Raw genomic sequence first — 144,179 nt, 5'->3', positions numbered from 1 at the left:
ACAAGCCCTTGTTTTTTTATTAGGATAAATTCTATTTATTTTTTATCCTGAGTAATTGGACTCCAGAAATAAACTTAGAACTATAGTTCAAATGTTAAATTCCAGTGAGCAGACATTTTTATTTTTCATAAAGTAGCCTTTTACTAAGGAGCTCATATGAAAAACAAAATTATAGCCACTTGTTCTTTCTCAATTGTTCTGTAATTTTATATCTTCTTGAGGTGTTTTTTTCCATGAAAAGCCATTTTTTTTAACTCAGCAAATTATCACTATCCTAATTCAGTCAAGTCTCAGTTATTTAAAAAAGTTATGAATTGGAATCCATAATTCTTTGCATCAACAAGCATTTGATTTAGTTCAACAAATTTTTATTGAGTACTTATTAAATACCAGATGCTATGCTGAGAATTTTATGGCTGAGACTATAAAGATGAATAAGCATGGTCCCTACATTTAGAAGTTCACAGTCTAATTAGGGAAAACAACATGTAAGCAAGAAAATACCATGTGTATAATGGGTGCCAAAATAGAGAGAGTACAAATTGAACGTGATCACAGAGAAGGGAGACTGAAGAGAGAGAGAAAGCAGTGTCTGATATGATCTTAGATTCAGCATTTGTGTCAGTCACACAAGGTGTGCATGAGTGCCTATGCACATGTGTGTGTGTTAGAGGAGGGAGAGAGGGAGCAGAAACCATTCCAAATTGGTGCAAAGGCATAATACAGCTCATTGGATTCTTGCAACTTCAAGTGGTTTGTTATAGCTGGAATGTACTAGTGTAATGGTGGAGGGGAAGAAATGAAGCTAGAAAGACAGGGGAAGTCCCTACCAAAGGTCAAATCCTAGCTCCTAAACCAGAACTACGGAATCAAAACCTGAATGTGGGTCCTGGGGATTTACATTTGTAACGAGTTCCCCTGGTGCTTCTTATGCTCACTGAAGTTGAATTCCCCACAGCAAGTGATGGAGAACCTCTGCAGGCATCTCCTCCTCCCTTCTTCCTTGATCTTTATTTCTGCCATTGATTAGCAACACCCAGTGGGCTGAAGGGGCTAAGACTCATGGTTCGATTCCACTTAGGTATACTAAAGCAGCATGGGCAAAGGGAAGGACATGGAAGCTACCATTTAGAAAAGAGAGAGACCTGGACCCCCATTGTCACACCTGCCTCTTTGGTGAGTATATGGTTATTACTTTTTTTTAACTTGTATAATTGGTGGTTTTCTTGCAATGAGGAAATATTGTAGGGTGTTTGACTTTAGTATTCCCAAACTCTTGATAAAGTTTGTTTTAAAATGGTTTGCAAGTGATTGGTTTTACATTTTCCTATACTTCTACTTGATTGTGTTTCTTATTATGTAAGGATTAAATAGAACAACTCCTCTCTAAATGCAGAGATTATACTTTTACAGCATTACATGTATTGATACATATGCCAGAAGTGTGTGAAAATAAGGTTTTAATTCAACAAGAGGCGTAGCTTGATAAAGTCTCATCAAGAAAAAAGCAGGGAGATAGGATACTCAATGTCCGGTCTTTGGCTGGTGCACTCAGTGAATGACATGCTCCTGACCAAGACGCTGTGTGCCTCTGCCCACATGATTTTCTTCTTGCAGGTCTAATGTGGATGGCTGTGAATTGGCTTAATCTCAGCTGGCAACTGTGAGATGTTCCTACAGTCCCCCACAGTGGTCTCTGGGATTATGCTAAACAGAGCAATTTCCTTGCCCTAATGGATCAAAAGACTTCATGACCACCAACATTAGAGCACCAAATTCTGCTTTATGATCAAGGGGGGGAAAGCTGCTATAGTTATTGTTTTGTGCTTAACCTCTTTTAGTCTTATTAACTTCTTTTTCTAAAGCCCTGTTGTACTAGAAAGGCAATGGGTCTTGCCTTTATTGGACTCACGAGCTATTTAAAGTGCTTCTTCAATGCTACTTGTTTTTTTGTGTGGTTTTTTTTTTTTTTTTTAATTGCAACCAATGGATTTTGGGTGTTATAAGCTGAATCTACAATATTTTCCTTCTGAAAGCTTCTCCCACTCTTTTTGTGGGTGCTACTAGGTTAAATCCCAAGCAGTCCAAAAGAGGATGATCTCCTGCCAGGCCCTCCTCACACTTCAACTGCCCAGATTATCACAATGAATGGCCTTTCCTTATTGCCTCTGTGAGTGTTTCCGATTCAAGGCTCCTCATTGATATTGAAATTTAGAATCAACTGTGGCTCAAGCTAAAGTAGCTACAAGACTTGAGCTGTACCTAGTTCTAATTCTTCCTGACTCCTAAAAACAAGAGAGGGAAAAAAATGTATTCTGTAAAACGAATGAGAACAAATGGAAATTCTCAGGGTCAAAAAATCAAGGCCTGTTCTCTTCCTTATTCGCCCAGCAACACAAAACAAATTAGATGGTGCAAATGTATAATTAAATGTAAGATTAAGTTTAACAACAAAAATTATTAAAGATGCTATTTCAAAGATCTTGAATGGCACATAGCTTCTTGGATATCTTCAGGAAGACAAGAAGCCCATATTTCTATCTGAATAAATTACATTTCTGTCATTGAGGCAGATTAGTATAGTATGATATATTCGTTTTTCTTGACAGTAATTGATGTTGGATAGCAGGAAGTGGGTTTGAGGACTAATTTTCCCAGACTAACAAAATAAACTTTAAGTCAAAAAATAAGTTACCTCTGATAAGAAGAAAGGTTCATATTAATTCTCATGGTTCATTAAGGTTGCTGAAACTTTCCAATGTCATCTATATCTTTCTGCTAGTTGAAATAACATTTTTCAGCAAACATTAAAAATTTCCCAATTCCAACTCTTGGTGACAATTTTTCAAACAGGATAGAAAATTCTTTTTATTAATAGGTAAGAAAAGGAATGTAATTCAAGAGGATCAGAAATATTTTATTTTTTAATATATATATTTATTGTTGATAATATTACAGATGTCTCCCTTTCTCCCCCCTTTACCGCCCCCCCCCCCAAATATTTTTAAATAGTTGTACATACTATATGTCAAGAACTGTGCCTATTGCCATGCTAGTACATGCAATAAGTGTATTGTTGCTGTCTAAATGTTTGCAGTACTCTCTACACATCCAGGCACCAGGGGAGCTGGTAGAAATGCCAATGTCAAGGATTGCATCCACCACAGATGAAGGAAATCAGAATGCCTAGGGGTGGGCCTAGCATCACTATTGAGAGCTACCCAGGGGATTCTAATGTGCAGCCAGAAGTGAGAACCACTGTATCTGAGCCCAACAGGGAGACTGTGGATGGAATGGAGTGAGAGAAAAATTGGTAGGAAATGAAGTTGGAGATTGAGGTTTAATGTGAATTGACGTGAGAAACAAGTGGAGAGTTTTAATTGGAGAAATGGCAAGACTTGTCCTATATAATAAAACCCTAATATGCAAATTGACCGGACAGTGGAATGACAGGCGGAAGGAACGACTGGTCACTATGACACGCACTGACCACCAGGGGGCAGACGCTCAATGCAGGAGCGCCGCTCAGCCAAAAGCCAGGCTCACAGCTGGCAAGGCAGTGCTGTGGTGGGAGCCTCTCCTGCCTCCTCTGCAGGCAGGTGGTAAGGAGCAAGGTGTCCCGGACTACAAGAGGGATATCTAACTGCTGGCTTAGACCCGATCCCTCCTTAGTGCTAGAAATCAACATTTCAGTCCTAGCCTAAAAAGTGAAGAAAGATTTCCATCCCTATTAGACAGCTGGTGCCGAGGGCTCAGGAGGCTGACTTAGCCCTTCAGTTGCTGCAATGAGCCTTGTGCTGTGAGGAAGCCCCAACTTGGGAGCAGTTAAATGGTCATCCTTGTGCCATCAAAGGACTTTATTGTCCTCTACATTTGAATGGATGTGATAAGGAATGTGGGCAGGTTCAAATCAGGCCAAAGTTCCATTTGCCACCAAGAAAGCCTGTGAAGTCACTGGGAGTAAAAGCAGCTGGAGACATTCCAGCAGCAAACCAATAAGAGCCGCAAAATAGCCCCAGGCTCACAGTATCTGTCTTCTGTTGGACATCCAGATTAGAATTTTCTGTGGTCCTCCCAGGAGGACAAACAGTTGTTGAATGCTCAGAAAGTACCATTGTTGAATTCCTTTGGCAAACCCCCATTCCCCTGCCCCCCCCCAAAAAAACAAATCAAAACAGTAACAAAGCAAAATAAAAATGAGTTATGCTTTCAGTGATCATTACAAAGTCTCCATGAAATCCAAAGCTGCCCATCCTATCCAAGCCACAACTGTCTTCTGTTAAGGTAAAGCAAGGTTAAAGAAAAATTTCCTGGCTACAGACCCAATTATATATTAGCTAGAACCCCCAAGTATGGAACCCTATCAGGTACCCACTTTCCTGGGTAATCCTCAAAGGCTGAACTTCTAAATATATAGCATTATTTAATTCATATCCTCAAAACGCTCTACTAGCAAAGATCATGGTGGTCTGAAGTGGTAAGGATGGGGAAGGTGCTAAACTCAGCCAACTTGCTTGACCAAGAAGAAACTCTAGCTTCAAGTTCTGCTACTCCCAAAATATAGCTGCTTTTTATTTTCCACTAAAAAACAAACAAACAAAAAACGTAATGACAATGAGATACCAGATTCTGTATAGGGAATGTAGCTGTGAGCAAACCATTCCTGCCCTACGTCTAGTGGAAGAGTTGGTTGTTAGCCAATTATGTAAATATCTCCATTGTGATTATAGATGTTTAACTGCCATAAGCAAAGAATGGAGAGATCTCATCTAGACTGAAGGTGAGGTAGAGATTTGAAGAATGAGTAGGAGTTATGGGAACAGTATGGTGAAAATTGTGGGAGAAGAGAGGAGTTCAATCTCTTCTAGGAACACACGAGGCTGCCCCCTATCTGTCTGACAATCTTGTCACCTAGAATGGACTTACCAGTAGGATCTATCTGGAAAAACCTCAGGGAGACACTCTGGAAAGCGTGATCCTCCACTTTTTAGTTCTATTATGGACACCTCAATTACTGGAAGATGCCCTTACCCTATACAATGCTCCAAAGAGTGCTTAAAATTGTGACCTGGATTTTAGGATTTCCCTGTTTTATGACGGTCCATCTCCACAAATTCTTCTTTCCTGCAGTAGTTTGTAATGATAGATGATATCCCCCTATCTAACCATCCCAGCCACCATATCCTAGTCCTCGGGACTTTTAAAACTTGTTACAGTCTTATACTAAGTGCTCCAAATAGTCAATAGATGCCTAGAATCTTGATATGTGGGCAACTGAACTCCTGTCCCATTGCTTTTGATAAATGATGCTACTTAGAGAAGATCACACAGAGCACACTATTTGCAACAATCAAACTTTGAAGGACCCCCTTCTTGGCCTACTTTTATTTTCTTATCATGTTCCTCCTACTCACAAAATGACACAATACCAAGTAATTTCCCAGCCACTGTTAGAGTTAACTCAGTTCCCTAATCTGTCAAATCTAACTAGCTACAGAAAGACCATGATATAGGGGAATATCATGATAGGCTGAATTTTTGGTTCCTTCTGGTATTCCTTCTCCAATAGAAGTTTTTAGGGTCTCCAATACCATTCTGTTTATAAGTCCTTTGGCTTACCTGCATATTCTGTATGAAAAGCATATAAACCTTAAGTAAGCATCTGTTTTAAAAACTGAGATAACACACTTGATCATAGGTAAGAACTCTATTTAAAAAGAGAGAGAATAAGCTGGAAATTATGTCCCTGAAGTACTTTAACATATTCCAAAATTTCACCATCTGTAAAATAAAAATACGAAAGCAACCTTAACTTTTAGTCCTATTTGGGATCCAGATAAATGAAGACAAATAGATAGCAATCAGGGAGTGAACTCTCCAGTCTCCATTTTGATCTCCACCATTCAGTAACCTCTATTCTACTTCCAAATCCCTTACCCAATTACTTTCTACCATTTATGTCTAAAATACCCCATGTAAACCAGAAGTTCCATTGGACAGAGGATATATTTACTAAATAATATTGGAGGCCTTCATTCATTCTATATTTGGGGGAATTCTAGAGGATTAATTAGAATTATCTGATGAGATCATTAAAACCAGACCTGAAAATGACCGATAAGGTAGGAAACCAGTAATGTTCTTGGGATTGTATGTTTGGCCATTACATTCTTCTTGGTGTCATGTACCTGCTATATCTGTTAATTCTAATTCGAATTTTCAGTGAACTAGAATTTCAGTATAGTTAAAAAGACATGACAAACTTACTTGAAAATGTACGTGCAGTTTATGCTAATTAATGAATCTAAAATTAAATTATCATCAGATTGTTTCATTCATATACACCTTAGGATTTAAATAGTTTTTAAATTATCATTATAAATCAGAAATGAGTGACTTAAGAAAACCTATTTTTCAAATATCCTCTCTAAAAAATACTTATCCACACTAGTTTGCCCTGAAATAACTAATTATACTAAATGAGTGTTATAAACATTAGATTTATAATGTTTCTTGGTAAACTGGGGAAATAATTCATTAGTGTGACTTCAAACTGATTTATTATGCGACATGTTAAAAAGTTACTTAATTGAAATTTTCATATGTAGGAACAAAACGGGAAAAAGTTGCCACATTTGGAAATAAATGAGACTTAATATAATGATTACAGTTTTTGATGTCGCAGATACTGCATCAGGAACTGATTGGATAAGAATCGGTTACCATCAGTTCCTAATGCATTGCCTTCAGCATCTAAACAAGCATCAGTAAGGATTAAGCAAAAACAAATAAATCTCATAGACACAGGCAACAGTATGGTGATTACTAGTGGGGAAGTGGGGTGAGGGAAGGTAGAAGAGGGGGCTTAGGGTGGAAAAATGGTGATGGAAGGAGACTTGACTTGAGGTGGTCAACACACAACACAATATACAGATGATGTATTATAGAATTGTACACCTTAAGCCTATATAATTTTATTAACCAATGTCACCCCATTAAATTGATTAAAAAAAGAAACAAAATATTGCCAGTATTTTAGAACCACAAAAAAAAAAAGCATCAGTAAGCACCTCAAGTTAGATCTGCTGTGATGTGTTTATGGTTATACAATAAAATAAAATAAAATAAACACTCTTAATTTAACCCTGAAGAGAAATTTTCTAAGAAAGGTGGTCCCAATCTGCTAAAATAGTGATCATTAGCCTACCACTCATAGATTTATCACCGAAACCAGAGAAGTTAGTATATTTCCATGTTTGTGCTTGTAATACACTTGTATCTTCCCTGCTAAATTTATTATGAAATAAAACAACCTAAAAGTTGCTGGTCATTTTTATTTTCATTTATTTATTTATTTATTTTTGCTGGTCATTTTTATAACTTGGGAGGAAAATGAGTAGATATTTTTGTTTGCCATCTTTGCTTACCTTTTTTTTAACTTAAGAGTTTATGAAGTTTGAGTAGGTATTCCTATTTGAATAGGGATTATCTCCCACAATTACCACTAAAATTAATGTTATAAGAGAAAAATTATACAAAGCAATTGCTATAAAAGATAACATGTTAGTTAAATTCAATTTTAACTAGCCTAAATTCATTTGTATTTTCAGCATTTTCTAGTTGAAGGGTCAAGGTGCATTGATGAGCAAGTTCATATTACTTCACTTACTAATTCATTTCTCAAACATCTATTGAACATCTATTATGTGCCAGTAATTATTCTAGGCACTTGCGATACAGCAGTGAGCAAAATCACTACCCTAATGGAGCTTACATACTAGTGAAGAGAGCAGACCAAAAACCAATTTATAAATACTCTGTGAATTCAAGAGTTTTCAGAGGAGTAACAGTCCTGAAATAGATATTTTTAACATGGATTGAATTATTATATACCATATACTATACACTATACATATTTTTTTCCATAGGCTCAGCTGAGTATATTTCTCAAAGGGAGAAAAGACTAAGCCCCGCTCTCCTTCCCTCTTAAGACCTTACAGAATCAGACCCCGAGCTTCACTTTCAGTCAGTTACTGACATTCTTTCTTGCTTTTCATAATCAACCTGCTCCATTCTCCAGACGTTCACATAGTTAGCTCTCTCACTTCAAGTCCCTACTCCTTTGCAGAAACACCTTTCCCAGGTACCCTATTTAAAATAACCCCTTCAATTCATCCTCTTACCCAGCTTTATTTTTCTTCATAGTACCTATCACTACTTAACGTTTGGTTATATACTTGTTTGGGTGTGGTTTTTTTTAATTGTCTGTCTTCCTCATCAGTATGTACAGACCTTGAAGGCTGAGACTGTGTAGTGTTCACTGTAGTAGCCCTAGCACCTAGAAGATTTCCTGGCACATAGTAGGCTCTTAGTAATTGTTTGAATAAATGAGTTGCTTGTACTGGAAATCATCATTTTAAATCTTCTTTCTGGAGCAATGGCGCCTACTTGAATATGAGAGTTTACAAACTTTCCTAACTAGGTCCTCAGGCCTTTTCTCTAGCTATAGTCTCTCCTGAGGGGTTGCAGGTTTCAGTATTGAGTCCCATATCTTTAAATACTATCTACACGCTCGTGAATCACAAATTCATATTTCTAGCCCTGACTATTCCCTGAGCTCTAGACCAATATATCCAACTCGTGGATTCGATTGATTGGAATAGGGTCCAGAAAGTTAGAAAAGTGTTGTGTGGAAAGACCCTGATGAAGCTGAGGATATTGAGCCCCTAATTTCTGAGGAGCCTTCTTTGCCAGCAGGAATGGCTTCTCCATCCCCCTCCCCTACCCCATCTGAGGTGATTAACCCTGCACTGTCTGAAGAAAACATAATGGCTTCCACTGTGGCAGTTTCCATGCAAGACAATGCCGAGTTTCCGCAGGACCTACCCCTACCTTGCCTAATTTCCTTGGATGCCATGAGTTCTTGTGTTGCTCAAAAATACTTAAAAAAATAACAAAAGTATTTTTGGAGAATCTATATCCCAGGCACTGTTCTTGGTACTGAAGAAATTATACAAAGTCACAGGCTTCATCGAGTGGGAGAAGAAATATAATAAACAAGGACATAAAAAATAATTTTAGAGCATGTGAAATGCTAGGAAGGAAATAGAGCATGAATAAAATAGAGAGTAATTGCAGCTGTGGAACTAATGCATTACTTTATGCAGGTGATCATGAAAGACCTCCTGAAGAGGTCACATTTGAGCTATCTCCATAAATAAGAAGCCAGCCTTAAAAAAAAAAAAAAAGTGAAGAAAGTATATTATAGAACAGGTTGTTTATCCATCAGGCACTAACTCTTCATATTTAAGGGGTTCAACTTTTTCTTCACAGCCAGGATCAGTCACTCTAGCCAGCTCAGTAAATCTCTTCTTTGCCTATTGATTAAGAGGCATGAGGAGTGCAAAGTGGTTAGGCAACAGTTTTAACGTCCACTTCAATTGAATCATTGTTGTATCTCTTGAAGGAAGCATCCCTCCTTTTGGAACTAATATCTCTAAGACAGCAGAGCAGAAGTCATGGGAATAGGAAGCAGAAGTTTTGCTAGTGGGTTTCTAAGGGTAATAGTGAGTGGTGCTACTCTCATTTCCATTCTTGATTCCTAGACCCATGAATCCTAGCTATTGGAGAAATAGCACCACATATTGAATGCTGATTCAGAGCATATATAGCCTCTGGAGAACCTTGCCCCAGCCCTACCAGGTATTTCCATCTAGCTGGTGCTATAACTGAGTCTTCAAAAGGTCATTTCAACATTCTGTCAGGCCAGCTGCTTGGGGAGCATGGTAAACATTCCGTAAGCATGGGCCTGATGCAGCACTTATATTGCTGTGAGGTGAGTTCCTTGATCAGCAGGAATACTGTGTGAATACCATGAGAGTGGATAAGGCATTCTGTAAGGCCACAGGTGGTAGTTTTGGCAGAAGTTCTGCATGTAGGGAAGGCAAGTCCAGATCCAGAGTGTCTATTCCAGTAAGAACAAAACACTGCCCCTTCCATGATAGAAGCAGTCCAATGAAATCAATCTGTCACCAGGTAGCCAGCTGAATGCCCTAGGAAATGGTGCCTACTGGGGACTCAAGAGTTGGTCTCTGCTGCAGTGACTGTATCCAGGTCAGTCATGGTGAGTGGAAATCCATATCGCTGAGCCCATGCAAAACCTTAATCCTTGCCACCATGGTTACTTTGCTTATGAGCCTTTGGGCACTAAAAGGGGGAAGAGGCTGACTAGTACCCAGAAAACAACTCATCTTATTCACTTGGCTATTAAAATCGTCTTCCATTGAGGTCATCTTTCAGTGAACATTCACATAGGATACAAATACCTTCATGGTTTTTTTGCTTTCCCCATTCAGAGAGGTTAATTCACATACTTCTTCCCCACATTTCTTTGTCACTAGTTTTCTAATCATGTTCCTTCTAGATCCTTGACCAACTGCGTTGGCCATAGTCCATGAATCAGAATATAATTTCATTTCTGGTCATTTCTCTTTTCAACCAAAGTGAACAACCAGGTACACTGCTTGAAGTTATGCCGACTGGGAGGATTTTCCTTTACTACTTTCCTTCAAAATGTCCCAGAAAGAGGCTGTAGCTGTCTACTTTCATTTCATGTGGTGCCTGCAAGTCTTGCAGAGCCATCCATAAACCAGGTCTGAGTCTTCTTTTCCTCTGTCAACTGATTGGAGGGAACTCTCTATGAAGCCATAGGTGCAGGCTGGGAGGAGAAGGCAGTATAGCAGAAGGAAGGACCATGGGCATTTGGGCTGCCTCTTCATGTAACTTACTTATACCTTCAGGCCATATCATATATGTATATGTATACTAGAGGCCTGGTGCACAAAATTTGTGCATGGGAGGAGGGAGTCCCTCAGCCCGGCCTACACTCTCTTGCAATCCAGGACCCCTTGGGGGATGTCTGACTGCCAGTTTAGGCCCGATCCTGCAATCGGACATCCCTCTTGCAATCCAGGACAGCTGGTTCCTAACTGCTCTCCTGCCTGCCTGCCTGATTGGCCCTAACCACTCTGCCTGCCTGCCTCATTGCCCCTAACTACTCGCCTGTCTGCCTGATCACCCCTAACCACTCTGCCTGCCTCCCTTATCACCCCTAACTACTTGCCTGCCTGCCTGATCACCCCTAACCACTCTGCCTGCTTGCCTGATGGTCCCTAACTGCTCGCCTGCTTGCCTGATTGCCCCTAACCACTCACCTGCCTGCCTGATCGCCCCTAACCCCTCTGCCTGCTTGCCTGATCGCCCCTAACCACTCTGCCTGCCTGCCTAATCGCCCCTAACTACTCACCTGCCTGCCTAATCACCCCTAACCACTCATCTGCCTGTCTGATCACCCCTAACCACTCTGCCTGCCTGCTTCCCAGATCACCCCTAACCCCTCTGCCTGCCTGCCTGATCATCCCTAACTGCTCGCCTGCCTGCCTGATTGCCCCTAACCACTCGCCTGCCTGCCTGATCACTCCTAACCGCCTCTGCCTGCCTGCCTGATCACCCCCAACTGCCTATGCCTGCCTGCCTGATCGCCCCTAACCATTCTGCCTGCCTGCCTGATTGCCCCTAACAGCTTGCCTGCCTGCCTGAGCACCCCTAACTGCTCTCCTGCCTCCCTGATCGCCCCTAACTGCCTCTGCCTGCCTGCCTGATCACCCCTCATCCCTCCGCCTGCCTGCCTGATCACCCCTAATACTTCCCTGCCTGTCTGATCACTCCTAACCATTCTGCCTGCCTGCCTTATCACCCCTAACTGCTCGCCTGCCTGCCTGATCACCCCTAACCACTCTGCCTGCCTGCCTGATCGCCCCTAATTGCTCGCCTGCCTGCCTGATTGCCCCTAACAGCCTCTACCTCAGCCCCCACTGCTGGGGCTTCATCAGAAGGACATCCAGAATGACATCCGGAAGGTCTCTCACCTGTCTGGTCTAATTAGCATATTACGCTTTTATTCATGCAAAAGTGTGTGTGTGTGTGGGGGGGGGGGTTTCCCTCAGCCCAGCCTGCACCCTCTCCAATCGGGGACCATTGCCTTCTAACTGCTCACCTGCCTGCCTGCCTGATTGCCCCTAACCCCTCTGCCTGCCTGCCTGATTGCCCCTAACCTCTCTGCCTGCCTGCCTGATCACCCCTAACTGCCTCTGCCTGCCTGATCGCCCCTAACTGCCCTCCCCTGCAGGCCTGATCTCGCCCCCAACTGCCCTCCCCTGCTGGCCTGATCTTGCCCCTAACTGCCTCTGCCTGCCTGATTGTCCCTAACTTCCCTCCCCTGCCAGCCTGATCTTGCCCTGAACTGTCCTCCCCTGCCAGCCTGATCTTGCCCCCAACCTCCCTCCCCTGCTGGCCTTGTTGCCCCCAACTGCCCTCCCTTGCCAGCCTGATCTTGCCCCCAACTACCCTCCCCTGCCGCCTGATTGCCCCTAACCCCCTGCCAGCCTGATCTCACCCCCAATTGCCCTCCCCTGCCAGCCTGATCGCCCCTAACTGCCTCTGCCTTAGCCCCCATCACCATGGCTTTGTCCAGAAGGAAGTCAGATGTCTGGAAGATGGCCAGTCAACCCGGTGTAATTAGCATATTACCCTTTTATTAGTATAGATAGATTATATAAAATAGGATTGCTTAAATGGAGGGGGTGGCGGGGGCGGGGGGGGGGGGGGGGGAGAAAACATTTTCCAGCAAGAGGAGATGCTCTTGGCAGACAAAAATACATAATCCCTATATCTAGACTGATAGACAGCCATATGCACTATACTGCCACACTGGTCATTAAAAAATTGAACTGCTTTCTTACACCTTACACCAAACAGCTGTTGCCCTTAAAACCCCTCCTCAGCCCCCACCTTAGGTTCTGCTTTTGTAGTTCACTCAGATTAGGTTCTGATTGGTTGGTTTCTATGCCAGTCAGCGTCAGAAGCTCTCCCTCCTAGGCAGCCATTGGCTCCTCGCACTTCACCCAGATTTGGTTCTGATTGGTTGCTTTCTATGCCAGTCAGCATTTCCAGGCCTACCTCCCAGCCTGATCAGAGAGGCGGGGCTGATCAACAGCCGCCCCAGGCTGCTGGAGAGTGGGCTGAACTGCTGATCTCTCAGAGAGAGAGAGGCACACCTGCTGTCAAGGCCCAGAGAGAGAGAGAAGCAGGGTCTCAAGGCTGCGGATCAGATCTTGCTCCTCTCTCTCTCCGGGCCTCGCCAGCAGCTACAGTAGCCGCTGATCATCCCTGCCTCTCCCTCTCCCTAAGAGGTCAGCAGTTCAGCCACTCACTAGTCCCTGCCCACCGGAGCCTTGCTTTCAGTTGAGCCTTAGGTCATTTTGGACGTTACAGACCCTGGGTTTTTATATATTAGGATTATAGATATGCTACTTCCATTTGAGGATAAAGTGCTTCTGTGCATGCCCAACTTTATGGCTTGGTGGATCAGGTAACACTCAGTTCTTGATGGGAAGCTCATGTCCAATGTTAATTTGGTGGCATATGGTTAAGCAAGAAGGCTCAGTAGCAGGTCATGGGCTATTTCTCAAAGGAAAGTAGTTATTTGTGGAGTATGACAGTGCTTTGCTCCAAAATCCTAAGGTCCTGTACTGTGTTTTCCTTATAGGGGCCTGCCAAAGGCCCCACACAGCATCCCTATCTGCCATTGACACTTCAGGCACCATTGGATCTGCTGGATCATATGACCCAAGTGACAGAGCAGCTTGCACAGCCTTCTCTTCTTCTGTTTCCCACTCAAAACTAGCAGTTTAGGTCACTTGGTAAATGGGCTGGAGTAACACACCAAATGAGGAATAGGTTGCCTCCAAAATCAAAAAAGGCCCATAGGTATTGTACCTTTTTAAAATTGTTATAGGATGGGTCAGAATCAACAACTTATCTTTCACTTTACAAGAGCTTTCTTAACATGTCCCAGACCACTAGGGTCACCAGTTCAATTCCCAGTCAGGGTGCTTATGGGAGGCAAGTAATTGATGTTTTTCTCTCTCTCCCTCTCCCTTCCTCTCTCTCTAAAAAAAAAAAAAATCAATGAAAACCTATTTAAAAAACAAAAAGAACAGTATTATATGAAATGTTAAAGGGTCTTCTTTAAAAAGGATAAAAACATGAACAATAAAATGGTAAAAAATAAGTATCTTTCAACAATTTAATCTAACAAACAAAATAAACAAACAAGCAGAACAGAAATAGACTTATAGATAAAGAGTTCATTTTTACAGTTGCCAGATGGGAGGTGAAGGGATTAAGAAGTACAAATTGGTTGTTACAAAGAATAGTCATGGGGATGTAAAGTACAGCATAGGGAATATAGTCATTAATATTCTAATAACTATGAATGGTGTCAGATGGGTGCACAATTTATTGGGATGATCATTTAGTAAGTTATGTAATATCTAATCATGGGGGGTACACCTGAAATCAATATAATAATATATGCCAACTTTAATTGAAAAATGAAACATGATTTAAAATTTTTTTTAAATATTATGTAATGATTGTACTATCTTTCTTAAAGTAATAATGGCAGTATACAAATTTAGAAGGGAAGTCTTTAAGCCTAGCATTTTGATTTAATTATGGGGACAAAATGAAAATATGGATTTTTGAAAGAGCACTAGAAGTGACCCATATTGGCCCTCGGGTAGTCCCTCTTTAACAGAGGAAAATTGCAGTGTAGCTTGAAAAGGACTTGCTTGCATTGTAAGGACTGTGAAGAAATGTGCAAGGTCATGGGTTTTATTCCTCTGCATATCATGCCATCACCTAGAAAAGCTCCTGGCAGTAAGGATGGAAGGTAGAAGCATTTGAGGACCTTTGTGAAGTGCTTAGCATCCACATCACAGAACTGAAGTCAGGCCACACCCAGAAACTAACTGCCACCATCTGAGGTGACTTTCAAGCGGCAAATGACAAACCACAATGCTGTAACTTCTCACCCATTTGATTAAACAATCCCAATCTTGTGTTTATTTGGACCAGAGGCATAGAGTGGGCCTGTCTGTTCCCATTATTTAATTCACTTAACTGTACTTAGAAACAATTTGGGAATGGGGAACATGGCCCATATCACATGTCACAGATAAACACACACACACACACACACACACACACACACACACACACACACACACTAGTTTATAAGTAATAGGCCCTCCAAGAACCCACATGACATCCCAAGTGCTGGATGGTACTTCTGAAAGCTCTGAGAGAGCTGAAAATCACACACAGGCAAGTAAGTCCCTGATGAATACACATCTAAGGAGCTGTGCATGCATTGTTTATTCCAACAAGTTTATGGAAGAAATTACACACAACAAATTAGTTTCAGATGGTAGGATATGAATAGCTGATGTGCAGTATAAAGGAAAATGAAATCCCACTTTTGACCCAACTACTTCCAACCTCAAGCATTTCAGACTCAAAATCCAGATGCAATTCATTTCTGAAAATGCAAAGAGGATCAGAAAGTTAATAAGTGGCAAGGATTAGAGATTTTGAAAAGCAATTTATGAGTATTGTTAACTCATTATGTTGTCCTATGATGTCTGGTGGTTGTTATATGTGAAACCATGGGTAAAATTGAACTCACCCTTCTTCCTTCCCTTCATTTTGCATAACAATCCTATCTAATAAAAGAGTAATATGCAAATTGACCGTCACTACAATACATAAGATGGCCACCCCCATGTGGTCAAAGATGGCTGCCCCCATGTGGACACAAGATGGCCACCACAAGATGGCCTGCCAGGAAGGGCAGTTGTGGGCGATCAGGCCAGCAGGGGAGGGCAGTTGGGGGTTACCGGGCCAGCAGGGGAGGGCAGTTGTGGGTGATCAGGCCAGCAGGGGAGGGTAGTTGCGGGGGACCCAGACCTGCAGGGTAGGGCAGTTGGGGGCGACCAGACTTGCAAGGGAGCACAGTTAGGGGCAACCAGGCCTGCAGGGGAGGGCAGTTGGGGGCAACCAGGCCTACAGGGGAGGGCAGTTGGGGGTGACCAGTCCGGCAGGAGAGGGGAGTTAGGGGCAATCGGGCCGGCAGGGGAGCTGTTAGGCGTTGATCAGGCTGGCAGGGGAGTGGTTAGGGGTGATCAGGCTGGCAGGCAGAAGCGGTTAGGGGCAATCAGGCAGGCAGGCAGGCGAGCGGTTGGGAGCCAGCAGCCCTGGATTGTGAGAGGGATGTCTGATTGCCCTTTTAGGCCCGATCCCCAGTGGGGTCGGGCCTAAAAGGGCAGTCGGACATCCCTCGAGGGGTCCCAGATTGGTGAGGGTGCAGGCTGGGCTAAGGGACACACCCCTCCCCACCCCCCACCCCCATGCACGAATTTCGTGCGTCGGACCTCTAGTCATAAATAAATCTCTCCCTGATATTTCCTACCTGTATAGAAATTCTGTAATAGATTCAAATCAACACACATTTTAAAACCTCAAGGCATACCATTCTGGGACAATCATTTATGTTCCTAAAAGAGACATAATGTCTATTTCATCTAACCAATCTTTTATTTTTAATTAATGCAGTAAAAGTGACTTCTTTTGGGGTACAGTTCTATGATTTTTACTACATGTATAGAGTCATGTACCACTGCAATCAGGGTACAGAACAACTCTATCACCCCAAAAATACCCTGATGCTATTACTTTCACTACTGCCAAACCACTCGTCTATTCTCTGACACTATGGTTCACTAGTAATCTTTTCAAGAATGTCATGTCATCTTTGTCATTTAACTTTTCACTCAGCAAAATACCTGTAAGATTCATCCAAATCATTGCTCGTCTTAACAGTGTGTTCCTTTTCATTGCCAAGTACTACTAGTAGTATTCCAATGTATGAGTATATCACAGTTTGTTTATCCACTTACCCATTGAAGGATACTTTAGTGATTTCCAGTTTGAGGCAATCTATAATAATAAAAGCATAATATACTAATTAGACTGGACAACCAAACAGCCTTCCAGACGTCATTCCGGATGAAGCCGTGGTGGTGGGGGCCGAGGCAGAGATGGTTAGGGGTGATCAAGCAGGCAGGTGAGCAGTTAAGGGCAATCAGGCAGGCAGGCAGAGTGGTTTGGGGTAATCAGGCAGGCAGGCAGAGGCAGTTAGGGGCGATCAGGCAGGCAGGTGAGCAGTTAGGGGCAACCAGGCAGGCAGGCGAGCGATTAGGGGTGATCAGGCAGGCAGGCAAGTGGTTAGGGGTGATCAGGCAGGCAGGCAGAGGGGTTAGGTGCAATCAGGCAGGCAGGCAAGTGGTTAGGAGCCAGTGGTCCCAGATCGCATGAGGGATCCCGAATTGCGAGAGGGTGCAGGCCGGCCTTAGGGACTCCCTCACCCCTGCACAATTTTGTGCACCGGACTCTAATTATGAATAAACTACTGTAAATATTTGTGTACACATTTGTTGTAAGCATAAGTTTTCATTCCTCTAGAAGTGGGATTACTAGGTCATATGATAAATGTATGGTATGTGTATCTTTTACATAAGTAAAATAATAAACTATTAGAGGTGACCCCCCATAGATAGCATGTTCACTTGTGTTTAGGTGATTCCAAAATGTTATTCACCATAAAATATTGTTCCTAAAATAATCAGAAACATTTGATTTCCTTTTTTCTCTTTTCACTTTTAGAGCTTTAATCAAGTAATTAATATTTTAACATAATTTTAAAAACAAAATTGGATGCTTGACAATGATACAAATGTAAAGCCTGATTAATCTACTTATGAGGACATTTTAATGAGAGAGGGAGAACCAGGGGAAAATTTCATCATAACTAAGTCTGAGCAATTTAACCCAGTGTCATAGGCATCAAGTCCAATTTTCAATTCATAAATAAGCCACCCTCTCCCTTCCTCCAAAATCTTCCACCCCAGGCTAACTACAGAAGAAGAAATTGGAACATGAGCACCTGCCAAAAAAAGATTCACAGTTGCCACTCTTTAGTTGCTACTCTAATGGAAAACACATGTGCAAGATACCACCCAGGAGACAACTGACCAATGTGCTCTGCAAAAAGGAACGTCACCAGAAAATGAGCCACACAAGATGGCTTACTCTCTTGGACAGGCTGAACCCAGGAAGAAGGTTGATAGAATTTTTGTTCTTATGCAAATATGTACTGATCCAAAAATGAGATGCTTGGACACAAATTAATCTGTAGCAACGAAGTTGAAAGGCAGTGACATGAATTAGCCCCCACTGCTTATCATCTCAGCCACATGCCCTGCAATCAGTTTACCATCAGATTTGGGGAGTTCTTAGAAAAGTTTACATGAGTAAAAATCCTGCAAAGGAATTGAAAGAAAGGGCATAGTGATGAAGTAATTATTAAATAATAATGCTATTACTCATTAGCTGCCTCCTACTAGAGGTAACCAGCACTGATCCATGAGCTCTATACATACTATCTCATTATATCTCTAATTTACCAGGGTAGGGGTTGTCTCCACTGCATTAGCTTAGGCTGACATAACAAAATACATATGCTGGAATTTAATTCTCACAGTTCTTTAAGACCAAAGTAACAGACAATTATATTATTTGAGAGAGTTCTCTTCCTGACTTGCAGAAGGCCACCTTCTTGCTGTGTTGTCACACGGCAGAAGAGAGGGAGAAGGGGAGAGAGGAAGGGAAGGAGAGGAGAACACTCTCTGGTCTCTTCTTATAAGACTAATCCCATCATGAGGCCTTCAATCTCATGACCTTATCAAACCTAATTAGCTGCCAAAGGCCTCATCTTTCATCTCCAAATACCACCACACTAGAGGTTTCAGCATATGAATTTGGGATTATAGCATCCACTTTACAAATAAATATTTTGAGTGGTTACAGAATTTACAATGGATCATTTAGTCAGCAATCAGCAGAGCTTGAACTTGAGAATCTGACTCTAGAGAATATCTACTATTTCTTGACTGCCCACTAAGGTCTGGGTACATCTATACAATATCGCTAATCTTCACAGAAAATCTTCCAAGTCAATATTCCTTTAAGAAATTCTGGCCCAGCTTTGAAACCATCTGAACCTAATTTATTGCACATAATGTATCATAGTAGTTCTAAAAGTATAGTCCTCAGACCAGCATCATCACCATCATTACTAGGAAACTTGTTAGAAATGCAAATTCTTGGGCCAAACTGCAGATCTACTGAGTCAAAAACTCTGTCTGAAATCTGTTTTTAAACATGTCTTCTAGGTGATCTTGATCCATGGTAAATGTTTGAGAACTATTCATTCCATAAATTTATTGGAATAATTAATGCATTCAAAACTCAATAATAAGTGGTATATCCAAGAATCAAATACTGGTCTGTTTGGTGCCAAAGCCTGTGGCCTTTTGCTATACTACACTGCCCTATCCCAACTTTACCAAGGGAAGGTCTTGGGAATGGAGCATATTTCAAATGAAGCATGATTATAGAACACAATTCTGAATTCTGCTTTGCCATTACAATGCTTGTCAGTTCTCCTACCTATCATAATGTGACATAGGGAAATTTCTGAAAGACAGTCCCTGAGAATTAACAATGATGCTTTCGACCGACCAAAAAAATATTTTGTAGTATGAACTGGAAACCAAGCTTTGGGAAATTTTTATTCAGGCCTGACAATTATGTACGTCATTTAATGAAAATGAGAAATAACGTAGAATATGAAAACAGTAAGTGTGGAATAGTTACTTCTTTAAAAAACCAAATCTTATCAACCACTGCTTTATCTACATATAGTTGCTGTATAATTATACCATTTTTCCCCCTCAAAGAAAAAAGACAATAATACATGACATTTTGGAAGTCTGGATAATTTACAGAAAGGGATAGAAGTCGTCCTATAATAGAAATAGGTGATTTCTGGAGAGTGGTAAATGAAGGTTCTTGATCTCACACTAAGAACCTTTAAAAATAATGCACAAAGTCAAAGCACTTTGAAAGGGGTTATTTCCAATGCAAATATGATCACCTGCTCTTTTGAAAATATTACCTCTAAAACATTTTATTAGCTATTATGAACATGCGATAGTCACTGCGCTAAGCCTTTTACATATGATAAATCTCTTAATCATCACAAATATGTGAGGTAGGTTTGACGATTATTTCCATTTCACAGATTAAAAAAATTGAAACTCAGGTTAAGAAATCTGTCACCATTCCTCAGCCAGGAAATATAGGACTCTGGGAGTAAGCCTATTAAAGAGCACTAGCTAAACTTTCATTCAGACAGGGACGCTTGGCTCTGAACGGATGGGCTCAATGTTGCTCTGTATCTGGATTAGTTCCAAAGGTCCATCTGTAAGCCTGCCTGACCTAGGCATCAGGGGGACGACTCCATCTGGATAAAATGAAGAAGAGCAGCAAAGTGATGAAGATGCAGCAGACCTGATTGGACCCTCAACCTAGTGAGAGACACAATGGGCACTGTAGTTCTATTTGCCTGTTTGTTTTCCATTTGACTCTTGAAAATAGACCTTTTAATCACTTATTTGGTGGTTTCTCTAATTTCACTGACTCCTAATACATTTAAGTCAAGGAGGCAAGGATTAGCAAGACGCCTGGATGTTCAAACTTCTCATATGGAAGAGAAATTTGAAACCCGTTGAAAACATCACAAGCCAGCAGAAAGATTTTAGTATTTTTCTGCCTCAGAGTTGTAGATGAATGTGACTTAAGCCCTAATTGGGAAAGACTTCATATGATTTATAATAGCAGATACTCTGTTGAGTAAACTTCTCATACTCCTTGATTCCATCTAACCAAAAACAAAAGCTGTTGAAAGCAAATCTGAAAAGCAGAACATGTTGAGGTGAAAAGGGCATTTTCCAAAGAAACTGTTGTGTGTGATTTTTTATTCTGTCCTGATCTGGGAAGTTCATCTGAGCCTAAAATCATTTTGTGCAGCTGACAGGAAGTTTGCTCAATGGCTTTTGCCTTTCTCACCCCCACTCTCTTTATCTCTACAGGCAGATTTTCCACTTTCATTCTTTTCTCCTTTCCACTTCCTTCCCTTCACACATGCCTCTACTCCTCCCATCCCTTCTGATTTATATTCATTGACACTATAAAGAACACTGTTAGGAAAGGAGGCAGGGTGTTTTATATCATTTGGGGGTTTTTAGTGCAGTAATTAAGGGCCTATACCTGGCCTGGCTAGGCTTATCATTATTGTAAAAACGGTGTAGATTGAGAGCCTCTTATTTTGAGTCTCTCATTCATTCCTTTGTAAGCATTTTAGCTCATTGAATATGCGGGGACCTTCAAATAGAGTGGACTTAGTCCCTGTACTCAAGGAGTCATGCTTGGCAGGGTACAGTAGGTTTATAGGTAACAAAGTTCTCCCAAATTCATCTTGACCCAAGTTGATACATTTAAGGCAATTTTACTTAAATCCTTTTGTGAAAGATGTCCCATCGGGCATCAAATTCACAACACATCTCCCTGGGTTGAGGATGTGAGCTTTCTGATAAAACGATGGGTTTTGGAATCAGATCCACTTACATCCAAATTCCACCTCTGCCTTGGACAAGTTACTAAATCTCCTAGAGTATCAGCTCTCTCCACTGTAAAATAGAAATGACACCTACCTCAAGAGTCTGCATGAGGATTAAATGAGAAAATGTCTATAAAGTACCTGGCATGAGAGGACACAAGGAGACTCTAATAATATTAAACACTTTGATTTCACCTACTATGACCCAGGCACTACTCTAAGCACTTTATATATTTAACTCATTTGATTCTTCCTAAAAACGCTATGCAGTAAGTACTATTATTATCATCATCATCATTTCATAGATGAAAAAACTAAAGCACAGAGATGCCAAGTAACTTGCCAGGGTCACACAGCTAGTATGTGGTGGGACTGTGATTTGTATCCAAGTTGTCTAGCTCTTAACCATCATGCTATTAGGAGACAGGTCAAGAGAGAGTAGTTAACACAGCTGGAATTACAGTATACAAACTGGCAGTCCTCAAATAGTGAACTTTGTTTGGTTTGTATGATGTTGTAAAAGTCAAGGGAGTTCGCATTAAAGCCTATATTTCTGGCTTCTTTATTTTAAAAAATTGGAAAATCCTGGCATAGCAAACAAGCCTCTGATTGGTGACTCTTCTCTCACATTTGTGTTTGTGATCCAGAATTAGGCAACACTCTATACGTAGTCTTGTCCATAAAGATATCAGAACTATGTTCAATAATGTACACCCAGTACTTGAAGTGTTTGAGTGAAATGAAAGAACAAATGAATGGAGGAAAGAGCATACAGCCACTTATTTATGCTTGGATAGGCCTTTGAGACATATGTGCAGGAATTGTAAAGCCCTGCTCTCCACAACCTCACAGCAAAACAAACGCCAAAAATGAAGGTTTCCTTATAGGTCATGGGGGTAAGGCCCCTTTGCTTTCAATATATATTTAAAAAAAAATCCTCCTTTGTTTGGTACAGCTAGAAAAGGTAGTTTGATTTTCATGCACTGCTTAACCCAAAGAACAACATCTAAACAATTTTTTCTTCATTTAGCTCTTTAGGACTCACTGATTGGTATATCTTGGAAAACAGATATACAGATGGTCCTGACTTACTATGGTTTGATTTACAATTTTGTTTTTTACTTTGTGATGGTGCAAAAGCAGTATGCAGTCAGTAAAAACCATATTTCAAGTATCAAATTTTGATCTTTTCCCGGGCGAGTGATGTACGGTATGATACTCTCTCACAATGCTTGGCAGTGGCAATGAAGTGCAACTCCCCATCCGCCAAGGGATCACGAAGGTAAACAACCAATACTCTCTAGCAGTGACTCTCAATCAGTATGCCACAAAAATTTTTAAAACATGCAATACCTGATTATTTATTCAGGGGCACTGACCTCTTTTCCCTTAGATTGTCAAATACACAGATAATAGGGTGGTGAAGGCCTGGGGTGGGGGGCAGGGGCAGGCTAGAAGAGGTCAGTTGGGGGAATAGGGGAACATATGTAATACTTTCAACAATAAAGATTTATAAAAATAAATAGAGAGAGAATAAAATCTAAGCTCAAAAAAAAATTTTTAACGACAACGGCCAACACAATAGACATCCGATGTGAATGCCCTATCTTGAACCATAACTATATAGGTCATATAATAGAGTTGCATCTTATTGGTCATGTAGCATAATAAGGTTGTGTCTGATTGGTTCATTCTTGGTACCAGAAATCCTTATATACAAGTATAGGCACCTGATTTTTTAAAAAGTCACTGTGGAGCAAAAAGAGTAGGTAATTATTATTATTTTTATAAATCAATCAAAATTATACCTGTTTTTGTCATATCAGCCAACAATATATTTTTTGTGTGCCACCAAATTTTAGTAATTAGTTTATGTGCACCATGAGATGAAAAAGGTTGAAAAATTGCTGCTCTACAGTGTTCTTTGAGTGTTGCCAGTGTTTTTTTGAATATTGTGTTCTGAACACATGTAAGGTAGGTTAGGTTAAGCTATGATGTTTGGTAGGCAGAATGCATTTTCACATATGATATTTTCAACTTATTGATGGGTTTATCAGGACATAACCCCATTGTAAGTTGAGTAGCATTTGTATAGCAAGACTCTCCTAGAAACCTAGAAAATGTGGAGAGAGGAAGGCATGGAGTCTTCTGTGGACAAGAGAAGAGGAATCATCTTTACAAGTAAAAAAACAGGCTAAAAGGTTATCCAAAATCATATAGCCAGCTGACCCAGCATAATCTAAATCTGGTGCATTCTTTTCAAGACTTCAGACTACTTTTCTCAGAGCCTATCTACCTCATAATCATATTTTAAAAATTAATCTATGATATTAGCATTTGTACCAAAATGATATCACACACTTTGCATTTAAAAGTCTTCCTAGCTGGCCAGTGTGGCTCAGTAGTTGAGCATTGACCCATGAATCAGGAGGTCACAGTTCGATTCCCAGTCAGGGCACATGCCTGGATTGTGGGCTTGATCGCCCACAATCCAGGCATGTGGGGGGCGTACAGGAGGCAGCCTGTGGATGATTCTCTCTCATAATTGATGTTTCTACCTCTCTCTCCCTTTCCCTTCCTCTCTCTGAAGTCGATAAAAATATATAAAAAATATTTAAAAGCCTTCCTAACAGACAAATCTTTGGTCAAGAGGTAGCTCTAACATTACTCATCAATGAACTTGCCTTTGTAAATGTGAATTATTTTTTTTTTGTTTTACCTTCTCAGTTTTATTACACTGAAATTAGAAAAAGCCTCATCTTTTTACCAGTTTATGATAATTTTATTATGAACCTGCAGTAATGTTTATATGTTTATTATATTTACAAATCTCTAAGTGAAATTTTTAAAACCATTTTACTCCTCTAATCTCTCCCACCCTTCCTTCTTAGAAGTACACAAAGCATTTCAACCACTCCCAAATTTCCTCTTGTAATACCCTAAATGATTCTGAAATATTTTGTTATTCCCTAAACACCACCCTAAAGACAAATCATTGGACTCCAGGCTCTTTACACTGCCAAGTTGAACAGAGTTCAAATGTTCTATCTAACCAAACACTAACTTATAACAAAGACACATATAGTAGACTAGAGGTCTGGTGCATGAAACTCGTGCACGGGGGCGGGGGGTGTCCCTCAGCCCAGCCTGCATCCTCTCCTATCTGGGACCCCTCGGGGATGTCCAACTGCTGGTTTAGGCCTGATCCCTGGACTGCTGGCTCCTAACCACTTGCCTGGCTGGCTGCCTGATTGCTCCTAACTGCTTCTGCCTGCCAGCCTGATAGCCCCCTAACCACTCCCCTGCCAGCTTGATTGACACCTAACTGCTCCCCTGCTGGCCCAATCACCCCCAATTGCCCTCCCCTGCAGGCCTGGTCCCCCCCAACTGCCCTTCCCTGCAGGCCTGGTCTCCCCCAACTGCCCTCCCCTGCAGGCCTGATTGCCCCGAACTGCCCTCCCCTGCCAACCATCTTGTGGCAATGTGGGGGTGGCCATCTTGTGATGATGTGGGGGCAGCCATCTTGTGACAACATGGGGGTGGCCATCTTGTGATGACATGGGGCAGCCATCTTGTGATGAAGTGGGGACAGCCATCTTGTGACAATGTAGGGGTGGCCATCTTGTGACACAAGGGCACAAGGGTCAATTTGCATATTACCTCTTTATTATATAGGATGATGTACAAGATATTCCTAAAATACCAAGGCAACAGGAAAAAAATCTGTGTCATCAAGAGGTCCTCCCAGAACTTCTTGTAATCTGGAGTAATTATTTTTATCAAAATTCTGTAAACTAATTATAGCACACATGTGTATAGCCATATAACTAGTAATGTAAGTCAACTTTCATTTTAGAAATGTATAGCTGATGATTTCTCACATCCAAAATAATAAATGTTTCAAAATTTATGATTGTTTCTCTGTTTTACATATTGGAGTATGTACAAGGACTTGAGAGGAAAACAAGACAAGAAAAATTATCTTAGCATGATAAAATAAAAAAATTTAAAGTATAAATCATTTAAAAATAAATCTTGCTTTTTAAATTAACCATTTCACATTATGATATCAATATGAAAACAGAACACAGAAAATGCATTTTTTCAGAAGGACATGGAACCTACTAGGATTTCTTTTTATGTTAAAAAAAAATAGCCTGAAAAGAACAGTTTTCAGAATGACCAAAACATAGCCAGGCACCTCTTCCTCTAGAAGCTTCACCAAAGGGCATACTTATCCTGACCTCAGAGATTTTATTCCAGACCAACTTTTTGCCCAAGTTTACTGAGAGTTTTGCTAAGCTTTAAGCCAATCTCACCTAGGAAAAATGTAAAGTTTAAGGTAAGTTCTTTTTCTTATTTTCAGAATCATATGAATGTAAAAGCAAACTGTGTAAAGTCACATAAAAATGATTGAATTTAATTTTTAAAAAACTATAATATCTTAAAGACAAAGATTCTTTCCCCCATCACTATTGTACTACTTGCATCTCGAATAATGCATAGCACATAGCAGATACTTAACAAATTCAGTATTTGTATTAATAAACTGAAAAATCTCACATGACCAATGCGGCAATCCTAAAAATCTTCCTATGGCCCTGCAGTTTTCAAAGGTTTCATCACACAATTCCCCTACTGGCTCTTTTAGTTCATTAGTCATAAAGCCACATAACTAGAAAGGAAAGAAATTCCAGAGACAGGAAAACAGTCTGCCCTGTTCATCAACTAAAAGGAGCCTGGGAAGTTACCTTTGAACTCTCTCATCTTACATACATATCAGAAAAATGAAGCCTAAGCTAGCTCACAGGTTAGGTGACTTAGCTTTGATTACTCAGCTAAGATTTGCCAAGTGCTTCCTATTGTTATTTCCTACTAAAGGCCCGATGCATGGATTCATGCACCGGTGGGGTCCCTTGACTTGGCCTGCACCCTCTCGCAATCTGGGACCCCTCATGGGATGTTGGAGAGCCAGTTTCGGACAGATCCCCACAGGCCAGGCCAAGGGACCCCACCGGTGCACAGATCCTTATACTGGGCCAGTTTCAGCCTGATCCCCACATGCCAGGCCTCTAGTATGCATATAAGATCTTTGGTTAATCTCTTCTCACCTCCCCCCTTCCCTCTGAGATTCATCAATCTGTTCCATGTTTCCATTCCTGTGCATTGAGTGTCTGCTCCTGGTGGTCAGTGTGCATCATAGCTACTGGTCGAAAGGTCAAACGGCTGAATGGTTGAATGGTCGAGCAGTCGCTTAGGCTTTTATATATATAAATATCTGTCCCTGAAGTGAATTCCCACTGCTTCCCCCCAAAAAGTATTTGTGGACTTGAGGATTTAATTCTTAAAGTCTTCCCAGAAATCTCAAGTGACTTCTCTTAGGGTATGGTGGAAAGGGCCTCTAGTTTTAATATAATCCAATAACCAGGAGTTTTGCTCAACTGAAAAGTATATATTTACTACCTGCAAGGTCCTTGCTTCGAGGGAAAGGTCCTTTGGCTCATCTGAAAACTTAAAATGTTTTATTACTCTTACACTATTGCATTAATAGCTCCAGGTGGAGAAAAATAACATTTTTCCTCCAAGTATTGAGACAGAGAGGGGGGAAAAAAACCCTAATTTGGCCACAAGAGGGCAGCTACATTTCTTCCTTGATCTCTGCAGTTCTAAACCATGACAAACTGGGCATTTTAGATTCAGCCTGCCATAAAAATCCCTGATAGCACCTTTTAACTAAATCTTCAATATGTCACAAAACATTCTCTCATAGTGTTTCTTGGGATTTTTAAAACTTAGTTTTTAAACAAATTATTTTCCAACTTCTTTCCAAATCTAGAGAGCCCTCTTTTAGAACTCTAGCCAAGATTACCATCTACAAAGATCTTTAGAGACCAATAAATCGTTAGGTTAATTTGGAAACTCACAGAAAATGTTTTATTTTAATTATGTTTGACCCCAGATAAAAATAAATACAGTAATGATCATCTGATTCTGCCACACTTAATAAAGCTTACTCTAAGTGCTTTACAGGATTTGCCAAATATTTGTCTCATCTCATAGCCTTCATTTGTCTTTCCCATTTTCGTGATATGCTGAAATTTTTCAAGTCAAAATTTATTGTAGAGATTTATCACTGAGATAAACAGTGGGAGGTCTGCAAACAAAAAAAATCAGAGATTAGTGATAGCTAAATTCCATATCCTTACAGTTCTACAAAAACATAAGGTCAAATTTCTTTCTTTCTTTCTTTCTTTCTTTCTTTTTTTTTTTTTTTTTTTTTTGGTAAATAGAGTTGGGAGTTAATATTAAAAGTAAATGCTAGTTGTGTGTGTGTACTCACTAGTAATTGATAGGTATTTTGAATGTTTTCTCTCTCTCTCTCTTTTTTTTTTTTTTGTAGTTTTTGAAGATTTACATATTTCCTTCAAGTTTTTTGTGGGCCTTTCCCTAAAATATTCTATTTAAAATTTCAACCTTCTCCTCACCCCCACATGGCCTGTCCCTATTCCCTGCTACATTTTTCTCTATAGCATTTATCAACATCTGACATACTTTATATATTACTTGGTTTCTGTTAGTCTCCTCCACAAATACCCCTGCCCCAAGCAGAACAAAAGCCCAATGACAAAGAGAATTTTGTCTGTTTTGTTTATTGCCATGTTCTCAGAGCTTAGAAGAGTACTTACCACATCGTAGGAACTCAATTCAATGGTGAAATCACAAAAATTGGGTCATTTTTACTAGAAACTAATATTTTTAAATCTATAGTATTGCTAATTTACTTTAGTACATTTAAGGAAACCTCCTTAAAATAGATAATAACCTACTCAATCAGAATTGATGTATATTTAAGCAAGTATCAGCAGTTCCTGATTGTTGATGGGAGTAACATCTCTTGGATATTCAAACCCAGCTGGGTTCTGTTTCTCAGAAGTCAATCAAACCTGAACTAATCTCAGTGAACATGGTTCTCCAAAAGTTGTCACAGCATCACATGAGCAAAGCAGTGGCATAAGGAAAACAGCAGTGACTTAGCAAAAAGGAGTTCAAAGTTCTAGTTCTGCTTCTGCCAGAAGTTACATAATCCACTTAAACCATTAGTGCCTAATGTGCTCATAAAAAAAAAAAAATGGGTATAACACCACCTCTGCCTATATCAAAGAATTTTGGGGTTACATGATATAGTGAAATGTGCAAGTATTTTGGTAAGTATGGAGTATTTTTCAAGTGCAAAATGTTATTGAAATCAGGGTTTCTTGTTTTCTGCTATGTAGTGCCACCATTTGGTATGGCTAGTCAACTATATTTAATGGCTAATGGACAGTTATAGGCTGGATGCAGTTCTATCAGTCAAGAGGTGTTTGTCAGGCCCTTCTTAGAACCCAGTCCCTAGACCTTCTTCTCATCATAGCTGGGTTTACTTGACCCTGGAATCTCTGTCCCATCCTGTCTTATCTCTGTCTCCAGGATAAATCCTGATCGGAAACAGAAGGCATTTAAGGGAGCTCTAGGCCCATAACAAGGAATTCACCCTGATCATTTGCACCAATGCTGGCATCTAGGCATGTTCCTTCTTCTCCTACTAAAAACCAGATCAAGAATTCACCTCTTCTTGGAAGCATTTTCACAACAGGTATTTTTCTTAATCTGTCCAGGCTGCTATAACAAAATACTTTAGACTGGGTGACTTAGAAATAATGAAAGTTTATTTTTCATAGTTCTGGAGACTGGAAAGTCCAAGGTAAAGTGCTGGCAGATTTAGTATCCAAGAAGAGCCCGATTACAGTTTCATAGATGGCTGTCTTTTATCTGTGTCCTCAACATGGGGCCTATTTTAGAAGGACACTAATCCCATTCATAAAGGTTCTACCCTCATGAAGGTTCTAAACACCTCCCAAAGGCTCCATCTTCAAATACTGCCACATTGGGGGTTAGGTTTCAACTAATTTAGGGAGATGCAGTATTCCAATAAATATCTGCTGAACAAATGAGTGATAAAAGGCCTGTGCCAGTGTCCCTCTAGGTTTAGAGCTCTGCCAGGCCCTTGCCAGTACCCTCTTCACACGAAACCTTTCACCTGCTGACAGATACCCTGATGCAGGTGGACCAGTTAGCAGTCTACACTTCTGAGGACCACCTCTTTCTCAATTCCTATCATTATATTCAACCACCTTTAGGATGTCTCACTTATTCCATTAGACTCTGTAAAAGCCAACTGTTTGCCTGATCTGTTCCTGGCTGCCATATCCTGTGGACACCATGTCCCACTTGCTACTTTGTACTTCCCTGGAATGTCTAGAGCAGGTCTGTATCCTCAGGGCCTGCCTCACTTTGTTCCTATTGCAGCTCATGGCTTATCCCAGACCATACAACCCTAACTGTAGTTCACTGAAAGGATGCTGTTTAGTCATGCCTATCATGGGCAGAGCCCTGAGAGCATACAAACAGTGTCAGCAGTCCCCAACTTAAAAAAAATGTTATGTTCCAAAGTTTGTAAACAGGTTCTCTAGCACTTGGGAATGCACTTCGCAAGCCATCACAAATAACTAATCTATTTTAATAGGCATTCCTTCAAAAATATTCATTGAGTTATCTCCCTACTTTGTACAAGTCACTGAGCTTGGAACAGGGGAAATAAAGAAATTAGACTCAGTCTCTCTCCTCTAGAAGTTCACAGAATAACAAAGGAGACAGTGTTAGAAGCAAATAATACATGTGTGATGCAGCATGTATAAATGTAGGGGACTGTCCACTGTACAGCAAGGACAGGAAAGAAGAGGTACCCTCTGCCTGGGAGGATCAGGAAGGTTCCACAAAGAGACATTCCTGCTGAGGCCTGAAGAATGAGGAAGTGTACACCAGGCAGATGAGTGGAGAAGGGTGTTCCTGGTATGTGATTGTCAGGCTGCCAAACCAACACCCAAGCACCAATTTAACCCCTGAGGTAGCTGTGCCAATGCTGTAGTACTGTCAGAGACAGAAAAGGAGTAGGTTTTTGTAGGCTTGCCTGGGAAAACTTGTCTCTGTTAAGAGATTAGTTTTAAAACCTTCAATAAAACAGAATTGGCCCTAGGCTCATGTCAGCATTCATGCACCATTACCTACTACCGCTCATCATTTGGGGCAAAAAAGAAAAATAAGTCAGTGACAAAAGGAGCAATTCTTGCACTTTTGCTTTCTTGCAAAACATTAGCTGATCCTGTGAATGCAAGGTCATGAGTAAAGCTTGTTAGGGACTGCAAACACTAGACAGGCCCACACCCGAGGAGCTTAACAACTAGCTGTATAGACAAGACTCACACTTATAAAGAAACTAACAGCCCAAGGCAGTAGCTTCCAAAAGAATGACACATACAATAAGCGCTATATTCCTAGCCATCGCTGCTTTCTTCAGAGAATAATGCAGTTTAGTCTAACAAGTGTTTTGTATGAAATGCCCACTGAAGGTCTGTTGATGATATAAGGTTGTATTCTGAATTTCACAGGGCAACATCCACCAAGTTCTGTAAATACAAATAAATTTTTCTCTCAGAGATATTAGGTTAAGTCAACTCTGGAAAGACTCTGGGGAGCCTAATTAATGGGAAATTTGTTTTACTCAATACGGGAAGCACATCAACACTGAATAGGTATGAGAAAGAATTTCCCACCAGTCAGAGCTGTCCAAATTAGAAAGAACCTCCTTGGGAGGTAATAAGTTTCCCGTCAGGCTAGATAATTATTTGGCAGTGATTTTGTAGGGGTGACTCAAGCCTTCAATGACCAGTAGGCTCCCTTCCAAGCCTGTGATTGTGTGAACTTCTACAGCTCCCCCTTGATCGCACAACAGAAGAATCTGGAAATCCACACTATAAAACTGTCACATGTTGAAGATTACCCATGAGTTAGGCTCATTCAGGGTACCAGGGCTCAATGTGAATGGTGGTGGGCAAATAGAGAGAATGGGAATACATAACTTCTACAAAGAGCCTGGCCAAACTCCTAGGGTCAGAGTGTCTCAGAGAGCCCCATGATGCCAAAATCCATTAGTACTCAAAGAGGATAGTGGCTATTAGACAAAGGGATCCCAAAGATAAAGACTAACTAAAGAACTAAAATGTAGCCTCTTGAAGAAGAGATCTTAGGATTCTAGAATATTTTGAAAGGCCCGCCTGATGCTGGCTCTCCTGGTCCCCACTCTGAGGAGCCCTCGTGCACATTAAAACATTAAAATTCTTGGGAACCTCCAAGCAAAGGTGTTGTCAAAAACATACCCAAGAAGACAGCATTTCCAAAGTGAAACAAGCAAAGGGTAGACAAAGCAGAGTTATACAGGAATCCTAAGTAAAATATGTATTCGCAGGATGGTGACTGTAAAAGAGAGGCAACAGTATGAAAGTCCTGGACAACTAAGGAACAAGCTGTTTAAAATCCTGGCATCATGCAATTCATCAGAACAGATTGCAAAGGATGTAATTCACTGAGCTCCAGGTTTCCTGAATCAGAAACAAGGTTGCTGTGTTGATGCAGACAGGTTGGCTAACACACTGTCAAGTAAGAGAAAGAGCTCACATTTGGATCACTATTTAACCAGTTCCTGGCTCTGTGACTGAAACAATTTACTGCTATGAGTTTCAAAAAGTAGGAGACTGAATTAGAAAATGTTCATCAAGTGCCTTCCAACTTTAATATCCATAATTCCAACACACAAAGGAGAATGTCTTAAAGTAGAAGAAAACAGTCATCAAACAGGTCATCCCAAAAACATGCTGGAAGAAACTAAATAAAGCAGAAGCCTTGATTCCTGAATTTTCATCTGTGACTTCTCTTTTTTAAATCCTTTTTGGACTAAATTGTGATTTAAATAGTTAAGCCAAATGAATGAAAGTAAAACCAATATCCCACACACCAGCAGCATTCTCAGTTTTGTGGGAAAAGAAAGCAAATATGTGCTATTTGATCATGTAGGAAAACTCAATCTACAAAGCTCCCATAGACAAAGTCCCATGAAATCAACAGGGGTTCTACCCAGTGCCCAGGGAAACCCATCAAGGGCAGCCAAATTATTTCTTTTTTTAAAAAAAAGCTATCAACTTAACATTACAAATCATTTGCTAGTCTCAAGAGAATCACCTAGTATTGCAAAACTTGATAATTACTGATTCATGACTGATTTAGAAAAACATCGGCTTAAGTAATCAGGCCAGAGTACTGCTGCTGACCGCAATGCTGGCAGGAAACCTGCCCTTTCTTTCATCGTTCCTTTCATGAGTGTTTAACATTCTACAAAATCTAGCTTTCAGCATATTAATAGTGGTCTGATTTTTCCAAACATTGGGAATACAGAACATACCAGTTCCATGTTATCAAGCACCTATATTTTCTCTGACTTTCATTCAAAGATCACTAACTGGAAACCCAGAAAGCTGTAAAAAAGTGATTCCAGAAATCAAACTTGGTAAGACATTGATTGCTTTCTGTAAAATATCAGATCTCAGACTTTTTGAAAGGACTTGACAAACAAAAATATCTCTTCTATAAATTGACACTACGTTTTGTGTAAACTAGCAGGAAGAATGGAATTAATGTTTTGAGCAGACCTTACACACCACCAGCTGCACATGCCTACATTAGGGTAATGCAGGCTTCTTTCATAATAAGCTTTGCTAAACAACCACTTCATTCAGCGAGCAGCTAACAAGCACATGAGAATATGTTCATCTGTACATGCCTCTGGGAAGAGGTTGTCTGTAAGGATATGTGAATCTATCTGCAGAGAGAAATTGTTTTTCTGCTTAAAATTAAGAAATTAACAATATTTTCCTTTCTTCAGAGGAATGACAGAGAAATTCAAGCCAAAATACTGTCCTACAGATCCAAAGAGATTGCCTTTCAAGCCATATCAAATTTTCTTTCCAGATCTTTCCTTTTCTGAGATTCTGCTTTCCAAGTAAAATGCTTTTGTTAGTGAAAGGCGAACCCTTGTCATCAACTTAATTTCTACTACCAGCCCTTTAATGCATGTATCACGGAAATATCTGAATCATAGGTCTATTCACTAAGACATACCACCAGTGTTTTGGGAGGGAAAAAGTCAAGTTTTTAAAGAGTGAAAAATTTAAGTAAACATTTTTAGTAGGGGTGTGGTAAATAGGTACTCTTATAGATTGCTGATAAGCAAGTTGGTAGAATTCTGTTACAAGCAACTTGACAATATAAAGTTTTAAATGTTTATACCCTGAATCCAAAAATTCCATTTTAGGGAAGTTATTATTAAAAAATCTAGACTAACATAGAGCTTTATGCACAAAGATATTTATTGCAGTATTATTTGTAATAGAAAAACATAGGACATACTGAATATAGGGAAATGGCTAAGAAAATATTAATGTAACCTCAATAGAATGTTATGCAGCCATGAGAAATGTTTGTGAACTTTGGTAATAACATGAAAATGTTTATATTATAATGTTAAATTAAAAAACATAAGGCAAACACACACACATACCTAACATTTGCTTTTAACTGTGCTTGTAAAAATAAACAATAAATTTCTACATATAAAAAAAATAAATAAAAGGAATGCCCAGCCAGTGTGGCTCAGTGGTTGAGCATCGACCTATGAACCAGAAGGTCGCTATCAGGGCACGTGCCCAGGTTGCAGACTCAAGTTCCATTAGAGGGTATGCAGGAGGCAGCAAATCAATGATTCTCTCTCATCATTGATGTTTCTATCTCTCCCTCTCCCTTCTTCTATGAAATCAATAAAAATATATTTTTAAAAATAAATAAATAAAAGGAAATATTGGGTATTTCTTTTCTTTTCACATTTTCTATATTTTCCAAATTTATTCCAAAGAGCTCCTTAAGGAAACATTTTAAATAAAACAAGAGAAATTCTAACATGACAGATTAGAATTTCTAATTTAAAATATTGATACTCAATATTTCTGACCAAAATTAGATTAGACTGAGGGAGGCCAGATGTGAGGAAGGGATTTTGGTGTCATTAGTATGTATGGAATGAATTCATAATTAATTCATTTAATGAATAAGTATAAAAATTGACTGTGGGAGGGAGAAAGGGAATCTTAGAAGTCATAGTTAAACCAAGAGAATCATCTAGTCCACATTATGCAGCAGCAGCAGGGAGAATGAACCCTGGGGAGACTGAGGTGTAATTTAAGAACTGGAATAATATAGCAGCAGAGAATTTATGGGAAGAGGAACTTTCAACAAGGGAGAGAAGATCAGATGTTAATGCTGCAGAGATGCAGGGAGGTCAAGCCAAATGAGGAGAGGGAAAAGGCACTGAATTAAGCCAGTTAAAGGCTAACTAGGAAGCTAAGGAGAGAAATCAAATCTTAGAGGGTGAATAGTGAGGAAATGGAGGCCATGGGTACAAAGGGAGATGAGAAAGGGCAGCAGGTTAGACCTAGGGTTACTTGTCTTTATTTTTTTATTTTTAGTATGTGTTTATTGATTTTAGAAAGAGAGAAAGGGAGGGGGAGAGAAACATCGCTGTGAGAGAGAAACATCAATCAGTTGCCTCCTGAACGCACTCTGCCCTGGGATTAAACTCACAACCTGGGTACATGCCCTGACCAGGAACAGAACCCGCAACCCTTTGGTGCACAGGAAGACGCTCAACCAACTGAGCCACACATGCCAGGGCTAGGGTCACTTGTACTTTACAAAATAGGGAAGACCAGTGTGAGTTTGGAGGCAAAAGGAAGAAAACCCAACCTTGACCGAGAGAAGAGTCAAGATGTAGCAATAGCCCAGAACCATCCTGACCCCTGTCTGCTTCCAACAATCAGAGGCTAACCACATACCTGCACCTCAAACTGTTTTTACCTTTCGGACCCTTTCTCTAAACCACCCCTAGACACAAATCACCTCTTCTAGTCAAACCATGCTTACACGACTTCACACATGTGCTCGCATGGCTCTTTCCTCCCTCTGGGGCTGTTCCTTCTCTGCCTCTTTCATGGGTCCTCCTCTGCTACCCTGAAGCCAGGGTCCATCCACTGTCCTTGTATCAGTCTCCTAGGACTTTAGTAACAAAATGATACAAATTGGCTAGCCTAAAAGAACATATATATATATGTGTTTTGGAGACTAGAGGTCTGAAATCAAGTTGTTGTCAGGGTCATGTTCACTGTGAAGACTCTAGAGGAGGTCCATCCTTATCTCATCCTAGCTTCTGGTCATTCCTGGCAATCCTTGACATTCTAATCTCTGTCTCTCTCTTCACATGGCCTTTTCCACTGTCTGTGTTTCTATATTCCCTTGTTAGAAGGACACCTGGGCCCACCCTAATCCAGAATGACTTCATCTTAGCTAATTATTTCTGCAAAGACCCTATTTACAAATAAGGTTACATTCTGAGGTTCCAGGTTGACATGAATTGTGTGTGGAGGGGAGGGAGAGAGACACTATTCAACCCAGTATAATCCTCATCCTTTCCTCAGAGAGTGGCCATTCCACTGTGGTGTCATCTACCTCTCAATTCATCTACTCTCTGCTCATGACTCTGGAATCTGTATTCCCAGCCTCAAGTTAAACTACACTCTCCAAACCCATATTTCCTATGGCTCACTGGACATAGTTGTGTGAGAAATCCAGAGGCCCTTTAAGCAAAACATGTCCATTTCAAGAAGAGAGCTCATGGTGCTTCCTGTGGTTTCTGTTTTAATTCATGATAGATCCATCTTGTATCCCAAGTGAAATGCCTTGGCATTATCTTCAACTTTCTTTTCTTCCTAATCATTTTCTATCACCTCTAAACAGACAATAGATATATAGATTCCATCTCACAAACCCCACTCAAATTTGACCTCTTCTTCCCACCTCTACTGCTAAGGCCTGTGGGTTCTCAACTTTTTTTTAGACTATTCAGGCAACAAAAAGTCTCAATTCAGTAAAATATTATCGAGCATCTACCATGCGATGGTGCTGGGCATACCAAGAAGGATTAAACACAACCTTGTCCTTATGTAGCTTTCAGTTTCAGCTGGTCTCTCTGCCACCAGTGTTAATGAATTTTCTAATTAGAAAGCAAATCTGATAATGTTATGCTATGGCTTATAACTCTCTTTTGACTCCTTTTTTTCCTAATCATAAAAGACATCTCATAACCTGCCTCCCCATGTACCACCCCCTCAGCCCTACTCGCCTGTCACTGCTTTGGTGAGCTTATTGCTCTTTGCTTATTCATGGCAAGGAGGAGTGTTTTCTTTGCCCTATTGTGCCTTTCTCCCTTCTATGCCATGGCAAGCCCTTACCTACCTTTAAAGTGATGTAAGAAGGTGGTCTAGTTTCTTTTTTCTTTTTTTTTATTTTTTTTTTTTTTTGCATGTAAAGTCCAATTTTCCCCAACACCATTTATTGAATAGACTGTCTTTACCCCATTGTATGTTCTTGCCTCCTTTGTCAAATTTTAATTGACCATATAGGTGTGGGTTTATTTCTGGGCTTTCTATTCTGTTCCATTGATCTATATGTCTGTTTTTATGTTAATATCATGCTGTTTTGATTACTATGGCCTTGTAATATAGTTTGATATCGGATAGCATGATTCCTCCAACTTTGCTCTTCTTTCTCAAGATTGCTGTGGCTATTCAAGGTCTTTTGTGGTTCCATATAAATTTCTGGATTATTTGTTCTAGTTCTGTGAAATAAACCATTGGTATTTTGATAGGAATTGTGTTGAATCTATAGATTGCTTTGGGTGGAATGAGCATTTTAACAATGTTAATTCTTCCTATTCATGAGCACAGCTTATGAAGTAAGAGGTGACTCCACTGGTTAAATTAAATATCTATCCTCTATTGATACTCAACCCTTATCAGGAGCACTTGCTGTTTATATTGCTTATTTTTACATTTAGTCTTATGCTGTCTTATGTTGCTACTTAATTGCTGAATGTTCACACATGAGTATGATGACTTCATCCAGACTGTAAGTAAGTTGGTGACAGTCATCACATCTTAAGGTTTTATACCCCACAATGTGTATGGCACAGTAGCAAGGACAAAGCAAAAGTATTTAATTATTGAAAGGCCTTTTATCAATGTCACTTTCTCTATAACCAAACTCAGAGTCTAAAATCACTAAATGTGTGCATTTCATATTCTCTATTGTCCTTTTTAGGGTATACTTACAGCTTCAAAATGACTGGCAGAAGGGGAAAAGCCCTTGTTTTACCTAAAATTAGTTGTTAAATGTTAAATAATTGGTTGTTACCATATTCAATTGAGAAGGCATGGAGAGGTTTAGGGTAAATGGTAATAAAAAAAAGATATTGTCATCAGCATTTTTCTAGAAAGATAATAATAAAAAAAGTCACTTGAGAAAGAGGCCTGCCTTTATTAGTGGCCTAGGAGGGAACATCAAATTAAGCTAAAGCCCAATCGCTCCATTAGATAAAATTGAAAACAACAGAAGAAAATCTCCCAGAATTTATCAACAAAATATAGATATATGAGGAGATTAATCAGGATTTCTTTAGGTTTAACTAAATCATCATGTAGCATCTCTAATTTAAAAACAACATTTTAAAAGTAAGATGAACCTTTCCCTGCTGGTTCCTGCTATTTCTTTAAATCCTTTCATTTAATGACTATAACTCTACCCATGGGCAGCTGGGATTCAATGAAGGTTGAGCAATTACTGAGTTGTCATCCTATCTAATAAAAGAGTAATATGCAAATTGACTGTTACTCCAACACACAAGATGGCTGCCCCCATGTGGACACAAGATAGCCACCACAAGATGGCCAGCAGGGGAGGGCAGTTGGGAGGGACCAGGTCTGCAAGGGAGGGCAGTTGTGGGTGATCAAGCCATCAGGGGAGGGCAGTTGGGAGGTACCAGGCTGGCAGAGGAGGGCAGTTGTGGGTGACCAGGCCTGCAGGAAAGGGTAGTTGGGGGGGACCCAGGCCTGCAGGGGAGAGCAGTTGGGGGGACCAGGCCTGCAGGGGAGGGCAGTTAGGGGCAATCAGGCTGGCAGAGGAGCAGGTAGGCATCAATCAGGCTGGCAGGGGAGTGGTTAGGAGGTGATCAGGCTGGCAGGCAGAAGCGGTTAGGGGCAATCAGGAAGGCAGGCAGGTGAGCAAGTCCTGGATTGTGAGAGGGATGTCCGACTGCCCTCGAGGGGTCCCAGATTGGAAAGGGTGCAGGCTGGGCTGAGGGACACACACCTCCGTGCACGAATTTCGTGCACCAGGCCTCCAGTGGGATTATAAAGATACACTATTTGGATAATTTAAATTAAAAAGTTACTCTCCTTTATCTCCAGAGTAGTTTTGAGGACCTGGTTATTTGATAATTTGGCAGACCTACAACTCATATTATCAGAATAGACATTTTAAATGTGCTGCTAACACTAGAAAATTATTTCAAACTGTTTTCAACATGTTCAGTGATGAAATGATAGAAGGCTAAATATCATCCCAGTTAAAAAGTAAGTTTGCTGCTATTTTTACTATATTGGTTAGCTAGCTCCTTTTAACTCTTGGGTCAAAGTTTTTGGATATTAAAACAAATAAATTCACTTTGTTTTTTCAAGCATGAATGATATGCGTAATAAGCCTCAGAGAACAGAGGTTACTCATTCTGGTTATGTTTTACTTTCTTGCAAACACATACTCAATGTTCAATTGAACTTCCTCCAAGTGATTTTTAAGTATTAAAGGTTAACACTGCCCTCCTTTTTCAAGGATATTTTGAGCAACTGTTGTGAAACAAAATGCAAATTATTTTTAAAAAGCTGATGTTAAATTTAAAAAGCACTAGTCAAGAAATCACCCAAAGTTTAAGCTCACATAAAAACCAACTAAAATTACTGATGGGTAAGCACCTCATAATGTTGAACAGGAAAAACATTCAGAACTCTTGACAACGGGTTCAAATTTCCTGACCTGCTGGACAACTTTCCCTTTCCATGTCTTTCCTAGATTCCATCAGGCCCTGTTTTACTCTCTGCAATAAACTGTCATTTATCTAGAATGCAACCAACCAGAAACTTAAAATAAACAGGACAATGTTTTCCTATGCTCCCTTTTCAGTTAATTTACAGGTGTATAGTGAATGCCTACCACATTCCTAACACTGTGTATCATTTGCCATGGGCATATGAGATATGTCACAAATGTTGATTTGAATTGTGTAACTTCTTTTTTATGAGGAAAAAATTACAAATACCAAGCTTTCAGAAATTTAGTCTATCAGGCATCTTCCAACACATCAAAAGGATAATTCTGATTCAATCTCTGCCTTGTTCATCTATAACCACAGCAAATACTCTGATGGTAAGAGAAAAAACACTATAAAATCTGAAAGCTCCAAAGAGAGTCGAATCTCTCCCAGATACTTTTAGTTTCTAATGTATTATATTATTTGACTTTTTTAATGTAACTAATAATTTATATATCCTATTAATAAAAATAACCTATTATCCCACATACAAATAAATGAGAATTTGAATCTCTTCTTATTCTATGCAAGACCCAGCATAGATTTTGAAGGGACAACAAATAATTGCTGAATGATTGAGATTGTGTGCATAATGCAAATCCCCTGTTATTCCCACAAAGGTCTGTGGACATGTGAGCTATGAGTTGCAATTAGAAGTTTAATTTTCTCAGACAGTGAATTTCTGTTTGCATGGAAATAATTCTACATACAGATACAGGGAAGCTTGACTAGAAACCAGAATTTAATCTATAAAGAAGAGTCTAATACTCTTCCATGGAGATTTTACATGCACCCTTCTCTTCACCCTCATAGCCCACAACCGTGGGGAAATAAAGGTTCACTTTTCCCTTCCAAATTAATGCATGTCTGTTTCTAATTCTCTGCTAGACCACCAATAATTGTGTCACAACAGGAAATTCAATATATACAAGATTCTGATTATAGAAAAACAGAAAGATTATATACATGGGATCAGCAAAATTTTTTGTCTCCACAGGGTTTCCTGTTTTATTGCCCTATATTAGAGTATCCTGAGAATTTTTAAGAAAAAAGATATCTTCCAAAGCAGGTAGTGGCAAATAAAACCAAGGAATTGAAAGTCCTCTTTTCCAAGAGTACAAAGACAAGTAAGGAGATCTATCCAGTGATGTCAGTCAGGTGTTAAAGTCCCCTACTATGATTATAATGCTGTTGAGCTCTTCCTTTAAGTCCTCCATAAGTTTTTTTTTATATATTTGGGTGCTCCTATACTGGGGGCATATATGTTTACCAGGGTTATATTCTCTTCTTGTGTCAATCCTCAATCCTTTTAGTGTTATGAAGTGGCCTTCAATGTCTCTTGTTATATGGCCTTCATTTTGAAGTCTCTTTTGTCAGATATCAGGATTGCTACAACTTTTTTTTTTTTCTTTTTCATTTGCATGGAAAATTTTTTTTCATCTCTTCACTTTCATCCTGTGTTGAGTCTTTTGTCCTGAGATGGGTCTCTTATAGACAGCATGTATATGGGTCGTGTTTTCTTATCCATTCAGCTACCCTATATCTTTTGATTGAAGTATTTAAGTTATTTACATTTAAGAGATACTTTTAAAAACAGAAAATCATTTATTTTCATAATTGATTTTCCATATGAAGTACAATTATAACTTCTATTCAAACACAATCATTTTTATTGGTGATATTGACTTCAACTTTTATTTCATATTTTTATTTTTTGGCAAATTACTTTGATGTTGGGAGAAGTTAACTATCTGAGAAAATATTAGATTTCTACTTCTCATGTTTTTCAAGATAAATTCTAAATAACTTATATATTTAAATATTACAAAATGAAAATATATAAGGATATTTGAAAACTCTTTTTTTTTTAAATATATTTTATTGATTTTTTACAGAGAGGAAGGGAGAAGGGTAGAGAGTTAGAAACATCGATCAGCTGCCTCCTGCACACCCCCTACCGGGGATGTGCCCGCAACCAAGGTACATCCCCTTGACCGGAATCGAACCTGGGACCCTTGAGTCCGCAGGCCGATGCTCTATCCACTGAGCCAAACCGGTTTCGGCCATATTTGAAAACTCTTGAAGTAAAGCAAGACTTCCTAAGTTTAACACCAAAACAAAACCCATACAAGGGAATGTTGATAGATTTGACTGCATCAAAATTGTAAATTTTTAGATGTATAATTCCATATGTATGGTGTACACCAAGTAGCAAAAAATTATGAATGTTTTTAGAAAACATTTTAGAAAAATATTTTAGATGGTAAGAAAATAAAGGAATTCTTCAGAAGAAAAAATGGCTTAAAAGGTGGAATCCAGAAAGGTACTCAAGCACTAACAAGTGTAGTTGCCTGAGGGCATTTGCTAATATTTGCTGATTTCTGGCAGTTTGTAGGTTTCAATGAGGAAGGAAGGAAAGACAACCCAATAGAAAAATGGTCAAAAGACATGAAAAGGCATTCCTTACCCCCATTACCTATAATAGTACCTCACACCCTTGGAGATCAATAAGAAAAAAAATCATCTTTATGGTGCTTGGAGACAAACGTAACACATCTCTTGATATTTTAGAATTACAACAGCATAATACATAATTATCCCAAGCAAACTTACAAACTAATTCTTTGAATGTCTGGCAGCAATTTAAAAAGCACATGTAAGGATTTAATCCCTTTCATTGTGTAGAGGGCCTCCTGGGAAGGCACCTGAGCATTCTATATTGGTCCCTCTTGCCATTTTGGCCAAGAGGGACCCTCTTCTCACAATCCAATTGCCCACAGCTGTTGCCTGAGTTTTCTGTTCAAGTTGAGGTTGAAGCCTCGTGATGACTGGTACCATGGATCTGCCTCTCGCCCAGTGGGGCAAGCTGGGCCCTCCCTGGAGAAGAAACTCGGGTTCCCCAAGATATGTGATCAGTGCTGGGGCCCCGCCAGCAGGCGAGGGGATCCCAAGGCAGGTGCTGGGCGTGGAGGCCACGGGGACATAGGGTACCAAGGAGACAGAACTGAACCTCACATCACCCTGTTTGGCCCCGGAGGATGGCTGGTTAGCCAGAGACGGGTAAGATTCCTCAGGGAAGGAACAACCTAAGACAGGCACAGTCGCAGACGGGCCATCAGGAGAGAACTTGGGGGGTCAACAGAGGTGGGGCACAGACCCTCACCCCCCTAACTTAGCAGGGGCCTGAACCCTCACCCCTTCTGAAGGAAGTCTCCTGCCCCAATGGCTGCTTAACGTCCCATGCCCAGTTCAAATCAGGACCCGGGTAACAGACAGAGACTTGGCCGACAGCAGGTGCCCTCTCACTGCAACAAGAATTGTTTGAGTTGTCTTGAACCCATGGTTGAGGGGAAGTGGGTTTTTTATATCTAAATCCAGCCTACCACCAGGAATGCTCAGGGCCTACTCAAGAAGGCAAATAATCCTTTCCACTAATATTTACAGGGTAAAATAAGATTGTTGTTAGAGTAATAAATTTGACAGTGAAATAGTAGTCAAGTTTTCAGGCTAATTTAAATTGGCTAAATTGAAGCAAGCGAATATTCTGGAAAAATTAATAGTACTGGACAAAAAACAGTTCCTAAAGTGTTAACTAAAATTTTTATTGGTAGTTCATCTCATGATAAAATTGCATAACAGGTAATGAACCTAAAGCAGTCATATTATAGTGCAAAAAAATAAAATTTAGAAGCTATCAAGACTACATTAAATTTTTTTCAAAAACCTCCTAATATTTAAATCAAAAAAAGGGGGGAGATAGTAGAAGAATATCATGTAAGGAAAAATATCCTGTAAGTAAATTACATCTAGAAAATTTGTACTTTAGAAAAATAATTGTAATGCTAAAAGCAAGACACCCATGAAAAACACACATGGTGACAAAACAAGCCAGAGGAAAATCATTTGGGCAAAAAATGAAAAAGGATCCCAAGTCAAATTTATAGGAAATATTCCTTTATTAACTTTTGGTCGAGAACATGTTTGTATATTTTCAGAAAACAACTCCGAGACCATGTGGATTCCGGCAACAGAGAGGAATCAACGGGACTACTCCAGCCATGAAGACAGAAAAGAAGCAGTCCAGAGATGGAAGATGCTGACGTCGCCTTGCCATACTAGCAGTCAGCAGCTGTGCGTCACTGCAGGTTGCCCAGGACCAAATCAGAGAGGGTCGGACCTGCATTACCACCATTTGTCCACCATCCAGAACTGAAATGTCATTGCTGACATGTGCACATAAGGAACTGTTTGACATTGAAATTGGGACTCAAAAGAACTGTTGGCCCAGAAAGAAACTCACTACAGACTGATTCATTTGCCTTTCAGCATAACCATTATTGCTTGTCTCATTTTTGGTTCTTATAAGTATATTTCTAGTAGCACATGATCTCACTCATCTAGGGAAAATGAACAACATAGACTGATGAACAAGAACAGACCCAGAAACAAGGAGGAATGGATCAGACTGTTGGGCCTCAGAGGGAGGGTAGGGGAGGGTGGGGATATAGGGGAGAGATCAACCAAAGGACTTGTGTGCATGCATATGAGCCTAACCAGTGGTTAAGGACAACAGGGGGGTGGGGGCATGCGTGGGGAGGGGTGTGGGATGGGAATAGGGGGATGAGGACAAATATGTGATACCTTAATCAATAAAGAATTTTTTAAAAAAGAATAAAGAACCTAAAACAGGAAAATAATGTAATAAATGAAAATATAAAAATAAAAAAAAATTATTGTGCAAAAAAAAAGAAAAGGCATTCCTTAGACAAGCACCAATAAATTTATGAAAAGGATGCACACCTCAGCAATAATCAGCAAAATGTAAAAGAAAACCACAAGATATCATTTTACAGCCACCAGTGATTTTAAAGTTTAATAATATAAAATGTTACAATATTACAGCAATAATGTGGAACAATAGACGCTCTTAAACACTAATGGTGGGAGTATAAAATGGTATAAGCACCTTTATTTTTTGTTGTTAATCCTCACCCGAGGACATTTTTTAAATTGATTTTCAGAGTGGAAGGGAGGGAAATAAAGAGAAACATCAATGTGAGAGAGACACATCGAGTGATTGGTTGCCAACCACACCCACCCCAAACAGGGCCAGGAATTGAGCCTGCAACCTCAGTACGTGCCCTTGACCAGAATACAACCCTGGACGCTTCATTTCACAGGCCAACGCTCTATCCACTGAGCCAAATGGATTAACCTTTTGCACTCGGATGTCGAGTGTGACTCGACACGGTTAGCATCGGTAGCCCATCCCTTCCCTCCCTCCATCCCTCCTCCTTTATTTGGGCTTTTCTTACATTAAATAAATAAGTTTGTATGAAAAGAAACTCCAGTTTTTTATTCTACTGCCGCGCTTTGTAAAATCTGGGTATTTGAAAAATTAAATCCCAAGTAGAATAAAGGAATCGAGAAAAAAGCAAGTGAGTGCAAAGGGCTAGGACAGTACAAGCACTTTATTTATTTATTTATTTAATAACAGCTTTATTGAGATATAATTCACATACTATAAACTCCACCCTTTAAAATGTACAATTCAGTGGTTTTTATTACATGTAGAGTTGTACAATCTAACAATTACCACTATCTAATTTTAGGATCTTTTCTTTTTCTTTCTTTCTCTTTAAACAGACATGCTCAGCCCTAGCTGGTTTTGCTCAGCGGATAGAGCTTGGGCTCAGAGACTGAAAGGTCTAGGGTTAGATTCTACCTCAGTTGCAGGTTCCGACCCAGCCCAGGCCCTGGTCAGGACGGCAACCAATCAATGTGTTTCTCTCTGTCTTGCCTTCTCTCTTCCACTCTCTCTATATATTTCATTGACTTTTCACAGAGAGGAAAGGACAGGGACAGAGAGCTAGAAACATCGATGAGAGAGAAACATCGAAGAGCTGCCTCTTGCACACCCCCTACCAGGGATGTGCCCACAACCAATGTACATGCCCTTGACCGGAATCGAACCCGGGACCCTTCAGTCCGCAGGCTGACGCTCTCTCCACTGAGCCAAACCGGTTTCGGCTCTTCCACTCTCTCTAAAAATCAATGGAAAAATATCCTCGGATGAGGATTAAAAAAAAAACAACAAACAAACAAGAAAGTGGGTAATCTGGTCAGAAGGTCAAATCTCCAAAATTCATGCAAGCTGCTCTTCTGAATCGGCTTCCCCCTGCTGTTTGCCCCTGGGGCAAGGGAGGGGCCGTCCGGGGATCATTACTGAATGTTCTTGAGCATCTCCTGGAAGGCCTGTGGGGATGGAGCCTCGGCATTCTGGAAGTTGACCTGGGCTCTGCTGTACAGGCTGAAGCATTTCAGCTCCAGCCAGATGAACCCGAAGTGGTCCTCATCGAACAGGATGAAGACTCCAGGGATGCGCCGGTAGTTGGCAAAGCCATAGATGGCAACAGTGCCCACGCCATAGAAACACATCCTGCAGGTTCGGGGGTAGTTCCGGTTACTTGATCTCACGCCCACAGGCAGAACAAACTGGACAGGCTGCTCCTCCAAAGCTGCAGTCCCGGACTCCCCGACACTGGGCTGGACGGGGCTCTGCCAGCCAAGGCTCTCGCCGTCCTCAGTCCTGTCTCCTTGCTGCTGCTGCTGCTCCTGAATAACCTGCTCGTGAACCTCCTGGACGATGCAAGAGAGCTTGTTGAAGTCGCGGAAGATCTCAACATTGAGCAGCTGGATGCGGTGCATGAGGTGGATCTCTATCAGCTGCTGCCCGGCAGGGACCTTGAGGTCACCGGTGATCTTCGTGACCCTGGCCTGCTTCCCATGGAAGCTGAGCATGACAATCTCTAGGCCGTGGATATCGTGGGTGCCTTTGAAGAGGCCTGGCCGGATGAGGTCGCCCGGGTGGCTCGGCGGGAGGTACATGCGGCGGTAGGTCAGGCAGTTGTCATACTGTTGGTAGATGAACTTCATCAGGAAGAACTGCAGCCTGTCCTCCTGGAATATGTCCTCCAGCGTCTGCTCCCATTCTTCCCTCAGCCACCTTCCTAAATCCTCTCGGTTCCAACTAGATATCCCGTGGGAGTCCATGTGGTTGCACTTGGTGGAGAACCTGTCCTTCTGAATCTGCATGTGGCATCTGTGGGGTCCTCTGTGGCCGTACATGCACTCCACCTTGATCGATTTCCTCTGTGTCAGGCGAATTCTAAACACGGGCCTGAACTGCATTGGGTCATCCATACGTGGGTTATGGGGAGGCAGGTACATCCAACCAATAATGTGTAAGCCGTTCACCACTACATTCAGCAGTCCTCCATAGGGCCCATTATCTGGCTGCCACAATCCCAAAACGTGTCTGTTTGGGTGGAGCAGTTTCGCATAGACTTCCCGACAAGACATACCCATCATCTCCAGGCTCTGCAAGTTTTCACAAACGCCATACTCCTCCCGGCAGCGCCGTCTCCAGATGCTGTCGGTGTGCAGGATATGGTGGAATCTGGTGCAGGCCCCGGCCAGGCTGGGCAGGTCGGTGCCGGGGAGCGAGGCAAAGATCTCCATCAGTAGCTCGGAAGGCAGGTCCTGCAGCGAGCAGCGTGGGGGTGGCGGGGGCGACATGGGGCTCGCGACCCCTCCTTTCCCCGCACAGTGCCACGCTGCAGCGTCCGCCTCGAGGTGCTCCTCTTCTGGGGCCAGGGCCGGGGCTGGCTTGCTGTCGGCTGCCGCAGTCTCAGCTGGGCCCCGGCCCTGCTGGCGACACCGGCATCCCCGAGAAAGGCCCACGCCGCAAAGGCAAGCGCACTCCTTCTCCATGTCTGTCCGAGTAACAGCCAACATAGACAGCAGGGGCCTCCACAGCCCGGCTTTAAGCTGGCACCGTCCCGCCCAGCCACGCCCACTCAGAGAGGAGCCAATTGTAGGACTTTAGTAACACTCTCAAAACCCAAACCCATTTACAGTCACCTCCCTATCCCACCCTACCCCTAGCCCCAGGCAGTCACTAATCTGGTTCTGTTTGGATATGCCTCCAGGGGTATGCCTATCGGGGACATTTTACATAAATGCAGTTATAATACCTGGTCTTTTGTGACTGGCTTCTTTCACTTAGCATAACATTTTAAAGTTTTATGTATGTCATATCATGTCCTGGTACTTTGTTTTTCATATTGGCGAATAATATTCTAGTGTATGGGTATACCACATTTTGTTTACCCATTCATCGGTTGATGAATATTTGGGTTGTTTCCAGTTTGGGGCTCTTATGAATAACGCTGCTATGAACATTGTGTACCAGTTTTTGTGTGAACACGTTTCCATTTCTCTTGGGTATGTAGCCAGAAGTGGAACTTCTGGGTTGTATGGTAACTCTATGCTTAACATGTTGAGAAACTGCCTAAAATGTTTTCCAACATGGCCCTACTATTTTACATTTCCACCAGCAATGTATGAGGAATCCAATTTCTCTACATCTTCATTAATACTTTTTTTTTTTTCATATTATAGCCATCCTAGTGAGTGTTGAGCGGTATTTTATTATAGTTTAGAGCAGAGTTCTTGACTGTAGGTTGACTTGACCTTGAACTCCATATGGGAAATCTCTTCTATCCTTGGTCTTCACCCAACCTCAGCCAAATCTCTCAGGCCCCTGGTAGGAATGGGCTCCCGAGTTGTGAGCAAAGATGGACTTGAGTTCTTCACTTTCAGTTGACCTCAGTTCTTCACTTTCAAGTGACTAATCTTGCTAGTTCCTTGGGTGAATGGATGTCCTCAAAAAAAAAAAAAAAAATGTGCCCACTATGAACATGGTTACTTTTCCCATGTACTGAGCCTGGCCCTGCCCATTCAGACAGGCTTCCATTCTCATGTTGAGAGCAGCTAGATTCCTTCTCTCCACTTTTCTGGATTCCTACCAGAGAAACACTCTCACCTTTGGAGGGTTCTCTTAGTGCCCTGGGAGGAACTTGACTTGCTTTTGTCAGGAACAGGCATTTAGGGTGGTTTATTTTATAGAGGGGTGTAAATTCCACCTGCCATAGACACTGACTTCGATCATTTAAACACTAAAATATTCTCAGCCACTCCTCTGAAGAATAGCCCTATATTATTATTGGTATGTAACGTGGTAATGGTGTAAAGACTCTTCTTTTAGGAGCCTGTATTGATGGGATTTTGAGGGGTGGTCTTCAAAGGTACATGTGTGTTTGGTGGGTCTAGGACAGTGGTCGGCAAACTGCGGCTCGCGAGCCACATGCGGCTCTTTGGCCCCTTGAGTGTGGCTCTTCCACAAAACACCACGGCCTGAGCGAGTTTATTTTGAAGAAGTGGAGTCAGAAGAAGTTTAAGTTTAAAAAATTTGGCTCTCAAAAGAAATTTCAATCATTGTACTGTTGATATTTGGCTCTGTTGACTAATGAGTTTGCCGACCACTGGTCTAGGAGAACCTAGGAATGTGAGTGCAGCTGGTGTATGTAGCTAGGAGGGCTTGATCGGCTATTGAAGGGGTTCAATAATCTTTTCTCTCCCAGGATTGAGAGAGCCAGAGACACCACCACCCTAGGAAGAAATCTGTGAAGGAAGATTAAAGGTAAGTCAATAGATCAAAGGAGAGATAGAGGCCTGCTGCTATTGTTAGAGGCAAAAAAAAAAAAAAAAAGAATATTGGGAACAAGCTGTGGTTATGGGAAATATTAATAGTGCTCTGTTAGCCATGATTGCCTTGTGTTGGCTAAAGAAAGGACATTCTGACCTGGCTGGGAGTTGTATGCCCCCAAGATTGGGAGTCTATATTGGACCAGGGAGTCAACCTTGGAATGTGGCCCATTCTCATTCAAGAACGGCCTATTATCATGGAAAGATTAACAACCTTGTTGCCCAAACAATGGAGTCCCACCCCAGCCTCCTACATGCCTGTAATCCCTACTTTCCCATACCTGTAATTCCTACCTCCCCATGTAATCTTTTCTTATCCAATACTAGGGGCCCAGTACGACAATTCCTGCACCTTGAAAGGAACTGTGAGTAATGGGGGAATAAGGACACATATGTAATAACTTAATGAAATCGGTTACTTCTGGAGAAAATGCGATATGATAGGAGCTCATTCAAGCTTCAAAAGTTTGGGAAATGTACTATTCTTCAACTGGGATGTGAATACAGAATTATTTGCTTAATGATTATTATTATTCAAAGGGTATATATATGGAATTTACATGTTCATTTGTACAAATGATATATTTAATTTTTAAAATAAAAACTAAAGGTGTAAACTGTATATCAAAAATATCAAAGCATTAAAAGACAAGGGACAAAGTAAAAAATATTTTATCAAATCTAAGAGACAGAGTTATTACATTTTTTAAAATCCTATAAACATTTAATCAAAGATAAGCTAAACACTAAAACAGACAATCTATTTTAAAAATTATAAATGTGCAAGTAAATACATAAAAAGGCATTAAACATTACTACTGATTAATGAAATAGAAATTAAAGGAACCATGTAATGGCATTTTCAACTGTGAGACTGTCAAAGATAAAAATAAAAGGATAGTATAGGATAAAAAAAATCACTCATTCCCTAGAAGGGACTATTCATTGATACATTATTTCTAGGGAACAATTTGGCAACAGATTCACAAGCTTTACTGTGTGCTTACTATTTCACTTAAGAATTATGCTTCTAGAAATTCATCCTAAAAAAAACAAAGTGTCTTTATGTATGGAAAACTTTTTATAATAGTGTAAACTTGGAAATAATTTGAATATCTAATAATTAAGTGTTGACTAAATAAATTATAGCAATCTATACAACATCACATTAGTAACATTAGGTCATAGCATAGATACCTTATTGTGAGCATAAAAATGTGTTGATAATAATATTAAATGGGAAAAGATAATTGCAATATAAGTGGACATAATATAGCACAGTGTCCCCCCAAAATGTATACACACTTTATTATAAAGTCAGTTTTTATTAATATACAGTTCATTTTCAAAATTAAGTGAGCTATCAGCTGTTAAAGTGTATATACATTTTGGGGAACATCCTATATATTTCATTATATATGTATATATACTAATATCTTTGTGTATAAACAGAGGGATATTAAGTGATAGACATCAAAATGAAAATGTTAACACGTTACCTCTGAATGGCAGTATTTGAGTTATTTAAATTTGTCACTTTGCTTGTCATTATATTCTTATTTTCTACAATAATCATATATAATGAATAATTTTAAAAGAAAAACATTTTAAATGTAGCACTTAGACAAATAATATTGTGTATAAACAGCACCAGAGATAATACCATTACAAGTTTTTTAAACTTCACATTTCTCTTTATGGTGAATCTGGCACTTTTCAAAGAGAAGGTGCTGAAGTTCAAGAAGTAGGAATGTGGAATCTAACACAAGACTATCTAATGACAGAACATAATTAAAGTCACTAGTGAAATGACTTTTAAATGCCCTATTGTGGCCGCAATTTAATACAACAGAGTAAGGAAGTCATAAAAATGAAAATCCAATATCAGGGAACAAATTAGAAAATCTACAGAAATCTAACATATTTTTTAAAAAGTTATCTAGAGTTCAATGATGGTATATGTTAAAATGAGAACCCTACATATAGGATAAGGAATGTTTAAGTTATAAATTGTTTATATATTGTACTTCCATTATGGGAGTTTGATATATTCCCTGACATTATACAGTTAATAACGTAATGAGAAGAAAAACAAAAGGAAGCTAAGAGACCACGGGGATTAGTAATAGGACGTAGGGACTTTCACCTCTAGTTCAGTGTTTGGAACTTAGCCTATATCAACAAATGACTAAGAATTATAGCTTCACTTAATTCCCAGTGGTTACATGCCCCCTTGCCTGGAGAAAAAGTATTTAATCCAAAGAGCAACCTACCAAGGTGGCATTTCTACTAGGACCCTGTAAATGCTGTAGAAATTTTACCTTTTCTCTAAATAATTATGTGTATGTATAAAAAGAGGAAATGAGAAAGTAAAAAATGCAACTATACAGGTGGCTTAAATTTCAAGTGAAAACATCCAGCTCTGACTTTCACACAAGTGCTTGTACATTTCCCTTAAACACACTAAACCATGCTGTAATTAGAAGAAAAACTCAATCGGTCCAAAATATTTTAAATTTCATTTTCAAATTTGATGTCCCTACTATCAAAGAAGTCCAAGATTTCTGTTAGATTTAAAGCATGGTTTACACCTACCAATAAATAACCCCAACTCATATATTTTCTATTTTCTAATAGAGTTAAGAATTTTCTATCAGATAATGAACAATTATGCCACAACTTGCTAACAAATGTTCTTTATAGTGAAGACCCAATTAGTTATGTCTGTTGACTCATTCTGGCTTTCATTCAGAGACTGAATTTATGTGGCGAGACCTGTTCTTTCCTAGAGATATGACTCTGGTGATTGAATAATGCTAAGTATACATGGCTAAGATCCCAAAATCTGACAAATTGGATTACTGCTTGTAGAAATTTAAATTCCAGTTGAGAGCATCTCACAGTTCCCAAGGGCCATCACAAACTGTAATCATAAATGTTATTTATTCATGACTAACTAAGGCAAAATTAGTAGGTAGGGGGTTGAAGGGGCAGGGGTGGGAGGTTATTGGAAGAATAAATCTGTCAGCTATTTAGGTTAAACATAACCTTCAGAAGCAACTCATTCAGCTATAAAATGATTTGGTAAATTTCTAACAGCAGATTTTTTTTTGAAATTTACCAAATGTAGAGACCTTATACAGCCTTATACAGTAACATTATAAAATGATAAGATCCTTCAAAAATTCATTTGTTTCAAAACCCTTTCCTACCAAACTTCTGAAGAAAATTTTATAATCAGAAAAGAATAAGAATAAAAAAGATAAAATCAGCTAAAGTCACTTGAAAGAAAAATTTACTAAGCTAAGCAGATTTTGCCTGATCCAATATGTTGTTTTTTATTTTTTTAAAAGATCAGATTTCAGATTTAAAACATGAAAATAAACTATGCTTTGCATACCAGGTGCTCTTTAAAATATATATAGTATGGCCAGCCGATGTGACTCAGTGGTTGAGCATCGACCTCTGAATCAGGAGGTCACGGTTTGATTCCTAGTCAGGGCACATACCCAGGTTGTGGGCTAGATCCTCAGTGTGGGGAGTGCAGGAGGCAGCCAATCAATGATTCTCTCTCATCATTAATGTTTCTATATCTCTCCTCCCTTCCTCTCTGAAATCAATAAAAAATATATTTAAATATATGTAGTTGGAGTGGGGGTAAAGTAGGGGAGGCCTTAATGGTCTGGGGAAAGCCTGAAATAAACAACTAAACCCTTTCCAGCCTTCTAGAAGGAATTCTAAAGATAAGAGACCATTTACCACAGGAAGATTCAATTAAACATATTCTGTTTCTATGGAATAACATGACACCATTTGGGTAACATAAATGCTTTGACAACTGTATTAAAAAAATGGGAAGCTCTGATCTTTAGCTACTCATGGATGGCTTTAGAATAGATGTAATTCCAGACTCTGGTTATATTTACCACAAGCCACACACACACACTCAATATTTTAGTGACAAAATAAATCTTAGCCTGTTTGTATAACAACAGGTATCTAGGTCCTATAAGAAACTATTCAAGGAGAGTTTTTATTAAATGTTTTTATTGAATGTTTTCCCCCCCCAACGGCCATAGTTAATTTAATCCCATACCTTTTGTTTTATTTTGTCAGATGACTATATATAGCTTTACCCCTCTTTTCTTATAAAGTCAATTTCCTGATAGCTCTTTAAATGTTAGACGAGTGGACTTTTTAGTGATTTAATGCTCTCCTAAGGTAAAAAATCAATAAAATACTTCAGCTAGACAGCTATCTAAAATATGCCAAAATAATAAGCCATCATTCATATATGTGCTAATGATGCCACAGACAGACTTATCCTAGGAGTGCTTGGGGTCCCTTTTCTTGTGGGGTCCTGGGTGTGCACTGGTCCTTAATAGTTCCCTTATGACCAAGGGCATTTGCCTTTAGATATATTTCTCTATGACGAGTCCATTTTGTTCAGGTATCAAACCTGACCAAATGAACAGTGTGTAGTGACTATTGGAGCAATACAGGGCAAAGTTAAACACATCCTTAACAGGCAGCCCCAGATTAGACTCAGCATTTGAGACCTCAGCTTCCTTATGTGTACAAAGCAGACAGTAATACCTCATAGCATTGTTGTGAAGATTAATTTAAGTGTAGTTCACAGTAAGCCTCAAAAACTGTGGCCTCTTACTAGATCACAAAGCCACACACAGAAAAAATAAAATTATTTACATGTAAGAATTTTTTGGTTTTTAAGAATATTCTCTACTCATTATCGCCTGCTTATAATTTAGGTGGATGTGCTTCTCCCTCCAGTAGTTTAGCTCTCCAATTTTCTTGATAAAGTTCCAGGTAGAAGCTTCAAATCCTTACCATGAAATTCTTTATCCAAGGATTATCTATTACAGAGAAATCAGGACAGACCCAGATTTTTGTTGGTTTGAAACTTACATAATTTGAGGGGCCTCTTTAAGAAAAAGAATATGAAACTATGAATAAAAAATTAGGTACAGGCCTTAGAAATACAAAATTAAGTAGAATGTTGTGCAAGTTAGGGGTCTCTGAGGTTTCATTAAATGCATGGTAAGTCCACCCCTGATAGCAGTTTTAGCATCAGAAGCATCATGTATTACTTTCATTTTTAATGCTTATAGACGGGGGGGGGGGGGGGGGGGAACTAATTTGTGCTGAAAGGTAGGCAACATGTACTTACAGTATAGGTGGGCTGTTTGCATAATATTATGAAAGCAGAATTTTTGTTAATCAAATAATTTCACATGTATAAAAGAGTCAAAGAACTCCTGCAGCCAATGTCTTTTATAATGTCATGAATTCATGTATAAAAATGAATGATCTATTTTCAAAAGTTAGATTCTTGCAATCTGCTTTCTTTATTGCAGTAACTATAACTACTTTTAACTTCTCTCAATTATTAACTATGAGACAGAACTTTGTAGGAACTTATCAGATCTAACTCAGATACACCATAATTCGTAAGTTAGCCTTGATCATAAAAAGACACTTCTGTTTGGAGGAAACATTTTTATCACCTAACATTATTTTCTTCATAGTACTCTTGGAAAACAAAATTAGCCTACATCAAGAGAGGTATATGATGGCAAACCTATCATGTTATTGTATCCAACCTAAAATTCTAAATCTATATGTTTAATGACATACAAACTTTAAATGTTTCATAAATTGAATCAACTTCTTGACTTGACAGTAACCACTGTCTCTACTCCATCATTTTTCATTCACTCTTCAACCTGCTGTGGTCTGTTAGACACTCCCACTCCTCCCATTAAACTGCTCTCTTCAAGATCAAATAGGACTTCTGTTTCTAAATTCAGTCAACACGTTTCAATTTGAGACACATATACTTGAAACTCACCTATATAGCACCATGCAGCCCAGATTGCCTACTATGGCAAACAATACCTCATGACCCAATGCCAGCTTATTTCTCCAGCCTCAACTCTCTTTGTTCCACCATCCTGGCTCTCTCTACTCCATTCATACTGAACTGCTTACAGTTCCACTGGAAGCTCCCTGAGCCTTTTATGAAAGGCCTATTCCTCTCTTTCCCTAGCTAACTTGACTCTAAGAATTGTCTTAGATTTCATTCCTTCCAGGAAGCAAGCCTTCCTTAACTTCTCAAGGTGGGGTTAATTGCCTCTTCCGTACGCTTTCTGTGCTGCTCCATCCCATGGCATTATAATTTCCTGCTTACGTGTTTGACAACCCACTGGACTATAATATCCTTCAGAACAATGGTGGTAAACTCAACGCTTAATACATAGCATGTGTTCTACAAATATTTGTAGAAAGGCTGAGAGACCAATAAAAATTTTAAAAACAAACTATTTTAAAAGATAAATAAATAACACACATCCATATACACAAACCAACCAGATGATTTTACATAGACATTTGGATAAATTTTACTTCCTATTCATAAAGTTCAATTACAGCAACAAAATGCATTTAATCATTTCAAATAAAATGCATTACCAGTTAATCAGCACATAATCACTTAATTAAAATGAATCACCAAATTAAACACTTGTATATCTGTATGGCAATAAAACCAACAATTTAGTCTACATTACTATCCATAATGGTTTGGCTATTAGGTTTATTTTCTATATAATTTACTGACTTAGCAGGCTACTTGAAAAGCATACAGTCACTGGCTTTATAGTGACTTTATAATTTAGGAACACTCTATCAATCAGTTTCAAATACATGACTAAGAGCTTCCTCATATAAATGTTATTTCCAAATATTGGAAGCTAGTATGTTATCAAGAAAACAGGATTCCAGACTGAGCTCTGCTATTAAGTGTATGTTTGTGTATGTGTCTGTTTTCAAGTAATTTTCTTCATTTATATAATAAAGGAATGGGTCACACCTCCAGCTCTGAAGTGTAATCATAAGAAGAACATGAATAGCAGAGAAAGTCAAAGAATTAAAGATTTAGGGCCTATTTAATGTGCAGGACCTTTGATAAATATGAGAATTTATATTTATAAAAGCCTACGCGACCGTTACGACCAGTTGACTGAACGACAGAATGACCGAATGACTGGTTGCTATGCTGTGCACTGATCACCAGGGGGCAGACGCTCAATGCAGGGCTGCCCCCTGGTGGTCAGTGCACTCCCACAGCCAACCTCCAGTGGCCAGCCAACCTCCGGTGGCCAGCTAACCTCTGGTGGCCAGCTTGTCCCTCCCCCTAGATGCACCCTCCCCCAATTGGGACTGGGTGACACTGCCCCAATCACCATCCAGGTCGAGGGACCCACCCATGCATGAATTCGTGCACCAGGCCTCTAGGAATAAGATGGGTCTGAAAATGATCATCAGTCTAAAAGATAGAAGACAGTAATCCAGTTCCTTTTATGTGACTCCTAAATATTTTATTCCATTTAAACTAATTCCTAACTTGTTCTACTCCAGTTTAAGGATCTTATAGAAAAATGGTAAGAATGAAAGGGACAAGAGTACTCTTATTTTTTATGACCCTGTTTTTACCTATCCCATGTAAATGCAGTGATGTGGGTTTAAGACGTCTGGCTTTCCTCAGCAGCTAGAAGAAAAATAAATGAGGACCTAAAAGATGGTAGGGAGAAAAGACAAACAGTAGATACTGTGCAGAAGAGAAGAAAAGTGATTGTGATTAGACATACCAATAAGAACCAGCATGTATTAAGAATAGCAATTTTTAAAAAATTCTTGACTCTGTGGTGGAAGTTCAAAATCTTTTCTAGCTTCATGTCCAACCAGCAGATCATCCTTGCAGACTAACATAAAAAATTTTTAATATATTTTTATTGATTTCAGAGAGGAAGGGAGAGGGAGAGAGAGATAGAAACATAAATATGAGAATCATTAATTAGCTGTCACCTGCACATGCACACTGGGGATCCAGCCTGCAACCTGGGCATGTGCCCTGTCCGGGAATTAAACCGTGACCTCCTGGTTCATAGATCAATGCTCAACCACTGAGCCATACCAGCTAGGCAACTAATGTACAATTTGACTTAGAGATACATATGTCATTTTTTCCATTGAAATTCAGACATTGAGTTTGGTGAACAGGGAGGGTGGGCCTGGTGGAAGGTGATTCGCATTGGGAAACTGAGAAGCCTCCTAGGGAGAATCCATGCTTGATTCAATAACAAAGACACAGTATTTGGAAAGGAAGAAAGGAGGGTAGCAGAATGTCCTAAGCTAGCATGATGACTCAAATTTGTCCCCTTTGCTAAAGCCTCAGACATTGATTCCTAAGGAAAGGCACTGATGAGAGAAACTATTTCTGTTATTGAATGTGTAAGTGTTGATGCCCAATGCAATGCCACTTTGGTGGTGCCCATGTGGCAAAATGTAGTTCAAGAGGGAGCAAGAGACATTTCCCTCACTTTTGCATTGGTCCAGGGCAGTTTCAGAGCATTAAAGGCTCCAGAAAACAGCTCATTTTGGAACCCCAAGGGCTCTAGGCCAACTGTGGGAGATGCAGTGCCCAATGGAATACCTCAGACTTCATCCCCAAGAGAATTATGCCATTTTGCAGGTTCAGCAGCTCTCAGCTGTCAGCAGAAATGAGAAGGATGCATTCATAAGCCCATGTTACACCCCAACACCCTACCCCAGGCTGTCCTGCCCAGAAGGAGAAAATTTGGAACTGGAGGTCCTTCAGTAAAAAACAGACACAAAGACCAAAAAACAGATTATTATTATCAATGTAGGCATGCTGTGTCCTGGAGTAACTTCAGTAACAAAGAAACAGACCAGCCCTGCCCTCCAGCAAAGAAGTCTAGACAAATCCTATACTCTGGGACAACTTAATGTCCCTGGGGCTCCATTTCTCCATTTTTCTTTAATAAACACATATGAAGCATAAACTAGAGCCACTCAGCTGAGAGCTGAGCATATCAAGATTAATATGATCTGGCCCCTTAAGGAGCTTTTGGTCCTATAGGGGAGACAGACATACAGATACACATACACCTGAGAATAGATGGTAGGCCAATGTCATGAAAACAGAAATACATGTGGTGCTGTTATAGTGTAGACAAGTATTTAATCCAATCTATAAGTATCATAAAATGGAAGCAATAATTTTCCTCTTAAAGCTGGATTTTCAACCAACTAAAGTGGCGTGTGATTATTATCCAAGAAATAATGGTTGTCCATCCAATTCAGTAATGACCAGAACCTAGGACTAAAGATTATGAGTAAAGAAAATCAAAGATAAGTTTTACAAAACACTACATGATATGAGGAAATGTTTAAAATACAATGTTGAGAAACAAAAAACAATATATAAAATCTTATATATAATGTATATGCTCCAAAATAACATTATTGATATTTGCATGTGCACTGAGAATAAGTATGGGTAGAGAGAGTGAATGAACATATAGACAAATATAGAAAGAAATACAACCAAATGTTAACAGTGGTTGTCTCTTGGGGTGATAATATTGAAGTCATTTTCATTATGGATTATTTCAATTTACATCTTTATTTCCCCTATATTTTATTAAATGTCTACATTGAGCATATATTATTTTTCATCAGAATAAAACAAATACTATTTTGTAAAAGAGTCATTAGGAAGAAGGAAACTATAGAATGTTTAGAAAAATAGTAAATTCATTTGTAAATGTTAGTAAATCACTGGGGAAAAAAGCTGTTAATCAAGACAATTACTTTTAAACCTATTGTTACACTTCTTTTATATACTTCTGCAGAAGAAAACTAAGTACCAATTTGTCTAAAATATAGCTGACTCACACATTATTTTTAATTGATATTTATTAGTTAGCTTCAGCCCAAAATTTCTGAGTGTTTGAAAGGAGACTACGTGATAGAAATTCAGCATGTGTATATAGTACAACTCTGTTTACTTCACTGACTAGATAGTTAAGAGAGAAAATTACCCATTAATAGAGCAAAAACATATCCAAACTAAGCCTTCACAATACACAGAGAAGGATAAAAATAATGTTATTCATAGAATTTTCCAGGTATTTAAAGCAGCTATGTGATGAGTAAGTTTTATTTATGAATCTAAGTATGATCAATTGAATCATGAGTCACTTTACATCACACATGGTGTTTAACATCATTTCTCCAAGCTAATTAGTCAACGAAAAGATGAAAAGGATAAGGACAAAGCAGACACTATGAGGTGTTTTTGATGTTCATTCCACAAACATATGTTGAGTATCTAACAAGTGCCAGGTTATCCTCATTTCTTCAGCAATACATATATAAACATATCAATTACAGCTCCCAGACAGGTGGGACCTGGGCATTAGTATAGTCTGGGCAGTGATCTGGAAGCTTAAAACATGGGCAGATATGGGGGTCACATGCCCAAGGTCTGCAAAGAATAGAGGTTAGTAGCAATAATATAAAAGGTAATTTCTAGGAAAGATACAAAAATAAAAATCAGGCTGACCAGGTGAATTGTTAGTCCAAAGGAGGTATAGGCTCAGAGGAGGACTCCTAGGAGGAGGCAACGGGATAGAAGTTAAAAAAAGGGCAGGTGCAAAAATTCCTGAGGCAGATTGGATTCTGCATAAAGCTTCATAGAGCATGTTCTGCAATGTGGGCTGGAAGGGAGGTGGACAAACACAGTCCCTGCCTTCAAGAAGATCACAGCTTAGCAGAAGATACCAGGTAACACCCATTTAATTCTGCACAAGTACATGTCAGCTCCACCCAATAGCTCCCTAAGCCTGGAAAAATGCCTCAGCCAAATTCGTGTTATATGGTTGGATGAAGATAATGAAGATGATGTCAAATACACAAAGGAGGTTGTAGATAAAGAGATAGGGCAGGGAAGTGGAATGCCCCAAAGATGAGAAGTCAGACACATGGTTCTCGTCCTTGGCTCTGCCGCTAACTAGAGTTAACTTGGACAAGTTGTCTGAGCTCCAAGATCCATGATGGAGTTGGAGTAGATGATTGCTAATATTCCCTTTTTCTTATTTTTCCTTTTCACCATAAAATGAATTCATTTACATTAAATCAGATTGGAAAGTCCTTTCTGATCCTGCCATTCTTCCAACTAAATTGAACAAATTCAAGTGTTTTATAACTCTTGGCCCTTTTAAACATTAATTACAATTGAAGCATCTGCTTGAACAGAGTTATTTTAAAAAAACAAAACACTTAAATCTAAGCAATATCCTTGCAATATCTCCCTTGTGGATATGTAAACTTTTAACCTCTTACCTTGAGTAGAGTTTCCACATTTGCCCTATTCAAACAACAATAAAAGTCAGATATGTCATTTCTTATATTTTTCCGTTAGCAGCAGGCTGTAATTCCAAGTAGAAAGGGTTTGGGGTGTGGGTTTTTTCTTTTTTGCCTTTTTACATTCTACAGTGAGAAAGAAGTTAATGCTAGTTTATCAAAATAATTTATGCCTTAAAATTCCTCTAAGAGCAGAGAGAAAATAGCTTCCATTCCATTTTAGGCTTTGGTCTAAGCAGTTCCATTGCTATAGGATATGACATACTAAGAAAAAAAATTATAAATCAGTATTCCTAATGCTATTACACACTTTTTTAAATTCTAAATTTCAACATACACAATATCTTTGATTTTGTTTGAATCCCTGTTCCCTACAAAATTAATTTTTTAAGACATTTAAAAACCAATTGGAGTATCTGTAATCAGTTTCAAGGTACAAGATTAAGTATTCACAAAAAGACAGATGAGGATAACTTTCTATTCTAATAATAATCCACAAAGTGAAGGAAAAAATAAGTCAAGTATGGTAAAATAAAGTTGGAGAGTAGAACATCAAAAATTCTAAAAGTCAGCAAAACATGGAAAGATTCCAAAATGGCAAAAGTAGGAGAGTGATAATCCGGTTCTTTAAATCACACGTTGAAATAAAATTAACAATTTTCAGAGGGTATTATTTCTAATTTTATGCTTTATATAACAATCATCTTGAAACCCCATCAGCCTTGATTAGCCAGATAAAGTTTCCGGAAAAGCTAAGTTTGAAAGGCGAGAGGGAAAAATTTGTAACCAAAAACAAAATAAAGCTTCACATCTGTGTCTGCATCTGAAGCTGCCCTGTAAGATCTGATAACTTATTAGAAAGCAATCTTTTTTGCAAGGCAGTGGATTTACATCATACATTTTATCTCTCCAAGGAAATTCTAATTACTGATTCCAAACATTTTTGATTGATTTGCTTTTTATTCATCCAAGGTATTCTCTGCTCTATGATGAAATCAAGCCTTCAATAAAATTCCAAAAATTTCAGAACAATTTACAAGCTCCAGATGACTGAAAGTTTTCTCATGTCCATTTGGCATTCAGGAATAGAGTTTCACCAAATATATTCAGAAGGAAGAATACATCTGGCACTCACTAAAACAAAGAACTCACCAATGACATACTTGAGGCAAATGAATGTCACATAAATGCAAATTTGCCAATATTCTTAGAGGCCAAAGCTGCAATTCAACCTCCATGAGCCTGCTTGTAAGGCACAGGCCACCAATTACATAGGTTAATGTTTGGGGGTATTTTAGAAATTAATTTTAAAAATACGTATTATCTTCTGTGTACAGGTTTGTAATGATGTATGTGTGCATTAGAAAAGACTTAGCATCTGCTAAAAACCCACTTAAATTCATCGTATCTCTTAGCCTTATGCTGACTCCTATTTAGTGACAAAGACAAGATAGAATCAAAATTTTAGCACTAAAAAGAATACTAGAAGCTATTTCTTCCAAGGACTGGTTTCAATAATGACAAGTAAAACAGAAATCCATGTCGAGTCACCAGAAGAGTATTTTCATGGATAATAATGGTAAACTTAGCTTTTTTAAAGTATTGAATTTTTAAGCATCAACAGGAAAACAGCCCAGTAAAATAATTTAATCAACATCTTTCTTACAAGAGTATGTTACAGAACTACAATAGTCAGTGGTCATTTTCATCATGTTACTAAGAATGCTACTATTTAACAAATGAACTCTTTCTATGAAAAGCAAAGGCTTACACAGCCAATTCTGGCTCCAGCACTGGCTTCTCCTCCAACAGCTTCATGAGGGAATATACTTTTACAAACCAACTAGGCCCAAATATTGCCTGGTTTGGTTATGTGGCCAGAAATTGTAGGCTAATTCTGAGATTCGTGTCTTGGTCTCTAGAATGCCAGGGATACCCACTGGGCTCAGTTAGCCTGCAACTGAATCAGCCATTCTGGTCATCAACATCTCTGAATCTCTTCTGAAATTGTGATTTCCCCCCCTACCAAATAGAACTTCAAATCTTTACAATCTAAGGTTCCCCTGAACTTACAACTATTCAGCAAGGTGAATTTATTACAATCTTTCATTGCAATCTGCTGCATCCAGTTTGAATCTCTAGAGTTGTACTACACTGAAGAAATCATCCATGCCTTTTTTCTGTCCCTGAAGTCATAAATTCGGTTGGTAGTGGAGAGAGAGTAACATTTAGAGCATCAGACAGCCTGCAATTGAACCACACGTTGCTGCTCACCAGCTATGTGACCAGGGCAAGTTACTAAACTCCTCTGTGCCTCAATTTCTTTTTTAGTAAAATAGGCATGAACAATAGTACTGGTGAGTTGTCCCATATGAAGTACTTAGTTCCTGACATGGTGTAAGTACTACCTAAGTATTAGTTAATACTACTTATTATCAGTAAGGAAGTATAATTTTTATAAGTCACTTGAAATTAAAAAACTTAGTATCTCAGAGCCGTTTATTCCAAAAATACCATCAGCTCGGGATGCTGGTCAGTATGGTGCCACACATTTCTATGACCCAAATCATCAAACTGCAGCAAATTGAATATCCAAACTCTGCTTCTTCTAAATATTCCATAAACTAAAGATAGTTACAAACAAAATATGAAGAAAAATTTCAACCTTAATAACTTTTTCTTTTCTATCGTACAATGAATCTGATTTACTAAGCTCACAGTATAAACTGAGTAATAGGTCACTGTGATTAATAATAACAACAAGTGCTGAAACCGGTTTGGCTCAGTGGATAGAGCATCGGTCTGTGGACTGAAAGGTCCCGGGTTCGATTTCGGTCAAGGGCATGTACATTGGTTGCGGGCACATCCCCGGTAGGGGGTGTGCAGGAGGCAGCTGGTGGATGTTTCTCTCTCATCAGATGTTTCTAGCTCTCTATCCCTCTCCCTTCCTCTCTGTGAAAAATCAATAAAATATATTAAAAAATAAAAATAAAAATAATAACAACAAGTGGCAATAGCTACATGCAAGGAACTGTAATGTACTAAGAGCTTTATGAGCATTCTCATATTGAAAACCTCTACAAGACAGGAATTATTATTATTATCTCAATTTTATGCCTGAGGAAACTGAGGCCCAAAGAGGTTAAGTAACTTTCCCAAGTTCACAAAGCCAGTGAGTGGCACAGTCAAGACCTGAACCTAGGCTCTCTGGATGCTGGCCCTATACCACATTGCCTCCTCACTGGGGGTTATCTTGGGATGTAGCTATTATTTCTGAACTAAACACTGTGGCTATTGGAGATTTGATATTATTGGCAGGGCCACATACTCACCTAAAAAGTGTCAGAGGAAAACTAAGCTCCATACAAATCATATGGACTGATATGCTCTAAATCAGGGGTCCTCAAACCTTTTAAACAGGGGGCCAGTTCACCGTCCCTCAGACCGCTGGAGGGCCGGACTATAGTTTAAAAAAAAAACAACTATGAACAAATTCCTATACACACTGCACATATCTTATTTTGAAGTAAAAAAACAAAACGGCAAAAACACCCTGAGGGCCGGATAAATGTCCTCGGCAGGCCGCATGTGGCCCGCGGGCCGTAGTTTGAGGACGCCTGCAGTGTCTGAATTCAAGGAAAGTAAGAACCAGGGAGCAAAGGATATACATGAAATAAGGGCTCAGGGTGGAAGCCCAGCTCCTGGCCAACCTTGTAGTTCACAGAGGCAGGCCTAAGTCCTGGAAGACTTGACAGCGTGTATAGAATAGGCTGTCTTCCAGTCAGAGGGGCCTGGAATTGTAGACCAAGTACTCTTTATATGCCCAGTATCAGCAGCACACAGAAACCACTTAAACCACTATAGAAGACAATAATTCTGCCACATTACCAGGCCTAATTGCCAATTTCTGGGCCTTGACAGTCTAGTTGTATAGGCACTGGGTCATTTTTTACAAATTTCCTACAAATTTCCTTATTTGTAAGACCTAGGAGCTGGGAAACTTAGGGGCATTCTGTAGGCAAACCTGGTCATGGCCTACCGCTATAAGGGTTGGTTTCCAAAGGAAAACCAGGATACTTATTAGAAGAGAGAATAAATGAGGAACAGGCAAAGATGATGTGATAAGCTAAGGGTAAGTTACAATGTGATAACAGATAAGTACAATATAATAACTACAGCTAAATGTTGTTATCCTAGTCAACGTTTATGAAGAACTGAAAGAAGTTTAGTGACTGCTGTGGTTACCTAGCTAGAGCACAGCAAAGTCCAGGTAAGAACTCCTGGCTACCTGTCCTATTTTCTTTCTAAATTACTTTCCTTTAAGTTCGCCTAGGACTGAAGGGTTTCCTAGGACACAGAACTTTCATTGAAAAACTGGAAACGTCCTCAAAAATCAGGGCCACATTATGACATTCACAGTCCCTAGTCACTTTTGCCTTCATGGTCCCCTTCCTCCATAAAATAAATACATAAATAAATAAATAAATAAATAAATAAATAAATAAATACATACATACATACATACATTTTCCAACTACAATGGTATGAAGACAAATATAATTCAAGCTGAATGATACCTACTTTTTCCTCCTGACTTTAAAAGAAATTGAAACATTGTGGAGAAGTTCTAAAAGTATCATGGGTCCTAGGTTAGTCGAGCCTGGGAACAACCCATCATGGATCCACATTCTCTCCATATGCTGGCCATGGACAGCATGTATCCCTTTCCTGCTCAGGCTGGCTTACCTCTGGGTTTTAACATGACTGCAGGTAGCAACTGAAGCAAAGGGCTCCATTGTTTCCCTCCACAGTGAGCTTCGAAAGCCTTTCCCTAACTATGGAAAAGAAATCTTCCACTCAGTTCTGATCGGTATGTAGTGGGACAATGGCTTATCCCAAAACAATCGCTGGAAAATGCATTATTGATTTTATTACCTTTAGACTAATCAGGAGATACCTTATTGTTAGGAATAGGAATGATACCTAAATAATACTGGGTTATGTTACGATGGAGGAGTGGTCTACTATAGGCCTTCATACCATGCATTCTAATATCTAAGAACAATCATTCACATGTATTGAATATTTGCCATGAATTTCTCACTCAGTCCTCACAACTTTTTAAAAACAGAGTGTTATCCTCCCCATTTACAGAAACAGGAACTGAAGTTTAGGAAGCATAAAAGATTTGCCCAAGGTAAGATTTAAAAAAAAAAAAAAAACGGTACATAAAAGGACAAAACATAAAAAAATTAATAAAATTAAAAATGCTTGCTCTAAAAGACAACATTAAGAAAAGAAAAAGACAAGATAAAGCCTGAGAGAAAATATTCAAAAAATATATATCTGACAAAGGTCTTGCAGGAAGACTATATTTTTTTAAAAAACATTACAACTAATAATAAGACCAAAAAAATAAAGAATTGATTTAAAGATTTGAATGGGCTCTTCACAAAAGAGGGTAAATTGATAGTCAATAAGCATATTAAAAATGCTCAACATCACTACCCCTGAGAGAAATCTATATATATAAAAGCCTAAGTGACCGAACGATGTAATGACTGGTTGACCAGTCGCTATGACATGCACTGACCACCAGGGGGCAGATGCTCAATGCAGGAGCTGCCCCCTATTGGTCAGGGTGCTCCCACAGTGGGAGCTCTGCTCAGCTAACCAACGGGGGCCAGACTCCAGGTTCACGGCTGGCGAGTGCAGCTGCAGTGGCATGAACGTCTCCCGCCTCCGCGGCAGCACTACCAAGCAGTAGCAATGGCAGGTGCAGCAGGGCTGAGATGAGCGAGAGTGGTGCCCGGCCTGGGCTCGGGCTCCTCCCCAGCAGTTTGCATCCCCCGAGGGGTCCTAGATTGTGAGAGGGTGCAGACCAGGCTGAGGAACCCCACTGGTGCATGGATTCGTGCACCGGGCCTCTAGTATAAAATCACAATTAGATGCCACTTACACACCCCTAATAATAGCTAACATTATAAATGACTGACAATACTAGGTGTTGGCAAGAATGTGAAGCAAATGGAATCTCATACATTGCTGACAGGAAAATAAAATAGTAATCTCTTTGGGAAACATTTTGATACTTCCTCATAAGGTTAAACATAACCCCTACCATATGACACACCAGTTCTACTTCTAAGTATTTACCTAAAAAAATAGAAAACATGTCCACACAAAGATTTCTATGTGAATATCCATGACAGCTTTATTTATAAACAATCCAAATATCCATCAACTGGTGAACAAATAAACAAATCAGTGTTCTAGTATGTCCACAGAATGGAATACTACTCGGCAACAACAACAACAAAAATGAGCTTCTGATACACCTAATAGCAAGGATGCAATTCAAAACATGCTAAGTGAAGGAAGCCAACACAGAAGAGTACACACTCTAGTATTCCATTTAAATAACTTACACTGAGAAAAGATTGCAGAGGAGCAGGGAGCAAGCAAGGAGGCCTATTAGGAGGCCATTGTAATAATCCAAGTGGAAGATGGTGGTGGCTTAGACCATGGTGCTCACTAAAGAATTGATAAGCCCAACCGGCGTGGCTCAGTGGTTGAGCGTCAATCTATGAACCAGGAGGTCATGGTTTGATTTCTGGTCAGGGTATATGCCTGGGTTGCGGGCTCAATCCCCAGTGTGGGGCATGCAGGAGGCAGCTGATCAATGATTCTCTCTCATCATTGATGTTTCTATCTCTCTCTCCCTCCCCTTTCCTCTCTGAAAGCAATAAAGATATTTTTTTGAGAGAAGCCACCGTTTTCCCAATACTGTCATAAGAGTGCACCAAGGAACGCGGAAGGCCGATGGACTTTGGGCGTTAGCAGGACTAACGCCAAGCACTATTGTTCTGTTGAGATAGTGGTGGCTCGAAGCAATTTCCTGATCTAATAGCCTCAAAGTAAATGTTTACTGGACCTTACTGATTTTTCCTGATCTTTATTGACCTTAGAGATGGTCTGTCTGCTACCTGTTTGCCATGCTTTACTGAGGGCAAGATGTGTAGCTAAAACTGAATAAAAAGCGGGTAAGGCCACGTTTCGGTGTGCCTCTCCAAGAGAGAGGTCTCCACCTGGCCCCCATGCCTTCTAAATTCATATTTCTTGTATAGCATTTTCAATTGTGCATCAGCCCCTCCTTCAGATCCTCAACCCTAGTCGTGCAGGTCGCAGCAATTTTTTAAAAAAGAATTGATAAGAAGAGGTCCAATTCTGGATATATTTTGAAGATGAAGCCAATGGAGTTTTCTGAAGAATTGAATGCAGGGTGTGTGATAAAAAGAAATCAAGGGATGACTCTATGATATTGGACCTGAGCAAATGGAAAGATGTAATTGCTTTTAATTGAGGTTGTGAAGCAGCTGGGAAGAGTAAGCTGGGAAAGAGGGTGAGAATCAGCAGACCTGTACAATTTGAAATGTGTAGTAGGTGTACAGATGAAGATAACAAGTCAGCAGTTGGGTATGTGGGAAGAGTTGCAGGCTAGAGATAGAAATTTGGGAATTTTAATGCACTATTTCTGAAGAAAGGGTTTAGGATAGGTAGAAATAATTCAACAGAAATAAAAGAGTCATTATTTGCAGATGACATGATATTATACATGGAAAACCCCGAAGACTCCATCAAAAAACTATTAGACTTAATAAATGAATTCGGCAATGTAGCAGGATACAAGATTAAAGCCCAGAAATCTATGGCTTTTTTTATACACCAATAATGAACTCACAGAAAAATAAACTAAAAAAAAAAAAAATCCCATTTACCATTGCACCAAAAAAATTAAGATACCAAGGAATAAACTTAAATAAGGAGGTAAAAGACCTATACTCGGAAAACTACAGAGATAAAGTGATAGAGGAAGACATAAACAAATGGAAGAACATACCGTGTTCATGGACTGGTAGAATCAACATCATTAAAATGTCCATACTACCCAAAGCAATTTATAGATTCAATGCAATCCTCATTAAAATACCAACAGCATATTTCACAGACCTAGAACAAACTCTCCAAAAATTCATCGGGAATAAAAAAAGACCCCGAATAGCCACAGCAATCCTGAGAAAGAAGAATAAAATTGGAGGGATCGCAATACTAGATATCAAACTATATTACAAAGCCACGATCCTCAAAACTGCCTGGTACTGGCACAAGAACAGGCACATAGACCAAAGGAACAGAACAGAGAACCCAGAAATAAACCCAAGCCACTATACTCAATTAATATTTGACAAAGGAGGCAAGAGCATACAATGGAGTCAAGACAATCTTTTCAATAAATGTTGCTGGGAAAATTGGTCAGATACATGCAAAAAAAAAAAGAAACTAGATAACCAATTTACACCATACTAGTACACAAAAATAAACTCAAAATGGTTAAAGGACTCAAATATAAGACAGGAAAATCATAAAAATCTTAGAAGACTCCATAGGCAACAAAATATCAGACATATGTTGTAGCAATATCTTTACTGATACAGCTCCTAGGGCAATGGAAACTAAGGAGAAAATAAACAAATGGGACTATATCAAAATAAAAAGCTTCTGCACAGCAAAAGAAACCATCAACAAAACAACAAGAAAGCCCACTGCGTGGGAGAACATATTTGCCAATGTTATCTCAGATAAGGGTTTAATCTCCAAAATTTACAGGGAACTCATATAATTTAACGAAAGGACGATAAATAATCCAATCAAAAATGGGCCAAGGACCTAAATAGACACTTTTCGAAAGAGGACATACAGAAGGCTGAGAGACATATGAAAACTTGCTCAAAGTCACTAATCATCCAAGAGATGCAAATCAAAACAACAATGAGAGGTACCATCTCACACCTGTCAGAATGGCTATCATCAACAAATCAACAAAGGACAAGTGCTGGAGAGGATGCGGAGAAAAAGGAACCCTCTTGCACTGCTGGTGGGAATGCAGACTGGTGCAGCCACTGTGGAAAACAGTATGGAGTTTCCTCAAAAAGTTAAAAATGGAACTCCCATTTGACCCAGTAATCCCACTTCTAGGAATATATCCCAAGAAACCAGAAACACCAATCAGAAAGGATACATGCACCCCTATGTTCATAGCAGCACAATTTACAATAGCTAAGATTTGGAAACAGCCTAAGTGCCCATCAACAGATGAGTGGATTCAAAAACAGTGGTACATCTACACAATGCAATACTACGCTGCTATAAAAAAGAAGGAACTTGTACCATTTGCAACAGCGTGGATGGACCTGGAGAGCATTATGCTAAGTGAAATAAGTCAGTCAGAGAGAGATAAATATCACAGATCTTACTCATTTATGGAATATAATGAACAACATAAACTGATGGACAAAAATAGATCCAGAGACAAGGTAACACTGAACAGACTGTCCAACCTCAGAGAGAAGGTTGGGGGATTCGGGGCTGGAAATCAACCAAAGGACTTGTATGCATGGATATTAGCATAACCAATGGACACAGACACTGGGGAGGTGGGAGCTTGTCCTAGGGGGTGGGAGTGGCTAGGTAGGGGGAGGTCAATCAAGGAAAAAGGAAACATATGTAATACTTTAAACAATTTTAAAAAAGGAAATAAAATAAAATTTCTCTGGACAGATCTTTTTACTGTACAAAGTCAAATATCTAATTTAAAAAAAAAGTTTGGAGATCATTAATGACTAGGAAAACAAACATTCATATTTTGTTAGTAAAAATCTTCAGTACTATTAGCAAAACTGCATATACTCAAGTAAGGTTCAGGCATGAAGCTCCTCTGAGTTTGCCCAGTATCATGTGGCTTGCAACCAACTTGGCAAAGTCTGGGCAACCCACTGCATACTCCAAAGATAAGGAGAGAGGCTTCCACCTGACAGCCTGGGTCTACCACCTTCCCCACAGCAGGGAAGGAAAAGGAGCTGTTCCTCTCCCTCCCTCCCTCTGCCTCCAACTCTGGGTCAAAGTTCTTAATACCTCCAGGTTATACATGGTCTCTCTCATTCATGAAATTGTATTTGGTTGCTTGCTTTTTAGAGGACATGACTGCCTTGAAAGCAAACTATTAATCTGATTTTAGAGTCGTAGGCTTCAGAGATAACTGCAATCTGTGTGGTATGATTTGAAGAAGCCAGGAAAAAAAAATTGTTTCCCCTCCAGATTCCTGAAATTCCACATTAGAATGAAAGGTGAGAGTGCAATGCCCAACTTGGAATGACCAGGACTGGGGGCTCTCCCACAGATGAGCCAGTGGAGAGAAGAAAGGCAGTAGTTGAGAAAAGGGGCCCATAAAAAAGGAGGTTTGAGAAAACAAAATCAAACTCCACCTCACATTTTTGTTAGTGTGAGTTCTACTTGGCCTATTCCCAACACCTGGAACATAATAGGTCACAAATATTTGTTGAATGAATGAATTAACTCTCTCCTAGATTTGAGGAAACAGACCCTCCCCCACTCCAAAAAAAAAGCATCTGAAAGGAAAGACAAAAGAATCAGTTCTATGAATGGGATTAATTTACTCTCCTAGTATTCACTTGGGAATTGGGGGGGGGGGGGGGGGGTAGGTAAGCAATTTTCCAGGACCCTCAGAAGCTCTCCTCCAGAGAGTATCCCCCTCCACAGGCACCAGAAATTGCTCCTGAGGCTGGAGCATCACAAAGGCTGATTCAAACCCCATATGTCAAATGTGCCATCTTCCACCTGGGGTTCCGGCCCGTGAGAACTGGGGAGGAAAAATAGGTGGGGTGCTGGAGAGAGCCCTGGGCCCAGAGGTGCTGACCCAGCCCCGCAGCGCGCTCTCCCGCCTGGCTTGCAGTGCTAAGCTCAGCCCAAGCGCCTCCCTCAGCCCTCTCCTCCGCCCCCCTTCGCCCTCCCCCTTTCCCTCCCTTTCTCCTCCTCCTCCTCCTGCCGCTGCAGCCACTGCCAGACCTCGCCAGTTCAGACCCACGGGGCTGCCCTCCCCTGCACTCTCCCCTCGCTGCCCGGGCCCGGAGCGCAGCGCTGCCGCGCAGGTAGGAGCCCCCGACGCGGGGGTCACACCATTGCGCCTAGTGCCCGCAGGGCTGCGCGCCGGCGAGCAAGTGGGATAACCTGAGGGGTGCAGTGTACCCGAGAACTGACCCAGACTTTGCAGGATCTCTCAGGCAGAGAGGGAGGTGGAGGTGTGCGGTCTGGGAATGCGATTTGTCAGCCGGTGCCAGTACCAGGGTGACATGTTTGTATGGGCATGTGTGTGCGCGCCAGCAATCATCAGACAGGGCTTTGACCCTAAACGAGATTTTGAAATTTTCAGGGGCTAATGTGAGAGATTTAAGACGCACCTGGATTCCACAGGCGCTGGTAAAAACTGGAGCGCTGAGCAGCTCCAGGGATTGCCGCCTGTTAGCCTACTGTTAAGAAAAGGGACCTCAACTTCACTGGAGGCGCCAGGCCCGCCACCCCGAAACTCAGGCTTCGGTGTGGTCCCCCGGTTCAGGCCTTAGGTAGCCCCAGTCCTGAAGGTAGCGTGTCGGGGACCGAGAAACTAGCGAGACACAAGGGAAGCAGACGCTCCTCCGCACAACCTGGCGCTTTTAAACAAAGCCGCGCGCAGAGAACGGCGTGGAAATACCACTTTGAGAGTTGGTGCTGGGGGATGTGAGAAGGAGCTCTTGAGGGGCAGGTATTCTACTAGAACTGGGAAGAGATTGCCCCAAGTTTTGTTGTGGTGTTTTGTTTTGTTTTAAGTGTGAGGCCAAGGTAATTCATATTGGTTCGCAGGTATTTCTACTGAGCTGTGCAAAGAACTTTACTAGCTGGAGGTGAACTTATGGGGAAAAGCCTTAAGGTTCAAGGGGATAGGAGATTTGCTGTCCCACCTTCACGCTTGTTAAATAAATAAATAAATAAATAAATACCACCTCTTTTGCAATTAATTACCCTCAATTATTTTCCCTTTGCCTCATTCTGGAGCCTGTTGTGTAGGTGCAGTATCAAAGGTACGCTGTGTGTCCTTTGTATATGTTTAGCACAGCCGGATGGAGTGGAGTGAAATGTAACTCTGCAGCCTTGTTACAGTCCTTGGTGCCTCCTTTGGCCACTGGAAGGTTGAGGAGGGGGTGGGGAGTTGAGAAAGTAGATTGAAGTTGGGTATCATGGAGCCTCAGCTTTTCCCAGCCCTCCTTCCTTGCTTGTTACCTCACAGCTAAAGTTTTGTTCCTTACCCCTCAACTGATACTAAGCATCTCTTTGTCCTGTGTTTTCTTTGAGATTCACGATGTTGAAAGCCATTTTCCTAACTATGCTGACTCTGGCGCTGGTCAAGTCACAGGACACTGAGGAAACCATTACATACACGGTAAGGGGTGATGGAATTTGAGATAAGTGCTGTTCAAGCAGGATTCTGTGACACAAGGGAGACTTTATCCACTCTTGCCAGTGTATGTGGACTGCACTCAGAGAGGGTAATAAACTATGCCTTAGCATGGTTCACGTTTGATTCCTTGTAAATTGCAGGTGGTCCTTTCTAAAGTTCATTTAGATTACCAATTGAGATAGGGACTAAGATGTAATTAATGATCTGTGTAAGGCAGAGAGAGAGAGAGAGAGAGAGAGAGAGAGAGAGAGAGAGAGAGAGAGAGAGAGAACCATTTTAAAATGAAAACCAAAGTAAGCTACATGGTTCAATAAATTAATGGGTGTCAGGAATTGGAAAACCAGGATTCCTACATGCATGCAGATGAAACCAAAACTGGCAGAGGAAGACTTTAGTCAAAATCAATAAACATCAGAAAAGCACTTTGCCTCATTTGTACAAGTGATTTATGTTCTTAGGTAAGCGGCCTTTATTGACTTTATAAAGGCTGATATTCATTTATAGTATAACATATAAATGCCCTTGCGATAAACTTCATGTGTTACCAGGATGTGGAATTAGCTCAAGTGGTTTTGAAATGCATTGTGTGAAATTTGATTTTGCATTTTCTAATTAGCATATCTGATATTTCCAGATAATATCTGATTAATTAGTTAATTGCATGGGTATGCATAACTAATGTTTACTAAAATATTGAAAATATCATCTGACCTCTCCCACTGCCAAGAGTGGATGTGGTGAAAACAGAGGGCGGTACTTACCTCACTTCTGGTGAGTTTGCACCTCTGTTTTGTGTTCTTTACTCTTTAATCAGTGTTGTGAGGCAAATGGCATTTGTCCTGAGTAAAAATATGAAAAACACATTTTTTTACTTGTTTTCAATTTAAAATTAAGTAATCCTACTTAGAAGAATGTGAATTTTTTTTAAATAAACTTTTTAAAAGTGAGCTAATGTCAATTACTGATAATAAACATTATATCACTTTTTTGGTACCATATTATCCCTAGAATGATAGTATTCATCTGGCAAATGTTCCTTGTTGTTGTTCAAATCAACTATCAATCAAATAGGGTTTAATATAAATATTTTGTTAACCTAATGGTAAATGTAATTTGCTTCCTCTGCTGAAGATAAATAAAGCAAGAGAAATGAATACATGTGTTGTTTATCTTCTACTGAAAATGTTTTGTTATGCAGGCTAAATTAAACCTTCTTAGTTTAAGTTAGGGAGCTAACATTAAATTAGCTACCCACTTTTACATTCATCTAATAAAAGATTTTATAGCTTTTATAATTTCTTGTTTTATACTCTCTCCCCTTTGCTAATCACTAAATCTTATTCATTGTTAGCAGAGAAAATTCCCTGTGGATTAAACACAATTGTTTTAAGATTACACACTAGGGCTCACTATTATGACAACAGATTTCCTAGATATGTCATCCTTTTTGTGCTAAGATTAGATCTATTCTCTTTTGAATTGTGTATGCCTAATGATTAGTGGTTGAAGAATAAGATGTAACTATTTTTTAAGTATCCCACGGTGGAGACATTATCTCCTTTCATTCTCACAGAAAAGTATAAGGTAAGTGGCATCATCTTCCCTTTGCTGAGAGTAGAACTGAAGATCTGAGAGAGTATCTCATTTGCTTAAGGCTACACAGCCAGCAAGTGGTTAGCTAAATCCACTCTAGGCTTGTATAATAGTAAATCCATATTAAAGGTACTGGAACTAAATATCTATAGCAAACTGAAATCTTTTCTATTAGCATACAGATTATTTAAATGAACTATCATTTTGCATGGCTTGAAAGAGGTACTTTTCAGAAGGATGGGCACATATCCACAAGATAGCATCCCCCCTCCATATTAAAGATAGGATGCATTCAGTTAGTTACTCACCAAGTATCTGCTAAGTGCATAAGCAGTTCTCATTACTATCAAAAGAATTTAAGTTTATTTGTTTACTAAGAAAATTCACACCTTAACCTCAGGGAATTTACCCTGGGAAGATACTGTTAAAAACCACAAAGTTCCTAAGCAAGTACAAATAATATTATTATACAGGTTATACAAGTTGCTAAAGCAATAGAAAAGCAAGGAGGTAATTAATGTGAGTGGTGGAATATTGGAGGAGATAGAACTCTGTGCTGACTCTTGAAGGAAGTAATGACTTTGGATTAATCCAGAAAGGCTGAAGAGGCACCTGAATCAGGAAGAAAAGAAATTGGCATAATCAAAGTCTAGAAGTGTAAACAACCAAGACAATTCCAAGAGGTGACCAGGTCAGATGGCCTGGAGCTGGGTAGTAGGGAGAACCTGGAGATGATAATAATGAGAGATGAAAGGTCTGTAGACCACTGTGATCTCTTAGATGGAGTAACAACATAACCAAGAGAGCAAGAAAGATTGCCATGGAGGCTGTTGTGCACCATGTAGAGATATGGAGACCTGTTAAGGAGCCTTGCCTACTCATGAGGCCAGGAAGGCTTATACTAATTGGTAAATACAGAAATGGACACAAAGTCAGCAGAACTTAAAGGAAAATCATTTGAAAAGTCAATATTGATGTCAAAATTGTAATCCTGGTTCCTAAGAATGGTGGTAGTGCCTTGCTTGAACAGTGTTTGGGAAACTGGGAAAAATGAGTTTAGGAGATAAAGTAAATTTAATGTTTACCCCGCTAAGTTTCAGATATCAGTAAAATATCTACATTGACCTGTCTGTCTCCATTCAGCTATTTACTTGCCAAGCATCTGTTGTGTGCATAAGCAACTCTCAGCTCTATTAAAAGAATTTATTTTTTTGTTTACTATAATTTTTCTCAATACTTCCTGACGCATCTTTCTTTTCTCAAGAAATAGCCTCTGCTAAGTGAAATAAGCCAGTCAGAGAAAGACAGATACCATATGATTTCACTTACATGTGAAATCTAATGAACAAAATAAACTAACAAACAAAATAGAAACAAACTCAGAGATGCAAAGAACAGACTGACAGCTGTTAGAGGGGAGGAGGTTGAGGAGAGGGGGGAAAAGGTGAAGGGATTAAGCAAAAAGCAAAAAAACGCATAGACAGACAACAGTATGGTGACTACCTGAGGAAAAGAGGGGTAGATGGAGGTAATAGAGGGTAAAGGAGGAATAAACCATGATAGGAGACTTGACTTGAGGTGGTGAACACACAATACAATATACAACGTATACATGATGTATTATCGAATTGTACACATGAAACTGATATAATTTTTTAACCAATATCACCCCCAATAAATTCAATAAAAAGTAAAATAAAATAGAAGTAGCACCTAGATTATCTGTATCAGAGTCATATGGGATGCTTGTTAGGAAGTCAGATTCCAGGCCTCCTACCAGAATCTGATCTTTTGGTTGGAACCAGCACCTTGGGGATTCTTAACCATAATACAGTTTGAGATTCACTGACCATCAGTAAGAATTCAGTTCCTGTCTGTCCCAAAGAAAGGTTTCCCAGATTTGGCCCTGTCTACCTCTCTAACCTTATCCCCACCCACCCACCCAAGACTACTTGAAGCTCCATCCCCTCTTTACCAGTTTTACTCTTATAAGTCCCCATTCACTTGTGGCCTCCCTCACAGAGCCTTTCCTTCCATCCTGTTGTGCCCACCATATCCCTGGGCAGAGTCCACCACTCCTACCTACATGCATAGTTGTGTCATGGCACCTAACATCTTGTTCCAACTTGTCTTTCTCCTCTTCTGGCCTATGAGCTGCTTGAGGACAGGGAAAAGGGCTTCATGATCTTTGCATTCCCAGGGACTAGGATGGTGCGAGAAGGTACTTAATAGAAGGTTCAGTGAGTGAACCAGAGGACCTGTGGAAGCTGCAACTAGGAGGCAGGCCAGGGTGTGAGAGGAAGGCTCTGAACCCAGCTGAATGGGAATGATAAGGAAAGCCAGGTGCTGGAATGCTCTAAGAGGATTTGGAGAGGGAAAGAAGAGGAGAGTCAAGGGCTGAAAAAAAGAACTCAGTTGGTTGTGGGGTTTTTTTTGGTAAAATTTACAATGTGGAAGAAGAAGCAAATAAAGTAAAAAAGACCAGAGCAGTCAGGGAGATTGGAAATTAGTATCAAGACAGGGAAGAATTCCAAGAAGATGGTCATGGGTGATTATACCAAACACAACAGTAGAGTTAGGCAGCTGATGATTGGGAAGGGATGCCTCAAGCAGGACAATGCACAGATTTGTCTTTAAAAATAAAAAAAGAAAGAAAAGCTAGAGAATATTAAACTACCCATCTCCTCATCTATCTAGGAAGCCAGTGCAAAGATTGTTGCCATAAGAATGAAACTTTTAGAGTGACTTCCTAGGGACTGGATACACCAACTAACTGTCTCCTGGCCCCATCTTGATGTTTTCTTCACAGCAATGCACAGATGGATATGAGTGGGATCCTGTAAGACAGCAGTGCAAAGGTGAGCCAACTTCAAAGACTTCCCATCTGAACATAGCTTTCTGTGTCACTCTTCATCTCATGCTACTCTTTCTGTACTATTTGTATTATACCAAAAAATATATGAGCATATATGTATATGTTCAGTTTTCCCCCTAAGAAGACTCCTGACTTATTTTATTATTCACTGCAGATATTGATGAATGTGACATTGTCCCAGATGCCTGCAAAGGTGGAATGAAATGCGTCAACCACTATGGAGGATACCTCTGCCTTCCTAAAACAGCCCAGATTATTGTCAATAATGAACAACCTCAGCAAGAAACACCAGCAGCCGAAACTGTGGGTGCAGCTGCAAATGCAGTCGCAACCTCGAGTGCAGCTGGGGGTGTAGCAGCCAGTGGCATGGCATCCAGTGGAGTGGTGCCTGGGACTGGTTATGTTGCCAGTGCTGCTGCAGTTGCAGGTCCAGAAGTGCAGACTGGCCGAAATAACTTCGTTATCCGGCGGAACCCAGCTGACCCTCAGCGCATTCCCTCCAACCCTTCTCACAGGATCCAGTGTGCAACAGGCTATGAGCAGAGTGAGCATAACATCTGCCAAGGTAAGCATGACTTCTTTTACTAACAAATAGGTTCTTGCCCAAGTGCACCACGTGGTGAAAATAATAATCACACATTTTTGACAGCTTCTCACATGTGCCAGACATTGTGCTAAATGCTTCGCCTGCAATAATCCTAAAAGGTAGTTGCTGCCCGCATAGTCGTCATTTTACAAATGAGGACTCAGAGAGGTCACCAGTTGTTCTCAACCTTAGCCGCACATATTTAGAGTCACTTGGGAGCCTTTAAAGCCTCTACGTTCAAGTCACACCCTAGTCCAATTCAATAACAATCTCAGGCATCAGTATTTTTTAAAGCTCCTCATGTGGTTCCAGCATGCAGTCAAGCTTGAAAACCTGGGGTCACACAGATGATGAGTGCAGAGCCAGCCTTAAGACCCGGCAGACAGGGCCAGAGTTACAGCTGTCAGAAGGAGCAGTCAGGTTATCCATGGGAATTGCTCTGTCAAGCTATTCCATACTAGTAAATATCCCCCTTTGGGTTCTCAAGTTTTCTTTTCATTGAACTTGCCACTGACATTTTTTCCTTATAATAGAACTAGAGGCCCAGGGCATGATTGAATCATGCACGTGTAGGTTCCCCTACACGCTTTTGCTTTTCGCGGTGGAGCTGGGTGCCTGTCCGCTGGTGCACCAGGCCTTTCAGAAGCCTCCGGCTCAGAGGAGGCTTCTGAAAGGCCTGGTGCCAGAGCAGATAGGCACCCAGCTCCCCCACTTTTGATGGTCCACGGCCGCTGAGGGGGGCTACCCTGCTGTTGAGAGGCGCAGGGGGCGGGACTCCCGCCCCCTGCGCCTCTCAACGGCCGCTGAGGGGGGCTGCCGCAGACACCTGGCTACCCTGCCATTGAAAGGCGCAGCTGGGTGTCCGCGGCAGGCCCCCTCAATGGCCGCGGCCGCAGATCTGGCCGTTGAGAGGCATAGGGGGCGGGAGTCCCGCCCCCTGCGCCTCTCAACAGCAGGGTAGCCCCCCTCAGTGGCAGCGGATCCGTGCCTCTCAATGGCCAGATAGGCCACCCCGAGTCCCGCCCCCCAGCCTCCCGCCGCCCAATCGTGGGCGTAGCAGAGTGATGGTAATTTACATGTTACTCTATTATTAGATAGGATAAAGAAATGGGGTTCCTGCTTCTCAGTACCATCTCCCCCACTCATACTCACATGTCTTTTAAAGCTCTCATTTGAACACATTTCACATATGAAATGGCACCATCTGCCTGGGTTTTTCTGTTTATTGTCACAAAGAGGACACATCACTGTGTATTCTAGAAACAGCTGTAGACTCATGCTAGCAAAGCAATAAGAATCTTGGGCTTTGAAGACACATAGGATAGTAGCTAACTGGACTGTGCTAAGGAATTCTGTTTCCCTCTTCCTACTTGACAAACCCTTTCAGATCTGCTTGATGTGGAGATTGTGTTACTGAGATAGGCCACAGGAGTCCCAGACTACTTTTTCATTGCAGGGCTGACTGAGTAGACCTCCTATTACACCATAAATGCCAGGTACACATTGGTCAATGGAAAGGGCCAGGAGTTCTTACCTTCTACCTACTCACGAGTGAGGAAGAGAGCACCTTCCTCCCTCAACACTGAGGAGTTCAATTGGGATCACCTAATTGCCTCATTAAGTGAAAAAAGCATCTTCTGGTCTCCTGGGATGCTGCCCCTCATTCATCAGTGTTGAGTTTTATCTCCTATATAAAAGGTAGTAAATTTTAAATGGCTTATAAATGAAGTAAGGAAATCTATCATGTTCTGACTTTTATTATTTTACTAGGGGCCCAGTGCACAAATTCGTGCACCTTGAAAGGAACTGTGTGCAGTGAGGCTGCGGTGGGCACAGGGGCAAGTCTCGGCCCATCCTCTGCGCCCCTGCCTGGCCCCTCCCACCTCAGCCTCCCCCACCCCAGTCTCCTGTCTACCGCAGCCCCATTCCCACCACCTCTGCTCCCACGCACTGCCAGTGCCTGCCCTGCTTGCACCCGCTGATGGCAAGGAGCAATTGGGGCTGGTGCCAGCAATGGGTGCGAGTGGCGGCTCCAGCGCCAGAAGCGGGTGCGAGTTGTGCTGTCTCCGGCAGTAGGTGCGAGTGGTGGCTGCTGGCCCTGATCGCCCCTCAGGAGCAGGGGGAGGTGGAGAAGCCCTAAGGGGTGATCAGGAGGCAGTAGCTGCCGCTCGCACCTGCTGTTGGCGCCGAGCGATCAGGGCTGGCATTGGGCGCTGGCAGTGGGTGTCAGTGGCAGCTCGGGCGTCGGCAGCAGGTGCAAGCGGGGATGGCGCCGGCAGCAGGTGCAAGTGCCTGGTGGGACCGCGGCACTCAGGAACAAAGAATTTTTAGTAACCACCAGAGGCTCACCCCGATGACAGTGACCAGCACCCTGCCTTGGTCTGGCGCCCTCGCTCACCTGATCCACCATCCCACTGCAGCCGATGCCTGCCATGTTCCGCGCTCTGCCACCAGCTGCTGACACCCGCCATGTTCCATGTGCACACCCCTGGTGGTCAGTGCACATCATAGCAACCAGTTGTTTGGTTGTTCAGTTGTTCCACCATTTGGTCTATTTGCATATTAGGGTTTTATATATATAGATATTTTGTGTTCAAGTTTTAAGTACCCCACAACAAGAGCTGTAATAGTGTCACTTTTCAGAGAGCCCATCATATGAACATCTGTTTTGTGTTACTGTCATGAGTCAGAATTCCAATATTGATGATGAATGCCTCAGCATCTGCTTAATATTCTGATATTTAGGATTATGTCAAGGAGATAACCTCATGAGGTTGTGTGTGTGTGTGTGTGTGTGTGTGTGTGTGTGTGTGTGTGTGTTTGAGTGAATATTGATTTAAAAAATACCTGCGTCTATTTAAGGTACCAATTTTACTTGTTATTGAAATATATTATTATGTTAGAAGGTTTGGTGATATTTTCCCTGAAACTGAAATGTTTTTCTGAAACATTTTCAGTATGACTTTTATATGCTGAATTATTTTTTATACTTCAGATGTATATTTCACTGGTACTTAGGAGAAAAAAAAAACACACAAATAAATGAAGGGCTATTTCCTAAAGTAGTTTATAGTCCATCATTGACAATTGTGGTTGAATTAAAAAATGATACCTATAACCAAATGAATAAGTTCTAGAATAAAATATATTTAGAACTTGCAACATTCATTGGTTACAGTAGAAACTGTATAATAACATGTGAATAATAAAAATGAGATATTTCTTTAAAAAAATCTAGCCTATTCCAACCAGTGTGGCCCAGTGGTTGAGCATCAAACCATGAACCAGGAGGTTATAGTTCAATTCCAGGTCAGGGCACATGCCCAGGTTGCATGCTCAATCCTCAGTAGGGGGCATGCAGGAGGCAGCCAATCAATGAGTCTCTCTCATCATTAATGTTTCTATCTCTCTTTCCCTCTCCCCTCCTCTCTGAAATTAATGAAAACATATTTTTAAAAAGATTTAGGCTATCTTACAAAGTTACTTTTCACATATTAAAACATTTATAATTCTTACTTCTTTAGGAAATTTGTATAGTGATAAGCTAAAACTATTAAATGTCTTTCTTATGGTAGATGTTATATATATACTTATTGATTGTACATAGGTTATTTCCCAAACTATTCTGCATAATTCAACCAATTTCTGCAACTTGGGATTGGGGGAGATCCCAATTGGGGTGGGGGAGATCTGTATAATTGGAAGCAGGGTTAAAAGGTTTTTGGCTGACTTACAACTTAAGTTGGATTTTCCAACCTCACAGATTTTACAGAGTGCCCACAAATGTAGATTTACTTAATTGTTGATAAAAAGGGGTTATTTCATATGATAACAACAGGATAATCTGTCTAGGGAATCTGACTAACAAGTCGAGTCACACTTATGCTCGTTTATTATTGAGCTAATCAAGCATGCAGTCCAGCTTCTTCTAATTGCCTACAGATGTATTACATTCTCACTTCAGGCCAGCAACACAAAATAATGTTTTATAACCGATGTGAAATAGTGGGGATCTCTGCTTAAAACAATAATGTGGACCTCTAGTACTGACATCATTGTGGAGTTTGAGGAGCCTTCTGTTTTAATAAATATCTCCACTCCCTTATAAATGATGTGTACTTATGCCCAGTAATCCAAATACATTTACCATGGTCGCTGGATTAGAATAAGTGAATGCCTGCAGATGAGTCATATTTGTATTAAAATTACTTCTTTTTCCACATATATTTTCAACAGGTACAATTTATCATTACATAACTTAAAGCTGAAGACATCTTTATATAATGGCTGAAATCTGTACTGTTTCAGCGTTAAAGTCAATTGTGCCTTTGAATGCACTATTACCAATCATAGGTGGACCTAACAATTTAAATAGCACCAGATATTTTTAAATACATTCTATTTTATAAATATATATTTAGCCAGCTGTCTATGTTTTAATATTTTGGGAAAACATGTTCCTTTTATTCCTTTTCTTAAATTTTTCCAGAATTTTTAAATTTTATGCAAAAACAAGGGGTTTAAAATGCAACATAACATCCGAATATCAATTCATATGAACAGGGTTTTTTTCATGTAATTTTTGTCAATTAATGATAATGCTGGGGAAACTATTCTAATTTCAAATGACAGGTGGCAGCTCTATAATTACTTGAAGATCATTTCATTGTTACATACCTGGAGTCTTGTATAAATAAAATTTTATAAATTAATAGTTTCTCCATGTGCTATCATCTGCCTCAAATGATATTCATCTCCTCCAAAAGAGAGTTGGACCTTTGATGACTCACTTTATTTTTCTACATCTTAAGTGCATAGTTTCTATGTAATCTTCCTCAAAGGAGATGGAGTTAGAAATCACTAGTTTAAGTTGAAAAAGGATTTTTAATCATATACAACTTTCTAAGAGTCCCATTCTTGTAGGGAAAAAAAGCATTTTGGAACTGACAAGAGAAGACATCGATTGCCCAATTTGAAGGAATTTGTTCACATAATTGAACTTTTGAAAAATTAAACATAGGATATTTTGTATAACTAGTAATTAATCAACTACTAAACTCATTGAGGATTTATAGGTATCATTACTAACCTGCTAAACAAACTGCTCCATCAAAAAATGAACTTGCCCAGCCAGTGTCACTCAGTGGTTGAGCATCAACCTATGAACCAGGAGGTCACTGTTTGATTCCTGGTCAGAGCACATGCCTGGGTTGCAGGCTTGACCCCCAGTGGGTGGTGTGCAGGAGGCAGCTGATCAATGATTCTCTTTCATCACTGATGTTTCCTCTCTCCTCTTCTCTGAAATCAATAAAAATATTTTTTTAAAAAAAGAACTCACTACAAATGCTTAATGAAGATTATGGAGCCAAATCCAGAATGCAGTTCCTGGCTTGTATTATATAAGGTGAAAAATGTGAAAACATACCATAGAGTTTCCAACCATCCCTGTCTACCCGAGACTGTTCTGTTTTAAAAACAGAAAGCCCCACAACCCTGGAAATGCCTCAGTTCTGAGCAAATGGGATAGTTGATCACCCCAGCACACCTCCCAATAATCAAATCTCCTGTACTTCACAGACAAGAGTAAGAAAGTCCCAATATTACAGCCTTTTTTTTGTTTAGGTTAAGGTATTGTTTGTCCAATGGGACTGTTTTTTGAAGTTTGTTTTAAACTTTCAAAAATTAAATCTCATTTATTTTTATGTACCTGGACAGAGCCTTTCTTTTCCTACTTGCCAATCTATCCATGAGCTGTTTCCACATTGTTCTAGATCACATGTGTAGGATACCTAGACATCAGTACCTACACACTTAGATACATGTCAGACAGCAGTTAGCTCATCTTACCACATTACTGCAGGGAAAATTTTACCACACAATTAAATATCATGCTTCAATTATAAAGTTTTGTTCCCAAATGTTTACTTTTTAAAATTTTAGCTATGTTTTCAATTATTTTATTTTGTTCTTATTTTTATCATCTATGACACAGAAGCAATTAAAAACCTAAAAAGGAAAAAAAAATGGCTTTTATAAAGCCTAAAGGAACAAAAAATGATACTCATGGTTAAAAAACTACCTCTTGGGGACCATCTATTATCTTCCACACATTTCTTCATAAAACATAAGGATAACTAAAGTACTATTTTGAAAAAAGAGTTATTGTCTATATATCCACTTTAAAAAAGAGAAACTTGAACTAGCACATACAGATTCTCGGATGCTAGGAACATCTTTTTTTTACTTCTTTCATTTGAAACTTCAGTGATCTCATATCCAGAAGAGGATTTGTAAATTATAGTGCAATCAATTGGCTCAGCATACCTTGCATTGTCATTGCCAAACAACTTCCAAATGCTACCCTTTTGTTGATCCTCACTAATGTCATTAGAATCTCTGGTTGCTTTTGTTAGTTTGTGAGGAAATGTTTAATTTTTGTTACATATCATTATACAGCCTCCTCCCAAAGAGCTTTGATCTCAGAAAACAGATATTTTGCAGAAGGAACACTATAATCAAGTCAATTATGATATTAACAGAAAATAAATACTTCAAGCAGAAAGTAAAATGTGTATTTAGCCTGCTTACAGTTCTTTGTTGTTTTTAGTTGTTAATTACCTTTGAATACCTGAAAATTCTCTAAAGCCCATCAATAGATAGGAGTTAAGTTTATAGGGAAAGCTTGATTCCTTTTTAAATAAGCTGATGCAGTGGGATAGAAATGATTGATTTCCTCCTGAAAAATCTAGCAATGTTTCATAATTTACCAAATACTGTAGTCATTGATTTTTTAATTAACTTAAGACTCATTTTTAATCTACATTTGTGAACGGTATGTATAGGAATCTGATTCGTGCACGTCAGAAAGTATCCTTAAAATTCCTTCATAAAAAATGAGTGACAGCTATTTGAGATGGAAGAATGGAAGAGATCAGTGTGATCACTCTTCCACGAAAGACTATTCCATATAACCACCTAACTCAATGATTCCCAAAGTGTGATCTCAAACTAGAAGCATCATCCGGTAACTTATAAGTGCAAAAATCCTGGGCCCCATCAGACCTACTGAATCTGTTAGGACTCTACTATCCCTAAACCAAAGACATAATAAGTGCAACCTAGAGGAAAAGGCAAAGAAAGAAAACGAGATCTTAACACTTCTCTATAAAACCTGCAAATGTGAAATACTATAACTGCCCTTAAATTGTCAGTAGGTAAAACTCTAAGTTATGTTATGGGTATGGTAATATGATTGGTGTTAAGAGATGCCCATAACCTCCATAGGCAGACTGTTTATGCTCATGACATAAACTTGTGAGATGAGGCAATGCTGTTTGGAGTTTCAGTTCATGAGTCACAAAAGAGGAGGTTGACTCTGACTGTGTTTAAAGCATCTTTTGGATGCACAGCTGACATCCCATTCTATTTAGACTCTATGAATATCATCAGATACTAGAAGAATATTCACATAAGTATCTTTTCAACTTAAACTTAATCAAAGATTTACTTCCCACCAAAGATAAGAAGATTCTTGTTAAAATTAGTTAACAATCTGTGAAATGAATTTCCTTCTCCTCATAGAAACAAAAAGAGCAGATGACAGTAGAATTGTAAGCCTGGGTGACTTCAGGAATGTGCACTGGTACTAGCTCATTATTTCTTTCTCCAACAGAAAGTCTCTGACTCTCTTCTCTGAAATCAACAGTTGCCCCATTTGTAAAGATTGCCTTTGCACTTGTTGAATTACTGGCACAATTTTATTCTTTGAAACCAGAGTAAACAAAATTTGCCCCAAATGTGTTTGATTTTGCATGAATGTACAAATAAGTAATTCACGCCACATCTGAAATTCATTAGCCTTCTTCGTTTTCCAGGAGGTAACTGCAAATTGCGCACTCAAAAATAAAACTGATCAAGAAAACTGCATTCAAATATTGGCAGAAGAAAACAGCTATCATTGCAAGCATTTACCCACAATTGCAGGCTTTCAGCTTGAACATAAATGATTTGTAAACATTTAATAAAGAAATGAAGAAATTACATGAAAGGAAAGCTGAGTGCTAGGTTACTGGCAGCAGCATGGATGGCTTATTGCCATCAATTTCATATGACCACAGATTAAAAGAAGGGAGACATAGTGAATCAATGTTATGTAAATGTGTACTAAATAGGCTAAAAATTTGAGATTGGGGCTAATTCAAATTCTAAAACTTGAACTACCTTTCAAATAATTGTTCATCTGTACTAGTCAAGGGTAACCAGGCAATACTGCAAGTGAAGTTGATCAAACAGAACACAAAACCATTCAGTTAGTGTTCAATAAATTTGATCAAGCTTGAGAACCACTTTCTGTTGCAAGGCACTTTGATAGAATCAAAGTAGAAAGAAGGAGTAGTCATAATCCTTACGGAACTTTGCATCATTGACCCATGAGTTAGCAAATAACAATAAAAGAAACAAACAGTTTAATAAAGACATAGTACATCACAAGAAGTACATGGCAAATTGCCAAAAAAGAGAAGTAAATGTAGTGTGTGACACAGGTCGCTTTACAATTTACTAAAATCCATATTTGGACAGAAAAAAAACCCACACATGTCCCCAGAAATGTGGTCAAGAACAAGAGTCTGGTTCCTCCCTGGAATGGCCCATTTAGGATAGGTTGATAAGGGGAAATTGGAAGGTCTGATGAGGAAACTCAGGTCCAAATAGCAGAGGAAGTAACCATCGTGTAGCCAAGCAGAACAACACAAAGCAGCATTGTGTCCAAGTTCCTTATGTCTTAATAATGGTTTCCCAGGAAAGTCCCCCAGAAGCAGTGTGCTGCTCATAGGAATGCTAACAAAGCAGGGGTGGGGTAGGTGAGGGAGACAGAATCAGAGAGTATACATGATACGGAGCCACTGCACAGAAAACATCTATTACCAGTTCCATCTTCAGTAACTCTCCCCAACAAAAATACTAGGGTGTTCCAGCTCTGTCTAAATATTTTCTCAAATTGTGTCCCATTTTACTTATTAATGAATAGGCACTAAACAAATGTTTGGTGTGTCTATGTATATGTATGTATGTTTAAATAAATGAATGGTTTGTGTGTGTTTTTTATCCTCAGCCAAGAATATGTTTATTGATTTTAGAGAAAGAGGAAGGGAGAGAGACATAAATTTGTTGCCTATCACATGCTCTGACCTAGGTATGTGCTTTGATTGGGAATCAAACTCTCCCCAGACCTTTTGGTGACACTGCAACCAACTGAGCCACTCAGCCAGAACATGAATAAATTAGTGGTTTTTAATCATCAGAGAATGCAGGCTTAACGTTCACTCTGAGCCCTAAAACTACCCTTGAAAATCAGCCATAGAGTACCATATGGATATAAAGTATATTTCCCAACTATATGTTTTCAAATTTTTCATTAATTTTGGAAGGCTTAGATATTTTTCCCATTTGAAGCTTAAGCCACTTGAAAGAAGAGCTATAAAGTCTATTTTTTACATCTTGAATTGTTAGGTTTTTCATAAACATTGGTGAATAAACAGGTTGCTGTTATTCCTAGAGCAAGACTAGTCATTGGAAATACTTAAAATCTGTTAACTCTCTGGCAAGCCATTTAATGAATCTCTGTGTCAATTATATCCTCCCTAAAATTCTAATGGTGAATAATGATGATACAGTTGAATTGGGGAAATGTTAATATTTATGACATTTGAAGTGGAATAATCATAAGGCTGGTAAATATTTATGTGAGCTCTCTGATATTATGAAGAAACGCAAGACACTTAAAGCTCTACACAATAAGAGTAAGAAAGGAAGAAGGGATCAGAACAGTCTATATTGGGCATTTCCCTCTATTGCAGGACAGAAATTATCCTTTTTAAATCTACTTTGTTCAAATGCTAAAGGGTAGAATCCAGGAAAGTTGGATGTAGGTGACTTAAAGAAGCTCAATTCTGAGCTAGTCCCAAGTAGGAAGAGCGGAATTGCTAAAGAAGGGAGAATGAAATCCTTAGACCCCAGGGGCCCAAGAAAAAGAAATCAGCTTACTGAAGACCCCTTGAGAGCTGATAACTAGCTTATACTTGAACTGTAGGGAATGGAACTAGAGAAAACCATTAAGAGCTATGTGTATAGCTTTATGTAAGCTCAGCTAAAGTGAGAATTATGACGGAAATTGGAACTACCTTTGTGCATATATAGTTAAATCTCAAAAAGCTCCAGGGTAGTGAAATAAGTTTTGCACTCTAAGGATCTGTGGGTGCTGCAAGGAATCTAATCCTACTTCTTTGAGTTCAGGTGTGAAACACAATCCAAAATGGGAAACAACTCCAGGTATGTACAACTCCGGTATGTACTCTGACCTAGGTATGTGCTTTGATTGGGTGTCCACCCTGGAGACCAGGTCTATCACAATCCATACTAAGGCAGAATTTTTGTTCAACAGTGATTGGTTGGATTTCACTTGTGAAATACTTTGTAGCAAGTCCTCCTCTCATACGTGCATTCACAAAACGAGCATGCCATTACATTGCTGTTGACAGTTTTACTATTCACTGAAAAACTTAAATATCTCAATATCTTTTAATACACCAAAATTAGAAAGAGCAGTATATGTCTGTTTTTCAGAGTCTGCTATTGAAACTTTCAAATTGTTGATTTCAAGAGCCTCCTTAGAGAATTAGATCAACTTGAATCGTTCTCCTAAAATATGTGAGCAATTTAGATATCGGCATCATTCGACTTTGCAAAACCCACCAGTGAACTTTTTTCTAATTACTACTTTCTGTAATTAAGATCTTTAGAGTCACTGTTGTGTAAGATTCTTTTCTCTCCTTATCCATGTTCTCACCTGAGCAATTTGTGATATTAGATATACCTCATCTAAAATAGGAAAGGAGATTCCAAAGGAACTTGTTAAAAGACACCTTAGAAACCTGTCTATGCAAGCTAAATACACCCATTCTTGCCTAGATTTAGTTTATTCCAACTATTTATACTCACACATGTGCACGCACACATACCAGTATACCCACTCAAGTTCATGCCCATATATACAGAGGTGCACAATCACAGAGTGCGCCATTATTTTTGGTAGGAAAGTAACAAGTACCAAAATTAAACTGATCAAAGCCGATAAAGCTTCTAAAATGGTTCAGAACACAGTTCCCATCTCATTATTCTCATAAAATCCACACTAGAAACTGCTTTCTAAATTCTACCTGTCACAAGAGAATAGAGCACCTTGGACAGCTACTACACAATTAAATCAACAAAACTTTGTTAGATGGAATATAGAAAGGGTCCACAAAATAGAAGTACAAGTATTAAGGCATAATCTCTAACACTCTCTTGCCTTAAAACTTCTGCAGCATCCTGGCCATTTTTTTTTTTTTTTTACTAATATTGCTTAGAGATTCATCTGGATTCCATCCTGACCCATCTTTGTAATCTATAATGAGCAACTAAATTTTTAACAAAACTTTTTAGGTACACCATCATAGATTGGATTAGAAAATAACTTATTTGGGACTTATATTGAGTCCCCAAGCTCTTTTATTCTTTAGAGTTCAGTAAATTATACAGTCAGGAGATAGCCCAGAATAAAATGCCACTGAACAAGCAAAGCAGAAAATTCTAGTCATTCATGATTAATTAAACTTTCCCAGTAAAAACTGTGGGCACTTTTTGTAAAAATAGTTCACAACCTAGTGTATCAGAAGAACCCTAATCCAGGGAGGTAACCAGAGAAAAGAGTCCTCCCAAACAGTCTGGCAAAGATGCAAGGTTTTGTTCTGAACTTCAACTGCATGACCTCCCTTCTTTAGTGAATGAAAAAAAAAAAAAGCTAATGATAAAATAGAAGCTAAGTAAAAGAAGTAAATTTAATTGTGGTGCAATTCAAGCAGGTAATGATTGTTCTGAAAAACCAAGGAAGAGTATTTGTTGAAATAGCTCATTCAAAAAAATGTTCAATAGCAAAGCCATTGTAAATTAGAAATCAACTCTAAGTAAACTAAAAAATCTTCTCATTGATTTTTCAGTTTTAAACAGAAAAATTGATTGTGTAAACATGCCAGAACAATAGTTTCCAATAAAACAAGCTATTACGTGTGGTTAATACCCCAAATAGACTATGAGAATATCACTCTATTAGAAAAAGAGCTTGGGCTATTTAGTTGTCATTGTAAAAACTTGGCCACAAGCAGTATTGGGGTTCTGATGAGGAGTTTTAAAGAACTGTTGGAAAATATGACCATAATATCAAAGTCAGGAGTAGGCAGAATTACATATTACCAAATGTATTATGAATCTATTACCAAGTGGTTTTAACTGTATATTTTTTTGTAAAACACACAGTTCCCTGGTCTCATCTTCAGGGAACAGTTTATAATGACAAGAGAAAAATAAGAAAATCCGCAAAAAGGAAGGTTACATGAATTATTTGATTAAATATGAATATTTTTTCTATTTTCTCATGAACTTAAAAAAATCAAGAAAGGTCTTAAGAAGTGAACAAAACTAACTAAAAGCAATGGGTCTGCCTATTTCTCAGTGTAGATCTCGAATTAGAAAAAGAAGAATCAATCAGTGTACATTCAAATTCAGACCTAGTCTTTGCAGTTGATTTGGAGAGCTGCATTTAAACATTATTCTAATGACACATCACTGTTATGTCAACTAACTCAGCAGAAAGACCACACCATTTTCCCTCTTCTCCGTTACAGTTAGGTGAACCTCTTAACTACAAAGATCACAACTGGGTAACTGCCATCACTAAAAATTCACTATATAAATGTTGCTTGCCCATTGATTGATTTTAAGTATATATACCACATGTTATTAGGATGAAACTGTGAAGCCAGCTATGGGACTTCCCTGACTCCTCTGCTGAGTGACTCAAGTAACAGTGACACTCTCTCCTCAACACCACCTACCATCACTACACATCACTCTGTATAAAGATCAACCATCTAAGGAAAAACAAAAATGCAGTGAATACCTGTTAGGGTAGAGGCCAAGGCTGTATTCACACATTTGTGGAGAAAAACGCAAAGTAGAGCAAACAGCTGAGCCCTATCTTTCTCTTCCAGGAACCAATTCTTACCCTGAGAGATGGGAACACAAGCTGTAAAAGGAATGAGAGGCAGGGAAAAGAAAGATGTAGAATGGAACAGGAAGAAAGATAAAAAATGAGCAAGATAGGAGAGTACAAGATATTGAGCAAGCATAAGACTGTACCAATCGAAAATAGGTTCTACTGCAGTATCTCATAAAATGGTATTGTAATGACCAACTTTCCACCTATGTATGTATGCATAAATGCATTTTTTTCTCTAAGAAAACTGATGAAGGAAAAAGAAAAAGTGACACCTGAATAAATCAGTTTTTCTGTTTTTTACAAAATTGGCTATGGGAGTATTTTACATTGGGATTCATTTGACTAATATGTTTTGGGGAATCTCCTATATATTCTGTATGATAAACCAGTGCTTCTCAAACTTTAATGAACATGCATATATTCTGGGGGTCCTCTTAAAATGAAGATTCTGAATCAGTAGGTCTGACCGAGGCCCAAGATTCCACATTTCTAACAATCTCCCTGAGTTTGTTGATACATACAGAGCCCATCTCCTAGTAGCTCACAGTTTGTTCTTCCCGACAAGAAGCTGATAGGTCTAGTGATTCCTCATTCTCTATTTTCTGCATTTAGCAAAATGTGGTATAATTTGGATATAATTAGATTTACATGTAGTATTTTTCCCCAAAATATATTTTTCTCCTCTGGTTACATACTCAGTTTCTCTGATATAAATTCCATTGTAATAGCTACAGCTGTGATACATAGATATTTCCCTTTCTTCTTAATTAATAGAATTTTCTCATGTAGTGGAATGTTTTTAGTGCTTGAGTGCTCAGGAGGATCCCAGAAATTAGTCCTTGGCAGCAAAGAGTGGTAGAAACCCCATGAAACTCAGCAAGAGACAAAGGTTCCTATCTGCGTCATCCCTTAAGTGAGTCTGACCCTTTGAAGCCAGTTAATCTCTCTGGGCCTCCGGTTTCTCAGCTGTGTAAAATGAGTTGTCCTTTCGACCTCTTATTCAATATAATTTTAGGGGGGAGAGAGAGAGAGAGACAGAGAGAGACAGAGAGAGACAGAGAGAGAGACAGAGAGAGCGAACTTTGTCTAGATTACAAACCTATATGGTTCTTGATTGATACATGCCTGGAATTTCAGCTGTTTTTGTTGATAGTAGTTCTTTGTCTTTCAAATGGTTTATCAGGAAAGCATACCAGAACAAGTTAAAATCTGCACTGGGAAGAATGTGGTGCATTCTGTGATTATAATAGCATTAATGACTCAGAAACAAAAAGCAGACAGTTCTAAGAACCTGAATCTTTATTGACAAAACAGTTTCACACCTTGTGCTGGTTGTTTGCTAAAAGAAGTCTGGACTAAATCACTGAAGTTTTAAAAACTGGATCACTGGAGTCCTTTCCCTGGGCAATGCCTTGGGTAATTATTATGATTCATGCCACAGCCCAGGACTCCATTTCAATCCTAGCTTAGAAAGGAGTTATTTTTATTTTGGTATGTACATATACTTTTTGCATTCATTAAACTCCTTTAAAATGTAAAGGTGGTAACACTAAACGTTATAGGCTCATTATTATTTCCTTGATTTCAAATTGATTTTCTGCTGTCATCGGGGAACTTGAGTACCTTTCAGCAAAGAACAATCTGTTTAAAGTCTAGGAGCTTGTTCATTTCACATTTTGGGATTTTTTTTTTTCAGCCTCAGTCTCAAACTATGCTTACAGCCAAAGCAATCAGTCTTTTCTGAGCTTATGCATTATTACCCATCATATAAGGAGATTATGAGCCAGCTATCTGTTGCCATCTAAAAAATTACCCTAAAATGTAGCAGTTTAAAACAACAGACATTTATTACCTCACAGTTTCTCTAGGTAAGGAATCAAGGTATGGCTGAGCTGAGTCCTTGGGCTTTGGGTCTTTCCCAAGGCTGCAGCTGTCTTCAGGCTTGACCTGAAGGATCCACTTCCTAGCTCACTCACTAATAGTTGTTGGCAGGATTTTCACTTCTTGCCTCTTTTCCTCCTTCAGTACCTTGCCACATACACCTCTCCAAAGAGCATCTTACAACATGGCAGCCTTCTTCATTAGAGTAAGCAAGTGAAGGGCAGGAGAACATGTCAGCAAGAGAGAAAGTACTAATGAGACTCAAGTCACAATCTTCTGTAACTTAACCACTGAAGTGACAACTGATCACTTTTGCCATATTCTGTTCATTAGGAACCAGTCACTAGATCCAGCCCACATTCAAGGGCATGGATGCCAGGAGAATGGGATCATTGAGAGCCATGTCAAAAGCTGCCTGCCACAATCCATAACTAAAATTCCCCCTGAATTGATTCCAACCAAACCTTTAGAGTTAAATCTAGAATTTTAAATAGTTTCAAAAAGCAAAATTTAAGTTAAAAAGCAAAATGCACCCACCTCCCCAGGAGTGTAGGAGACTGGATGACTCATTCAGATATGCAGCCTGATGGGTGTGGTTGAAACAGGCAAACTACTGTCCAAAAGAAGAACCTTGCTGCTTCTCACAGCTCCTTTTATATGAATTTACCCTTTTCTTCTTCATGGACTTAGGACTTCTGAAACGCTATCAATCCTTTCCAAAACCACTCCTAAATAATTATGACTATATCCTTTGATTTTAAAACTTCTTTTTATTAAAATCCTCTTTTATTCTACTCTACAAATAAACAATATCCATGAAACAAAATCTTTATGAGCAAACACAAAACTCTCTTTATTTTGCAGATTAGCATGTACCCACATGCCTGTTACATAAAAGAAATTTAAACTGTTCTTGCTTCATGTTAACTTTTGTCCTAGACATCTGTGATATTTTGTTTATTAGGAAATCATGGAAAATGTTCTCCATCTCTCCCATAGAAATCTATGTTCTGTTTTGGTCACATTTTTCCTCCTACAGTCTACTCAAAAGCCTGCTCCTAAAATCATCATTTTTATGTGTAATGGTGTTTACTTTTTTTTTTTTTTTTTTGCCTCAGAAGTCTACTAGGAACACATGCTGAACACAACCTAAGTTTATAATAAATAGATTGTGTAATAGTTAAAAATTCAGAAGCCAGAAAATCCAACATGAACTTTCTTGGGATTCTGAGTAGGTATCTTGATAGGGGGCTTGTTTTTCAACCAGAAGGCAATAAGGAAGTACACTAGCATGCTAAGAGAAAGGGAAAGATAAATTAGCTGAAATGGGGAAATCAGTGAAGGTAGAAACCAAGAAATTGAATCATGTATAGGAAGACCTGTAAAATGATGACATGTAGGGAAGGCCACCAGCCTCAATCAATTTCCCCTACAAGAATATTCTAGTAGTCAGATTGTGAATTAACCAAAGGGAAAGAATAATGGCTAATATAACTATTAAAAGGAGTAAGTAAAATCCAAAGAAAGGTTTTTTATTCCTTTAAGAACATGGAAGAGGACCAAATGTTCTTAAGTTGCTTTTTAAAGTACATAATGCAACATTATGTACATTTTCTCCTTGGTTCACTCTCCCCAAGAAGTATTTTCCAGATTTGCACAGGTGTCTCTGATGCTAATAATAAAACCTCTGTAGACCTGTGGAGTGGGTAGTAGGATAAATGGTTGCCTCAACCGCTAGGTAGAAGCCATCCTCTGGCCTCTGGCCTGGAGCATCGTGAGGAGGCTGGTCTGGTCCATGAAGCAGGCAGTGAGAGCTAGACCAGCCAGTCATATCTGGTTCCCTTCACTGGGAAGTCCAGAGGGAGAAAAAGCATTATGCTCGTAAGATTTCCTCATATCCAGTCATCTATTTACTAATACATTCTCTTGACATAAGTAGCCCCACTAAATTCCTCTTTCCTCATCACTAACTCTAAAATGACAGTTTAGGGATTATCTTTTCTGCCACTTACCATGAAACACAGCTCCAAACCAGTTTGTTATAGGTTTCTGAGCTTAACCACATAGCTCACAACTGAGTGGATAATCAATCATTCTATGACTAAATCCATCTGGAACAAATTTGAACAAGTGGCCATGTAGGTTTATTTTGAAAAAAAAAATTAAACTGAAACCAGGTTGATCTTTTAAATGGTTCAGAAGAAAAAAAATTTATATATATATATATATATATATATATATATATATATATATATATATATATCAGCAATGACATTTCCCCCCAGAACTGGTGCATGCTCTCTGAGGAAGACTGGGTCTGACTTACCCCTATTTTGCATTTGCTTTGGAGGAGAGTCCACTTCCCAAAGAATGAAGTCACAAACCCTCCTTAGATAGAAGGAAAGGGAAACACTGTGTGACCGGGTTCTCGCCATAACTTTGTGCTGATCTTAAATTCCCAAACACACAGTACTCAATAGAGTGATTATGGAACCAAAATAACCTGTTTCCAGCCATTCTGGTTGGATCCACAACATTTTGCCATGTAGGCATTAAAAGATAATTTAAGTATCTTGGCTTTTAATAACTCTTCCTTTTGCCCGGCTGGCATGGCTCAGTGGTTGAGTATTGACCTATGAACCAGAAGATCATGGTTTGATTCCTGGTCAGGGCACATGCCTGGGTTTCGGGCTTGGTTCCCCAGTGTGGGGCATGCAGGAGGCAGCCAATCAATGATTCTCTCTCATCATTGATGTTTCTATCTCTCTCTCCCTCTCCCTTCCTCTCTGAAATTAATGAAAATATATTTAATTTTTTAAAAAAAGAACTCTGCCTTTCTTTCCCTCACTAAACCCCATATTGTTAATATAAATTTAGGATATATTTTTCCATGTGTACTCTGAAATCTGCACCATTCATGCATTCATTTGTTAACTTTTTAGTCACTTATTCATCAGTTCATACATTGATGCATTCAGTTAATGTATATTCAAATTGTACTAGATGCCTACAAACCTCCTGTCTTGCAATGACTTTTCAATCTAGCTGAAGAGGTAGATTAAGGTCAGATTTTAAAAATTAAATGTTACAAATAATTCAATGCAACAATTCAAGTCAACAAAGCCCTAGTTGAGAACCTCAGTCCAGTGTAACCCATGGCCAAGGGTGGTTACTGAAAAGCCCTGGAGGAGTCCAGAGGAAGGATTGGTTGCCAGTTAGGACCTTGGGGAGAGAGTGGAAGTGACCCCCTGGGTCATGAAGGATGAATTGGATGTGAATAATCCTGAGGAGAAGAAGGCAGGTTTGCTGGGTGGACACCCTGTATACAAAACAGTGGTGACAGTATTGTATCCTTGTTTGGAGTGGGGGAAAGGAGGGCTACCGGGAGGCAGCAGGAAACAAGTTAGGAAAAGTCCTTGGAGTACAGTTATGTAAACACTGAATTCTTGGTTAAGCCATTTAGATTTAGTACTGACATAACTAGTAAAAGATTCTGAGCAAGGAGTGGCATAATGAAAATGCTACTTCTAGATAGTTGCAGGATGAGGAAGAAAAATAAGTATACACATGTAGTTAAATGTGTTAAATCATCCTAACAGATTGGGGTGCGGAACGGGGACGGAGAGGGCATGTATCAGTCTGATTTATTGAAAGGCGAGTAAGTTTCTTAAAAAAGAATTGGGTTAATGTTTAAGTACTGTACATATAATAACATTGCTAATAAGTGGCATAAAATAGAGTTTGATCCACAAGGACTATGTTCAGGATTTAATAATTTATTTAAAACTATTTCTAACAGGCACATTTATTATTTTTGCATACAAGTGCTTCTCCTGAGTCAAATGATGACTCTATATAAGTTCCAGTTGAGGTAGGGTAAACTGTACATAATATTGTTTAGCAATATATTCCTTTATAGGTATTACAAAGGTAAACATCAATTTATAAATTTTAAAAATTGTGTAATTTCAGGTCCTGTACCCCTGAAATAACCAATTAGGAGTAAAAAAGTACTTAAATGATCTTCTGAACAATCAGCCTTTCTGACTTACACCCATACCCATTAAACTGTAGAATGTTCATTAGTCATATGACTGAAGAAATATGGAGCAAGTCTCTAACCATAAACTATGTCTAAACATAGATCTTTAACAACAGTTATTCTTATTTAAACATGGTTAAGGCTATGACACTGCAAAATATAATGAACACAACCTGAGCAGAATCATGCTCTGATTATAACAAGGTTTTTGTAATTATAGGAAATTATAGTAGGAGGCAATTATCCATAGGCCCACTCTCCCCTATGAGTCCCTTACAATCTAATATGCACGTAAGCATGAACTAAGCAATGATCTGGTTGTAAGTACTGGAGAGCAACAAGTTCTCCTGATCTATTTAGGGGAAATGAATCTTCCAGTTAAAATTATATTTGTTTAACAATAACAATTTAAACAAAAAGAGGAAAGGCTGTTTGAGATTAGGGGTGAGGCTGGACAGCTAAGCTAATAGATCGAGAACTTAAGAACATAAGAATATATAATTTAGTTTATAGAATAATTCAAAGGAATTTTAACTGGATTTAGATCTCACTTCACTAAGCCACGATACTGGTTTTTGTTTTGTTGTTTGCTTGTTTGTTTTTGAAGACTTGCCCACAGCTAGAATTTTGCCAAGACTGAGCATCTGGTTTGTCCATTTTTTGATCTATTTAAAGTTTCTACTCTGGAACACTTCATAAATAAGTCATGCCTAGCCCTAGCTGATTTGGCTCAGTGGATAGAGCATTGGCCTGCAGACTGAAGAGGTCCCTGGTTCCATTCCAGTCAAGGGCGCACACAGGCTCAATCCCCAGTAGGGGGCGTGCAGAAGGCAGCCAATCAATGATTCCCTCTCATCATTGATGTTTCTGTCTCTCTCCCTCTCCCTTTCTCTCTGAAATCAATAAAAATATATTAATAATAATTTTTTTAAAATACACATGTCATACCTAGGGCCTGAGGAGATGACTTGTCAGTTGTCTGGATTTACTTTCTTATTTTATATTGGATTTGGGAATAATGAGATGGGGGAAGAAAATTTTAACATTTGCTTTGTTATTTACAGTTTGAGAGATGGCACAAGACCACAGATTAGGTATGCTAGAGCTGGATCCCTAAACATAATTTCAAGGTGAGAGATTATTCAATAAACCTGGTTTGAGTAACAGCAGATGGTGAGAATACGAGATAAAAGCATATAGTGCCTGCCTTTAGAGAGTTCCCAGTTTAAGAAGTGGACAGTAATTACAATGTGGCATTTTGAATTCCATTTTAGAAACTTCCCAGAGACGGTGACACCAGGCCTGTTTTAGGAAGTTGTTGAAATTAGCCTTAACAATCTGGGGGAAGGTAAAGGGAGTAGGGGAGAATGTTCCATGCAGAGGGAACAACATGTGCTAAGGTTATAAGTAGAAGACAGAAAAGAAGGGAATGCGTGTTCTATAATATAGAATCTATATGATTCAGTGTGCACCATGTGAGGGTAGGCAAGACTCAAATTATGAAGGGCTCCTGCATGTCATGTTAAAAAGTTTGGATTTTGCCCTAGCCGGTTTTGCTCAGTGGATAGAGCATCAGCGTGCAGACCAAAGGGTCCTGGGTTTGATTCTGGTCAAGGGCATGTAACCACGGTTGCAGGCTCCTCCCTGGCCAGGGCCCTGGGGGAGGCAACCAACCCATGTGTTTCTCTCACATCGATGTTTCTCTCTGTGTTTCCTTCTCTCTTCCACTCTCCCTAAAAGTCAATGGGAAAATATCCTAGGGTGAGGATTAATAGAAAAATAAAAATAAATAAAAGTTTGGATTTCATCTTGAAGATACAAAAAGGACGTAATCATATTTCTTTTGCACCAAGTGAAAGATGCCCTATACCAATTTGAAATACATTTATGTAAATGCAGATGAAGTCCACCCTCTTTGTTCACAAAAGAAGTAAACACATCATTTGCTTTTAAAACTTACTTCTGAATTATAAGTTCGTTGACCCAGTTAGGTAATTTTATTGTAACTAATAAAGACTGGTTTTATTCTCCATTTATAACAGTGCTTCCAATGCATATTAAGTATGGATTTCATTCTACAAATAGCACAGCTCTGTTTGTAAGCTTAAGTTTTTATCAAATTAATGCCATGGAGAAAATGTCTTAGCTCAGGAAAAGCTGTAAAAAAAGTCAAATCTTAAAAAAGTCTTAAAGTCTACTCAGCATATAGTGCATCGTTCCAGGCCATTATGATTTTGCCCACACAGAATATAACTGTAACTCAAATGATTTTACTGCTTGGGGTTTGTTCCACCTTAAAATTTGTTCTAAAACTTATTGGGAGACTAGTTTGAAAGTAAAATTGTAACTCAGCCTTTGCAGAAGCTACAAGAAGTTGTACATATTCTCTTTGTTTGGCATAGCATCCCATAATGTTGTAAAAATTTTGTTGTAGTGACAATATAATTGTATAAATACTATGGAAGCATGAGTGTTTTGCCAGTTTATAATATAACAGTGATAGAATTTATACATCAAACCTAATGGAGAGCTCAATTGGTACTTTCAACAGACCTAGGCCATAAAAGTATGTAAACCACTTATATGTGCCTAGGGTTATCCAGCTGCTGGTTTCCTGATGGGGAAAATGAGAATTCCGTAGTCTGGGCAAAACTTGTTTAGGACGCTGAGCCGGACAAAGTGCCAGGGGCACCCCTTCATCCTTAAGGTGGCTCTAGTTAAGGTGAGGTGGGGAACAGTCATCCAAGACCTCTCCAAGGCAGTTGACTTTCCAGAGCTAACAAGTTGGCTGCTACACTCTTTATTAACAAAGTTAATTTGTGGATACAGCTGTCCCAGAGATCAGCTGGACAGCTATTTTATGTCGTGATCTTGCATTGGTCAAAGGAACCTGAAAAAAGAAGCACAAAGAAGGTGGGCATGGACTGGACCTTTTACGAGGGGAATCTATTCTGTTAAAGGGGTTGGAGAGAGGCTCAGAGGCAAAGGTAGATTAGTGGCAACATGTATGTTGCATAAGGCAGTATGTAGCCTGGCTGATGCGTGGGATCATATAAGATGGCATTGATAAGTTGGAATCTAAGAAAGAGACTAGCTTTTACATGAAACCACTTCCTTTGTTGCATTGAGGTTCAAACCAATCATACAGGACCTCCTGCATTTTATTGATATCTACGTGCATAATCACAAGATTAGCTGGCAGGTGTTGGAGTCCTGAGGGCCTGGACAGCAGCCCAGCCTCACTGAGGAGATGAAGATGGCAGGGGCAGCCTTGCTGAGCTCCCAGTGGTGGGGGGTGCACTGAAGAGCCACAGTGTTGAGCATGAAACAGTACTCACAAACCACTGCTGAAGCACTCAAGGCCTACAGATCAGGAGGAGATGATCCTAACACTACCTTAGATATGGCAGCAGTCAGAGCAGAGCTCTCAAGTTAAAAACAATTGTCTATTTGGTTATGGTGAAATTGGGAAAGGGCAAATGCAAAATCAAATATTTAAATAGGAAGGAGTCAGAAATGCAGAATGGAGACATGTAAGTCAACTTAACCACCTGCTGATTTGTCATATTGTCACCATAAGCACAGTGTTTTTCCTGGGCTTTAAATTATTCCATTTTCTTGTTAATTGTCTCTGTTATCCTCTTAATATAGGAACAAGAGACTATCATATACACATATATAATTTACCTATGGCTATAAGGAAAGCATTTGGAGGAAGTCATTTAGTGTTCAAAGGAACCAAAAGAATATTTCCCTAATATGCCATGGTTTTACTCTATGACTAGCATAGCATTTAAAAAACAAAAATTGACTCTAAATCAAATGCTCCTGTATGGTAACATTGAATAAATGCTTCATTAGCTACAAATGATGTAGAAACTCCTTGGACTTGTTCATTTGAGAAGTCAGGCATCCAGTTTTGTCATCTTAGAGTCTAACTCTGAGCCTTGTCCTTATGAACAAACAACCAGAAGTAGTTGTCCTGACTTTCCATGCAGTTATATCTTCACTACATTTGAAAATATTCCCCATCTGTACTCTGGTTCAGATTTAAAATTTCATCACTGCTCAAAAGATAATGACCATACTGTCCTTCACATAGTCAATATAATAAGTAAAAATTGCTGAAATTTACATTTTCATAGCGAGAATTTGTTCACACAAAATTTTGTCTCAGAGTTACATATAGATTCTAATTACAGCTCTAGTTAAAGCTATGTTTGCTAAGTAATCTTTATAAACATTAACACCCCATTGCCATGAAAGGGTCCTATAGTCATCAACTGTCCTCTCACATCACAACATATTATGAAAAGCAAAAGACATTAGATTCTTTTGTTTTGACAGATTCCTTTTGTTTGAATTTTTTCAGTTTCTCTAATGAAAAATAACTTTTAAAAAGAAAGGCTGATTTGCTGTTCTTGAATCCATTCATCTGGAATATGCCAAAGCACAGGAAATCATTCAATGCTTTGGCATTCCTTCTGATTGGATTTCAATAATGATGGTCCACATTAAAAATTTGACACTGAGCAAGGGAATGAAGATAAGATGTATAACTAGAGCAAATAGAAAATTATATTAAGAGCCCTGACTTTTTGCTTGAATTTGAACTGAGACCTATTTGACTCTAAAACCCATGATCTTACCCACTCATCTGTCTCAGTCATACTTTATATCTTCCTATTAGTGAGTTGCATAAGAAAAAAATTGTATTCTGTGGTTCTCAGACTTTCTCAAAAGATCAACAAGTCCTCCCATAAATTTTAATTCCTGGTATAATGATTCTTGGCATAAGGCTAACAGAAACCTAGCATAAGCAACTAAAGAAAGATACAATCTCAAATAAAGCAATTTAGACCTTCAAAAGAGCATGCAGTGAGAAAATAGAATGATTATTCTAATTCTGAATGCCATAGAAAGAGATCCACAGTTGAAGGTCACTGACACAGGACCTCCTTACACCTATCTGGAAGCCTCACAGTTACACACCCATATCAACTACATATGTGCCTGAAGCCAAGGTTTTCACTTTAAGGTTTCCACAAACAAATTATTGCATTTCTAAGGAAAAATAATTCTAGGCTAATTTTAAAATGAACAATATGAATTGCTCAATTTTTCCATTTTCTTCTAAAATGAAAAGTTGGAATATGATAGACTCCACCGACGTGCTTCCTACAGTAACCATTTTAAGCATTTAAAACAGATTTAAGAACATAGATTTTTTTTCTTATCTGTGTTTAGTAATACCACGAAATTCTCTTAAAGATTGCCTTAGTTTGGCATCTACCTTTAGCATGCCAGCTGCATAACTGGTGGGGGTCCGTTTCCTTTTGTACTTTACCGACATAGAAACCATGTGCAGGGCATCTTTCCCCATGAGACTTTTTTTTCCAGAATTTACACTGCCAAACAGGCATTAAGCTACTCTAAATTCCTGACAAGTATGTAACCTTGCAGGTACAGAGTAGTGCATTTAAACATTCAGGAGAACTTTCTGTTCATCTCACTCTGCTAAAGGAGCCATTTAATCCTGTCCAGAAAAACGAGTCCATTTTAGACCCTCTTTTGAGTCTATAGATTAGAGAGACAAGTCACTGCTGAAAAATGAAAAAGAGAAGATACAGAGACCTATAATCATGGTCCCCACGAAAGCAAGAGCATGTATTCATGTTTCTTCAGATTTAACATTTAAGTTAGGGCAGTGGTCAGCAAACTCATTAGTCAATGAGAGCCAAATATCAACAGTACAACCATTGAAATTTCTTTTGAGAGCCAAAAACCGACTTCTGCGCATGGGCCACGAAGTTTCAATCGCACTGTACATGCGCGCCCACACGTGGTATTTTGTGGAAGAGTCACACTCAAGGGGCCAAAGAGCCGCATGTGGCTCGCGAGCCGCAGTTTGCCGACCACTGAGTTAGGGGAAGAGAGAAGAGCCAAAGAATGAATACTTTCTACAACAGCAATCAGGAATTCAGCAGAGTGAGTTTTAATTTCAGATTCTTAAAGTTATGGGAAATCTTTGAGTATATATAGTCCAAATTTGTTTTTGCCACCAATGAAAATGTAAGGTAAAATGCCCACAAATTCATTTAAAAGTCCAAAGACCGTTTTACATGCTAGCTTAAGAAATCTTTAGAATTGAAACCATCATAGGGCCCACAATTTTACTAAACAGAATCTTATTTTGTCCCCTATTGCCTTTACATACTTGAACTAACACTTAGGTGTTTTTCCAATGCTCTGGCTTTACAGCACTGAAAGTGCTTTAACACAAGAAAGGGGGTGGAGGGGACCTTATAGCTATGCGTTTCAAACACAATTTATCAGCAAATTAAATTCAAGTATGCATGACAATCCATGAATAACTTAGGAAAAATGGTTACTATAGTATCAATTTGGAAAAAAACCTTATTTGGTATAATGTTATAGTAAAGATTTGGGCACAAGTTGATAGTTGTTCACATTTAACATTTTGATTATTGAATAAGCTTAAGCCTTGATATGTTGAAGGCTGCAGAGTCTTCATGAAATTTTCTTAAAACAGAACAAGGAATAATAAGTCTAGGATTTTTGTTTAATTTTGTAAGGTTGCTAATCAATTGACTATTTTTTAATTGAATTTAGTGGGGTAACATTAGTTAATAAAATTATTTAGGTTTCAGGTGTACAATTCTATAATACATCATCTGTACACTGTATTGTGTGTTTACCACCCCAAGTCAAATCTCCATTTATGCCCTCCTTACCCTCTTCTACCTCCCCCACCCCCTTTCCCTCTGCTAATCACCATACTGTTGTCTGTGTCTATGAGGTTGGGGTTTTTTTTTTAATTTTTTTTCTTGTTGATTTTTAGAGAGGAAGGGTTGGGGCAGGGAGAGAGAAACATTGGTGTGAGAGCAAAATATTGATCGGCTGCCTCCTGCACACCCCTTACTATAAATCGAGCCCAAAACCCTGGCATGTGCCCTGACCAGGAATTGAACCAGCAACCTTTTGATGCATGAGGTGGTGCCCAACCAACTGAGCCACACTGGCCAGGGCATGCGTCTATGGGTTTTTGTTTTTGCTTAATCTTTTCACCTTTTCACCCAGCCTCCCAATCCCCCTTCCCTCTGACAGCTGTCAGTCTATTCTCTGTCTCTATGAGGCTGTTTCTATTTTGTTAGTTATTTTGCTCATGAAATTCTACATATAAGTGAAATCATATGGTATCTGTCTTCCTCTGACTAGCTTATTTCACTTAGCGTAATACTAGCCAGGTCCATCCATGATGTCACAAAGGGTAAGATTTCCTTCTTTTTCACAGTTGAGTAGTATTCCACAGCTCTTTTATCCACTCATCTTGGTAGGGTAGCAGTATGTAGGAGATGTTCTGTGGGACCCATTGGAGCAGTTTCCTTCATCACCTGAGCTGGGTACTTTGTGTGGGTTATGTGAGCCTTCTTGTCGTAATTGAGTCTTGATTGTTACTGGCCCGTTCATGCCAAGTCTAGCTGGGTGCTTGCACACAGTTTATGAGATGCTGCTGACCACACAAAGTGAAATTCAACTCAGCAGGTTCTGGTTTTAGTAAGAGCATTTAATCCACTTACTAGTACATATAATGTAACTAGTGATATAGTTAGGTTTAAACTACCATTTTAGTATTTGCCTTCTATGCATTCAGCACATTTTAGTTTTTTTTTTTTTTCCTTTCTTGCCTTCTCTCTAAAATGATGGAATATTTTGCATTATTCTATTTTCCCTTTTATTAGCTTTGTAGTTTCATACTTTTTTTTTTTACTACTTCTTTAGTGTTTTCCCTGGGGATTACTTTCACTTGCATCCTTAACTTATCAACATCTAAAATAAATTAGTAGTTTTAGCTCTTTCTAGAAGTGTAAGGACCTTAAACTACTTAAACTCCATTTACCCTCCTGCCAATCTATATGCTGTTATTCTCTGTATTTCCATTCTATACATTTGATAAATTCCCAGAGACCTTACTATTATTGTTTTATGTATTCAGTATTCATTTAGATTTACCTACATATTTATGCTCTCATTGCTTTTCATTGTGCTGAAATTTTAAATAAAAAAGAGAAAGGTAAAAGGTATTTAGTGGAAATTTGTTGAGTCACCCTCCTCCCCCTTCATTCCACCTCTCTGCTCCATTTGGAATTCAGAAAAACATAAGGGCCCTGAGACATATGGGAAAACATTGTACAGAAACATCATAGGTAAGAAGTAATGAAATGGGAAGAAAAATACACACAAGAAAAGTAACATGCTCTAAGGGTAAGAGGCACAAAGATACACTTTATTTCAAAGCCTTAGGCAGTTAATGATTTAGAGAATTATTGCCAAGTTACACTCAGCAAATTTAGTAGTATGCCTCAATTTAGTGAGCACAAAAGCTGTTTATTGTTGAATGAACAACAACTGTAATGTAATTGGTCTCATACATTTAGGAGGTCACCAAGCCATGCTTGTTGTAATTGGCACTGCCATAGCCAGGGTCTTATGTGACCTCAAGTGATGATTTGCCTGAAGGAGTAAGCCAGGAATGTGTGTACTTTGGGCTAGAGAGACTGACTAATCTGGCTGTAAGGACTCAGGAAAGGAGGCCAGGAATCAAATCATAGCACTCAGGCGGGCATGGTGAACTCAGTTGAATGTAGTCAGTCTCCATTCAGTTCATCACTTTTCAGGGATTTGAGATGGAGCTGGGGATGGGAAGGGGTGGGAGGGTCAATGTGAATTGGTAGAGCACCAGGAAAAGACAATTAAAATGTCAGTACATAGGCATCCCATAATAAGTTGGGGCCTAATTCCTCCAAAGGCCAGGTTCACAGCTTGTATGAGATGGGCTCAAACTTTCACACTGAGGTTTTTAATTCCTGGTACTAAGCCACCCTGGAACAAAGACTGATGGTGCTACTTGTTTCAAAAATACAGTTTTACCTCAAAATTTAGGACCATCTTTTCCTAAACATTTGCTTAATGGATAATTAAGTTTAAGAATAAAAAAGGAAGGTTAGCTGGGTATGACATTTACAGAGATGCCAGAGAACATCATTGACAATTAACAATTATTTATTCATAGAAAATGTCTTTTCTTTAAGATTCTGAAAGCAATGAGCTTCATTTTGTAGTGTGCAAAAAGACCTGAAGAATGAGAATTAAGGTCTTTGTTTCCTTGATCATTCTCCTGTTTTGCTTGTGATTGATTGGTTCATTTGGTTTGTGTGACGTAGAATATAGAAGAGTCATGAGTTGAGTGTTCACGTGCATCAGTTGGTTTTCTCCTCCACGTTCACAAACCCTGTATCTACCCTCAGTTATTCCGTACATGAACACCACTAGCCATAGAGGATACTAGGTAGGAGAAGGTTGATTTGTAGTGCAAATCCATCATCATTGCTGGAAAAAGCAACTCCAAGTACATGGAGCATTTTTCCATATGAGAACAGCATATTTCAAGGTCTTGATAGAACACAGTGCAATGCCAAGGACACTTGACTCACTTTCTAAAACAAAAACATGAACTATCAGGGAGGCTGATATTTGTTGATTTTGGTGATATTTTTGTTTATCATTTAAAGCACACCAAATCATTAACAATCTTTTTTGCCAGAACAGATAAGAATCTAGAACTATAAATCTACTGCTGGCTATGGATAAAGACAGTCTTCTTTTGTTACTTAATATCAGTATTTATTTTCTCCACTAGAACTGCTTAGCTTGGGTGAATTCTGGTTGATAATTTCAGAAGGGTGAAAAGCTAACTAGAACTGGGCATTTGGCCCAGATAAATCTGATTCCAGTACTATGAAAGAAGCAGCAAGGGAAATAGAAAGTCTTTGACAAAAATTGTTGATAATTGGCTAAAGAGTGGGGAGGGAAACAGAAGACTTGGAGAGCTATGAATGTTATTCTAACATAGAAGAAAGACGCAAGGGAGGAACCAATGTGCTACAGATTAACAACCCTCTCTTTAATTCTAAGAAAAAGTAAATATGTATAACTGCAATAAAACTTCTATTTAAAACTCTTAGAAATAAGTTTTTCTGGAGACCTAAAATACAAAGGCAAAATGGAAATTTTGGGTTTGAATTCCTGCTCTGTGACCTTGGGCAGGTTACCTCACCAATCTACATTTCAGTGACATCCTCCTGCCTCACCCATAAATTGTGGATGATGTAACCACTTATTCCACAGGGCTCTTATTAGGATTAAGTCAGAGGTCTGTAGATCTGATTTCCTAATCAAATAATAGGTGTTTAGATATTGCTAAACATTTATCAATTTTTACACCATTTAATTTTAGAATTTTAACAAATTTATATAGGAAGTTATATAAAATATTAGACATCTTCTTAATCATATTTCAATCAACATAATAGTCTCAGGTTTTTGTTATCAATAGCCATTAATGAATGAGGCAGCAGTAAAACAGCAATGCCCTCAGCTCTTATTGAGATAGTTCCTACCTTCAAGGACTATATTGAAAAATAGAATGAATACCCAAAATAACTGTAAGATCTTCACCCAATGAGTCCCTTTTACTTAAAGGTTTCATAAAGTATGTAGAAAGAGTACTTTCCTGGAAACTAATTTATTGACCTGTCACTTGAAAGGATTAGGACCAATCACTCTGAGCAAATAGGTATCTATCTAAATCATTTAAAAATGTGAAGAAAAAAGAGAAGAAAATAGAAAGAAAAGAAAGGAGCCAGGAGTAAAGTAACTCCGCCTTACAGCAAGCATGAATGCTTGACCTTTTCCCCCCTACTTTACTTCTATTATGAGATTAAATCAGCATGATTGTGGAAAATATAACAAAGTTTTAAATCAACACAGGTCAAGAATTAGCAGCAAGTTGAATGTAACCATTACCTTTTCTTTAACCACAGAAGTTCAAGGGACAGCACCAACAAATAAATATTTCCAAAGCATGCACAGTGCCCCACACAGAACTAGTAAAGATACGGTTATTTTACTCTCAGTTTACAGTCTGGATAAAAAAAATATGCATATTTTGAATATTCTGAACGTTTTTTAAAAATCTGTGAACTATCATTAGGGATAGACACCCTCTTTTACAGATGGAGAAGCAGAAAGAAAAAGAATTGATATTGATACCATAGCCCTGGATCACATAAGCAGTGTCAGAGTCAAAATAATTTCCATCCCCTTCCTCCTATTTTTGTGCATTCTCATCACTGCGTGATGGTAGCTTATTCCAAAGTAGTTCTGAATTATTCCTTAAGCCTAAAGCAGCAAAAATTAGAAGTCTAATTGGTAATCTACAGCATTTAAGATCCAGAAAAGTTTTTCCCATGAAACACATTAAGTGACTTCATGTCGTGGTAAGTTATCAAATTGTGGAAAGAACATTGCAGAAATTAAAATGTTACATAAGAGAGAGAAAGCAGCATGAGTCAGGGGTTTGGGAAATATGAATCAGAGTAAAGGAAAAGAGCCAAAAACATAGAGAATGAGGGCCTAAGCAGGGACTTCGTGGACACCACAAAGACATGGACATAGTTACCTCCATTAACTTTGAGAGAAAACTAAATATGCAGTTGCATAGACTGGGGGTCAGTATGGTAAAGAGGCTAGCAGTGTGAACTGAGCGAAGATCAGACTATTATTTAAAGCAATGATGGTGCCAAAGTCAGCAAGAGAAGGACCTGCAATACTATAAATCACTATGAGGGAGAACATGGGCACATTTTTGAAAAATGAGGGAATCACCAAATATTGCCATTAGCTATTCTTAATGCATTAGGATGATGAAATGTAAGTTGATTTATGTGTTGTGATATTTTAGGAAGCACACTATTATTTTGTTCTTTGGTAATGTTTACATTAGGCTATGTCTACATGAGCTGTTCCTTGTGGTGTTCAATCCAAACTCTAATCCCACCTTTAAGGTCCTGAATTTTGCTCATGACTTTAACTACCATTTTTTTTCTTTTTTAGATTCTTTATTGTTTAAAGCAAGCATGTCTTGGTTTAAATTATTACATATGAATCCTTTTCCCCCCATTGGTACATCTACACAATGGAATACTCCGCTGCTGTAAAAAAAGAAGGAACTCTTGAACTACCATTTTATGAGCACCTTCAACCAGGCACTTTACCAGACTCCTCAGAGGCAGCCCCTCCAGCCATGCTGACTCCAGCTCTCAGCCATTCTCATGCAAACCACTTTTGTCTTGTCAGTGTTTTCTAATGTGACCTGCCTTCTGCCTAGAAATAGCCTCCTATTTCTGTCAATTCCATGTACCTCACCTTCTTCAAAATGCCGCTCAAAACTCATCTCTTCCAGCAAACCTTACGTAGCCATCCTCATCTGATGTTGCCTTATTCCTCATATCTTCTGCACTTCTCAATGCCCTTGCTCTACATCCTGTCCCATTTGCTGGCATCTTGCTGGTTTTGTTGTTTTTCTCACAACTTGCCTGTTAACCTATCTTGTAAATGTTTAGTTCCATGAGATAAAATACTGGTCCTACTTTCCTTAAACTCTAGACCTCAGTTTTCAGTAATCATGATTCATTCATCCATTTTTAAACAAATATTTATTGAAAACCCACCATGTTTCATGCATTCCGCTAGGCACTAGAAATACAGAGAGACGCAAACACATAGACCCTATCCTCAAAGAGCATGGGTCCAGGGAATGTGTTAACTGATGGCCTAAGAACTTAGTGAACTTAACTGTCAAGGATAAATTATAGTTTAAAAACAAAGCAAAAACTCTTCTCCCCAGAATACTTCTTAAAGTATCAGGAAAATCATGGCTGACCTGAGTACTTTTCCTTATGAATACAATATTGCTTTTGCCACTACAGATATCCTCACCCCAGAGGGCTTTCATAATTACACCTGGGGAAAGCATATCTTCTGGTACATCTGCACAAGGATGAATATTCTGCTTTGGGCTTCTGACAAAGATGTCAATTTTAGTGATTTTCTTATACATTAAACTTTCTGACTTCTAAGACAAATAGAAATGCAGACAGGTAGAAAAGAGAAGCATAAAAGAGTTTAACAATGTATAGCAATTCTTATAAGACTTTGTATTTTCTTATATAACGTTTTAATATGGCTTATATGGTTTGTGAATATCATAACAATATCTCCAAGTACAATTTTCAAAATAATAAAATTGTTTTATTTAAATAAACCAATAAATTGGAAGTACAATTGAAGATAATTCAAAGATATCCAGTCTCTCTCTCTCTCTCTTTTTCAGCATTAGATAACCTGCTAAGAGCAAAGGAGAGGATAAATAGTTTAAACTCGAGTCAGAGAAGCCATAAATGAAAATGTAGTTAGATCATGTACTAGCAGATGCAACTCAAGGTGTATGATAAAGCATGCATTCAACTCTTTGGGAATAATGTCACAAAGGGAATTTCATACAGCTGCATTTTATCAAATTTCAGAAGGTTTCTTCTCTGAAAGAATTAAATTAAAAGTGAATCCATATAAATATGTATTAAAAATATTAGTAGTCAATTCTAGGTGAGATGAGTACTATTGCTGTTTTGTTTGTTTGATAGAGAAAGGAAAAGAATGGAGTGGAGGCAGTGATATTTTACTTGTTTTTATTAAATTACTTTAACGCACCCAATTTTTTATTAAATAACTAGAGGCCCAGCACGTGAAATCGCGTGAGACCCAGACCCGCCATGCCAGCGGGACCCAGACCCCTGCCACACCAGTGGGACCCAGACCCCCCCTCCCCCCCCCCCCCCACGCCACAAGACCCATCAATGCACCTCCTGGTGACCGGTCGTTTGGTCATTACGGCGTTACGGCCACTGGCCTTTTATAATATAGATCCTTCTCAGAGGTAAATGGACCTGTTCTTAAAGAGAAGTAGGTCCATGGAACATAGTTCTTATGTTTAAAATCTACTTAATGATATATTTATTCCACTAGAAATCTTACCCTATTTATCAAAGAGACAGAACTGAACAAGAAAGTAGGAAAGAAATTGTAGCACATCAGAAGTAAAACAGGGTGGAGGCAGTTTGCAGAGAGAAGACTTGGTCACTGGTAAGGCCTCTTTTAGAAAATGCAGCAGCCAGCCAGTCCTTGATCTTCTGCCAGCATGTACTGAGGAAACCTGCCACAACTGAATATCACAATGCAGTATCTCTCAGGGCTGTTATCACTGCAAATGCTGTCAAATGTTCTTGACATAAAACAATAGGAATTCTGTTGTCATCTCTGCATTAGCAAGTCATAAAGTTCTGAAGAAACCTCAGTAGAAATGTTTTCAGCACGTGCATATGAGAAAATAATAAAATACACAAAAAAGAACAGATAATTTCAAAGCAAGATTGCTGCACTTTTGGATAGTACCCAAAAAGGATAGAGTTGTAATCAGTGATTTTAAAGTAATAATAATAAATTTCAAAATAAAAAACAATAACAAAAATAAATTCACCAAAACTTAAAAACCAGGTTCAAAGAACTATGTAAGTAGATGCTTTAGTAGATTATTATCCAATAACAGCCATATATCTCTCAAGTATTTTTCATCTCCCCTCCCTCATTCTTTTGGAATCTCTCATATCATCATTTCCACACCCAGCTCATTTAAGCCCATATCTGAGAACAACCCACCCTCTTATAACCAGAACTTCCTACGTTATTACACTGGGTACTGTAAGTGCAGTAAATCTCCTTGGAAATATTAGAAAGATGAATGTAACATTCTGAGCTTCTTAAAGGGAAGGGCAGGAATTGGAGAATAAATTCTAACCGATGGCTCATTTTTTTATTATTGATTCTTAGCCCAAAGCACCACCCTGGGTCTACCACAGTGATGTTCTAAGACCCCATAAGCTTGTTGCAGTTTTTATACTAAATTTGTCATCAGGGAATTACAAGGCTGTATATTTTAGTAATGATACTTAGAGTCTTAAGTTGTTAAAGGATGCTAAAATCACATTTATATTATGTACACACACAGATTCACATCACATTTTGATCCTACAGAAATTTACTGTAACATGTTCATTATATTATGACTGAGCATTTTTTACTTTTCAAAAACTATAACCTACCTATTGCTTAAGTCACCTTTACTATATTGTTCCAGAACTGAAATGTTTTGGGAAAATATGTATTTTACACTACACCAGCCAATCTCTCCTAAAGACATATGACCAAATTAAATCCTTTCTTTCTAAAGTTTGAACACACACACAAACAGCAATAGGGAATGCATAATATTAAAGTTTGATTTATACCCTGTTATTTGGCAGATTTTTAGAGATTTGTCAATAGAAATTATTTCAAATGCAATATGTTGGGTGGAAAAACAGTATCATACAATTTATTTACATTTTAAAACATAAAACAATACTATATATTCTAATGGGTGCATAACTGTATACTAAAAGTTTAAAAACATCTTGGGGAAGGATTCATGCCCACCCCAGGACAGTGGTAGGTGGGTGGGTAAAGGTATGAGGATGAAGTAAGGCTTTAAATATATCTGATATGTTTCATTTCTTTTTTTAAATATAATTTTATTGACTTAAGAGAGGAAGGAAGAGGGAGAGAGAGATAGAAACACCAATGATGAGAGAGAATCATTGATAGGCTGCCTCCTGCACACCCCCCACTGGGGATCGAGCCCGTAACCCAGGCATGTGCCCTTGATCAGAATCGAACCTGGGACCCTTCAGTCCGCAGGCCAAAGCTCTATCCACTGAGCCAAACCAGCTAGGGCTGTTTCATTTCTTAACAAAATAAAGTGAGCTAAGGCAAGCAGAGCAAAATATTACCATTTCTTAAATCTGAATGGTACACATTGGCATCTATGAAATTATTTTTTTATTCTATTGAGTTTAGGGAGAGGAAGGGAGAGAGAAAAACATTAATGTAAGAGAGAAATTAGTTGCTTCCCATAGGCTCCCCAGGAATTGAACCTGCAACCTTGGTATGCACCCTTACCAGGAATAGAAATCCGCCACCTTCTGGTGTACCGGACAACTCTCCAAGCAAGTGAGCCACCCAGCCAGGGCCCACATTATTTTCTGAACACTACAAATAATTTATCATTTTAACAGAGTAATATTTTAAGAATAAAGTAAAAACTCAGTTTATTTAGGAAAAGTATTATAACAATGTGGAGGAAATATTAACATCGTCACAACCTACTCAAAACCTTACTATGTTGCGTGTCTTTAACAGATATAGATGAGTGCACTGCAGGGACACACAACTGTAGAGCCGACCAAGTGTGCATCAATTTACGTGGCTCCTTCGCCTGTCAGTGCCCTCCAGGCTATCAGAAGCGAGGAGAGCAGTGTGTGGGTAAGTACAACAGTGCAGTAAGCAAAATCCTATCTTGAGCATCTTAATTGTTAAACCTCAGGCATTCAAAACAAAGCACTTGTATTTATTTGGAGAATGATAGCCAACAACTGCTTATTCTTTCATTGAATGCCAATCCATTTCCCACATTCACAAGAATGAACTAGCCTTACAAGTTTAGCATATTCTGGCTATCAAAGTGTTGGTTACATGTTAGACTAAGCAAAAGCAGAAATTTGGAGTATGAATGAGACCATAAAAGCAATTGAGAAAATAATTTTAAATTATCTATTTGGGGACCGTAGCACTTAAACACTGATGATACAGGCTTCATTCACTGGTTTTATAGTTTATAAGCCTGATGATACAGGCTTCATTCACTGGTTTTATAGTTTATAAGGCTTCATCACCCTTAACTCACATTGAGGACTTGGGTGAGTTACTGACATTCTCTATCTCACTTTTTCACTGTGTATTACAGAGATAATACTAGCCCCTGTTTCAGAAGCTCATGTGTGGGGATGCTTAGAACAGTGCCTGGTCTTGGACTGAATAGCTGTGTGCTATCATTATGCAATGAGTTAACATACTAAACATTCTTTATGCTGCAGGTGCAGTGCTAGGAATGTAAAGCCAAGTGCAGCATGTACCTCTACTTGAGAGCTCTACTTGAGCTCCCTCCAGGCAGGGGCGGGGTCTGGTTTGTGTTATTACTGTCTTCTTAGTCCCTGAAGAGTGCCCACCACAGAGATGCCCTAGGCATCTTTTTTGGATGACTGTAAGAACACAGTGTGGGGAGGCCAACTGGCAAATAAGAGATAAACTAAAGTGTTCGGGGCTTGTTTGTGAGGCATGAAACTCATTAATTGACCCCCTCTGTCCATTGATTTACATACCATCTCTTACCAGAAAAGTGAAGAGTCCTTATTTTCTCTTCGAAACAGAGGATCAGAATGTGGGGACAGACAACCAGCATCCATTTTCTCCAAAAAATGTGAGCTGTTGATGTCAAGATGTCAACACTGAGCTCCTCATGGGCCCCAGTGGAGTTCTGCCTGCCATGGGCTGTTCCTAGACGCTGGGGTTACTGCCCAGCCTCCGAGGAAGGCCCAGGGTTTGCAGTGACTGAAGCTGTGATTTAGGAGAAGATTGTGTGGAAAACTTCACAGACACCAAAGTTTTGCCTAGTGTTTTAGTCAGGAAAATAAACAAAAGTATAAAAAGTACAGAAAAAGAACTAACCCAAATGATTGTGGGAAGAACCAAAGAGAATGGAACATATGGTTATAGCTCTTTATGAGATGATAGGAGGAGACATTCTTAAATCCAATCTAATCATGAGGCATTTCTCCCACCCATAGAACCAATTCTACATTCCTCCACAGAGCATATAAGGTCTTCCTTAACCTGATCCTTGCCCAGCTCTGAACATCCCTCTCCCACCAAAACAATCAAACAAACAAACAAACAAAAAACACTCCAACTTTACCCTACTACTTATAATTCCCCACAGTACAATACATCACATAGAGTCACATTTTGGTGCCTTTACATAAGCTCTTTCAGCACCAGGAACATGCACTCCTGGCAAACTCCTATTTAACTCTCAAATCCCAGCTCAGGGTAATTTCCTCTGGGAAGATGTCCATGATCTACCCCAATATAATTAGTCACTCCCTCCTCTCTACTATTACTTAGCATTTTTATGGATCCATTTTGTAAATTTTCTATCTGTTGCAGATTAATTTTTCTACAAGCTACAATAATAATGTGGTAACATCAAATTGCTATTCCTAAACAACTACTCTAATTTTCTATACTTATTTTTGCAGTCTGGTCCAAATAGTCCATGGACCAGCAGTGGTCAGCAGGCCACACTTAGTGTAGCACAGTGTTTCCTCTGTCCATTATGCAACTTTCTATTTATTATTTTATTTATGCAGTAATCTGTTTTCATGCTCACCTTCCATAGTAAATAGGGATAGAACATATGTATATTGATCATCATTATAAACCTGCAGCATTAAACACAATGCTAGCAAATAACAATGGTTTGACGAGTGTTTACTGGTTTTAAGACACACATCATTTATTCATCAAATATTTATTGAGGGCTGACTGTGTGCCAAGAACTGTCCTAGGTGCTGGTACATCATGGTGAACAAGCAGATTGTACAGAATCACAGCCCTTGTGGAGCTATTAGAAAGTACCACTTATACAAATTAGCTATCGAGACTAGCACCTGGGTATAATACTGGGTACTAGGAAGAACTATGATAAAATTGCTCGTAGTTGGTATGATGTTTCCATTCATTCAACTAATGTTTATTGAGTACCTACTATTGCTAGGCCCAGGTATTAAGCATATAGCAGTGAATAGACAAAAATACTTTATCTCCACCTCAAGAGGAAGAGACAGGTCTTATCTGCCATGTATTATAGTGAGGGAGACAGACAAGAAGCAAATAAAGACATAACACAATGTCAAGGCATGTCAATGGCTGCAAAGAAATACAAAGCAGTATAGGGGAATAGATAATGCAGAAGAAGCTATTTTATACGGATGGTCATAGATGGTCTTCCTGAGGTGACATTTGAGATACCTAAATAAATGATGCGGGAAACCATGTGTATATCATTATCATTCGTTTTAATACTCAAGCTAAATCAAATAGATTTTGCAACTTATCAATAATAGCTCCATTTGTTTATACCTGTTTTGTGTAAGGAAGTTTGCCTACATTATGTCATGTAATCCAACAGTTCTACCACAATATTGTACTATTTCTTACAGAGGAGGAAATGGGAGCACCAAGAGATTAACACCAAGCTAGTAATTGCCAGAAGACTCAAACTCAGATTACTCTGAGGCCACTTGAGCACAATGCCTTCCACACTATTTGTTATTAAAGTACCAGAAGAGCTCAGCATAAAGTTTTGGTTTTGCTTTTTTCTTACGATAAGATAGTATCACTACATAGTCTTAAATTGTGCATTCATAATTGTTATTTTAAATTACACATGCCATGTTGGAGTTGTCACAAGGTGTAGAGTCATGAATCAGTGAAATTTTATTATGCTTCTAAGATGCTAATCCTACTCTGCAAGTTCTCAATTGAGCACTTTATAGTTGGCAATATTTATATGAGAAGGACACGGGCTGGAACGCTTCATCAATGTGTCAGAAGGGCACTTTTGTTTAGCACCCTATTCCTTCCACCATGTTCTTTCATTTGATTCTCACACAAACATCATAAGATATACATAGTAAGCATTACTATCCACATTTTACAAAAGAAAAACCAAGATACTGAACTTTTAAATGACTTCACCAAAACCACCAACTAAACAGCAGTCTACCCCTTCTTTCTCTTCGTTTTATGTGCATCACTCGAGTCTTCGATATTCTTTTTTACTTTTGTCATTAGAAATAAGCTTTTAGATCCTCAAACCGATATTCTCATATATATATATATATATATATATATATATATATATATATATATATATACATACATACATATATATATGAAATAGGCTTAATTACTTTTCTCTCTTTTATGTCTCAAACCACCCAGGCCAGGTTTATGAAGTCTTTGTTCTGAACATCTCATTTAACTGCAGATTGCAGACCAAAGCATATTTACCCTAATTAATAATAATAATAATAATTACTACTCTTAAAATGTCTTCTCTGGATAGTTTTTCTAGGTAATGTTTTCTTGAGAACTTGAGAGCAAACAGCTGTGGATAATCAATAATATAGTTTTCTTTCTGTGTATGTCTGGTAACCTAGATATAGATGAATGCACTATGCCTCCATATTGCCACCAAAGATGTGTGAACACTCCAGGATCATTTTATTGCCAGTGCAGTCCTGGGTTTCAGTTGGCAGCCAACAACTATACCTGCGTGGGTAAGCCTTTTGAGAACCCCCATCCTGACTGACTAACTTCTGTCTTCAAAAAAAACAAACCCCATGCCACATTGCAGTATTTCTAGTTTTCAATGTTCTTGAGTGAACTGGTTTCCATCAACTTCCCTGAATAAAGCTGAAAAGACAGTAACCAATCTGCTTCTTAAAATATATCAAGATGTGAATGGAAAACTTTGTTAACCTTGGTTTTAGTTCTCCACCGTGGGGGTATAAAGAGAAAATACAGATCCATTGATATGCACACACCAATAAGTCAACAATGTGTGATATAAAAGCTAAAGGTGCCAACGGGGTTACTGCAAGTTCGAGTACATAAACTTTCCACTGAAAGTGCATTTGATTTTTACATGCTTCTTCTTCCCTTTCAGAATGCAATGTCACGGCACACAATTTTAAGATTGACATGACATGGAAAGAATCTAGTGCCGGAAAAATGCCTTTTTCACAATATTTTCAGTGCCTTAGAGCATTGCAAAACTCTGTATGAGTCTCAAAGGCTTATGTTATAATTGTAATGGAATTTAACAGAACCCATTTAAAAAGTAATAAATAGCACAGATAAATCTTCACTACAGCATGCTGAGAGACCATATCAGTACGAGTGTCTTACTAGTATATCAATTATTTATAGACTTGGCATTTTGCATTTGAACAACAATAAAAGAAAATAGATACTGGAATGTATATTTATTAGAATCATTAAATTCTTTTGGAAAGATTCATCAAACCCCAAAATAACTGTCATTCCCAGAAAAAAAAATTTCTGGTATTTCTAAAAGAAGTATACAACAGATGTTCGAAGTTGTTCCAACAAATATGAAACCTGAATGGATGTTCTCCAATGAGCTTCTGCAGGGCAAAGAATCCACCTAGGGAATTATTCACTTATCATCAAATGACATGGGTACCAAAGAGCAAGGATATGTTTAAAGACACAGATACATAAATTAATATAACTTTTCCTTTCAGACATAAATGAATGTGATGCCAGCAATCAATGTGCTCAGCAATGCTACAACATTCTTGGTTCATTCTTCTGTCAGTGTAATCAAGGATATGAGCTAAGTAGTGACAGGCTCAACTGTGAAGGTAAAATATTTTCCAAATAATTTTTAATAAGACTCTTGATTGCCGTTCTTTTATTTGATTACTAGAGGCCCAGTGCACAGATTCGTGCACCAGTGGGGTCCAGCAGCCTGGCTTGTGCCCTCTCACAATCCGGGACCCCTCGAGGGATGTCGGACTGCCAGTTTTGCGCCCCCCTCCTCCTGCACTGGGCCTCTAGTATGCATATAAGATCTTTGGTTAATCTCTTCCCACCCTCCCCTTCCCCCCTTCCCTCTGAGATTCATCAGTCTGTTCCATATTTCCATGCCTGTGCATCTACCCCCTGGTGGTCAGTGCACGTCATAGCTACCAGTCAAATGGTTGGACAGTCACTTAGGCTTTTATATATATAGATGTACCTTTTTATGAAAACAAATTTTTATCCATGAAAATTCTATTCTAAAATTCAGTTAATTCAATTGCCACATTGACTTTTCAGTATGTTATCAAGAAAAAGGAGAAGAAAAGATGACTGAAATATTAAATGCAAAGGGGGTCTAATAATTAGAAGGGTGTGCTAGTGTCTTGTTTCTCAAAGTGTGATCCAACAGCAAACAGCATCAGCACCTCCTGGGAGCTTGTGAGAAATGCAGAATCTCAGGCCCCAACCCAGATCCACTGAGTCAAATTCTGCATCTAATTCTGGATGACTGGTGTACACATTTAAGTTCAAAAAATGCCGATTGCCTATCAGAAGCATTAGAATAGAAACTAAGAGACCTGGCCCCTAGTCTTATTCCTACCAGTGTGCAACTTGGGCACATATCTTAAGTCACTTTCCACATAAGTATAGAGGCCCATTTAACTGAAGGGATGACCTTCAGCATCATTGCACATGCATGTTACAGTGTATAATTTAAAAGGCATAAGACATCCTGAGGGAATGCCATCCGCAGTCGATGTCCCTGACTTCTTTGTGGATCCTCCCTGCTTTACTTGGGGCCACAAAGGTCATACCTCACCCAGAGAGGCCTCGCATCACGCTGCTGTGCTCAAAACCAAAAAGGCCTGAATCTGGACACCTGCCTCTACCCTTCTAAGTAAACAATAAGGGTATCACCATTGAGAAATGCAAATCATTCATTCCCTGAAGTCCAGATCCTGTCAGGATGTCATCTCTAGAAGCTAGCACTTGAAGTTCAAAGCTCAGATGAACTTGGGAGCAAAGCCACCCAATTTCTGAGAATGCAATTGTGAATCTGCATCATGGGTGGGTCTGCAGACATGAAAAGCAGCAATCATAAGCCAGTTCATTCATTCTGCTTAGTTCATATGGTTAGGTCAGGATTTGACAAACTGTCAGCAAGATTGAGTAAAACTAATGGTAAGACAAACTCTTTGTTCTATGAAGTTCTAGAGCAATGATTTTAAATGGTGTGCCACAGCACACTGATGTGCCATAAGAAGTTTTAAAACGTGCAGTACTTGAATATTTAGTGAGGAGCCTTGACCTCTTTTCCCTTAAATTATCAAATTTAAAAATGACAAAAGCCAACATAACAATAGCTGTCCAGTATGAATGAATCAAAGTTATATCTATTTTTGTCAGAGCAATAAAAAATATAATACATATTTTTTGGTGTGCTGATTTGTTTACTGATTCGTTTATGTGTGCCATGAGATGAAAAAATGTTGAAAGTCACTGTTCTAGAGGAAATGAGCTGATATTGTTAGAATTTGCCCTTGAGCTTCTTACAAATATTGTATTTCTGTTTCAGAGTTTGCAGTGTTTTTACTCTATTACTTCTAAAAAAATTACCAAAGTAGTTTTTTAATTCTGTGTCCTTGCTCTTCTCTGATTCAACAGACATTGATGAATGCAGAACCTCAAGTTACCTGTGTCAGTATCAGTGTGTCAATGAACCTGGGAAATTCTCGTGTATGTGCCCCCAGGGATACCAAGTGGTGAGAAGTAGAACATGTCAGGGTAAGTTTTCTTTTGTATCTGCTATGTTCAGTTTAACCAGGAAGAGCAGGGAGGAATTATAGGATTCTCTACCATAGACTTTTCATTTTTTTCCACCCTGAATATACAATTTGAACTATCCTCCACCCCTGTTCACTATGAGATATGCACATCTCATAAAGAGAGTATTCACTAAAAAAAAAAAAAAAAGAGGGTATCTATTCTAATAAAAGGTTAATATGCTAATTAGACCGGGCTGACCAGACATCTTCCGGACATCCGACTTCCTTCCAGACAAAGCTACGGTGGTGGGGCTGAGGCAGAATCTGTTAGGGGCAACCAGGCTGGCAGGGGAGCAAGCAGTTAGGGGCGATCAGGCTGGCGTGGGGGAGGGCAGTTAGGGGGCGATCAGGATGGCAGGGGAGGGCAGTTGGGGGAGATCAGACCAGCAGGGGAGCAGTTAGGTGGCGATCAGACCAGCAGGGGAGTGGTTAGGAACTACTGGTCCTGGATTGTGAGAGGGATGTCCAACTGCTGGTTTAGGCCCAATCCCTGCAGTCAGACATCCCCCAAGGGGTCCCAGATTGGATAAGGTACAGACCAGGCTGAGGGACAACCCCCCCACACACCCCCGGAGCATGAATTTCATGCACTGGGCCTCTAGTTTACTATAAATACCTACTTTCCTTGAAATTTAGAGTAATAGTTTTTCTTTCTTAAAATATAAATAATTTTAACAAAATACTAATATCCCTTCTATGTAGCCTACATAATCTATATGATATGTCTTCTAAGCATCCACCAGAAAATATTTGATTATTAAAATATTTCATCATGAATTTTAGTCCAGAACATAAACCTAATATGTGGGTTAGGCATACCTTAAACCAATCTTGGTTCTCTAAAATACCAAGACAATAAATTGAGAAGTAGTTTAGCTACTGAAAAAATCAGCCTCATGTATATATTAAAATGTGCTTGAATTCTTTGGCAAAAAACTATTGATTCAAAAATAGTTAATGTTCTTGGGCCCAGTTTTAAAATAAACATTCAGGTGATCTTCACACATACACATAGGTGGAAGAAGCAGCTCTCTATATGGTATGATTGCAGTCAGTCTCTCTAGAAGATCTGAAAATATGTACCTTCTTCTCCTACCATCAATGCTGCATGTAGCTTGACAGGGAAAATACTGCTCAGATAAAACAAAAAATGTAGATAATCCTAGAAAAGCTAGTACAAACACATTCACATAAAGCAATGACAGAATGAAAAAAATGACTGAACTTGAAGACAGAAATCTGTTTGAGTCCTAGCTGTACTACATTCTATCGATACAATCTTGAACAAATTATCAAACTTCTCTGAGTCTCAGCTTTCTTATTTGGAAAAGAAGTTGAGGGAGGAAACAGAATAAAAATTACTTGTAAAGTATAAACACTACATAATTCAACAAATTTTTATGAAAGTTACCTAGCAATGTAAATGACCAGTAGCAAATCTTCTCTAGGGAGTCCTTTTTAATCAAAATAGAGAGAGAGCACACAGTAATCAAATCTTGTTAAGGAGAAGATTAAGGAAAGGAGACACAGGGGATTCTCAATCTGTATCATGATTTTACAGAAAAAATACTAACTCAGAGGAACATCTATTGATCTGGAATTTATTAGTATGCATATGATCATTCAACTACTTTGCAACCACCAAATATGAGCACAATTAGAATGTCATTCACTACACAATGAACATCTTTATACCCCTTTCCAAGTTACTAAAGACTCTTTAATGTTAATTGTGGAAAAACATTGCATTCCAATGGTTTTACTTTCCGAACCCTAATTGAGACTTTTAACATGAATATTACATGCTGGAAAATGTTAGCCACTGGGACATCTTAACTTTTCCCTGGAGTCCTTCAAACAAATGTCTATGTGTTTCTTATCATAAGTGGATTTGATAGTCAGCAAAAGACAGAAGCAAATTAATGTACAGCAGAATCTTACCTGTCTAGTCTGTATATCTGAAAACATTAATATCTGTTATGATTAAAGGGGAAAATGCACTGAAACTTTAAATAAGGGATTCATGAATGTTATATCAATTTAAATTTTTTTATTTATTGATTTTAGAGAGAATAAAAGAGAGAAAGAGAAACACTGATTTGTTGTTCCACTTACTTATGCATTCATTGGTTGCTTATGCATTCATATGTACCGTGACCAGAGATTGAACCTGCAACCTTGGCGTATTAGGACGACACTCTAACGAACTGAGCTACCCAGCCAGAGCTAGATGAATGACGTTGTGTCTTGAAGATATACAGCTTCAGAATGTTTGGCTAAGCCAAAACGCGTGTGTGTGTGTGTGTGTGTGTGTGTGTGTGTGTGTGTGTGTGTGTTGTGTAAGAGAGATTCTTTTAAAGTACAAAGCAATTGGTTTCCCCACCAAAACCATCTCTTCCCCACCTCATCCACATACTAAAGTAAAACTGAAAGAGTTAGAATTCTTACATTTCTCCACAAGGCTTATTTTGAGGGTGAGATAACTTTTCTCATTTCCATGGTCTTGCAAAAATATAAATGGGTTGGCGGCGGGGAGTGGGGAGTAAAAAATACGAAAGTGAGAGAGGAAGACAGAAAAATAGACACAGAGAGAATATACATAAACATAGATACGCTTATAAAAATTTTAATATTATTAATAATTTCTGGAAAACCTTCCAGAATGATTAAGGTGTAAATTATGCTAGGCTCTAAATTCAATAACATTAATTAAATTAAATTAAAACACATTAAATTATTGCATAAAATTTATTTTAGCTGCTGTTAGACTCCATATAACAAACAAGTCTTAGTTTTCCCTGTATCTAAACAGCATCTTTATTTTTTAAGTGAAAAATAATGAAAAGACAACATAATTGTGATTTCTTCTGAGGAATTTAAGTTATTTCTTTAGCCACAGTCAGTCCAAAAGAAGACACTTCTTGTAACCGACTCTTGGAAACCTCAGAGCTTTTCCAGTCTTCTTTTGGGTTCCAGATAGCTTTAGCCAGTTTGGAAACTATAAGAAAGTTGGTGCGTGTGTTTTGTTTGTTTGTTTGTTTGTTTGTTTGTTTGTTTTTCTCTCTCTCCCTAAAAGACAAGGCATGGAATTACCTTACAGTGGAAAGGATGCAGTACCTTGCAGTGGAAAGTTGCCTTTCACTAACTATCTGAGCGTGGATCAGCTACTTAACCCTTATTTGTCTTTCCCATGTCAAGTAGAGATAATACCTTTCTCACCTATCTCCATGCGATTTGTGTGAGGAGCAACTTAGTTCAATTTAATATTTCTTAAAAATTCAGGTGCCCCCAGTGCATTAATTCTAGGTGATGAAGAGATATAAAGATGCATTTGATAGCCCTTGACATTGGGGAGTTTACAAGCTAGTAGAAGGGCGAGCACAAATATGCATATTTCAATAATGCAAAGCAGAAAGTAATAAAGGTCCAAAAAGAAAAACATGAGGGATGAGAATTCAGAGAGGAGAAAGAGATCATATCCCATCAATTAGCCCATGCCAGGCTTGCAGCTTGGATTCAATAAATTACTTGTGGGATGAGTAAATTAACAAATGAAAATATCCAATTGTGGGTGAAGAATGATTCAGAAAAAGGCTTATATTGGATAAAATCTAAATCACTATTCAAATGCAAAGGGCAATAGGCATTAATAGGAATGTAGATATTAATATAATTGTTGTTGTCATTAATGTAATAGCTCTGTAGTGAAACTGTTCTCTCAGATGTTATCTGGGAGCCCCTAATTCCTAAATCTAAAACCAGTCTTTGTGCAGTGTGGCCTGTCCACAACCCTCCTTCCCAGGACTCTCTCCCCACCTGCCTTTTCCAGCGTTGCCTCTCACTACTGACAACCCCTTCCTTAATTCCTCTTCTGTCTTTATATAGCTATGCTCTACAAGGTGGAACACTTCATAGCTCCATTCTTTTGCTTTGCTTTCTCTGGAGAGTATAATCCACTCCCGGAGAACCAACTATCCACCAGCATGCTATTGCTTACTGAAACCACATCTCTAGCCTCTACCTTTCTCCAAAGCTTCTGAGACAGTGAACTGCCCTCCCCATAGTCTTAGCTTGCTGCTTTCTCAGCTGGAAGGCCCTTCTCATCCCAACCATGAAAATCCCACCCACCCTTCAAGGCTAAGTTGAGGTGCTGCCTCTTCCTTCAGCCTTTCCTAGTTCCCCAGGCATAATTAATCAATTCTGCTTCTAATCCTCTAGTGCACTTTTCAATCTCTTATTTAATTAAATTTTATTTTATAACTAGAGGCTCAGTGCAGGAAATTTGTGCACAGGTAGGGTCCCTAGAGGCTGCCAGCTGCCGGCCGGGGCCTCCCTTCATTCTGCACCGCCCCCTGGTGGTCAGCACACATCATAGCGAGTGATTGAACTCCCTAGGTCTAGGGCAGTTATGGCGAACCTATGACACGCGTGTCAGCACTGACACGCGTAGCCATTTCTGATGACACGCGGCCGCTGAGGCGGCCGCATGCCGAGGATGAAACATTTGCTGCTCCTGAGGATGAAAAATTTGCGAAATAATGTTTTTTCCTCAAAGTGACACACTACCCAAGTTATGCTCGGTTTTTTGGCGAAGTTTGACACACCAAGCTCAAAAGGTTGCCCATCACTGGTCTAGGGGATACTTTGCATATTAGGCTTTTACATATAAAGAGAGATTACTATTGCCATATCTATATTCCTAACTAAATTATAATCTCCCTGAGGGCAAGAAGTGGTGTTTTTCCCTTTAACATAAGCAGGATCAATGACCAGCATTTGGCTTTGAATTCAACACATGAACAAATGGGTGCTTGATAAAGTATCATGAAATGACACATATCAATTTTTCTACAGTGGCTCAGCTGCATCTATGCTGAATTAAATGCAATAAACTGAAATAAATGCAGTCTCTTATCTAAAAACAAATTAAACACTGTCCAGATCCCTTCCTTACAAACCTGAACCTGCCACTTACACAATTTACTTAGATCAGTAAACTCTTTGACCCTATGTCTCTACAGATATAAATGAGTGTGAGACCACAAATGAATGTCGGGAAGATGAAATGTGTTGGAATTATCATGGCGGCTTCCGTTGTTACCCACGAAATCCTTGTCAAGATCCATATGTTCTAACATCAGAGAAGTAAGAAAAATAAAAACTTCAGAAAATAAGAATTTTCTGGTCTTACCAAGCCAAAATGTTAAATATGTTTGTTTGCCTTTGTAGCCGATGTGTTTGCCCAGTCTCAAATGCGGTATGCCGAGAACTACCCCAGTCCATAGTCTACAAATATATGAGCATCCGATCTGATAGGTCTGTGCCATCAGACATCTTCCAGATACAGGCCACAACTATCTATGCCAACACTATCAATACTTTTCAGATTAAATCTGGAAATGAAAATGGAGAGTTCTACCTAAGAGTAAGTATCCTGAGGGCAGCCTTCGCTGTTGAGAAAGTTTCAGGTTTGTTGTTGTTGTTGTTGTTGTTGTTTGGTAGTATTCATATGGAAGGAAAGCTACCATTTAAAGTGTCTTTATGTGCAGGTATTGTCTAAGGCCTTCCTGTGTGCATTAACTCATTCAATCCTCTTGTTAACATTGTTAGATATTAAATATGTACCTCCATTGTTTTACAGAAAAGTGAGACTCGAAGAGATTAAGTAATTTCTCTAAAGTCATTCAGATAACAAGTTGTAGACTCTAATGGAGTTGTGTGTGACCACCAAAACACAAGCCTACACACACACACATACACACACACACACGCTCCAAAAAGATACCAAAAATTAGTGAGTTATTTAATTGTACCTAGAAAAAATAATTCCTGGAGGGCTTTTCAAAAAAAAACAGGAATTTCTTATTGTTACAGGAGTATTTACATTTTTATAAAACTAAAACCTGGAATCTCAAAGAAGTGATTCCAACCCCCTGCAACATATGTGTCAATAGTTGTACCTCTCTCTTTTTTTAAATATATATATTTTTTTCTTTCAGAGAGGAAGGAGAGGGAGAGAGAGAGATAGAAACGTCAATGATGAAAGAGAATCGAACCCAGGACCCTTCAGTCCGCAGGCCAATGCTTTATCCACTGAGCCAAATCAGCTAGGGCAATAATTGTACCACTGTTGCGAACCACCAGGCAGACAATTTGAGGTCACCATTGTGTTTTCCCTTTTTTTTTTTTTCGTTGCCTGTCTGAAATCTTTCTCTGAGTTTTGCCATTTCTTTTTTCAGTGTCTTCTGGGATATTTTTGCTTCCCCATGCCCCTGCCTCTCTTCCTTTGAACTTGCTCTTAGCACCTCCTCAATCCCTCCAATAGATTCCAAGTATATCTCCCTGACTTCAGCCTTCCAACACCTCCCCACCCACCCCTGCAAAATCTCAGCAAGTTCATTTTAGGTTAAAAGTCTGCCATACTTTAAATACGGTTCACCACTGCATGTGAAAATGATGGCACCCCACCAAGCAGTTTACAGGGTTACGGTAACTGTTTCACACTAAGGATGCTATTCATCCAGTTACAATTTTCTCAAAACTCCTTTGGGCACTCTTCATTTTTAATCAAATTTTAAAGTCAATATTTCAGTCTGAGAATATGAAAAGTAAATTGGGAAATTCATCCTTGTGGTAAAGTTTACAGATTTTTAATGTTTACACGTTTATGCTGTTCTTTGCTATATTAAGTTTCCTTCCAGTTCCAGAATTGTGTGATTCTGTTTCTTTGCCAGTAAATTAGAAATGATTAATTTCTCATGACCAACTTCTGAAGAGAAAAAACAAACCCAAAATACAATCTATTACTATTCTTTTTTTTCATAGCTAAGAATAAATTTCTGTAACATTTGATGTTTTAAATTTGAGATAGAGTAGATAATGTAAGTTTACTCTAAATGAATTTCATACAGTCCAGATAATACCAATTTAATAATTCTAGCCCAAACAAATTACATTATTTGTAATTCATGGCAATAAAATAGATTCATCTAAAAATCTTCTTTAAAAATAATTTCCCATTTTGAACTCTTCAGCTATAATTTAAGAAAATAAAATTTCCTAGCAGAATCAACAAACAGTGAAGTAAAGTTTCAGCATGTTTTTTCCTTGCAATAAACATGGTCCTTTAAAAGTTTTATGATTCCTATCAGTGCATTTATCGACTTGATGTTTTCAAATATACTTAGTGTTTTTTCCAAGTAAAATCCTTTTTTCTCATGAATGATCTAAAACATATCAATTTTTATAATCCTAGAGTTAAATAGTATTAAATTATTTGAAACAAAAAACTATTGAAAATAAAAAGACATTTCAAGACTATTTCTTATCACATAATTCAAAAAGTATTTGGATCAAAATCCTATAAAATTTCTCCACTGAAATTCCACTTGTGAGGAGTGCATTTAATGCATAATAATCAATTAGCAGACCTTAATTAAGCATCTACTTTTTGCTCAGCTCCATGCTAGGTGCATGTAATACATAGTTCCTTATTTCAAAGAGCTTTAAACATGTGGTAAAAGTTAACATCTATAAAAAAAAAAAGAAGAGGAAAGTGTGAATTTAAATCTGTAGTCCAATACATCAAAGAATTAATGTGGGCTGGAATAGTCAAATAATGTTTCTTGATAGTCACAAGACTGGACCTGAATCTTGAAAGGGACTGTAGTAAACAAGATTTTATTTATATTCCTTTTGGGAGAATATTGAGAAAACCTTCTTCCCTAGAAAAAGGGACATATTGTAAAGAAGTACTACATGAATTGGAGGTAGAATACCATCCTCCTCTCACCCCACCCAATAGATCTATCCTCCTTTTCTGAGCTTTATTTTTCTTCATTGCCCTATCAACATTTGTCTATGTCACCCACTAGACTGTGAGTATAATGAGAGCAAGACTTTAGCTGTCTGTTCACTCTTCTATGCACAGCACATAGAATGGTACCTGGCACAATTAATTACAGGTGCCCAAAAAATACTTTTAAGTGAGTTTAATTCAATCAGTGCTTTCAAGATGTACTGTTACCTACAAGGGGCAAGCACCAAGTTAGAGACACAACAGTGAATAAAACTAAGCCAATTCCTGCTCCAGTGGAGCTTGTAGTCAAGATGTCAAACAAGTTTGCTGAATGTTACAACTAAGCATTGCAAGTTGCTCATAAATGCATAACAAGTCAACCCCTACCCAAGACAGGAGTGGTTTGTGAGCCTCTCAGCAGAAGTTGATTTAAACTGAAGACTAGAAATTAGAGAGCAGCAAATGGAAGGAATAAAAAGAAAACCAGTTGGTCTGGAATTCTAAGTACTATAGGCAGAGTGGCTTGAGAGGAGCCTGGAGAGATGAACAAGGCCTAAACCACACAATGCTTTACAGACCATAGTAAGGGTTTTAAGAAAAGGCATCACTATCAAGTTTTCATGTTTAAAAGGTTGTGCCTATACTGTAGAACCTAGATTGTAGTAAAGCAAGAATGGAAATGGAGAAACCAGTAAGTAGTTCAATAGATGGGAGACTAGGTTTGTACAGTGAGTCCAAAAAAAAATAAAGAGACTTATGAAGATGTAGGAAAAACTACATGAGTTGTTAACCCATTTGCTATTGGGAGATGGAAGAGAAGGCAGCAGCAAGGATAACCTCCAAGTTTTTGTTGTGAGCAGCAGTATATGGTGATGCCATTTACTAACATAGGGAAGAAGGATCCAGTGTAGAGAGGAAGGTGAGGAGTTCAGTTTGGACATATGGAGTCCTGGCCCTCATGAGGCATCCAAGTATAGATGAGTAGAGTGTTGGGTATGTGGAATTAGAATTCAAAGTACAAACTTTCAAGTCACTGACAAATATATGATAATTGAACGCATGGCTACGGATTCAATAACTCGTGGAGAGTGTGTAAAGAATGGGTGAAATCACTCAGAAAAGAAGAGAACCTGGGATAAGGAGAGGCTAGATTATGAAGAGTTTCCTTTCTGTAACTTGATTTGGACACTATCATAATCAGTATCTTAGCCATCTTATCCCCCATGATGTTTGGCTTCATGCCACTCTGCCACCAATCCCATGGTCACACGCTGGACTTAGTTATCATTCAGAACAGTTTCATATCAGAATCGTAGTGTCCAGTGACACACTTAATGAATGACTCCTCTCTCATGCTCTCATTCCCACTCTATCTTCTCTTCATACCCAAAGTGATGCTAGTCCCCTGACTCCTCGCCCCCCACTTTCTTCCAGTCTATCAACTATTTGGTGGACCCTTGAAGTACTCTGTCACCAACACCTCAACTTCCTGACCAGCAACCTGGATCAGTCCCATAATCCACATCTATTTTTATACCCAGCTTGTCAGCACAGATTGGTAATACCATAAGTCTTTAACTTCAGATGGGTCCTCAACAACCCTAATATTTTCTTTTATTTCTTCTCTTCGGCTCTTGATTTCAAATGTCCCCACACTCTTTAAATCCTTATACCCATCATTTTCAGTTGCCTCTCTCTCTCCCTGCTTCCTGGCCAAGGTTCTTAAAACTCAGTCTGCAATTACAGTCTCTGCTTTCTCACTTCCTATCCTCACATATCTATTGTCTGTTCCCACTACCCTGCTAAAATTTCTCAGGAAAAAAGCCAACACCAACATCCATACTGCTAACTCCAGGGCTACATTTTTCAGTTCCAGTCACCCTCAGCCTCTCCTGCTCAATGAGACACTGCTGGCCACTCATTTGTTTTCCACTCAATCATCTATTTCTTCACAGCTTTCTTCAATGCTTCTCCTCTGCCCACTCCTTAAATGTTGGCCTCTGTCAGAGCCAGTTTTATCACAGATATATATCTCCCTTGGTTTAATACACTCAGTGAAGTGACTGCTAAATCTTAACTCACTGTCTCTAACCCTGCCCTCCTCTTGGTGTTCAGATTCACACATTTACCTGCCCCTCCAGCTTCATCTCCCTCTACTCTTCAGCACACATCACATTCTTTATCAAAATGAAATTGCATCTTCTTCTGAATATACTTCTTTACAAAACTTCCATTTATTCTGGGTGACTCTCCTCAGTCATTCAAAAGTCTTCCCTTGGTTCTTGAGGGTCCCTCTTCATACATGCCTTGCATTTCTGCATATAAATTAGCATTTGCCACATTCTATTGAAATTACTATTTACATGTCTCTTCATCTACTGGAATGTAAATTTTGAGAAATGAAAGATAACAACTTTTTCACCAGTTCAAAAATCATCAGATTCTCACCCAGCCGGCGTGACTCAGTGGTTGAGCGTTGACCTATGAACCAGGAGGTCACGGTTCAATTCCCAGTAGGGGCACATGCCCAGGTTGCGGGCTCAAGCCCCCTGTGTGGAGTGTGCAGGAGGCAGCCAATCAATGATTCTTTCTCATCATTGATGTTTCTATCTCTTCCTCTTCTTTCCTCTCTGACATCAATAAAAATATATATTTTTATTTATTATTGTATTATTTATTTATTGTCTAAAGTTTTACATATGTCTCCTTTTTCCCCCACTTGAACCGCTCCCCCCCCCCCCACTCCAGCCATTTCCACTATGTCCATTGGTTATGCTAATAGGCATGCATACAAGTCCTTTGGTTGCTCTCTAACCCCCTCCCCTCCCTGCCATTTGTCTCTTGATCTATTCTTGTTCATCAAGTTATGTAGATCATTATGTCCCACATATGAGTGAGATCATGTGATATTTGTCTTTTTCCAAAATTATTGGATTCTCACCTGAACTCCAGTCTCTATAAAGACTGAAATACTCAATAAAAGTGAAGAGAATATTAACATAGAGGGCAAATAGAAAACATAGAAAAAAGCAGGCTCCTTCCTTGGAATTGATGACTATGTGTGGACAAAGGATAAGGCCCAAGAAGGGTTGGAACCAAGAAAAGACTAAGGAATGACTTTTATCCCACCCTTAAAATGCTTCCCCTAATTCTTTTAGGAGGTATACTCCCAAAAGAATAAAAACTTCAATTCAAGAAAAATTATTTTCTCCCTTCCTCTTTTTTCTTTTATTTTAGCAAACAAGTCCTGTAAGTGCAATGCTTGTGCTGGTGAAGTCGCTATCAGGACCAAGAGAATATATCGTGGACCTGGAGATGCTGACAGTCAGCAGTATAGGAACCTTCCGCACAAGCTCAGTGTTAAGATTGACAATAATTGTGGGGCCATTTGCATTTTAGTCTTTTAAAAGAGTTCACTTGAGGCATTTAAATCAGCCAAAGAATATTGTTACCTTAAAGCACTATTTTATTTATAGATATATCTAGTACATCTACATCTATATACTGTACACTCACCAATAATTCAAACAATTACACCATGGTATAAAGTGGGCATTTAATCTGTAAAGATTCAAAGTTTGTCTTTATTACTGTATGTAAATTAGACATTAATCCACTAAAGTGGTCTTCTGCAAGAGAGCTAAGCATACTTTATCTAGTGAAACTTGGATTCTTTTTTGTAAAAGTGGGACCAAGCAAAGATCATCTTCTGTGGTGCTTAAGGAAACTTACTACAGCTCCACTGACAGTCTCATAAGGAGGCAGCCATCATAACATTGAATAGCATGAATGAGGTTTTTTATAACTGCTTTGTAAGAAAATGGAAAAAGTCAATAAAGATATATTTCTTTAGAAAATGAGGATCTACCACATTTGTGTTTATTTTCATAATCAGTCTTAACATGGTTATTTATTACATAGTAATAAATTATTATTGTAGGATATTTTTAATTTTGTCAGAAACTTTTTATTATGAATGTAAAAAAAAACACACAAAAAAAAACACCAGTAAGCAAAAATCCCAAAATAAATAAGGTATTCCCTAGAAAATTATTATATTGAGAAATCTACGGGGAGGAGATAAGAAAACAAATTCTTTCTAAATCACATTGGAGTTGACCTGAAGACACAAATACAGTATCTTAGTTTGAGCTGCTAGGACAAATTATAGACTAGGTGGCTGGTAAACAACAGCATTTATTTCTCACAGTCTGGAGGCTGGCAGCTCAAGATTAGGGTGCCTGCATGTTCAGGTTCTGGTGGGATGCCTCTTCTAGGTTAAAGACTCATAACCTATTCTGGTAGAAAGAGAGAGGGAGAGCTCTCTGGGGTCCTTTTTATAAGAGCACTAATTCCATTAATGAAGCTTTCACCCTCATGACCTAATGACCTCCCAAATACCCCACCTCCTAATATCATTACATTGGGAGTTAGGATTTCAACATAAGAATTTTGAGAGGACACAAACATTCATTCCATAACACACAGTAAATATAATAACATTCCTGAATTCAGGAATTCCTCAAGATGTAGAGCAAAATGAAGAAAAGTTATTTTACTGAATAAGTTTTAATTTCTGAATAAAATGTAAACCCTAAAATTTTTCAACTTTATATTTGATGCTCACAAAGAAAATGGTCATGTTCTTATTCTTGGCTTCCAGAATGACAGTAAACTAAAGCAAATTACCCTCCCTCCCAGTTTGGTGAAAAATTTTTATGTCTTATTTGTTTAAAATGTAACTGCTTCACTTTGATGTATCATAGTTTTAAATAAAAACAAATATTCTTTTAGAGGATCACCCAATCTTTGGAGGGTTTTTTTTTAATGTAACCAATATAATTTTTATGTCTGGGGGAAAATTAGTTATAGCTGTCAGAGCAAAAACAACCATTTAATTTTTTAAAATTAATAATCTAGGAGACGAATAAACAAAAAGACCATTAAAATCATGCCACAAAAAGATGTGCAGCCAATTTTCTCTTGCATCCAATTTCCAAATACATATGAATAAACTCTGATACCAGTTAACCTTGACATTGAAACAAACATTTCTTAAAAGTTGACTAAATGTGCAGTAATTGTCAAAAAGAAATCACCAAGAGACCAAGGCAAAAAACAAACTTCTTGTGTGAGTAGAGCAGGGGAAGGGCTTTTAAAGGTTGAAGGGGCATAGAAACAATGGTGAGAACAGGTCTAAACAAGGCTGAGACAAGGAGGTAGAGTTAACAACCAGCCACAAGACAGCAGAACTATTGAGGGTGTTCCTGTCACCCTGTTCACATGATTACCTGCAGTCCAAATAAATTAAGGCTTCATCTAAATTTTTCCATTTTTCAACAATATAGTGATTTTTCTACATATGGACACATTTCTCAAGTCAGAGTTAGGAATGGTAAAAGTTTTGTTTTTAAGCCTAAAGCCTTCTTAAGATTTTTTACTCTTAAACAAGAAGGCAAGATCTTATCTATAACTCCTGGGCTCTGAGACTTCCATGCTTTCTGACTGGACAAAGTTATTTTCTGATAATGGTTAGGAAAGCTTTCTTGGTTGTCAGGACTTCTCAAACAGAGAAAACTTTCCTTCCACTGCCAAATTTCCCTCCCAACTAGTTTATTTGACCACTTGCAACCTCTATTCCCTCCAAGCATAAAATCGCTTACTACATACACTTTTTTAAAAATAACAACAGAATTCCAAAACCATCTTATTTTTAAGACTTGCTCAAAGGTACAGTTTGTTGAGCAAAAACACTGTGCCTAGAATGCAGGTCTGATGACTTAGATTAGGGCTCTTCATCGTCCATACTCCAAATTTCAATATCAACAAGCCATCCTTTCCTTCCAAGCTTCTTCCTGCACAGTGTCCACCCCAAGTCATGGATCAGCCTTGCTGGTTGCCATGACCAGTTGTCATCGCTGCTGTTACTTACATGCAGCGAGGTTGAAATAACACAGATACCAACCTGATTCTGATTTACTCTCTTAAACTTCGGCTAATTTTTTCTCTTTAAAAACTCCAGAGCACAGAATTAATTGTGTTACACAAAATACTCCTGAACTGTAGAAACTGAAACTCAAGAACCAGTCACATAGACCTTACTATACTTGAGAGGACAGCAATTTCCAAAAGAAAAAAAAAAAAAAGCTTATCACTAAAGATCCATGTGGAACTGTTGGCATGGAGGAAATGTGGGAGTCACAGTGGTGAAGATGGAGCGGGGCTAACTCCTGGTTCAGAAGCTGGACCAAAGGGCTCACAGAGTCCTTTCTTCCAGTATTTGTGTAAGGTAAGGGGTTAATGTAAAGATTACTGACATTCCTTGACACTGGTTAATATTCATCAGGTGGTTTTTGAAGGGGCAACCAATGAACATCACCACCTAAAGAATTCTTGCTTTAGAGGCCTGGAATAAGATAAGATATATTTTATTAACATCTCAGTTCTCAATGGGGCTGTTAGCTCTTTCACAATACCTTTAAGTGAAAATAGCAAAAATAGGTAGGGATTTTTTTAATGTGATTTAGAAATCAGCTAGAAACCAATTCCCGTATCTAATAAATGTAGTCATCTCTCCTACTCTGCCTCTACAAAAAGATGTTTTAGTGAATCCAAATGACGGAAATACCACCTGAACACGGCCCAGTGGGATTATTATTTGGGGGAAGCTTCACAAATAAAAGTTTATTGTTGTATCTTGTTTCCATAACGCTAAGCAGTTGCTTATGTTTTGAATATCCATGAAAGTTTTTAACTTTCTAAGTCTTCTTTTAAAATATAGACCAGCTGCTAGTCTGCTCATATGTTTTGCATAAGAAGCCCACAAGGGACAAAGCCCTTCATTGATATGTCGAATTATTTTTTTTAACACACTTATATTTCTATCCTGAATCATCATCTCAAAAAGATGGCAAATTTCCATCTTCCCAGCTGGGGGGAGCACCTGCAAAATACAAACCCAAACTATGACACATCTGGTACCAAAACCCCAATCTGGCCAGCAGATTAAAATATCAGGATCATTGCACAGAAACAAGGCAAAAAGTTAACTACCTCTTATATGCCGTCAACACAGATGTCTAGTTAAGCTGTTTATATTGTAAGCACATGTTATGTTAATGGAGCACAGAGCCCTTTAATAAGTCAGAGTTGGAATATAAATGCAAGAAAATGTTAAAGACCTGAATGCAATAATTCATTCTTTATCTTCCCATAGACATAGAAACTAAATTACTTTTTTTCAGAACCTCAACATTATTTTTAAACAGATGCATATAGCACAAAAAAGTATTTTGTTTCATTTTTGGGGTATCTCCAAATTATTTATTTTGTTTAAAATCTGTATTTCATGTTTTTTGTATTTTAATATTTAGATTATGGTCCTTTAAATGGCAAATTACTTACTTAAACCAAGTGTCTTGGTTTGTGTTGCCTCCAAAGCGGACCCTGAAACAAGAATTGAGTGTGGGTAGTTTGAGAGGTTAACTTAGGAAGAACAGGAGAGGAAGTGAGGAAAATGAGTCAGGAAAGGGAGAGATGCCAATAAATGAGTGAGTTGGTCACTTGACAAATGTATTGGTCACTTCTATGGGCAACTAGCACTGTTTCTCTGGGGATCCTCTGGGAAATTGTGTGGAACTCACCTCAACAGTATCCCATTAGAAGCTGCCTAGGCTTATCCATTTATCTGCCAACTTCCATCCTTGTGGTGATGATTGCCCCAGGGACACTAATGCTACACCCCCTTTGTAACTGCCTGCAGGGGGCAAGCTCTCTGGCACTAAAGAAAGTCTTCAGGCATAGAGGGAAGAGCTACAGATGCTTGAGGTGGGATGCTGTCAGTGAGCTAGAAGTTTCTACTGCAGCCCCCAATAAACTCAAGAGGCTGATGGGATGTGTGGCAGGCATCAACATCTGCTGACTGAGGTCAGTGCACTTTTTGATGAGTCTGACACCTGAAGCTGGAGTAAATGGCCTGATGGCTTCATACCACGTGAGCCTCTTCCTTCACCTTTTTCCGATTGGTTCTCCACCTTTTTCCCTCTCGTCCTCTATCTTGCCCTTTTTCTAGTCTAGTTTCTCCTCTGAGTATCACTCACGTAGCAAATCAGGTACCAACCATGTCCAAGACACATGATTCTGAATTAAATACAAAGACACATTAAATAATACGTAAAGTAGCATCTTACAGTTAATACTAGGAGCCTATCTAATTCTAGAACACATCACAAATCCAACTAGAGAGTCTTATATAAAATTAGTTGCCCTTCAAAGGTGAATTTTCAGAGAAGCTAATGAGGCTCAAGCTTCAAGGCCCTTCCCTTGTACCAGTTGCTTCCAAGGCCCTGAAGAGACCCCAATAACGTGTCACATGGTCATATTATTTTTGTAAAATTTGCATAATTGTTTAAAATCAGTCTTTCCTCTTAGGTCCCTCCTTGCCCCTAACCCTTTGTCATATCACACTTACACTGGAGAGCACTGGAGTGGTCACAGTACTTTTGAAAATCCAGCACAGGGAAGTTGACTTAAGAAGGTACTTAGTTTGGGTTTAGTGGGATATATCTATGCAATTCACAGTCACTTCTACTTATGGTTAATTTTAGTTCCTGTCTGGTATAGGAACAGCTTCTACAAATATTCCTACCACCCTTAGCGTTGCCTTACCTGACAGCATGCACAAAGGTTCAAGGCCAGGGGTCTTATCACAATATAATACGTCCCACAGCATCCATAACTAGAGTACATAGAAGAGGAAAAACAAGTTTTTATAGAATGGGTGCATGTTCGAAGGCTATGCCAGCAGCCCAGGGAAAGATGATATGTCAATTTGGACAAAAGTGTTGGTGGAAAGTATGACGAGAAAGGAACACATTCAATATATATATGGAAGACAAAATAAAGAACTTAAGGATGGATTGGATGTAGAGAGTGGGGGAGGACATGTCAGAAATGACCCTGGTTTTTGTCTCCCATAACCCAATAGGCAACTGTTTCTAAGCACAGATTCAGGAATCCAGCTTCTAGCATTTAGGGGCTCTACCATCTTCAACAGATGGCTTTCAAGGTCACTGTGCTCAACTACATTAAGAAGTGGATCAATGGCAGATAGAACATGAGAACTTTTTATGGGGCAGGCCTGGAGTGGTTTACATCACTCTGCTCATTTTCCATTGGCCACGTTTGTGAGGGAGGCTCAGAAACATAGTCTAGCTGTGTGTCCAGGAAGAAGAGCAAACAGGTTTGGTCACTACCCAGCAGTCTCTGTCTCCATGGGGAAGCTAGGAAATTAATATATTCTTTATTCTGGGAATGGAAGTACTCCACTACAGAAGATAACAGTTTTCTAATTCCTAGATTTATTTTTAGTTTCACTTATATTTTTCTATATTCCTTCTCTTTAATGTATTTATTGTATTCAAGGGTAAATAGAATCCTTACTGTTTCACTTCCATGTATTCACTTTCAATGAGGACACATCTTTTTTAAAAAACATTTATTTATTCATTCAATAGATATTAAAGTGTCTACAGCTGCCTCAGCCTATTGTTTACTCCTTGTCCAAGGATGACAGAAAGGGAAAAAAACCTATTGTTTTACTCAAAATAAAAGGGTATTAGAATTGGGTTTTAAATTTATAAGGAAAATGTTTATGCACAACTATGATTACTTTAGTGTTATTTCTAATAACCAAACTAATAAAAACAGTTAAAATGTACAATAACTTAAACTATGGCACATCTATATAATATAATATTATGCAGTGATTAAAATGTTTATAAAGAGAATTTTTTATGGATTAGGGACTGTTTATGTGTTAAGCAGAAAATGCAGGAGGTGCTATATCAATTACATAAATATATGCACAGAAACAAAAAAGTACTCCAAATGTTAAATGTGGTTATTTCTAGGATAGGATTAAAAGAACAGTGTATTCTCTTCTTCCTATATTTTCCTATATTTATAATTTACTTTTTTCTACAATGAGTTTCATATCAGAATAAGAAGTTCTTTCTTCAAAAAATTCAAAACAAATTCAAGGAATCCATAGGAGATTTGAAAACATGATAGGTAATCATAGCCAGGCCATATTAAAGCTTCCTAAGCAAAATGGGCATTAAACTAAAATTGGAGGCTGCGTCCAAAATCTGGGAGTGAGTCACCAAATCTTCTATGTGAATGCTTATTCAGTAGTGTTTTGGTATAAATCCATTAACTAAGAATTTTAACACCTTGGTGTCCTATATGCAGCCCATAGGATGGGTCTATCATTGCTGACCTAGTAGGGCAAAGCCAAAACACAGAACTGGATCCAGAGGGTCCACGTAAATAGATGAGGTGGCATAACAAAGCCAAGCCTCCTGGTGATAGAGAATCAGGGAGAGAGGCCATATTTTGGCTTCCATAGCAGCAGAGGCAAGAGGCGCCAGACATCAAACAGTAGATGCAAGAGGCAAAAGCTGCAAGAGGATGTTGGATTCGGATGTGTTAAGTGAGGTTCTGGAGCAAGAATTCAGGTGTTGGGCAGTTCACATTAATCTCCTGAAGTGGAATTTAGACTATTGCCTCCATTGAAAAGCTAAGGTATGCTTTCAAGCATCTTAAAAGTATAGCTTATGGTAGCCTTTTCCAAGAAAGGCATTTTTAATGCCTAGATATTTAAATAATAATAATGAGAGCTAGCATTTATTAAGCCCCTATTATATTCCATGCTCTGTGGCCTCATACTGTACTAAACACTTGGTGAGCTTTACAAATATTATTTCACTTTATGCCATAGGCATTTTCATTCCATCTGAAAGGTGAAGAGACTGAGACTCTGAGAAATATACTCCCTTAGTCACACAGATTGGAAGTGGTGGAGCCAGGTTTGTAACCCAGGTCAGTTTGACTCCAAAGTCCATATCCTAATCACCTAATTTATCATCAGTGACTAATTCTGTGTCCATTGATTGTATCTGTGCTTCTTTTTAAAAACATGTCATTAAATAAATAAAAAAAATCTACCAGGGATAAGGCTATTGGTTACCATGGGTAAGTAAATCACATTAAGATCTTTGATGTCTGTTAAAGAAATCTATATAAAAGCCTAAGTGACCATTATGACCAGTTGACTGATTGCTATGATGTGCACTGACCACCAGGGGGCAGACACTCAATGCAGGAGTTGCCCCCTGGTGGTCAGTGTGCTCCCACAGCCAACCTCCCGCGGCCAGCCAACCTCCCACAGTCCCTCCCCCTGGCTGGCCGGCCACTATCGGCCCCATCACTGGCCAGGCCGAGGGACCCCACCTGTGCACGAATTTGTGCACCGGGCTTCTATTATTACTAATAAAATATTATTGCGTATTTGCAAGTTGCTAAGAGAGTAGATCTTAAAAGTTCTCATCACAAGAAAAAAATACTATGTATAGTGATGGATGTTAACTAGACCTATTGTGATCATTTTGCAATATGTACAAACATGGAATCATTATGCTGCATACCTGAAACTAATATAATGTTATATGTCAATTATACTTCAATATAAAAAACTATTTATGAGAGTTTATTTGGGAAAAATGAAGTCTTCTCAGCGCCCTTAACATCACACCATGGGGTCTGGATCTGACTCTTCTTCCTCTCTAGCCAAAGTAATGATGTCAGAAATGAAAAGTTTATAGTAGGAATGTTTAAGGCAGCAGCAAAAATTAGACTAAATTCAGGAAGGATCCAAGTGGAGTAAGTAATGCATTAAGCAATTAAGATTTCTAATTAACACTGAAAACACAATTTACAACCCTTATGATCTTCTTTGGACCACTGAAACATACCCACTTTGGACCAAACATCTAAAGGACACTTTAAGTTATAGTGCTATAAACATGTCTATGGACTAAAAAACAAAATCAATTGTGCAAAGTTGAACAATGGCTAAAAAGAGTAAATACTCCTTTGTTTGCTTTTTAGAGATTAATGTGAAACTGTTGAATATCAGTTGCAACTTAATCACGTGCTCAGGTGCTTTTTTTAATGGTTCAAGAATTGACATGTTTTCTTCTGTTCAGTGAAAGCTCATGCAATTAACTGTGTGGAAAGCTGCAGACATGTTTAGGTCACTTTACCTTAACAGAAGTAACTATTCACAGATCAACAATTGCATACTCCATCACTGGTCCTAAATCTAGCAGGCAATTCCAAAAGTAACCATGGAGCTTCAGCACATCATTCACCTCCTCCTGTTTTTTGTGTGTTTTTTTTTAGTCACTTCAGCAGGAGTTCTAATCCTTTTCCAAGAGATGTTTCAAACTCTCTGTGATGTAATTATTATGTAAAAAAAATAGAGAGTAACTGATGCTGTGAATGTTAAAAATGGCAGTGGGTTAGTCTCAAAGCAACCCATGATCACTTTAGAGGAGGGTGAAATGAAACATCTGCTCAAAAACACCACAGTAATTTGTGTGGTTTTTTTGTTTGTTTGGTTTTAAACAGTCTGAGTACCAATCTGAAGATTCCATTTTCAAGTTATTGCATTGATAGCAAGATACCTTTTCTATCCTATGAGTGTAGTATTTAGAAGAGGTGGGCAAGCTTTGATGTCAAATAAATCTAAATGGAGTACAAATAAAAAAAACAAGACATGGAAGATGATGTAATACAAAGCTATTTAGCTCTGCCAGATGCTTCTGTAGGAAACAGGGATCCCAGCAAGTAAATGCATACCCTGTTATCTTCCCAATAGCTTCAATAATGAACTACTAGTATTTAATGTGGAAGCTTGCTTGGGCCCCAGCTCTTGACAGTTTTATAGCCCGTGGTCAAAGCTTTCAACAGCATTGGGGCAGGTGTGACTAGGCAGCTAGATTGCACATACTGACTTTCCACTTGCAGATATACAATATTTACTTTTCAGGGTGAGCCTGTAAACCAGCTGACCAATTAGGCTGCAGATTCCTCATGCCTCATGAAACCTAAGCAAAAACTGTGAATATAAAAGCCTCAGAAACACATGCAGGCTGAACTTTCCTTTAATGTCGTCATACAATCTCTATGAAAAATAATTCCAATGACCAGTGGTCTTCTACATCAGAGCCATAGACACACATTCAGGCAGTAGATAGAATCAAACTTCAGAAACAGAGACCAGAAATCTCTTGAATTCCTCTAACCTTCCTATCATTCACCCTGTCATTCAAATCCCTCCACAATCAATTTCCCAACTTTTAAAACCAAAATCCTTCAATGAATCCTCTCTCCTAGCCAAATTGTTATTCTCATGGTCCCCTGAACATATAGTATGTATTCCTACTTCTCTGACTGTGCTCAAAGCATTGCCCCTTAGAATGTCATCATTCCTCCCTCCCTATCTCTCCTTCCCAAACATAGATCCCTCACCTCCATCTAAACAATGATCCCACTCAAAAACCCCTTCTTAAATAAAGACTTCTTGGCACAGTGATTTCTCTCTCCTAGGACCTTTCTTAGCATTAACTGTTTGTATATCCACTTAATATTTATACTGCTGCAGGACCAACCTCATATCAATATATAACTTTATTTATGTGTATTTTCCCTCCTGGAAAACTTTCCAGTCATCTGTAGGTCACTTCTACTTGAGTGGCTGCCATCTTGCAAATTTAACATCTACCAGCAAACCTATATTCTTTTAAAAATTCTATTATCAACACTGCTATTCTTATATTTCAGCCAGGCTCAAAACCCTGAGATAACCTTTGAGTCTCCTTCCTCTTTCATATTCCCCGTATTTGATCAGTGGCCAGGGCCTGTGAATTCTAGCATTGTCATATCTCTTGCAACCAACCACCTGTCCTTTCCATTTCCACTACCAATACCCTTGCTCAGGTCTTTATTTCCTTACCTGAACTATTTCAAAAGTTTCCCACAGTCCTCTCTATCGCCAGTTTCTCTACCTCCAATTCAAACTAAACACCTCAGCCAGATTAATCTTCCTAAATACATCTCTGAATCACAATACTTCTCTATGTAAACACCTTCAATGATATCATAAATTCCTCAATCTGACATGAAGTATGCCTACTGTCGTAGATGCTGTGGTGTGCCATCCAGATCCCCCTTGGGTATTCATTCCCCAAATGCCACAGTTAGCTTCCAACAGGTCATAGTTAAATTCCTCCCCAAAAATTGCTCTGGCTAAAAGAAGCTATTTGGCCCAAATTTTGCTCCCTCTCCAGAGGCAGCCCTCATCCAATAACTGATTGCTGTGGGTATAGTATAATGTCCCAGCCCCATTGCCTCAATTCAGGACAACTTTGTAGGGTTATGCTAGCTTCTGTATGCCATGTGGGATTAGCTGAGAGCCCCATTGCAGCTTCATTTCAGTCCAACTTCTCTGTCTGCCACATCCTGCCTTCCTAAATCCCTTACAAGAGAGGACCTCAAGAGCATTCACCAATTAACTTTCTGCACTAGAATCTTTATCTTAGAATTTTTGTTCAGGGAACCCAACCTGACACCTAACCATCTTTCTTTCATATCTTTCACTCCTATCCTTCATATATCCTAAATTCCAGTTAAACTAGTTTATCTGCCATTCCTTAAAGATACCTCATGCATTATCACTAACTCATACATTTAAAAAAATCGACTGAATATCTAAAATGTTCCTGACTGTATAAGAAGCATTGACTGACCTAAAGGGATATAGACAATTAAACAGACTATTAGTATACAGTATGAACAGTGATTTCCCAGATGAGACCACAGAAAGAGCGAGGGAAAAGAGTGTGCTAGATAGGGAATAGCATGCACCAAATCCTAAAAATATGAAAACTCACCTGGTGAATCGGTGGACTGCAAATGCACTTCAGAATGCTGAAGTTCAGGGAGTTTGAGAGGTGGTGGCAAGAGATGAGATGAGAGAGGTCAGCAGGGCCAAAACAAGAAAGGCAAGTAGACTTAATTATGGATCTGGATACTATCCTTAGGGCAAAGGCAAATTATTAGAGCACTTTAAAAAAAGAATTAACACAATGCTCATATTTGTGTTTTAGAGTCATTTGACTACAGTGTAAAGAAAGAATTAGCTGGAGGAAAGAATTAAGGTAGATGGCTATTGCTATCATCCAAGCAAAAGATGATGGAGTGATGGCCCAAGAAGGTGGTAATGAAAATGGAGAGACCTGTACAGATTCAGGAGATATTAATAAACTATAATAAAAAGGCATGATGGTTTATTATATGGAGGGAGAAAGAGAAGGAGGAGTCAAAGATTATGCCACATTTGTGACTTGAATAACCAGATGTACATTATTCACTGAGATAAGAAAACCGAGGCCCCGCTGGAGTGGCTCAGTGTTTGAGGGTAAACCCATTCACCAGGAGGTCATCAGTTCAATTCTCGGTCAGGGCACACGCCTGGATTTCAGGCGCCATCTACAGCTGGGGGTGTCCAGGAGGCAGCCCATCAATGTTGGATTGATGATGTTTCTCTCTCATCGATGTTTCTTTCTCTCTCTCCCTCTCCCTTCCTCTCTCTCTAAAAATCAATAAAAACATGTGAAAATATTTAAGAAACACTGATGAAGCTGCAGAACTGGGAAGAAAGATAATGAGTTCAGTTTCAGACATGCTGGACTTAAGGTACCTAAGTTAGAATTGGGTATGTAAGAGTGAACAGCAGATAGTTAGATATATAGGTCTGACCTTAAAGAGAGCAGCCTGGCTAGAGGCACAGGCCAGGCATCATCAGTATGTACCTGGTCATAGAAACCTAGGGATAAGGTTAGAAAAAAAGTTGTCAAAAAAATAACAGGAGGAATACATTGCTCAGACCAAGTACAATAAAGACCAAAAAGAGTGTCCACTGGTTACAAACACTGCCATGCCTTTGTGCAAACTATTCCATAACCAGAAACCATAGACACTTTTCCATCTTCAAGGATCCACTCAATTGCCTCACATTTGCATAGTGATTTACTAAACACCATCACATGTTATCTCATTTACTGACTATAGATTTTGAGAGTTAAAAACATCTCTTTTGTATCTTGGCATCCTCCCAGCTCATTAAAATGTGGATACTATAGGTTCAGAAAAGGAGCCAAATTTGCAGAAAATGATTCATAAGAGAAGAAATTCTACAGATAGGATAGACCAGAACTATTATTTGTGCCTGTCAACAAGATGCCACACTAAGTCAAGCCCGTGTCTGTGTGGGAAGAGTCATGAAAATATGCCCTTCATTGTTTAGGAAGGAACACTGAGACAGTTAGTCTTCAACCTTATATACAAACTTGGTGAATGAAATAACAGTGATGAAGCCATCCTGCCATTACACTGTGACATTAACCTCAAT

The 144,179-nt window shown here is 38.9% G+C and overlaps 2 protein-coding genes across 2 annotated transcripts; one reads left to right on the top strand and one right to left on the bottom strand.

Annotated features, from left to right (window-relative positions):
- Positions 1-45,659: 45,659 nt before the first annotated feature.
- Positions 45,660-46,878, bottom strand: LOC307111920 (F-box only protein 31-like; the record flags this gene model as incomplete). Its single annotated transcript, XM_079792158.1, has 1 exon — positions 45,660-46,878. Exon 1 carries the CDS (start codon positions 46,806-46,808, stop codon positions 45,660-45,662), a length of 1,149 nt encoding a protein of 382 aa, XP_079648284.1. The 5' UTR covers positions 46,809-46,878.
- Positions 46,879-71,163: 24,285 nt separating this feature from the next.
- On the top strand, positions 71,164-131,808 carry EFEMP1 (EGF containing fibulin extracellular matrix protein 1). The gene is made up of 11 exons (XM_079792095.1): positions 71,164-71,299; positions 72,537-72,624; positions 77,045-77,093; positions 77,265-77,675; positions 112,931-113,053; positions 116,851-116,970; positions 117,961-118,080; positions 119,906-120,025; positions 125,088-125,211; positions 125,296-125,491; positions 131,102-131,808. The coding sequence occupies exons 2-11, from the start codon at positions 72,544-72,546 to the stop codon at positions 131,261-131,263; spliced, it is 1,506 nt and encodes a 501-aa protein (XP_079648221.1). The 5' UTR covers positions 71,164-71,299; positions 72,537-72,543; the 3' UTR covers positions 131,264-131,808.
- Positions 131,809-144,179: the final 12,371 nt, after the last annotated feature.

The sequence above is a fragment of the Cnephaeus nilssonii genome (genome assembly GCF_951640355.1).
Source record: "Cnephaeus nilssonii genome assembly, chromosome: 15".
NCBI classification, from domain to species: Eukaryota; Metazoa; Chordata; class Mammalia; order Chiroptera; family Vespertilionidae; genus Cnephaeus; species Cnephaeus nilssonii.
The sequence above is the reverse complement of the archived record's forward strand: the minus strand, read 5'-3'. Positions and strand labels throughout refer to the sequence as shown.

What these genes read in the sequence shown, in the direction of transcription:
- EFEMP1 (XM_079792095.1), top strand. Translation starts at nt 72,544, where the DNA reads ATGTTGAAAGCCATTTTCCTAACTATGCTGACTCTGGCGCTGGTCAAG. An exon ending in TGTAAGACAGCAGTGCAAAG is followed by an intron (nt 77,094 to 77,264) that starts GTGAGCCAACTT and finishes TATTCACTGCAG; the next exon opens with ATATTGATGAATGTGACATT. An exon ending in GCGAGGAGAGCAGTGTGTGG is followed by an intron (nt 113,054 to 116,850) that starts GTAAGTACAACA and finishes CTGGTAACCTAG; the next exon opens with ATATAGATGAATGCACTATG.